Source organism: Chiloscyllium punctatum, chromosome 10 (genome assembly GCF_047496795.1).
Source record: "Chiloscyllium punctatum isolate Juve2018m chromosome 10, sChiPun1.3, whole genome shotgun sequence".
Classification (NCBI taxonomy): Eukaryota; Metazoa; Chordata; class Chondrichthyes; order Orectolobiformes; family Hemiscylliidae; genus Chiloscyllium; species Chiloscyllium punctatum.
This window is the reverse complement of record NC_092748.1, coordinates 7899016-8031263: the sequence shown is the minus strand read 5'-3', so window position 1 is coordinate 8031263 and position 132248 is coordinate 7899016. Positions and strand designations below refer to the sequence as shown.

The 132248-nt window shown below is 43.1% G+C and overlaps 4 protein-coding genes across 8 annotated transcripts in view; 3 read left to right on the top strand and 1 right to left on the bottom strand.

Annotated features, from left to right (window-relative positions):
- Window positions 1-2243, top strand: part of LOC140481863 (hyccin 2-like) — a 96903-nt gene extending 94660 nt beyond the window's left edge. For both annotated transcript variants that reach the window (XM_072578438.1, XM_072578439.1), the window contains one exon: window positions 1650-2243. In XM_072578438.1, coding sequence (XP_072434539.1) covers window positions 1650-2182 — 533 coding nt within the window. In that variant the 3' untranslated portion in view covers window positions 2183-2243. The remainder of the gene's footprint in view (window positions 1-1649) is intronic.
- A 12792-nt stretch (window positions 2244-15035) lies between these two features.
- orc2 (origin recognition complex, subunit 2) lies at window positions 15036-34116 on the top strand. The gene is made up of 16 exons (XM_072578437.1): window positions 15036-15155; window positions 16408-16554; window positions 16824-16919; window positions 17478-17564; window positions 18008-18039; window positions 22932-22986; window positions 23413-23585; window positions 24378-24476; window positions 24834-24943; window positions 27722-27854; window positions 28203-28299; window positions 28554-28700; window positions 29159-29330; window positions 30366-30427; window positions 31387-31505; window positions 32471-34116. The coding sequence occupies exons 1-16, from the start codon at window positions 15083-15085 to the stop codon at window positions 32555-32557; spliced, it is 1689 nt and encodes a 562-aa protein (XP_072434538.1). The 5' UTR covers window positions 15036-15082; the 3' UTR covers window positions 32558-34116.
- A 20279-nt stretch (window positions 34117-54395) lies between these two features.
- On the top strand, window positions 54396-82860 carry ramp1 (receptor activity modifying protein 1). The gene is made up of 3 exons (XM_072578435.1): window positions 54396-54502; window positions 72337-72475; window positions 76515-82860. The coding sequence occupies exons 1-3, from the start codon at window positions 54460-54462 to the stop codon at window positions 76768-76770; spliced, it is 438 nt and encodes a 145-aa protein (XP_072434536.1). The 5' UTR covers window positions 54396-54459; the 3' UTR covers window positions 76771-82860.
- A 10442-nt stretch (window positions 82861-93302) lies between these two features.
- Window positions 93303-132248, bottom strand: part of LOC140481858 (NEDD8-conjugating enzyme UBE2F) — a 366423-nt gene continuing 327477 nt past the window's right edge. For all 4 annotated transcript variants that reach the window (XM_072578432.1, XM_072578431.1, XM_072578434.1 and 1 more), the window contains 6 exons: window positions 130007-130074; window positions 115467-115537; window positions 112708-112765; window positions 96187-96219; window positions 95338-95400; window positions 93303-93877 (listed from right to left, as the gene is read on the bottom strand). In XM_072578432.1, the coding sequence (XP_072434533.1) occupies window positions 93827-93877; window positions 95338-95400; window positions 96187-96219; window positions 112708-112765; window positions 115467-115537; window positions 130007-130074 (344 nt within the window). In that variant the 3' untranslated portion in view covers window positions 93303-93826. The remainder of the gene's footprint in view (window positions 93878-95337; window positions 95401-96186; window positions 96220-112707; window positions 112766-115466; window positions 115538-130006; window positions 130075-132248) is intronic.

Here is a 132248-nt window from a genome sequence, read left to right as displayed (position 1 = left end):
GTGTGTGTGTGTAGGGCTCTGGTGTGTGTGTGTGTAGGGCTCTGGTGTGTGTGTGTGTAGGGCTCTGGTGTGTGTGTGTGTAGGGCTCTGGTGTGTGTGTGGGGCTCTGGTGTGTGTGTGTGTGTGTGTAGGGCTCTGGTGTGTGTGTGTGTGTGTAGGGCTCTGGTGTGTGTGTGTGTGTAGGGCTCTGGTGTGTGTGTGTGTGTGTAGGGCTCTGGTGTGTGTGTGTGTAGGGCTCTGGTGTGTGTGTGTGTGTGTAGGGCTCTGGTGTGTGTGTGTGTGTAGGGCTCTGGTGTGTGTGTGTGTGTGTAGGGCTCTGGTGTGTGTGTGTGTGTGTGTGTGTAGGGCTCTGGTGTGTGTGTGTGTGTAGGGCTCGTGTGTGTATAGGGCTCTGGTGTGTGTGTGTGTGTGTGTAGGGCTCTGGTGTGTGTGTGTGTGTGTGTGTGTAGGGCTCTGGTGTGTGTGTGTGTGTGTGTATAGGGCTCTGGTGTGTGTGTGTGTAGGGCTCTGGTGTGTGTGTGTAGGGCTCTGGTGTGTGTGTGTGTAGGGCTCTGGTGTGTGTGTGTGTGTAGGGCTCTGGTGTGTGTGTGTGTGTAGGGCTCTGGTGTGTGTGTGTGTGTAGGGCTCTGGTGAGTGTGTGTGTGTGTAGGGGGGGACGCTGTGTTGTGTGTGTATGGGGGGTGTCTCTGCGATGTTTAGGGGGGGTGGGGGGTGTCTCTGTGGTGTTTAGGGGGTGTGGGGGGTGTCTCTGTGGTGTTTAGGGGGTGTCTCTGTGGCGTTTAGGGGGTGTCGGGGGTGTCTCTGTGGTGTTTAGGGGGTGTCTCCGTGGTGTTTAGGGGGTGTGGGGGGTGTCTCTGTGGTGTTTAGGGGGTGTGGGGGGTGTCTCTGTGGTGTTTAGGGGGTGTCTCTGTGGTGTTTAGGGGTGTGGGGGGTGTCTCTGTGGTGTTTAGGGGGGGGGTGGGGGGTGTCTCTGTGGTGTTTAGGGGGGGGTGGGGGGTTGCTCTGTGGTGTTTAGGGGTGTGGGGGGTGTCTCTGTGGTGTTTAGGGGTGTGGGGGTTGCTCTGTGGTGTTTAGGGGGTGTGGGGGGTGTCTCTGTGGTGTTTAGGGGTGTGGGGGGTGTCTCTGTGGTGTTTAGGGGTGTGGGGGGTTGCTCTGTGGTGTTTAGGGGTGTGGGGGGTGTCTCTGTGGTGTTTAGGGGGTGTCTCTGTGGTGTTTAGGGGGGTGGGGGGTTGCTCTGTGGTGTTTAGGGGGGTGGGGGGTTGCTCTGTGGTGTTTAGGGGGTGTGGGGGGTGGCTCTGTGGTGTTTAGGGGTGTGGGGGGTGTCTCTGTGGTGTTTAGGGGGTGTGGGGGGTGGCTCTGTGGTGTTTAGGGGGTGTCTCTGTGGTGTTTAGGGGGGTGGGGGGTTGCTCTGTGGTGTTTAGGGGGGTGGGGGGTTGCTCTGTGGTGTTTAGGGGGGTGGGGGGTTGCTCTGTGGTGTTTAGGGGGGTGGGGGGTGTCTCTGTGGTGTTTAGGGGTGTGGGGGGTGGATCTGTGGTGTCTCTCTCAGACAGACAGAGAGAGAGAGAGTTCCCGTGTTGGTTGGAGTGTCTGGGACGCTGGTTCCTGGTGAGAGTGAGCGGAGCCTGAAGCCTGTGTCTTGTGTTTCTCAGATCGAGCCGGTGCCCCGGGGGGAGAGGAGCCCCTGCACACGACCGACGCCGATGAGGGATTCTCCTCGGGGGCCTCCAGTATCAGCCAGCCCAGCGGCTCCAAGAGCAGCAGCCTGAAGAAAGGTGTTCGGGACTCGGCGCTGCTGCTGCCACCACCCCCCCCGAGGGCTGAGGGAGCTGCCGAGTGTGGCCGGGAACCCAGCAGCAGGAAGCTGTACCCAACCCGCTCCCCCGCCGACACCCTGGAGCTCAGCCCGGCCAAGAGACACCTGCCGCCGGCCGCCGCCGCTGGGTTAGTGCGGACCGCCAGCACCTCCTCCGCCAGGTCCTTCGAGCGGGCGAACGGCAGCCAGGTGCTGGACGGCAGCTCCAACCTGGTTCACGGTCACTCCAACCGCTTCTCCACCATCAGCCTCCAGGAGGAGAGGCTGGGCCGGCCTGCCGACACCAAAGAGCTGCTCTCCCCAGGGGCTCCCCTCACCAAACAGTCCCGGTCACCCAGCTTCAACATGCAGCTCATTTCCCAGGTGTAGGAGGCTACTGACCTGCCTCCTTCCTTCCCTCCTTCCCTCCCTCCCTCCATTCCCCCCTCCATTCCCCCCTCCCTCCCTCCCTCCCTCCCTCCCTCCCTCCCTCCCTCCCTCCCTCCATTCCCCCCTCCCTCCCTCCTTCCCTCCTTCCCTCCTTCCCTCCCTCCTTCCCTTCTTCCTTCCCTCCCTCCCTCCCTCCCTCCCTCCATTCCCCCCTCCCTCCCTCCCTCCATTCCCCCCTCCCTCCCTCCCTCCCTCCCTCCCTCCTTCCCTCCCTCCTTCCCTTCTTCCTTCCCTCCCTCCTTCCCTCCCTCCCTCCATTCCCCCTCCCTCCCTCCATTCCCCCTCCCTCCCTCCATTCCCCCTCCCTCCCTCCATTCCCCCTTCCTTCCCTCCCTCCCTTCCCTCTCTTTCTCCCTTCCCTTCCCTCTCTTTCTCCCTTCCCTCCTTCCCTCCTCCCTTCTCTCCTTCCCTAGCTCCCCTTCCTCTGCCCTTTGGGTATACGCCTCGCACCAACCCCACCACCCTTTATGAACTCCATTCTTCCCCCATCCCCACCCCCCACCTCCCCACCCCCACTTAAACAAACCCCCTCTCTAATCTCAGCCCTCTTTAATTCCGGCTCGACAACTATTTGAGAGGCAAAAAGGAATTATGTTGTGCTGGGAGAGCAATAAAAAGGGAGCCTGTGTCTCAGCAGGCAGCGCAGACTTGTGTGTGTCTCCCTCCCCACCTCCTCTTTCCCCCCCATCCCCCCCTTCCCCCCCACCCCCGGGTTATGTGCAATCTCTTTTCTGATAATAGTCCTTCCTGACCGAGGAGGTTTGGTTGGAACTGATCTGGTTCGATCAGATCTCTCTTCTGCAGGCGATCCTTTGACATTCCCAGTCGAGCCCTGATCCCCCCACTCCCTACCTTGGTCCCACACTTGCCTGACCCTGATTTATCTCCTTCCCTGTTCTCTAGTAGTTTGTGTCCCCTTCCAGCCTGACCCTGACTACCTCCTCGCCCCCAGCCCCAACCTAACCTCCTTTCTTCAGAACATATATTTTGCTGCCTTCAAACGTTCTTCCGCCCACAGCTACAGAATGCATTCGTGAAAGTAGGAAAAGTACCTCCCCTCCCCCCCCCCCCTTTTCTTTCCCCCACCCCGTCCTCACCAAAGAAAGATAATATTGCCACAAGCAGGGAGCGTCTCTCAAGGGGCACTGATAAACGGAGCAGGTAGTGTCTCTCAAAGAGCGCTGCGCACCACAGCAGGGAGCGTCCCGAAAGGGAAGCACTGATAAACTGAGCAGGGAGCATTTCTAAAGAAGCACTGGAAACGTAGGGAGCGTCTCTAAAAGAGCATTGAAACTCAGCGAGCCTCTCTGGAGAAACACTGTGAGTGTTTATGAAGCAATTGGAGCAAATCAAGGAGCATGGCTTATCCATCAGGGTACTGTCAGAGCAGGAGATGTATATCAGAGTGATGTCTGATTCACTCTGTGCAAATCCCTTTCCCCTTTGGGGGGGGAAAAGCCCTCACTGTTTGCTCAGCTGTCTGCTTGTCTTGTGTGTTATAGGTTTTGGATTGGGGTAGTTATCTATGTTTACAACAAAGAGACATGACTAACTTAAAATCGTCAAATGCGTGGCAATCTCTGAAAGGCAGGAATTCAGAATCGCCTCCATATCAGGTGTGTGTAACATGGTGGATCGGACACTGTTCCCACTGTTTGAGAAAGGCACGTTTTGTAGCCTCAGACACCCTGTAAAAGTGTACCTTCATAAATGACCATCAGTTCTGGGGTTCGCTAAGTGGGGATTGTCCATGGAGAGTTAAGAGAATACCTTCAGAACTCAAACTAGCAACGAGAACGTCCATCCATTTAGATACTGTCTCTATTTTTTGTTCTGACCTTTTTTCCATGTGTCAGATAGTTGTCTGGTGGTCTCGGGCGCCCTGACCGTTGGTACTCTCTCGTTGCCGTCTGTTGCCTGTGAACCTACATAATAATTTTGACAACATTATGCAACTGTGGGTTAAGCTCAAAGTTCAGCATTACATTCTCTTTTAACACTGGTTACTAATCTCATTCCTGACCTCGCCCAGGGTGTATTTGTCTGTGTATCCATGTCTGTGTGTGTGTGGGCACGCATGCAAGTTTGTGTTTGTCTGTACAGACTTGTCACCTACTGGTAGACAGATGGTTTTCACACAGAGATATATGTGTGCACACCATCTCCTCCAGGGTGCCTGTGTGCTGATGAGGGAGCTGCCTGGGAGTGTCTGTCTTTGTTCAGCTCTCATCAATGCTGGCCCCTGCTGCAATAACTCTAGTCCCTCACCATGGGGTAAGAGCTGATTATTGCGGAGATTCTGGTGGTGCTCTTATGGTGAGGGTTTTTAGTGTCTCTGACTGGGGCAGCGCTGTGTATAAAACAAATCATTCCTTCATCTTTCCAATTATAAAAAGAGTTCGTGCCGGCGTTATTTCAGAAAGCATTCCCTGAAATCCAACCCATGGTGCTTCTGGAGTGGAGTGGTCCAGGATCCGAGCACTCCTGGAGACTGGCGTTCTATCCAATTTGCATTCCCTGCAGCTGTGAAGCTGGTCCTGGACCCACTGCTGGAACTGGCATAGCAGGCATGTCAGTGCAGAAAAGACCATTTTTCCACACTGGCCACAAGGCTGCAGTCACCCTGGGGGAACATCTGGGTCAGATAGAAGTCCTGGACACTGTGCAAACCTCAGACCCAGTTGCAGAGAGCTGTTAGTGCCTGACTTTTTGCTGCCGATAGAATTTATTGCTATCCCTCTGCCCGCAGAAATATCCATTGTCAAGCTCAACAGCAAGGTAGCTCTTGCCCCAATAGCCAGGAGTTGGTGTTTCCTTCTGGTCTCTTTTTTTTGTCTCTCTCCTCTTACTTTCTTTCTTCAGGATCTGTGCAGCAACCTTCCTGTAAAGGAATGTTTGGGATACTTGAGACTTCACCTTTCACACACAGTACACTGCCAGATGGAGAGAGCTTCCCCTGAATCGCAGGGGTCTCCTTCCAGTTTGGAGACTGACATTGAGGGAAACACAAATAACATGCCAGGCGGGGATGACATTTAAGCTTGACCTTTAAATTTAGATGAAATTAGGCTGCAGTTTTTTTTTAAACTAGAGGCATATTGAAGTGTAAATACAAATTATTTTCTTTTGCACATTTTGATTTTACATTCCTTAAAGAGATAGTTCTGTTGTCCTTCGTTCTAACCATTTCACAAGTGACCAAGCTGTGATCTCACTATTGTAGACGTAGTTTGAATGAATTCTGAAGCCTCTGGTTCCTGTCTGATCCAGTGAAATGAAGGTGAACTGACTGGTTTTCCATTTTAACAGTGTCCAACTACCTCTCATTCCGTCCTTCCCCCTCCACTCCCAATTCCACACCAGTGGGGAGAACTGTGCAGTCTTGTTCTCTGTGGAAATTTAATCTGGTGTGTGTGAGTGTGCGTGTTGTATGTGTGTGTGTGGTCCTCAGTCTCGGTGCTCGTGAACAGAAATCAATCTATTTTGCCCAAAGAATGTTCAACTGAAGCGCAAGGGCGAGTCCAGTGAGATTAGAGAGGTGGACGTGACTGTAGCGTGTCTGTCTAACTGCTAACTTCATTGGGGGAGGGCTGACAAGTTGCCTGACTTCCTTAGTGCCCCCATTTAAGCTGAAGTGATGAGCAGCAGACCCACACCAGACCCCCCACTCTCCTAACGGCCTGTAGATTTAAATCAGACCTGAATGTTTCCTGTGTTCCCGGCAGATGCTCAGGGTCAGGAGTGCAAGTGTTGGGAATTCAGGTGTTGGTGGTTGAATTGATGCATGTAAATCTGTCATTCTTTGAACAAAAAGTTTTTTTTTAAATTAAAAATGAACTATACTGTTAATGTAAGAGATGTGAATGTGATCTTGATCTTGTAAATACCTGTCACAGATTAAAGATTTTAAATGTGTAAATACAGGTGTATAAACATTCAGATCAGTCTGCAATGCAGAGAAATTATTAATCTGTAATCTCAGTACCTGGAATAAATACTGTGCTGTTTCTGGACATTAGTTGTCTGTGGTTATTTCAGTTGGAGCAGTGTTGATCAGATAATGAGGAATTAGAATCTGAGGAACCTTCTATAACTTCAAGTCAATCTCCTCGTCTTTAATGCCTCTCACCCTATGTTTTCCATTTACCTGTTGGTTGTTTTATTTCATAGGAACAGAAGACCATTCAGCCATCTAGCCTTACCTAGCAGTTCAATATGATCATTGCTGATCAAACATTTCAATGCCCACCCTGCATGCCATTGATAGTCAGAAATCTAGTGCACTCCACCTTAAACATACTCGAAGACTGAGCTTTGGCTGTCCTATGTGGTAGAGAATTGCAACGTTCACTATGCGTGTTAATGAAAAAAATCTTCATCTTGGTCAATGAAGACTATATTGCCTTGACTATACATGGAGCAAAGAGGTGAGGTTAAACCTGTGAAAGCACTACTTTGGCCTTACCTGGAGTATTGCATCCAGTTCTGGACACCACATCTTTGGAAGTAAGGCATGGTATCAAAGAGAGTACACAAAGAAATTAATGAGAATGGTTCAAGGGATCAGGAGCTTCAGTTTAATAGATCGAGTGGAGAAGTTGAGCCTGTTTTCCTTGAGAAAGGAGAAAGTTGAGGGATAAAATTTTGATTTAAAAGAAAGACATAAGCCAGGACAGTATAGATAGGGCAAACTATTCCCATTTATGAAAAGGTAGAGATTGATGTCCTATGCACACACGCAGGACACATCCGACACAGTCAATGGTATTAGGCAAGAACTTTCAAAAGCTGATTGGAGGCAGATGTTCGCAGGTAAAGGGACGGTTGGAAAATGGGAAGCCTTCAGAAATGAGATAACAAGAATCCAGAGAAAGTATATTCCTGTCAGGGTGAAAGGGAAGGCTGGTAGGTATAAGGAATGCTGGATGACTAAAGAAATTGAGGGTTTGGTAAAGAGAAAGAAGGAAACATATGTCAGGTACAGACAGGATAGATCGAGTGAATCCTTAGAAGAGTATAAAGAAAGTAGGAGTATACTTAAGAGGGAAATCAGGAGGGCAAAAAGGGGACATGAGATAGCTTTGGCAAATAGAATTCAGGAGAATCCAAAGGGTTTTTACAAATATATTAAGGACAAAAGGGTAACTAGGGAGGGAATAGGGCCCCTCAAAGATCAGCAAGGCGGCCTTTGTGTGGAGCCACAGAAAATGGGGGAGATACTAAATGAATATTTTGCATCAGTATTTACTGTGGAAAAGGATATGGAAGCTATAGACTGTAGGGTGACATCTTGCAAAATGTCCAGATTACAGAGGAGGAAGTGCTGGATGCCTTGAAATGGTTAAAGGTGGATAAATCCCCAGGACCTGATCAGGTGTACCCGAGAACTCTGTGGGAAGCTAGACAAGTGATTGCTGGGCCTCTTGCTGAGATATTTGTATCATCGATAGTCACAGGTGAGGTGCCAGAAGACTGGAGGTTGGTAAATGTCATGCCACTGTTTAAGAAGGGTGGTAAAGACAAGCCAGGGAGCTATAGTCTGGTGAGGCTGACCTCAGTGGTGGGCAAGTTGTTGGAGGGAATCCTGAGGGACAGGATGTACATGTATTTGGAAAGGCAAGGACTGATTCTGGATAGTCAACATGGCTTTGTGAGTGGGAAATCATGTCTCACAAACTTGATTGAGTTTTTTGAAGTAATAACAAAGAAGATAGATCACATCTACTGCTTTGCCCTCATCAACGTGGACTTCAGTAAGGCATTCGACAAGGTTCCCAATGGGAGACTGACTAGCAAGGTTAGATCTCATGGAATACAGGGAGAACGAGCCATTTGGATACAGAACTGGCTCAAAGGTAGAAGACAGAGGGTGGTGGGTGGAGGGTTGTTTTTCAGACTGGAGGCCTGTGACCAGTGGAGTGCCACAAGGATCGGTGCTGGGCCCTCTACTTTTTGTCATTTACATAAACGCTTTGGATGCGAGCATAAGAGGTACAGTTAGTAAGTTTGCAGATGACACCAAAATTGGAGGTGTAGTGGACAGCGAAGAGGGTTACCTCCGATTACAACAGGATCTTGACCAGATGAGCCAATGGGCTGAGAAGTGGCAGATGGAGTTTAATTCAGATAAATGCGAGGTGCTGCATTTTGGGAAAGCAAATCTTAGCAGGACTTATACACTTGATGGTAAGGTCCTAGGGAGTGTTGCTGAACAAAGACACCTTGGAATCCTGGTTCATAGCTCCTTGAAAGTGGAGTCACAGGTAGATAGGATAGTGAAGAAGGTGTTTGGTATGCTTTCCTTTATTGGTCAGAGTATTGAGTACAGGAGTTGGGAGGTCATGTTGCGGCTTTACAGGACATTGGTTAGGCCACTGTTGGAATCTTGCATGCAATTCTGGTCTCCTTCCTATCGGAAAGATGTTATGAAACTTGAAAGGGTTCAGAAAAGATTTGCAAGGATGTTGCCAAGGTTGGAGGATCTGAGCTACACTGAGAGGCTGAACAGGCTGGGCTGTTTACCCTGGAGCATCGGAGGCTGAGGGGTGACCTTATAGAGGTTTACAAAATTATGAGGGGCATAGCTAGGATAAATAGACAAAGTCTTTTCCCTGGGGTCGGGGATTCCAGAACTAGAGGGCATAAGTTTAGGGTGAGAGGGGAAAGATATAAAAGAGACCTAAGGGGCAACTTTTTCACGCAGAGGGTGGTACATGTATGGAATGAGCTGCCAGAGGATGTGGTGGAGACTGGTATAATTGCAACATTTAGGAGGTATGTGGCTGGGTATATGAATAGGAAGGGTTTGGAGGGATATGGGCCGGGTGATGGCAGATGGGACGAGATTGGGTTGGGATGTCTGGTCAGTATGGACGGGTTGGACTGAAGGGTCTGTTTCCATGCTGTACATCTCTAGGACTCTACTGATGACTGTGAGTAGATTGATAGGGTGGTAATTAGAGTGATGGAAGGTGTCATTAATAGTGCTATCGAGCAGCACCTACCCTGCAATAAGCTGCTCAGTGTCGCCCAGTTTGGGTTTTGCCAGGGCTATGTAGCTCCTGAAATTATTACAGCCTCTGTTCAAACATGGACAGAAGAGCTGAGGTGAGTGACAGCCCATGTCATCAAGGACCTCCAGCAAGACAAATCAATGGAAATCCGGGGAAAACTCCACTGGTTGGAGCCAAACCTCGAACAAAGGAAGATGGTTGACCTTGTTCGAGGTCAGTCACCACAGCTTCAGGCCGCCTTTGCAGGAATTCCTCAGAGTAGTGTCCTAGACCCCCATCTTCAGCTGCTTCATCAATGATTTTCCCTCCATCATAAGGTCAGAAGTGGAGATGTTCATTGATAGTTACACAATATTCAACCCTGTTCACCACGACTCAGGTACAGAAGCAGCTCAAATTCAAATCACAACAAGCCTGGGATAATGTACAGGTCTTGTTGCATAAGTGCCAAGTAACATTCACACCCGACAAATGCTAGGTAATGATCATCTGTGCTGTTGGTATCTTTCTCTCCCCAGAGCTCCGGTATTTCCTTGTACAATAAACTCTGTCGTTGAACCCCGACTCTGATTCCGAGGCTGGTGATTTTCCCCACAACAGTCCCTTGACATTCAGTTGCATTACTATCACTGAAACTCTGACGATCAACATCTGGGGTTTCCATTGACTAGAAACTGAACTGGACTAACCATGTAAATAGAATAATAAGAGGGAGTAGATCAGTGGCTGGGAATCCTGCAGAAAGTAATTCACCCTTTGATTCGCTGAAGTCTGTCCACCATCTGTAAGGCACAAGTCAAACGTCTGATGGAATGAGTTGGCTCCAACAACACTCAAGTTTGGCAAAGTAGCCTATTTAGTTGGTACTACATTCACAAGCATCTATCACTACTGTGTACTATCTACAAGATGCACTGCAGAAATTCAAAGATCCTTAGATATCACCTTCCAAGCTAGCAACCACTACCATCTAGAAGGGCAAGGGCAATAGTTACATGGAGAACACCAGCAACTGCCAGTTTTCTTTCAAGCCACTCACCATCCTGAATGAAACTTTATTGTCAGTTCTTTTGTGTTGTTGGCTCAATATCCTGGAATTCCCTTACTAACAGCATTGTGGGTTGAACTACAGCACATGGACTGCAACAGTTCAAGAAGGCAGCGAGGGATGGGCAGTAAATGCTGGGCTCAGCTAGTGACACCCACATTCCATAAGTGAGTAAAAAGCAATTGAGAGGCCCAAATGTAAAGAAATTGGCAAACATAGCGATGGCAATATGAGAAATAACTTTTTACAGCGAGCTGTTCGGATCTGGAAATGTGCTATGTGGAAAGTGTAGTGGAAATAGATTCTGTTGAAGCAATGAAAATAAAATTGGATTATCATCTGAAAAGGAAGAAAGCACAGCGTTACAAGTAAAACACAGAGGAGTAGCATTAAATGATCAGAGAACCAGTATGGACATGGTGAAACTGAATGGACTCCTCTACCCATTCTGATTTCCAGGAGCTGGAGGTTTCTATTCAGACAAGCTCCACGAGTCACCAGGTTCGCTCAGATCTATCTGCACGGGTGAAAACCTTGAGTGTTTGCAAGTGATTTGAAAGGTGTTGCACTGGAAAAGCACAGCAGGTCTGGCAGCATCCAAGGAGTAGGAGAATCGACATTTCAGGCAGAAGGCCCTTCATCATCAATCCCCCTGCTCCTCGGATACTGCCTGACCTGCTGTGCTTTTTCCAGCACCACACTCTCGACTCTGATCTCCAGCACCTGCAGTCCTCACTTTCTCCTACTTGCAAGTGAGCCCTTGGCACTAATGTCCTACATGTCCAATACATACTATCCATGCTGGCACACAGGGGATACCCCTCCCATTTGTATGAGGGCACGTCATACCTCAGTGTGTTATCACTCCCTGTGCCACAGCCCACCTGACTCACAGCAGGAGTGAGAACAGCCTGGCTTTAAGTCCATTGGCAGCTGCCAACACATATGCCTTGCTTGATTGGAAGGACAGGTCTAAGTGCACTGGGAGATTTAAAGTTTCTGCTTACTCAGTGCTAAGGTGAAAGGATGAGATTGTTATGGAACTGCTGCTTCCACCAAATTCAAATATTCCCCCACAAGCTGTGAGATGGGAAGAGTTGCATAATCAATATGTTAAAGCAACTCTGCTGCAGGCAGTGAGGACTAAAGAGTTGGTTAACTTTGCAACAAGACCTGAACAACATTCAGATTTGGGCTGATAGGTGGTAAGTAACACTTGCAGCACAGAAGTGACAAGTAATGATTAACAGAGAATCAAACTACTTTTTCCTGGCTTTCAGTGACTCTGGCATCATCATCTTGGAAATCAACATTGACCAGGTCAACTGGGCCAGTTAATATTAACATTGTTAAAAATCACACAACACCAGGTTATAGTCCAACAGGTTTATTTGGAGGAACTAGCTTTCAAAGTGCTGCTTCTTTATCAGGTGGTTGTGGAACAGAATCATACGACACATACATAATGGGTTGTGTCCCCACGTGTAATGGTGGTATCCGTGTCGACACTCTCACACGTCTTGCAGTGTCTATAGTGATGGGCTGTTTGGTGTTGTCCTGAAGGCCAGGCTGGACACATGCAGCTCCATCAAGGATGGGCACCTCAGCACCTCACTCCACTGTAAACCCACGGATAACCTCACGATGCTACACTTCTCCAGCTTCCACCCTAAACATATTTAAACAGCCCTACGCAAAAGCAGGATCTGTTCAGATGAGGAGTACTCCTTAGAAGTACTCAAGGAGACCCTCATAAGAACAGGGTATGATGCTCAACTCATCAACCGACAGCTCCAACTTGCCACAGTGAGAAACTGTAATGCCCTCCTCAGAAACATGCTGCAACCGACAGGGTACCCCTCATTGTCCAGTACTTCCCGGGAGCCAAAAAACTACGCCATGTTCTTCACATATGCAGCACATTATCAATGAGGATGAGCACCTTGCCAAGACCTTCATCACACCTCCACTTCTTGCCTTTAAACAACCACTAAATGTCAAACAGATCATTGTTAGCAGCAAACTGCCCAGCCTTCAGGACAACACTCTCCAACTCTGACACATCTTGGAACATCTGCCATGACAGAGTGTCAACATGGATACCACCATTACACGTGGGTACACAACCCACCATACATGCAGTAGGTACTCATGTGACTCATCTAACATTGTCTATCTCTTACGCTGCAGGCAAGAATGCTCTAAGGCATGGTACATTGGGGAGAACGAGCAGAGGCTGCAGCAACGGATGAATGGGCACCACACAACAATCACCAGGCAGGAGTGTTCTCTCCCAGTCAGGGAACACTTCAGTGGTCTGGGACATTCACCCTCGGATTTTCAGATGACCATCCTCCAAGGTGGACTTTGGGACAGGCAACAATGCAAAGTGACCAGGCAGAGGCAGATAGTCAAATTCAGTACCCATGGGGATGGCCTCAATCGGGATCTTGAGTTCATGTCACACTACAGGTGACTCCACTGCACTACACACACATACACACACACTCCTACAGACCCACACAGACCCCCTCTCATACACAAGTTCTCTCTCATACACTCATACATACACTCCCTGCACTCACACCCCCACACACACCCTTTCACAGACATATCCCCCGTTATACTTACATAGATATACACACTCTCAGTCTGACCTAACACTGGGACACAGACAGACTTTAACTTCACACCTTCAATGCATTATCTGAGCTGAGATGGCACCTATTGTTAAAAGCAATTTTTTTTTGTAAATATATTTATTAGCAAAGAAATTTTTTTTGACTTTAAAAAAAATGAAGTACTTGAAAATATAACAAATACTAGTATAATAAAAAAACACAAATTACAATACAACTACTGTCTACTAACTACTATCCTACCTTATAAAATAAAACAAAACCAAACACTGTGCAAAACAACACCAATAAATAAGTAAGTGACTAATAAAACAAAAAATAACCAATAAAAGTACACAAAATAGCAATGCTCGGCACAAAGCTCCCATACAAAAGAACAGGAGTTGTATATACACCCGTATTAATTCAGGAGTCCCCCCTCCAGTGCCCAGAGCTCGCCAAACCTATCCATCCTGGTTGAACAAATGCCCAGTTAAGATAGCAGACAGATCTGTGTCCAAATATGTCTTATAAAAAAAATGCTCTGTTGTCTGGCGCTCCATATTTGTAAACAAATCCAAGGGAATGTGCTTCATAATTAATTTCCGCTGTCCCAGCAAGCTCGATGGGTTCTCAGACACCCAATTCATCAGAAAATACTTCCATGCACAGTAAGTTAGAATATTAAATTGTTTATTCCCATGCCCATCTAAAGATGATAAAAGCTGTAGACCTAGGAGGAGAGATATTGGGTCTACTTCAACTTTAGTCCTCAATTTCCTCCCTATCTCTCCCGCCACAGCGCTCCAATAAACACGAGTCTGTGGTATGTCCAGAAACAGTGGGTAAGAGTACCTACACTTATTTTACATTTGGGGCACATTGAAGATGCCCCTCTTTTAAACTTCACGAGACAATCCTGTGCCAAATGAACCGCTTGCAGAACTCTTAACTGCATAGCGCATGTCCTCTTACAAGAGATATCTTTCGCACGTTCTCCCTAAGTCCTCCCACGTTAAAAGCTATCTTGAGAATGTAACTTTTAAAACTTTCTGGGATTTATATATGAAGGAACCAAAACTAACTTGATCACTCTAAAAGATAAAAGACTCGAGCTAAATGTGTTTAATATTCCATTCCATGACTCTCCAATCGTGTTGCTATAAATTCTGTGTGGTAGGATTCTGCTCGACAACCATCTGAAGGAGCAGCGCTTCGAAAGCTAGTGCCTCTAAATAAATCTGTTCGGCTCGAACCTGGTGTTGTGCACCCCAGTCCAACACCAGCACCTCCAAATCATAATGTTAACAATGGTAGCGACAAGAGCAATCAAAGATTAGGTATCTGTGGAAGATGGCTCTTGACTCTGCATAATCTCTGCATCTCTCAGTTCATTAAACATGTTTGGACGGCAGTTTTGCAGAAAGTCCTCAGTTCAGGGAAGTTTGCATTTTCCTGTTACTCATCCTATTACAAAGCTTCATGTTGTCCTTGTTCCATGCCCTTGATCAAAACCATTACCATTTCAAATTTATCAAGTGGGCCAGAAACATTAACCCCATTCCTCTTCACCGATGTTGCCTGGTCTGCTGAATATTTCCAGCATTTTCTGTTTGTATTTCTCTCTCCAAGTCTGACTTTTGACTCTAATTCCTCTCGCTCTCCCTGTCCCTGATGCTCTCGCCCCGCCCATTCCAGCACCCACAGTCCCCGCCCACTATTATTGATCCCGCCCAATCCGAAGGCGGAACATTCATAACCCCGCCCCCCCGGTTGACTGAGGAATCCCAGAACAGCGGCCCTTACTGACCCCGCCTACTCCGACCTCAAACTCTTTCACACCCGCGCCCTCATTATTAATACCGCCCTCAGGCGCCGCCCCCATGGTTGACCCCGCCCGCTAGTTGTGGCCCCGCCCACTCCGGGCCCCCGCCTCCCCTCATAACCACGCCCTCTACTAACGCCGCCAGGCACCGCCCCCATTGTTCCCCGCCCCTTTCCGTCCCAGTGCCTTTTTAACCCCGCAGACCCCGCCCCCTCACTGGGTCACTCCTCCGCGATTGGTCTTTGTTTGGAGCTGGGCTGTGATTGGGTGATGTGTTAGCGCCGGCGGATTGGTTGTTGTTGACCTTTGACCCGCGGTTCGCGGCCTGGCGGGTGAATGATGGAAGTTGGCGACGTGCGGTTCATTGGGGATGAGGAGGTGGTGGAGCATATCACTGAGAAATGGCGTGGTGAGCCCCCCCCCCCCCCCGGAGAGTCATGGAGAGGGATCAAAGTTTCCCAATCCCTACCCCCCCTTCCTCAACCCCTCCTCCCCCTCTTCCCCCTGCCCCCCCTCATACTTGCCCCCCGCCCCCCTCCTCCCCTGCCCCCCTCCTCCCCCCGCCCCCCCTCATACTTGCCCCCCCGCCCCCCCTCCTCCTCCCCCTGCCCCCCCTCCTCCTCCCCCTGCCCCCCTCCTCCTCCCCCTGCCCCCCTCCTCCCCCTGCCCCCCTCCTCCTCCCCCTGCCCCCCTCCTCCTCCCCCTGCCCCCCTCCTCCTCCCCCTGCCCCCCTCCTCCTCCCCCTGCCCCCCTCCTCCTCCTGCCCCCCTCCTCCTCCTGCCCCCCTCCTCCTCCCCCTGCCCCTCCCTCCTCCCCCTGCCCCCCCTTGGCCCCCCTGGCCCCCCCTCCTCCTCCCCCTGCCCCCCTCCTCCTCCCCCTGCCCCCCCTCCTTCTCCCCCTGCCCCCCCCCTCCCCCTGCCCACCCCCTCATACTTGCTCCCCAACCCTGTTGCCAGGTGGATGGTTTGAGTTTCAGGGAGAGGCTGAACTGGCTGGGGCTGTTCTCCCTGGAGTGTCGGAGGCTGAGGGGGTGACCTTATTGAGGTTTATAAAATCATATGGGGGGCATGGATAGGGTAAATAGACACGGTATTTTCCCTGGGGTGGGGGAGTCCAGAACTTGAGGGCATAGATTTAGGGTGAGAGGGGAAGATATAAAAGAGACCTAAGGGGCAGCCTTTTCATGAAGGTGACAGTGTGTGTGTATGGAGTGAGTTGTCAGAGGAAGTGGTGGAGGCTGGTACAATTGCAACATTTAAAAGGCATCCGGATGGGTACATGAATAGGAAGGGTTTGGAGGGATATGGGCCAAACATTGGCAAATGGGACTAGATCGCTTTAGGATATCTGGTCAGCATGGGCAATTTGGATTAAAGGGTCTGTTTCCATGCTGTGCATCTCCATGACCCTATGAGTCTATAACTCTTCACTGCAATGAATCTTATTCTGTGCGCTCCAATATTTTCACATTCTTCTTCAGGTATGTCTATAGCTGGATCTCTCTCAAGTGAGCCTACATTCTCCAATACACATGTATATTGTTCTCTCTATCATTCGTCCCTGATCCTGTCAACCACCTGAGGAATGACTATAACCTTTTATTAGAGAAGGATTTCTGGTATCCCACTGCTTAATAGGTTTCACGGTGACTTACTTCACAGGAATTAATCAGAAGAACAATGTGCGTCGAACATTGCTAAATGTGAAGCAAGATTCCCAGAAATGGGAGAAGACAGAGCAGGCCCAGGAGAGTCTGGAAGTCTTTAATGAGCGTGATTATGTGGAGGCCCTTGGAGCAGGTGACTCAGGTACTGGCTATACTGCAACTGTAATCGATCTTGCTGAGATAATGTAACCAATGATGTCACTGTTGTCAACTGAAGATTATTGAACAGGTCCAGGGCCTGTTACCAGGCTGTGGGGCCCCAGATGTCTAATTGAGGTATAGAGTAAAGAAGCTCCACAATCTGATATAAATTTCAGGAGTATTGAGCAGAAATTGCTCAGTTGTGCTGCTGCCATGGTTGCGAAGTTGGTGCAATTGCTTTAGCAATTTGAACTGGACTTCTCTTTGCAGGTTGCCAGGGTGACTTGAGTGATGAGATATCCACAGCAGGCCGAGATCTCTTCACCTTTCAAACCATCAAAAGAGCAGACAAAATGGCAAAGCTCGGTGAGTTTTGGAGACGACATCTTGTTGGGGATGGGTAACTGTGTGGAGCTTGGGGATGAAGTAGAATTGTGTTTGGGAGGTAGGGATGTGGAACTCAGAAACAGGACATGGTGATGCATTTGTGTATCTGTGGCAAATTGTTGGTGAAAGTTTAGAGATCCTGGGCAGGTGGGGTTTTGGGAGTCATGATTTGTGGTGGGTTGCTGTTATGGAGCGATGTGAGGTTAGAAAGTGTGAATCACCAGAGGAGGAGTTGAGTGATTAAGCTGTGAATGTATTACCAAAGGATCAACAAAATCATTTTACTGATCTCAGACAGTCAAAGTAACAAAGGGACATTCCAATACAGCATTGGCTTTGATCCAGAGTTAAGCTTCCTCTCCACACCATCATTAAACACAGAATGCTGGGGTGGGGTGACGTGTGGTGTGGTGACATGTGGTGTGATGCTGGCATTGGGGAGGTGGTGGGGATGGGAACTACTACCCTCGCTTGCAGGTTGGGTAGCAAATGAGGCAATTCATATTTCAAATGTTCACTATACTGTTTGACTTTCAGCCTCTGAACTAGCCCAGACTCCGGGAAAAAGTGTAACATTCTGTGCAGCTGGCCAGCAATTGACAGCAGGTCAGATCAGGGATAATGGTGAGTCCACAAATCCAAGCAAACATTGTTGGCTGTGCTGATGCTGTAACTGGGATAATATTTGCATTGTAAAATCATCCCTTCCCCCTGTATTCTGTGCCCTTTGCTGGTATGGGGACAACCATTGCTATAGCACCCATCTTCATTCAGGATCAATAGGTGGGCTGGTATTACCTCTTTTTATGTCTGTTCTAATCAAGTGCACAGAGGTCAGTTTTCGACCCAAGTTGCTCCCTCCCAGCTGAGACACCATGGCAACTGTGCTGAATGTGGGATTGCCATGAGTCTTTGATTTGCCAAAATGTTGTTTGACAGAAATGAAGCTACACTGAGATTCTGTGGGCCATCACCCACTTCCAGCATAGTTTGGTTTCATGGGAGCAGCTTCTTCCCAACCTTTTTTGTTCTGATTATGCATGTTGAAGGATTTTTTGTTTTTTCAGGACAATCAAACCAGCGCAAGACCCCATCCAAGGTAAGGATGAAGGAGATCATTTGTTTTCTAGCTGTCTGCCTTGAGGTTAGAGAATAATAAACCAGACAGGTTTTTAGGATCAATTCTGGCATCCTGCAATCAGCAGACATCCACCTCTGACCTCTATCATCCCTTGGAGTTTTTGAAGAGCAGAGGGCAGACAATAAGAATAAGTTTTAGGAACTCGAGCAGGCCGTTTGGCCCCTTGAGCCAGCTCCACCATTTATTAGGATCATGGCTGATCTGACACTCCTCATGGCTACTTTTCTGTCCTTTTCCCATAGCCTATTAGTCCCCAACTGATCAAGAATCTATCTATCTCAGCCTTCAGTACACACAAGAACTCTCTCCCCACAGCTGTCTGTGGCAAGGAGTACCAAAGGTACTCAAACCTCTTAGAGGGGGCAAAAACCCTCACATCTCAGTCTTAAATTGCACTCCTAATTCTGAGACTATGCCCTCTGATCCATAACAGGAAACATTCTCTCAGCGTTTACCCTATCAAGCTTCAAGAATCCTGTATATTTCAAATTGATCACGTCTCATTCTTCTAAACTCGAGCACATAGAGTCATAACCTATTTAACCTTTGTTTGTAAGACAACTTCTTGGATTATACCAGGGAAAATCCGAGTGAACCTTCTCTGAACTACCTCCAGTGAATTAACATTGTTTTCTTAAATAAGGGAACAAAAACTATTCTCAGTACTCCAGATGTGGTCTCTCCAGCACCTTGTACAGTTGCAGTAAGATTCCCTACGCTTAACTCCCAAGCCATTTTGAAATAAGGGCCAACATACCATGAGAACAAAGAACAAAAGAAGATTACAGCACAGCAGCAGGCCCATCGGCCCTCCAAGCCTGCCCCGATCCTGATCCTCCATCTTAACCTGTCATCTATTTGCAAAGGTCTGTATCCCTTTGCTCCCTGCCCATAAATTTATCTGTCTAGATACATCTTAAATAATGATATTGTGCCTTCCTACTTACCTGCTGCATCTGTGTGTTAGTTTTGTGTTTCATACACAAGTACACCCAAGTCTCTTTGTATAGCAGCTTTCTGCAATTTTTCTTCATTTAAATAATACACTGTTCTTTCGGTTTTCCTTCGAAATGATTAATTTCACATTTTCATGGATTATACTCCATTTGTGAACCGTTTGCCCTTTACTATTGACATCACTTTGTAAACTGTTTGAATCCCTTTTGCAACTTTTGACCTATTTTTGTTACCTGCAGATTGGCTACGGTACTTTCGTTTCCATCCTCCAAGTCATTATTATATATTATAAACACTTGCAGTCCCAGCACTTGAACCTTGTGCAATCCAAATTGTTCCAGGGCTACAACCTGAAGAAGAATCCCTTATTCCCATTCACTCTTGCCTGCCCATGAACTAATTCTCTAACCATTCTCTAAACATACTACTTGCAACACCATGGACTCTTATAACTTAGTCTTTTGTGAGATCCTTGATGAATGCCTTCTGGAAGTCCAAATATAACACATCTCCTGGTTCCTCTCTATCCACTCTAATTGAGACTTCTCTCAAAACTCCTTCCTTAACATGTGTCAATTTCTTATTAATTGATTCCAATACTTTTTCAACAATACATGCTCGACTAATTGACCTAAAGTTACCTGCTTTATGCCTTCCTCCCTTTTCGAATTGGGGTTTCACATTTTCTCAATCCTCGGGTACTTATCCAGAATCTAGGGATTTCTGGAAAATTACAGTTAATGCATCCAATGCCTCTATCGCTGCCTCCTTTAGGATCCTAGGGTACAAGCCATCAGGACTGAGCTCGCTTTAGCCCCATTAACTTGTCTAATACTTTTTCGCTGGTGATGGGAGTCAAATCTGACTCACCTCCACCTCCAAAGTAAGTTTTAGCATTTACAGAATATTTGAAATATAACCATAAAAACTGTTGCAAAATATCTGTTTAACTCCACGTTTATTTCTTGTTCCCCATAACTACCTTCCAGGATTCACTTTCTAAGGAGATTATGTTCACATTGACCTTTTTAATTTATATATTTAAAGAATCTCTTATTGTCAGTTTTTATATCCTTTGATAGTTTGCCCCTGTGGTTTATATTATCTCTCTTTATTAACTTTTTTAAATGAATCTCTCTTGAAATGCATAAGGGATGTAGGGATATTCTCAGAGGAAAATCAAGAAGACGAAGGGATATGAGATTGCCTTGGCAGACAAGGTTAAGGATAATCCAAAGAGATTGTACAAGTACTTTCGGAGCGACTAAGGAGAGAATGGGCACCTTAAGGATCAAACAAGGTCCTCTGTATTTGGAACCACAAAAGATGAGAGAGATACTCAACAAATATTTCGCGTCATTTTTGAATGTTGGAAAAAGAAATGGAGGCTGGGGAGCTCTTGGGAGGGGGGAGTTGATATTGATGTCTTAAACGGTCCCCATTACAGAAGAGGAAATGCTGGACGTCTTTAAAAAAAGTGGATAAACCTCCTCAAGTTTATCCCAGGACGTTGTGGGAAGTTACGGAACAAATTGGGGGCTCCTCGCAGCCGTGGGTGAGGTGCTGAAGGGTGGCTAATGTTGTGCCTTTATTTAAAAAAGACTGTAAGGAGAAACCTCGAAGTGAGAAACCTGAGAGTCTGACATCAGTGATCGGCAGGCTGTTGGAGGGTATTCTCAGATAGGATTTATGTATGTTTGGAGAGACAAGGCCCGATTAGGGATAGTTAGCATGGCTTTTGTCTCACAAACTTGTTCGAGTTTTTTGAGGACATAACTAAAAAGATTGATGAGGGCAAAGTGGTAGATGTTGTCTACTTGGACTTTAGTAAAGTCCTTGACAAGCTTCTGCATGGGAGACTAATTAGTAAAGTTAGATCACATGGGATTCAGGGAGAGCTTGCCAGTTGGATACAAAATTGGCTTGACGGCAGGAGACAGGATGGTGTTATAGGGTGTTTTAAAACTCTGTTCTGTGCGATCAATACTGGGTCCACTTTTGTTTGTCGTTTATATAAACAATTTGGATGAGAATTTGGGAGGCATGGTTTGTCAGTTTGCACCAATATGTATGATACAGTCGACAGTGAAGAAGGTTATCTGAGATTACAAAGGGATCTTCATCAATTGGGCCAGTGGGCGAGGGAGTGGGAGATGAAGCTTAGTTTGGATAAATGTGTGGCATTGCATTTCAGTAAGACAAAACAAGGGCAAATCTTATAGTATTAATGGTAGGGACCTGGATAGTGTTGTATAACAGAGACCGAAGAGTTCAGGTACATAGTTCTTTGAAAATTACATCATAGCGAGAAAAGGTGATTAAGAAGACGTTTAGCATGCTTGCCTTTATTGCTCAGACCTTTTTGAGTTTAGGAGTATATGGGACGCCATTTTGAAGTTGTACAGGACAGTGGTGAGGCTACGTTTGGAGTAATGTGTTTTTGGAGTTCTGGTCGTCCTGCTATAGAAAGTATATTATTTCACTGGAGAGGTCTCAAAAAAGATTTACTAGGATGCTGCAGGGACTGGAGGGTTTGAGATATAAGGAGAGGCTGGGACGTTTATCACTGGAGCACAGGAGGTTGAGGGGGAATTTGTGTTGGTTTATAAAATCACGAGGAGCATACATAAGATAAATAGCAAAGTTCTTTGCCCCAAGGTTGGGTAGTTCAAAACTAGAAGGCATATTTTTAAAGTGAGAGGCAAAAGATTTTAAAAGGGCCTTGAGGGGCAATTTTTTCATAGTGTCATTCGTATGTGGAAAGAACTGCCAGAGGGGGTGGTAGACCCAGGTACAGTGACAATGTTTTAAAGACATTTGGATAAGTATATAAACTGGAAAGGTTTAGAGTGAGATTGGCCAAATGCAGGTTAATGGGGCTAGTTTAGTTTGGGGAACCTGGTCAGCATGGACAAGTTGGACCAAAGGGTCTGTTTCTGTACTGTATGCCTCGAGTTCCGAGGCAGCACGGTGGCTCGGTGGTTCGGTGGTTAGTACTGCTGTCTCACAACACCAGGGATCCGGGTTTGCTTCCAGCCTCTGGCGACTACGTGGGGTTTGCACATGCTCCCCGTGTCTGCGTGGGTTTCCTCCCACAGTCCAAAAATTTGCAGGTTAAGTGAATTGGCCATGCTAAATTGCCTGTAGTGTTCAGGGGTGTGTAGGTTAGGAGCATTAATCAGGTGTAAATGTCGAATAGAAGGGGAATGGGTCTGGGCGGGTTGCCCTGTGGAGGGTCAGTGTGGACTTGTTGAGCCCAGTGGCCTATTTCCACATTCTAATTCTACTCCTCTGCTGGATTATGAAATTTATCCCAGTCCTTGGGACTATCTCTGACTTTTGCCTCTGTATATATTTTTTCTTTCACCTTTAATACTTTCACTAACTTCCCTGGTGAACTCATGGTTGGTTTATCCCTCTCCAAGAATCCTTCCTCCTTATTGGGAAGTATTTTTATTGAATGTCATGAATTACATCCTTGGAGGGAGCATTGCTCTGTGTCCAACCCTCTGCTGTACCTGCCATGAGTGTTTGATGGGGACAGTGTAAAGGGATCTTTGGTTTGTGCCAGAGGATTGCTTTATTTGGGAGGGGACAGCCGAGAGGGAGCTTTACTCTCTACCTCACCTCTGCCCTTACCCACTTCCCCCAGGAGCCTTGACCTCCCCTTGGCCAAGTGAGTTATCACCGAAAGAAGAGCAGTCTGTGCATGCAATTGGTAAGATTGGCACAGACTGGCATTGGATTCTAGATTTGAGTGAGGTGTGATTAATTTTGTGACTCCATGCATTTTGGGCTGAGAGCAGTCAATATTTAATGAAGCCAAAGGTGCAAGACTGTTCTTGAAGACCAACAGTTTGGCTGTGTCCTGAACTGAGCTTTCTGGTCCACAGAGCAAGAGGAAGTCTGTGTCAACAACCCCTTACAGACTGAGGAAAAGGCTGACCGGTGAGTATGGTGGGAACAATGGACCAGGACAGGGCTGTAATGATAAAAAGTTGAACCGATGGAATCCTCCAGCATGAAATAAAATATGAATGGGCTGATTCTCAGTGATTAAAACCTCTGTTCCCCTCCCCCCCTCCCCCCACCCCACCTTTATCCACACATGTGGGAAGGGTTGTGTCCAGTTCCATTGGTGGGAATAGTGCTGTGGGGAGGGTGGTAGTGCGGAGGGCTGTGTCCAGTTCTGGTGGAGGTCACATGTGAATGGGGGGGCCATGTCTGGTCCAAGCATGACATGGGTCACACCCAGGGGAGGAAAGAGTCGGCCTGTGCCTGTGCTAGGATTGGGGGTAGGGGCTGTATCTCGTCCTGGGTAGACAGGCTCCTTTCCCCTATGGTCTGACTGAAGTTGTTGTTTGCTTTCACCAGATTTGGCCGACTTGAGTAGCGGCAGTGAGAGTGATTACTCATCGTCTGATTCTGAGGGAGGAGAGGAGAGCACCCCAGGAGGAGTCTCCAATCCCAGACTGACGCCAGAAGCAGTAACGCCCACTCCAACACCGGGCAAAACCGCAGTCAAGAAATCCAGGAAGCTGGCCCCGGTGAGCACAATGACCCTGCCTAAGGGCACATTTGATTCACTCTGAGGAACTTGTTTCTTTTTCTGTCATGGTCCTGGCGACACTCTGCCTTGTTTGGAATGAGAATGCCTTTTTTTTTTGACCCAGGCTCCAGCTGACGGTCAGTTCAGGCTCAAGTTCCATGAAGGTCTTGACCCAGGAGCTGACTGACGGTGTGGTCCAAGCTCTGCTCCAGTCCAGGTCCAGAGACTGGGCCAGGCCCCCACACGCTCAGGGCAGATCTGTGGGCACAGCCCCAGCTCAAGGATGACAGCGATACTGGAGATTAAAAATTCGTTAAATGTAATTCAAGCATATACTGTTTTCTACTTTTGTCTACTTTGTTTATTCCAACCCTCGTATCACCAAACTCCCAACATCACTGATTACATGTTCCCTGCAGCTACACATGATCAAGTTCTCACCTCATTCCCCTCTATTAACATTTAATCTTTGCCCTGCTTCCACTTGGCCTTGAGTATCCCCTGCCAGTCTCTGCTGAATAATAGCACAGGCGTGGGGGATTATTTTACTGATAGTGATATCCGTTTCTTCCCCCTGTTGCAGATGGTGGGCGGATTGCTGTTGATTTTAATGTTGTATGGATTTGACCCTTTTTGTTTTTTAAAAGGAACAGCTTGTTGTTTCTGCCACTTTGGCTGCAGCCTTGATGAATGATCTGCGAGCAGTCACTGTACTGACTGGCGAGGTGATTCACCCTCGAACACAGTCCTGGGTTACTAGGCCTTGCTGATGTTTCGTCTTCTCTTTAAGCCCAGCCTTGTTGAGCTCTACTTCGAAGCCCACAGCAGTTCAAAGGTTTTGACATCCGATTGCACGTTGCAGAAGTTGCAGACACCAAAGTTGGACCAGGTATGTATTGCTGAGACCAACATTAATTTATTATTGTTAGGGAAGGGCATTGAGGGTTATGGAATCAAGATATTTGGACAGTAGTTACGATATAAAATAAAATTCCATATCACAATGATCCTTAAAAATCTCCCATTCCTGTGCTGAAAGCTGCAATGACCTGAAGGAGACTGCTACATGGAGTTGCTGTCAATATTTAGTGCTGTCTTCTGGCTGTGAGAGCTCACAGATCCCCCACTGTCACGCTTTAGGTGCAGAGGAAGCTGGTTGGAAAGTCTTAGAGTATTTCTCACCATCAGTACTCCTGTCCCGGCTGCCATCCTGAGAATTTGTGGTTTGCTTCCCATCCCGATTCAGGAAACCTTAGAGAGGCTGGTCAGTGATGACCGTGTGCCCTTTGCTCCCGAGATCAGGCAGCTCAACAAACAACATGAGAAGCTCTTTCGTAAGTGGATGCTGCAAACACAGTGAGTATGAGACACAAACTGGCTGAAGTGCACTGGGGAACGACATTAGAAGGCACAACTGTACATAGACAATAGATAGCCTTTAAAGAACTATTACATGACATAAAGCAAGTATACATTCCTTCCAGGTAGAAAAATTCAGGCCAGTGAACCGGGGTGTAAAAGGCTGTCTTAAATTATATCAGATGATCAGAAAATACCTGTAAACTTGCCAGAAGTAGTGATAATTCTGAGGTTTAAGGAATACAACAAATAAGGACCAAGAAACTGTTAAGGAAAGGAAAAACAGACTATGAATGGAATCTAACAAAAATCATAAAAACAGACTGTAAAATGAAAGCGCTTGGCTAAAAGAAATGTGGGTCAGTTTCAGGCAGAGTCAGAAGAATATAGGTGGCAGTTGGCTCAGTGGTTAGCACTGCTGCCTCACAGTGCCAGGGACCCAGGTTCAATTCCAGCCTTGGGTTACTGCCTGTGTGGAGTTTGCACATTCTCCCCGTGTCTGCGTGGGTTTCCTCAGGGTGCTCCGGTTTCTTCCCACAGTCCAAAGTTGTGTAGGTTAGGTGAATTGGCCATGCGAAATTGCCCGTAGTGTTCAGGGGTGTGTAGGTCAGATCCATTAGTCAGGGGAAATGTAGAGCAATAAGATAGATGAATGGATCTGGGTAGGACTTGTTGGGCCAAATGGTCTGTTTCCACATTTGTTGGACTTCTGTAGGGAGTCTATGAACTTATAGTGGGGACTAAAGAAATGGCAAGAAGTTAAATGATTATTTTCCCTTTTCAACCTGAGAAAGGCACTAGAGATCCAAATGTCTCATAAGCATGAGGGTTAGAAGGAAATCCCCTTGAGCAAGAAGATTGTACGAAAGAAATCAATGGCAGTGAAAGTCAGTGAATTTCTAGGACCTGATGGTCGATATCCTCGAGTGTTGAAGGAGGTGACAGTAGAGATAGTTGATGCATTGGTGATTATCTTCTAAAAATCTATAGGATTTGGAATGAATCTTGTGCATTGGAACGTCACCTTCCTATTTAAGGGAGTGACCGAGAGCTGCAGGAACCACAGAACTGTTAGCCTTGCATCGGTTGTAGGGACAACGGGAGATCCTGTTATCGGGGATGGGGTAAATTTTCAGTGGGCATAGCCAGCATGGATTTGCGATTGGGAAATTGTGTTGGTGGACTTATTAGAGTTCTTAAAGATAGTACTAACAAAACCAATATAGGAGAGCCCATGGAGACTGGTTAGGATGTAATTTAGATTAGATTACTTACAGTGTGGAAACAGGCCCTTTGGCCCAACAAGTCCACACTGCCCTGCCAAAGCGCAACCCACCCATTCCCCTACATTTACCCCTTCACCTAACACTACGGGCAATTTAGCATGGCCAATTCACCTGACCTGCACATCTTTGGACTGTGGAAGGAAACCGGAGCACCCGGAGGAAACCCACGCAGACACGGGGAGAATGTGCAAACTCCACACAGTCAGTCGCCTGAGGTAGGAATTGAACCCAGGTCTCTGGCGCTGTGAGGCAGCTGTGCCACCCACTGTGCCACCATGCCACCCAAATGCTGGCATAGATTAATGATTGGTTAACAGACAGAAAACAACCAAATAAGATTAAATGGATCATTGTTGCATGTGGGGTATCTCAAGGAAAAGTACTTGGGCCCCAGCTCTTCACAATACATTTCAGTTATTTGGATGTGGGGGCAAAATGTAGTATTTCCAAATTTGCAGATGATGCAGAGCGAAGTGAGAACGTGTATTGCTTCGGCAGATGTTAGGCAGCTTCAGGATTTGGATAGGCGAAAATGATTGTCAAGAACATGGCAAATGGAAAATAATGTGGGGAAACATACGAGGTTACCCACTTTGGTAAGTGAAACAGATGTGCAGATTATTTCTTTAAATGAAAGGTTGTGAATATTGATGTACGAAGGACCTCAGTTTCCTCCTCAATAAATCACTGAGGACTAACATACAAGTGCAACAAGCTGTTAAGAAGGCTAATGAAATGTTAGCCATTATTGTAACAAAATTTGAATACAGTAGCTTGAAGTCTTACTTCAATTGTATAAGAGCACGGTTCAACTGTACCAGGAGGACTCTGTGTGCTTTGGTCGTCTTATCTCAGGAAAGATAATTTTACCATAGAAGGATTGCAATGAAGATTCTTCAGAATAGTTCCCGGGATGGCAGGACTGGACCAGATTGGGCAAACTGTACCTGTGTTCTCCAGAATTTTCAAGAATAAGGGGTGATCTCGTTGAAACTGAGTGAATACTCAAAGGCCGGGTAGGTGCTGGTAAGATGTTCCCCAGATTGTGAAGATTAGAATCGAGTCTCAATTTAAAAATCAGGGGATGCACTGAGGTCCCAGAGGGGATTATGAGCCTTTTGCAGTTTGCTACCCCAGCAGATTGTAGAAGTTGTGTATGTCTAAGGTGTGGATTGATAGTTTATCCGTGACAACGGAGGTGTGAGGCTGGAGAGGGCAAAAGGCATCGATGTGTTCATAGAGGTAATTAGTAGTGGGGCAGATTCAAAAGGGCTGAATGGCCTCCAAGATCCTCTGAGCACGGCAGTATGTCTGACACTGGATTGTTGTCCTTTTATTCAGCTCTTGATCTGCTTCCCTCTTTCTTTGCCTTTTACCCATCTCTCTCTCCTTGCATCTTATCTCTTCTCCCTCCCACTGTTTCCTATCTTCCTCCTCCCTTACGTGGTCTTTCACTGTCCCTCTCTGTTCATACCCACACACCCTCCAGGTTGGGCTTCAGCCTTGTGTTGTATGGACTCGGCTCCAAGAGGGAGTTGTTGGAAGAATTCCGCTGCCAGATGCTGCAGGGAGATGTCCACGTGGTCGTGAATGGATTTTTCCCAAATATCACACTGAAGTCTGTGAGTATTTGCAGAGGAGCGAGCTAACGTCAAAATGTGGAACCTTCCTCAAGGGAAGGCAAAGGTGTTGATTGTTACTGCACTTCAAACAAAGAGTGAGCCTGTGGCACAATGAACTCTACTCCTCCTCACTCCCCGTCTGTAAATCACTATCGGGGATCCTCGAGGCAGGGTCTGGGTTGTGAGAGGATCTGCAGGGTTGGTATTGACCATAAGGCTGTGGTGGGGGAGGTTAAGGGAAGGGGCTATATGTGTGGAGGCTGGTCTGTGAGCGGGAGCAGGTTCATTGTGGGGCTGGGGTAGGTTAGAGTCACCTCGTGTTATAACTGAACAATTACTGTGCTGCAGATTCTGAACTCGATAACAGAGGAGGTTTTAGGATATGAAGGAACCTTCCGGAACCCTGTGGACCAGCTCAACTACATCATCAGGGCATTTCAGGAGGGTTTGTATCTGCAGCGATTTATCCATGTCACGGTCACCCGTTGATGGTGAGGAGAGGTAGGAACATTGGCCACTGGGGAGTGTGGGGGTAATCTGTCCAAGATGGATTACCATAAATTGGTGATTCGGGGAGTCCCAGTGGGGCAATGGGGTCTGCACACCTCTGGTGGGGGAAACAAGGGGAGGGTAGATGCTGTCTCTACCATCTTATGGGTTTTTGGAGAGTGTTTTTTCAAATCTGTTTCTCCCCTCCAGATTCCACACTGGATCTTTATCTTCTGATCCACAACATCGACGGACAGATGCTGCGAGGGGACAGGAACCAGCAGATACTGGGCCAGCTCAGTGCCATCCCTGGCATCCACCTCCTGGCCTCCATTGATCACCTGAATGCACCTCTGAGTGAGTGTCTGCAGTGTGTGTGCGTGTCTGTCTGTCTGTCTCACGGTGACATCTCACTCTTTCCCCAGCCTTGACTCGGTGCCTTGATTGAGAATGCCAAAGCTGGCAAGAGTCTGTGACTTGCTGCCTCACCCCAGTTCCTGCACTGCACACTGACATGTCCCTGTTGAATAATATCTCAATCTGGCTCCTTTCATTCCCCCCCCCCTCCCCTGTACTTGGGAGAGAAGGCAGGGGTTTGTAAAGGAAGTGCCCACACAGCTCTTAGATTCAGACCAAACTTTCAGGGGGGGTTTGGCTGCACAGTTGCAGGCGGCAGATTCTGTAGTGGAGGCTGTGGGGTTGTGGGGAGTCTTTGGGATTGGAGTTTGGGAAATCCTGTGGGTTGGAGGGGATTTCTCTCTGTGGGTTGCAGAGAGCACCTGTGACATTTGCCATTCTGTTTCCCTACCTGACAGTGTGGGACCAGACGCGGAACTGTCTCTTCAATTGGCTGTGGTATGAGGTGACCACCTTTAAATCCTATGCAGAGGAAACCTCGTATGAGAACTCGCTGCTGGTCAAACAATCGGGTGCCTTGGCACTGAGCTCACTGATTCACGTACTGCGCAGCCTCACCCCCAACGCCAGGTAACGGGGCCCAGGGTGGGTTCGGAGAGGGGCGGAGGTGCTGGGGGTGGGATGTGATGGCAATCGGGTGGAGTGCAGCCAAAGGTGGTCCAAGCCTCTGCAAACAAAAGGTCACTGACAATCACCTGACCTTTCCTCCCTGAGCCCAGGGAGGGGGGTGGGTCAGGGTCGGTGGTGGGTTGGAGAGACAGAGGCTGTGTGGTTTGGGGTGTGGACAATGACTGCAATTTTCACTGGTTCGTGAAATTTGAATATAGACAGGATAGTGGTATTGAAATGTCCAGATCATTACAGGTGTAGAAATTAGGAGGGACAGTAGGCCATTCGGCCCTGCAAGCCTACTGTGTCACTCAGTCGGACCATGACTGATCCTCTATCTCAATGCCATCTTCCCACGTTCTCCCTCAATGCCCGATGCCTTTTACAATCTTAAAAATTAATCCATTTCTTTCTTGAATGTATGTCGGTGACTTGACCTCCTCAGCCTTAGGTTCACTGCCCTTTCAGTGAGGAAAGCTTCCTCATCTCAGCAACCCCGACCCCTCCCTCCCCCCCAACAATGGGCTCTCCTGGAGTTTGAGTGTCCCGAAGGAGGAAAGGTTGGGCCTGTGCTCATTCAAGTTCAGAACAGTCGAGAGGTGATCATATTGAAACATTAAAAAGTCCGAAGGGGACTCTACAGGGTGAACGCTGAGAGGATATTTCTGCCTGTCGGGGAGACCTGAATAAGGTGATAAAGCTTAAAAACAAATTCGGCATCTCCCCTTTGAGAATGATGAGGATTTTTTTTCTTTTGAGGATTGTTAGTGTATTTTCTTCCTTGGAGAGCAGTGGAGGTGGAGTCATTTCATTGGGTTATTAATTTGAATTGGGACTTTTGATCTACAAGGGATTGTAGGATTGTACAAGGCAAGGAGAGGGCAATTAAGGTATTACCTGCTGAGAACTTGCTCAGTGACAGAAGAGGCTCCAGAAGCCTGCTCTTGCTTCTGACTCTTATGTTCTGATACATCATTTCTCTTTGTTGTGCTGCAGGGGAATATTTAAACTCTTGGCTCGGTTTCAGTTGGAGAACAAGGATAACTCGTACTATCCAGGTAAGCAGAGGTGGTGCTTGGAAATGGGGAGGCGAATGGTTCGGACGAGAGATGGAGGTGTGGCAGCTGGTACAGCCCTTCTCACGCCAAGCACGGGTTCATGCTGTGTGGAGAGGCGAGACTTGGCCAGATACATGCTGCCAATCTCAAGGGATAATACCCGTGTGGGCTGTGCTTGTGCTGGGGGTGCTCCCAGGATTTGGTGCACAGCCCTGAGTGTTTTTGACAGGTCATTGGACTGGGGATGAAGATGACCCAATGTCTCTCTCTATTCTGTGATGTGGGTGTTGCTGGCAACATCAGCATTAATGGCCCCGCCATAATTGCCCTTGAAGTGAGTGGCTTGTGAGGCCACTTCAGGAGGTGGTTAAGAGTCAATCACATTGCTGTCAATCTGGAATCCAATTTAGTCCAGAGTAAGTGAGGATGCCAGCTTTCCTTCCTTATAGGATGTTAGTAAGTCAGATGGGTTTTTAATGATGGGTGGCTCAGTGGTTAGCACTGCTGCCTCACAGCACCTGAGACCCAGGTTCAGTTCCTGCCTCAAGCGACTGTCTGTGTGGAGTTTGCACATTCTCCCCGTGTCTGCGTGGGTTTCCTCCGGGTGCTCCAGTTTCCTCCCACAGTCAAGAATGTGCAGGTCAGGTGAATTGGCCATGTTAAATTGCCCGTAGTGTTAGGTGAAGGGGTGAATGTAGGGGAATGGGTCTGGGTGGGTTGCTCTTCGGAGGGTCGGTGTGGACTTGCTGGGCCAAAGGGCCTGTTTCCACACTGTAAGTAATCTAATCTAATGACACTTCACATGGTCACCATGATACAGGCTGGCTTTCAATTCCAGATATTTTATTAATTGAGGTCTCCCAGTTGCTGTGATGTGATTTGAACCTACGTTCTCTGCATGTTAGCCTGGACCCTCTGGATTATTAGTCCTGTCACTAATATCAACCTTTTGTCCTTAGGTTTATCCTTTCAGGACTTCTACCAGCGATGTCGAGATGCCTTCCTGGTGAACAGTAACCTCACCCTGCGGGCACAACTGACTGAGTTCCGAGATCACAAACTCATCAGGAATAAAAAGGTGAGGCACAATTTGCCTGAAATATACCCCTGAGCCAGCGAATGACTCTCTGCCCCATGGTGTACACCACATCCCTAAGCAGTTCTCCCTCTTAGCTGCGGTCTGCAACATGCCTGTTGTGTTTGGAAGTCACTGCCACGCACATACCTCTGAGATCTGCATGGAGGAAAAAGGAATTGGAGGGAATGTCGCCCTTGAGCCAGTGAGGGGCTCATGAATGGACACTGCCTTCAGCGAGTGATCAGTGGCAAGATTCCTGCTGTGATGACGCTGTCACTTCGAGAGGTTATTTTGTCCTTTTTTTTTAAATTGAGGAGAGGTTGTCAGGCAGAAGTACTGAGCTGGCTGGTTCAAACCCTCGTGTAAACTGTTTGAGAGGCCTGGGGTTTTTATTTAAACGGCTTGAGTGGGTTTTTGTTTTTAGTAGCATTAGAGGCTGTGAGGGTCTCAACAGAGTTGAAAGCTCCAGTGAATGTCTCCTGGATGAGAGAACTGCATGTGAGAATCTGTGTCTGAATTTACCGTTTAACCAAGGGATGTGTTTATGGGATGTTACTATATTGCAACAGTTAATTAGCAATGGTTACTGTATCTAATATTCTGTTAAGTTTTCCAACAGTTAAGTTATTCTAAATTTGTCTCTCTTTGGTTGTATTTGCCTTGAAGAAAACGTTAGGGTCTAGACTACCTTCTTAAAATATTTTCAGAAAGTCTGCTCTGGTCCATAACCCTGCCTAATTTCTACCATCCTCCAATTTCCCATTTGAAGTCCCAGTGGTGCTCTGCTACCCTGCCTCAGTTACCACTCAACGAGCTTGTTAATCAATGGGAAAAAATGAGAGCACCTCCCTCTCCACCCTGCTGGTGGAGGAGCCATGTCTTACTGTCAGGAATTGCGGGAAGCAGGGTTGGGTTGCTTGAGTGGATCGATACCTAATGGATCCATTGCTGTTTACTTCTGCCAGGGTGCTGATGGTGTTGAGTATCTCATCATTCCTGTTGACATGGCAACGCTGACTGACTTCCTTGAAATGGAGGACAAGGAAACCTAGATGGAAGCGTGAGGTTTCAGGGGATGGATAACCAACAGCTCCAAACTTCCAGGAGTGACAAAATCCCAGACTCCAGTCTTCAGTGGCACATGTTTGATGTGAGGTTCAGAATGGAAATCTACACTGCAGTGAGCTTTGCCACTTGTTCAATGTCCCATGTCCCAGTGGCTGGTAACCAGGTTAACCTTCATGACTCTGTGAGAGTTCGAGAGACTCTGTTTCCTGAGTGAGTAGTGTCAGCTTTGTGCGGTTATTACCTCAGATGATCTGTTTTGCCTAATGTTGCGAGACACATCCTATAATTATTTAAAACCAGAATCCTTGTTGCCTACATCACACTGTTGCAGATGCTGCTGTTATTTGCCAAGTTCTGTAGAAAAGAAAATATTCTATTAAAAGATATTTTATACTCTGCCACAAACTGTATTTTAGGAAGCATATTGGCGTTGGATTTCATCACTCTGTACTGCCTTCGAAACCACAGTGTGTACGTATGAAATGGCTGTGCTCATGCAGTAGATTTAACCCATCTCCTGCTCACCTGCCCTTTTGCCCACTAAACTAGTCACCACATTATTCATTAATATTATGAACTATTGGCACCTGCTGCATACGGGTTGCTCATCAAAGTGATGAACATCCAAGCTCTCCCACTTGTTATGGGTGGAACATACTGCCTTCTGTACCTTTAATTGACCCAAAGATTACCCACAAAAGTACAAAATCTAATAAACACTAACAGTTAACTAGTAAGTATCATAATTACAACAGGTTATCTAGAATCGAGTAAGAAAATTAAAGAGATGTACCTCTCTGCTCACTCTCTACCTGCTGGATCTCTCACTGCTGACCTCCCCCGAGGTGATGTTCTGGCCTCTCTTGCTCCTTTGTTATCTGGTTAGATGGGGATGCACTCACCTGGTTCCATTCATGGGCAGAGAATCACCTGAAATGTCTGCTGGTCTTGTCCTGCCTGTGCCCTGTTATCCCCTCACTGGGTTTCCCTTCCTGCATCAGCACTACCTGTTGACCCAACATCTGCCTCGAAGCAGTACTGGATAAACTGAATTTCCTTCCATTAATCATTGGGAAGACTTGAAGCCATTGTCTCTGATCTCTCTGATAATCACTGCGATCCAGTGTGGGATCATGTTTGAATAATGACCAGAATCGGTGAGTGCAAAAATAACCTCTTTTATTCAGCGATCACAGCACAAGTTTGAGGTGACAATAGACTACAGTTCTTACAAAAACCCCTTTATGCACAGTCCTTAATATATATTAAAATTCCATTACGATGGTGCTGCATATTTTATCTGTAATACCAAATGTTTTGAAGGGCTTCTGTCGTGGGAAACAGGAGATGGGTAAAAATGTGCTAAGTGCTGGGTAATACTTCTGATGGGATATCTGTCAGGTTTGCTTCCATAAATAGGAGGTGTTAGTTCTTTTGTCTTTTAAGTTAGTAAATATTGGTAAAAATGCTAGGCCTATTTGCTCTAAATAAGTTAAAAATTTATACCCATACTTAATAAAAGAATAAAGCACATTAAACTTAACTGCAGCTGGGTTGTGAGGTTTATTTACAATTTGTGAGTTTCATTCATTCATGCAATTTCACAGAAGTGCTGTTTCCTAATGGGATAATGGCCCAGTTAAAAGGTATATAACAGGTACTTAATCTATTAAGGTCCAGGAGATGGTTGGTAAGAGCTGATTAATATTATAATGTTTTGTGGAGACTCAATGGGGATGATATTGTTTTATATGCTACACTTATTCAGAGGTAAATGCTATCGCAAGGGCTGATAAGGTGTGAAAATGCAGTGAAATATTGCAAGCTGATGAGTGAATTAATAAAGAACCTATAACACAATATCTCACACCAGCCACAAGTTTCCTTTCCCCTCTCTGTCAACTCACTCAGGCTGAACCAGACTCTTTCACGGCCTGCACTTTATGGCTCCAAAGAGTTTCTGATCTGTTTCCTCCAGGACAGTATGTACATGTATTTGGAAAGGCAAGGACTGACTAGGGATAGTCAACATGGTTGTGTGCGTGGGAAATCATGTCTCACAAACTTGATTGAGTTTTTTGAAGTAGTAACAAAGAGGATTGATGAGGGCAGAGCAGTAGATGTGATCTATATGGACTTCAGGAAGGCGTTCAACAACGTTCCCCATGGGAGACGAGTGAGCAAGGTGAGATCTCATGGAATACAAGGAGAAATTACCATTTGGGTACAGAACTGGCTGAAAGGTAGAAGACAGAGGGTGGTGGTGGAGGATTGTTTTTCAGACTGGAGGCCTGTGACCAGTGGAGTGCCACAAGGATCGGTGCTGGGTCCACTGTGATTTGTCATTTATATAAATGATTTGGATGCGAGCATAAGAGGTACAGTTAGTAAGTTTGCACAAGACACTAAAATTGGAGGTGTAGTGGACAGCGAAGAAGGTTACCTCAGATTATAACAGGATCTTGATCAGATGGGCCAATGGGCTGAGAAGTGGCAGATGGAGTTTAATTTATATAAATCTGAGGTGCTGCATTTTGGGAAAGCAGGACTTGTACAATTAATGGTAAGGTCCTAGGGAGTGTTGCTGAACAAAGAGACCTTGGAGCGCAGGTTCATAGCTCCTTGAAAGTGGAGTCACAGGTAGATAGGATAGTTAAGAAGGTGTTTGGTATGCTTTCCTTTATCGGTCAGAATATTGAGTACAGGAGTTGGGAGGTCATGTTGCAGGTGTACAGGACATTGGTTAGGCCACCTTTGGAACATCGCGTGCAATTCTGGTCTCCTTCCTATCAGAAAGATGTTGTGAAACTTGAAAGGGTTCCGAAAAGATTTACAAGGATGTTGCCAGGGTGGGAGGATCTGAGCAACAGGGAGAGGCTGAACAGGCTGGGCTGTTTTCCCTGGAGCGTCGGAGGCTGAGGGGTGACCTTATAAAAGTTTATAAAATCATGAGGGGCATGGAGAGGGTAAATAGACATAGCCTTTTCCCTGGGGTCGGGGAGTCCAGAACTAGAGGGCATAGGTTTAGGGTGAGAGGAGAAAGATATAAAAGAGACCTAAGGGACAACTTTTTCTCACAGAGGGTGGTACATGTATGGAATGAGCTGCCAGAGGATGTGGTGGAAGCTGGCACACTTGCAACATTTAAGAGGCATTTGGATGGGTGTATGAATAGGAAGAGTTTGGAGGGATATGGGCCAGGTGCTGGCAGGTGGGACTAGATTGGGTTGGGATATCTGGTCGGCATGGACAGGTTGGACTGAAGAGTCCGTTTCCATGCTGTACATCTCTATAACTCTATCCTGTCCAAGACCTGTTTCCACTTCTAAGATTACCTGTCACCATCCCGCTTCAACTCATCTATTTCTAAAACCCTCAACTGTGCTTTTGTTATCTCTCGTCCTGACTCGAGCGCTCCAACCCATATCCTCCAGAAGCCTAAACACATCCAAACCTCTGCTGCTCACATTCCATCATGTACCAACTCTCATTTGTCCATCATCCCTATGTTCGTTGATCTACAGTGGCTTCTGGTTTGATAATTACCTCCAACTTAAAATGCAAACCTCTTGTGGCCCTGTGCCCCTTTTATCTCTGAACCCTCTGCATTCAGTCCTCACCCACATTGTATTTTAAATCAGTCAGCTATTGACAGCTATACTTTCAGATGAATGCATTCTAATCTTTTGAATTCTTTCTCCTGGGGCTTTCCAATGCATTACGATTTCTCCGTTTCTGTGTTCAAGCTTTTGGTATGTTATGCTCATGTCTCCTGACGTGCATCTGTTTATTCTTGTTTCTTAGCATTCCTGCAAAGCATCATGTTTTGGTTTTGAAAAGAAACTGTTCCTAAGATGTGGGCATTCCTGGCAAGACCAGCATTTGTTGCTCGTTCCCTGGTTTCCCTTGAAAAGCTGATGGTGAGAGGCCAGTTTCTTGAACTGCTGCAGTCCTTTTGGGTGTGGGAACACCAACTAAACTGTTCGGAGGGGATTTTGAGCTTTGGACCCATTACCAGTGAAGGAATGGCAATACTTTTCCAAGTTAAAATGATTTTTGGCTTGTAGAGGAACTTTGCAGCTGATAGTGCTCCCTTGCATTTGTTGCCCTTGCCCTTTTCGGTGCTGAAGGTCACAAATGCTATTGGAATATGCTATATAAATGAAAGGTTGTTGGTGCAGAGGACGCAGCCTCTACAGTAATTAATTTCACAAATACAGAGCAAAACAGATGGTGTTGGAGAGGGAGGAGCAATGAGCAGCATTACCACTTGAGGGCAGTCTATCACCATGAGGGGAGGCTCTGTCTACACCATCTCAGCCATTTAAATAATACCAGGCGCATAAAAAAATAGACAAACAAAATCCCAGTCCTGATGCAGTACTGTGGACTGATGCAGTGTGAGCTGAATATGCTATATTCGCTGTGGAAATGTCAGTGACCATGGCAACCTTGCTGGTCTCCCTTTTAGGAATTCCAGTGGCATGCACACCAGCTCACAGCCTCCCACCATGGTCAGTGTGGAGTTGACTTCCCAGACTTTGCAGATAATTGAGGAATGTCAGGAGAGTGCAGCCAGCACGAATGAAATGACTGTGATCCAGTACAGGATTTTTCACTTTCTCCTTGTCAATTATAATTTTCTTCATTTTTGCTTTCTGTAACTTGGGCTCTTTGAAAGTGTGGATAATCAATGAGTTACTCTGCCTCCAGCTTAACACTCTGCACTGAGCAACCCCTCCCACATCAGGCAATCTGTCATTTTCACAGTATTCACTTTTTGCAAGAGGGGTGACTGCAAACACGGCAAGTTAGTGACGGTGAGGAGATGGAGTGCCAGGGTCTTGAGCTGACCACAGAACAGTCAATTCATAAGAGACTGGAGCAGAAAACAGTTCAACACAATACAAAGATGGCACATTAATAAGAGATGCCACAGTGAGATCCTTTCAAAGAGGACTGAGTAATTTATTCCGACTTGTTCTTCCTGACCAGACCAACTCCTTTGGCCTACAGAATAGCCTTCTCCAGATTACCTGTTGTCTGTCTGGCTGGCATTTTCCCCTTTGTTCACTGCAGGACTCCTGCAGCTGTCAACCCACTCGAAGTGCTGCCTCGACTCTGCTTTGTCTTGATCCCTGTACTTCCTTCCACGATGGGCGTTGCCTCCCCCTCTGTCCCTAATTTGCATTTTAAAAGAGGAAGGTATGCAGTTTTGACTCTTACCTGACCTGCCACACGACTCGTTTACCTTTCAGATTAGATTCCCGACAGTATGGGAATGGGCCCATCAGCCCCACTAGTCCACACCAACCCTCCGAAGAGGTACCCACCCAGACCCATTCCCGTACACTTCATTTATCCCTAACTAATGCACCTAACACGATGGGCAATTTAGCATGGCTAAACCACCTGACCTGCACATCTTTGGATTGTGGGAGGAAACCTGCACAGACAATGGGAGAATGTGCAAACTTCACACAGACTGTCACCCAAGGTGGGAATCGAACCCAGGTCCCTGGCCCTTTGAGGTAGCAGTGCTAGCTGCAGTGCTGTTAGCTGTGACTAGACTAATTAATCAATCACTCGCCAGCCCTGCCTTCCTTTCCTAAAACATTGCATTACTCTGACAGCTCCTTGCAGAACAAAGATAACAGCCAGCTTCTTTACCAACTCTCTTGGTGTTGGTGGTGTTGCAGTAAACTCACAGGACTGGTAATCTTAGAGCTCCTGAATAATGCTCTGAGATGTAGGTTCAAATTCAATCGACGACTTTCCATTGATTAATAAAACTGGAGCTGAATTGTCTGATGTCTGTGAATTGTTTTTAAATGAAGCAGATGAACAAATCTTGATTGCAGCAACAACGTTGAATATTATCTCAACTTGACATCCCCAAGACTTGGCCTCAGCCAGAGGCAGGAGGACTTCCCTGTTTTCTGTGGCTTATTTCTCTTAGCTTCAGGTCAGTGACCCATTCTATAGTTTGAAGGGAGCACCACTCCACACCAAGCAGAGCCACCCGTGACTCTTCCCCATTCTTACTGCCTGCCAGTGGTCTGTTGGAAGGATTGGAGGTTGCCAGTCTATCTGTTTGTGACGACATTGTGAACCCATCTGTGGCCTTGAATCTTGGCCTGGTAACTCAAGTCTCGAGCTCTGGCTCTGAGTCAAGCTCCAGATTTGATTTGTGCTCCAGAACAAAGCATGTTCATAACACAGCCAAAAAAAAGTTGGATTAAAGCTGTATGTTCTACAGGAGCTTGGACTCCCCGGGGCAAATGTAACATATCCATCAATCTACACACATTTCCATTCCATCTCCAATCTCCAATTCCTCTCCAAAGTGCTTAAACGTGTTGTCACCTCCCAAATCTATGTTCGTCTTTCTCAAAAAGTCTCCAATTGTTTTTTTGTTGTCGTGGTTGCATCAATAAGATATCCTTAATTAAAGTCGTAAGTTACATTCCATGTGACTGGGGGATGCTACCCTTCTCAATTTGTCTTTCACCTTTAACAAGCTTGACTAGAGTTTTTGCCTGTGTTGTCCAGTTCAGTGAGACTGACCCTCATCAATCTGCTGTTACAGTTCATTCAATCATTCAATGTAGCACCACACTGAAAGTGAGCATAGAGTCCAGGGTTTAATTGTTTCAGAAAACCTGGTCCATTCGAACTCTGAGGGTCGCCATTCCCATGAGAAACAAACGTTGCAGGCCATGGATGGTCACCATTATAAAAGAAATGGGAGCAAAAGTCTGTCGGGCCTGCTCCACCATTCGATACTATCTTGGGCTTGAACTCCACTCTCTGTCCATTTCTCTTCTCCCTTCATTCTCTGAGAGGTCAAAAAAAATCTGTCTCTAATGTTGTGGTTCTGTTCGCCGAGCTGGGAATTTGTCTTGCAAACGTTTTGTCCCCTGTCTAGGTGACATCCTCAGTGCTTGGGAGCCTCCTGTGAAGCGCTTCTGTGCTGTTTCTTCCGGCATTTATAGTGGCCTGTCTCTGCCGCTTCCGGTTGTCAGTTCCAGCTGTCCGCTGTAGTGGCCAGTATATTGGGTCCAGGTCGATGTGTTTGTTGATAGAGTCTGTGGATGAGTGCCATTGGGTCGACCTGGACCCAATATACCGGCCACTACAGCGGACAGCTCGAACTGACAACCGGAAGCGGCAGAGACAGGCGACTATAAATGCTGGAGGAAACAGCACAGAAGCGCTTCACAGGAGGCTCCCAAGCACTGAGGATGTCACCTAGACAGGGGACGAAACGTTTGCAAGACAAATTCCCAGCTTGGCGAACAGAACCACAGCAACGAGCACCCGAGCTACAAATCTTCTCCCAAACTTTGATCTGTCTCTAATATTTGCGTATACTTAACAATTCAATATAGATGACACCTTTGTAATTATTAAAAACACAGAAATAGAAAACACACACCAGATCATCAACGCCACACTCACAGGAATCCGATTCACTAGAGAGGAAGAAAAGGACAACCAACTCCCATTCATAGACGTGATGGTACAGAGAACACTGAACGGAGAATTCACCACAAAGGTTTACAGGAAAGCCACACACACAGACCATGTCCTAAACAACGAAAGCAACCACCCCAACACACACAAAAGAAGTTGCATCAAGACACTGTTCAAAAGGGCCACAACACACTGCAGCACACCAGAACTACAAAAAGAGGAAGAACACCTCTACAATGTATTCGCCAAAAGCGGATACCCCTGCAATTTCATCAACAGATGCCGAAGGGAAAGACAACGGAATGAGGACATGCCACAACCCAAAGGACTAGCCACATTACCATACATCAAGGACATTTCTGAATTGACAACCAAACTACTGCGACCACTAGGACTCATAACATCACACAAACCAACAGCCACTCTCAGACAACAACTCACCAGGACAAAGGACCTGATACCCAGCATGAGTAAAACCAATGTAGTGTACAAAATCCCATGCAAGGACTGCACAAAACACTACATAGGACAAACAGGAGGACAGCTAACAATCCGTATCCATGAACACCAACTAGCCACGAAACGACATGACCAGCTATCCTTAGTAGCCACACACGCAGATGACAACAACATGAGTTTGACTGGGACAACACTACTATTATAGGACAAGCCAAAAACAGAACAGCCAGGGAATTCCGAGAGGCATGGCACTCATCCACTGATTCTATCAACAAACACATCGACCTGGACCCAATATACCGGCCACTGCAGCGGACAGCTGGAACTGACAACCGGAAGCGACAGAGACAAACCACTATAAATTCCGGAGGAAACAGCACAGAAGTGCTTCACAGGAGGCTCCCAAGCACTGAGGATGTCACCGAGACAGGGGACGAAACGTCTGCAACACAAATTCCCAGCTCGGCAAACAAAACCACAACAACGAGCATCCGAGCTACAAATCTTCTCACAATCTTTTACCAATAATGTATTGCTAACCCTCTGATGTCGATAAATCCAAAGTTTGATAGCCCTTTGAGTGAAATAATTTATCTTCCTTTCAATCCTGAATGATCAGCCCCTTATCCTGAGACTGGGTCCCTATGTTTGGATTTGCCAATCATTGCAGTCAATCTCTCACTGTCTGTGGTATCAGGCCCCTTCAGAACCTTGTATCATCATGGAATTGCCTCTCGTCCTTCAAAGCTTCCGAAGATTTTGGCCTCATTTACTCAGTCTCTCATCACAGGAGAACCCTGCCCCCTCCATCGAAGGGACGAATTTATTGAACCCTTGACGTACAGACCTCAATGTAAATACATCTTCATTATTGGGATGTGTGTTTGGATTAATCCCTGAGCCACGTACTCAATCTGTCGCAATCTGTCCATCAGCCAGTCAAGTATAGAGGGTGAGCTATTGATGTGATTATAATGCAGCCAATCAGTAAAGCTAACTGAAGAGTGTTAGCCCCAGGGAGGATCTGTGCAATGAGTGGAGTGATGCCTGAATAGAAATAAGAAAGATAACCTAATCACACCCTCTCACAATGCTCTTTGTGCCGTGGTACATATTAAAGAGAGATAGCACCCTGCGTCTGACAGCCATCTGCAGTTTATTTATTGTTGTACTGTTTTTGTCGTAATGAGACCAGTCAAGGTTAACTCAATGTTCCCTGTGACAGCTGACTGTCTCATGTTTCCCCAGCACCCGGTTATAGAAGGTGACCAGCTGCATTTTAATAAGACTTTCCAGTCTGAAACCTGTCCACAGGAAGCAACTGATCTGTTTGCATTTGGAGCTGGTGAGTTGGTGATGTGAGCTGTTTGAATACAGACTCAGGGCTGATGAAATGTCACTAAGTCCCTGGAGTCCAGAGCCATGGCAGGTTACATATCCATATCCATCAGTCGCTCTTCCCAACTTTTTCCTCCCCATCCTGCATTCTGTTTTCCTTCAAATACTTGTTCATTTTCCTTTCAAAATCTCTGCCTCACCACTACTTGGGTAAAACATAACTTCAACAATCCACTATGAATAAATTTCCCCAATTTGCACATCAATTTGTAGAAGGAGATTTTAGCCTGGTGGTATTATCGCTAGACTGTTAGACCAGAAACTCACCTAATGTTCTAGAGACCAAGGTTCAAATCCTGCCACAGCAGATGGTAGAATTTGAATAAAATTAGAAGAAGCTGGGAATTAAGAATCTACGAAATGCCAGGGCCCAAACCATCAGGGCAAAAGCGAAGGCTGAAACATTTGCAATAATCTTCAGCCAGAAGTACCGAGTGGATGATCCACCTCAGTTTCCTCCAGTGGTCCCCAGCATTACAGATACCAATGTTCAGCCAATTCAGTTCACTCCACGTGATATCAAGAAACAGTTGGAGGCACTGGATAACGCAAAAGCTATGGGCCTTGACAATATTCCAGCAATAGCATTGAAGATGTGCTCCAGAACTTGCTGCTCCCATAACCAAGCTGTTCCAGTGCAGTTACATAACTGACATCTACTTGATAATGTGGAAAATTGCCCAAATATGTCCTGTATATAAAATGCAGGGCAAATCCAACCCAGCCAATTGCCGCCTCGTCAGTCTACACTCGATCATCAGTAAAGCATCATCAACAGTGCTATCAAGCAGCACTTGTTCAGCAATAACCTGCACAATTCTGCCAGGACCATTCAAGCTCCTGACCTCATGACAGCCTTGGTTCAGACAGGGACAAAAGAGCTGATTCCAGAGGCAAGGTGGAAGTGACAGTCCTTGACACCAAAGCTGCATTTGAGACTGTGTGGCATCAAGGAGCCCGAGCTAAATGGGAATGGGGGCAACCTCTCCACTAGCTGGCACACAGGAAGATGGTCAAGATTGTTGGAGGTCCGTCATTTCAGCTCCAGAACATTTCTGCAGGAGCTCCTCAGGATCGTATCCTCGGCCCAACCATCTTCAGCTGCTTTATAAATGCCCTTCCCTTCTTCATAAGGTCAGAAGTGGGGATGTTCGCTGATGATTGCACAATGTTCAGCACTATCCATGACTCCTCAGATACTGAAGCAGTTTGTGTTCAAATGCAACACAATCTAGACAATCTGGGCTAAGGCTGACAAGAAACATTCCTGATGAAGGCCTTATGCCCGAAACATCAACTCTCCTGCTTCTTGGATGCTGTCTGACCTGCTGTGCTTTGCCAGTACCACACTTTTCGATTCTGACTCTCCAGCATCTACAGTCCTCACTTTCTCCAAGTAAGTGACTGACTGGTAACTCTGACTATACCTAACAAAAGACAATTGAACCACCACCCCATGGCATTCAATGGTGTTGCTGTCACTGAATCTGACACTATCAATATCCTGGGGGTTACCATTGACCAGAAACTCAAGTGGATTCACCACATAAACACAATGGTTATAAGAGCAGGTCTGTGGCAAGTAACTCAACTCCTGACTCCCCAAAGTCTGTCCACCACCGACAAGGTCCAAGTCAGGAATGTGATTGAATACTCCCCACTTGTCTGGATGAGTGCAGCTCCAACAACATTCAAGAAACTTGACACCATCCAGGACAAAGCAGCCCGCTTGATTGGCACCACATCCACAGACAGCCACTTCCTCCACTCCCTCCACCACCGACACTCAGGAGCAGCAATAGTGTACACTTCCTACAAGATGCACTGCAGAAATTCACCAAAGAACCTTTAAGACAGCACCTTCCAAATCCAATACCTCTTCCATCAAGAAGGACCTGAGCAGCAGATACATGGGAACACCATCACCTGCAAGTTCCCCTTTAAGCCACTCACCATCCTGACTTGGTAATATATCAGCACACCTTCATTGTCACTGGGTCAAAATCCTGGAATTCCCTTCCTAATGGCATTATAGGTCAACCTGTAGCACCTGGACTGCCGCGCTTCAAGACAGCAGCTTATCTTCTCAAGGGCAACTGGAGACAGACAATAAATGCTGACCCAGCCAGTGACACCCAAGCCCACAAGTGAATAAAATAAGAATTATTCTCCCCTCATCACTCCTCAGTAATGATTCAAAATCATTACTGTCAACAGAACTGTCCTTTGACATCCCTGCCTGGAGACATTTCCCCCACTGAGATCATCTGGTGCTGAGAAACTGATGAGCATGGGAACAAAAGCAGGCTGAAGATCACAGAAGATAATGTGATCTGTGTTTATGGAGATAAAAGAGGCAAGGAGAGGAAATTATTATATAAAATAAAAGGAAATGCAAAAGTATGACAAATATACATAATGATTTATATATATATAAAGACAATATTAGGTTAATTATAAACAAGAACACCAGACCAAAGTAAGATGGAATTCCACTACTGGGGAAGCTATAACAATATATATATATATTTTAAAATGTAGTCAAATCAAGGGTGGTGTTGATTAGGGACCAGAAAGAGATCTTAGGAAGCAGATGACATGGATGGGGTATTCCATTGATAATTTTGCATCTTCCTGTCTTCTCAAGAAAACATACTGTCGCCCATTTAGAGAACCATTGACAAACCATTGAATGTCTATTGGCAGGAGCATTTACGACATAATTAGTGGATCTATGGACAGAGCTAAGGAGAGGTCACTGTCCTCAGGATGACAGCAATGAACTGAACCCCATGTTCTGGAATCTCCACGAACAGAATCACTGAACAAATGCTGGAGGGAACCATTTTGAATGCTATGTCATGGACAGAATGATTTAAAGATCTTTTGTTAAAGTTTCAGAGAAATGGTGTCAGAACCATGGACAATGTATTGACAATTCCACGATGGAATCATTGCAGATCTACTCACTGTGTGATGGATATTACTCTGGTTATAATCCTGAGATACACAAATAGAAAAATGTGTCAGATTGATGGTAGAATAATGGATAGTTACACGGACAAAAGCATTAATAGATTCACGGACAAAGACTTAAACACAAATTGACAGAATCATTGGCAAATCCTTGCATAGATTTGCTGTTAATTAGGAATCTGCCAGGGAGCTTTGACTACACAATATCGAAGATGTATGACATTATCATAAAGGACAAGGGTCCACTTCACAGGAAGCTCATGGCTGAAGTAAAGCAGCAATGAAAAAGAACTGGCTCCAGTATTATGCCCAGCCCCCACCATACTCATCGATGGAGCCATAGACTGTTCCATATTGCAGATCCTGAAAGACAACCGTAAACACAACCAAGTGTCAAACCACAGGGACACAGACTTCGCTAAAACTTGAAGTCGGCAGAGTGGTACACACAAGTGAAGATTGAAGCACTCCTCAAAGTCACAGATAAAGGAATGGACCCGATCAAGGACAGCTGCACAAACACATACAGAACCATAGACAAAGCAATGATTAGAGCTGCCGTCTGAGCTATCAAGAAAGTCAAAGCAATACAAATACAGTGTAGTGGAAAGTATTTTTAAAAAATGATAGATATGATGCTAACTCAGCATATGGCTCCACAAACCAAAGTTTTCATTTGTTTAGTTCTTCAAAATAGTCAACAAATGAGACGAGACAATATTAGGTTAATTATAAACAATAATACAAGGCCAAAGTAAGATGGAATTCCACTACTGGGGAAGCTATAAAAATCACATGTGAATGGACACCCGCGGCACTCCAGGATATGTGTCTATGGCAGAGGTTAAGTGCAGTATGGAACAACCCTCAAGAAAGGGAAGCCAGAAGATAATAGGAAACAGATAAAGACTGAAGGTGAGTTTAGGCATTAAGGATTCCACTTATACCCAGGTGAAAATGTTGTTGTAGCTGCTCAAGAAATAAGATAGTGCGAAGACAGTAAAGAAACTGATTAGTATGGGAATAAACAGGAGATTGGGTAGATGGGGACTCATTGTCCAATGGATTGAACATAAAAAGGAGCAAAGCAAAGGAGATTATATCCTCCTTTCAGTCTAATATTATTTAACCAGATCATGATTGACCATCTCCATCAAATCTACTTTTCCATCCTGCCCTTTTACCCTTAGTGCCCCAACATATTTTGGTCTGTCAATGAATATGTACAATGAGTAACATTCCAAAGATTCACAAACTCCTAAGTAAAGAAATTTCTCATCTCAGTCCTAAATGGCCAGGTCTTTATTCTGAGATTGTGACCCGTAGTTGAGGACTCTGCACCCAGGGAAAACAACCTCTCAATATCTATCTCCACTGAGCTCTAAGGAGAGTGTTATGGTTTCAAAGAGATCATCTCTAATTCTTCTAATGCCAGAAGTTTATTCCCCACAATCTCCCTTTGATTCAAGCCCTTTCAGCCCAGACATCAATCTAATGTCGCTTCTTACGACCTCTCTGAGACAAGTTACATACTTCCTTAAATAAGGAGACCAAAACTACATACAAACCAAAGTTTGAAATAATCATTCTTTATTCTGCAACACCCCTCAGAGTGAAGGGTAATGCACTTCAAATTGAATCAAGATGGCAGTGGAGTAAGGGAGGGGAAGAGCCTGGGACTCATCCACTCCCGTCGATTTTCTTTCTCTTCTCTTCCTTTTCTTCTTTCTACTTATGCTTTTTCTCTCCTCTTTTTTTTCTTTGTTTTCTTTTCATTACAGTCTGGAGAGTGGAGGGTGAAGGAGGAGGCCTCTGGCAGCAGCACCAGCAACACCAGATTGAAGCAGACACAGCTCCATCCCGGCCCAAGGTCTCCCAGCGAGCAAGGAGCAAGCCCTGGGTTGACTCCCCTGCCTGGACCCACAAGCTCGGCCGAGGCTCCAGGTCCGCAGTCAGGCTCAGGCACCTGAAGGAGCATCAGTGAGAGGGACGGACACCGAATCGGCCTGGAGGAGCAGCGGATGGGGAACAGGAGGTATCCCCGGCTCGTGGCTCCAGCTCAATGGAGGTGGTGGAGGCCCATAACCAAGACCCCACAGCCTGCGACAGAGTCCCAGCAGCGAATGGAGGAGCAGCGGAGGAGGAACAAGAAGAGAGAAAGATGAACTCGATTGCTGTAAAATGTTGCATCGCATTTAGTGTTTCAAGATGGTGCCAGAGAATGGTGACACTCTGCATATAACACATCAAAAAAAACACTTTTCACTTTATTTTTGCATACATCTGACAATAAATCTAAATCTAAAATTACTCATTGCATGTGAGTTAACATGTACATGGCTCAAAGAAACTGAAATCCCACTGAATCTCAATCTTCCCTCATCTCTTACTTTGAAAAAGAAACTTGCTTTTCCATTCTTCTAATCAATTTTTTAAAAAATTAATTCACAGGACGTAAATTCACACATCAATATATACTACCCACCTCGAACTGCTTTGTGTAGAGTGGGCATGGGTTGCTTTTTATAACCATATAACAGTTAAAATCTTTCTATATAATACTTCATTTACTACCTTCTTGCCTAATCACCGAACCTGTCAGTAGTTCTTTGCAGCTGCATTGCCTTTCTTACTTTCTCACCTAACATTACATTATCAGTAAACTTGGAAAAATTACATTTTGTCCTTCACCATTGATATAGATTGTAAATAACGGGTACCCTAATATTGACCCTGGCAGAATTCCACTGATTGTATAATGCTATTTTGAAAATGATCCATTCATTCCTATTCTATTTACTTTTACATGACTAATCCTCAATCCATGCTGATGTACTGCCAAATCCTTCAAGCGATTATCTGGAGTTACACTGTTTTGCGGCACCTTGTCAATCATCTTCTGAAAAACCTAAATATACTTAAGAACATAAAACATAGAACACAGCACCGTACAGGCCCTTTGGCCCCCAATGTTGTGCCAACCTTTTATCCTACTCTAAGATCAGACGAACCGACATACCCTTCATTGTACTATTTTCCATGTTCCTATTCAAGAGTTGCTTAAATGTCCCTAATGTCTCTGACTCTACTCCCACTGCTGGCAGTGCATTCCATGCACCCATCACCCTCTGTGCAAAGAACCTATCTTAGACATCTCCCCTAAACCTTTCTCCAATCACCTTAAAATTATGTTCTTCATGATAGACATTTCCACCATGGGAATAAGTCATTAGCTTAGATTAGATTACTTACAGTGTGGAAACAGGCCCTTCGGCCCAACAAGTCCACACCGACCCTCCGAAGAGCAACCCATCCAGACCCATTCCCCTACATTTACCCCTTCACCTAACACTACGGGCAATTTATAATGGCCAATTCACCAAACCTGCACATTCTTGACTGTGGGAGGAAACAGGAGCACCCGGAGGAAATCCACGCAGACACAGGTCTCTGGCTATCCACTTTATCTGTGCCTCTCATCATCTTGTACACCTCTGTCAAGTCACTACCCATCCTTTGCTCCACTGAGAAAAGCCTGAGCTCCTTCAACGTTTCTTCATAAGACATGTCCTCCAGTCCAGGCAGCATCCTGGAAGTCTCCTCTGCACCCTCTCTAAAGCTTCCACATCCTTCCTATCATGAGGCAACCAGAACTGAACACAATATTCCAAGTGTGGTCGAACCAGGTCTCGAGAGAGCTGCAGCATAACCTTTCAGTTTTAAAACTCACTCTCCCTGCTAATGAATGCCAACACACCATACACCTTCTTAACAACCCTATCAACTTGGGTAGCAACTTTGAGGGATCTACGGACATGGACCCTGAGATTCCCCCTGTTTCTCCACAGAATCCTGCTTTTAACCCTGTATTCTGCATTCAAATACAACCTTCCAAAGTGAATCACTTCGCACTTTTTCAGGTTGAACTCCATCTGCCACTTATCACCCCAGTTCTGCATCCTGTCAACGTCCCAGTCCAACCTGTAACAGCCCTCCACACTATCCACCACTCCACCAACCTGCATGTCATCAGCAAACTTACTAAACCATTCATCCACTTCCTCATCGAAGTCATTGAAAAAAATCACAAAGAGCAGAGGTGCCAGAACCAATCCCCATGAACAACACTGGTCACCAAACTCCAAGCTGAATACTTCCCATCTACCACCGCTCTCTGTCTTCTATTGGCCAGCCAATTCTGTATCCAGACAGCCAGATTTCCCATATCCCATGCCTCCTTACTTTCTGAATGAGCCGACCATCGGGAACCCAATCAAATACCTTGCTAAAATCCCCGTACACCACATCCACTGCTCTACCTTCATCAATATGTTTTGTCACATCTTCACAGAATTCAATAAGGTTTGTGAGGCACAACCTGCCCCTCACAGAGCCATGCTGACTATCTCTGATCAAACTATGGTCTTCCAAATAATCATAAATCCTGTCTCTCAGAATCCTCTCCAATATTTTGCACACCACTTCCTCCTTAACAGCCTACAACTTCCAAAAACATGGATTAATTTGTCAAAAATTATTTCCCTTTTATGAAATAGTATTAATACTGTCTAATAATATTGTGATTTGTCAAATCCCTATTATCGCATCATTCAAACTTAGTAAGTCACCTTCTGACTTCCCAAAGCCTACCTACCGTCTCAAGGCAAAAACAAGGATGTGATCGAATACTCTCCACTTCAGCTCCAACAACACAAGAAGCCTGACACCATTCAGGATAGAGCAGCCTGCTTGACCAACATCCCAATAGCCTTCAACATTCACTCCCACCATCACTGACACTCAATAGCAGTAGTGTGACCCATCTACAAAATGCACGAGACTCCTTTGACTGCACCTTCCAAACCCATGACCTTTGCCATCTAGAAATGCAAGGGCAGTCGATACATGGGAACAGTACCACTTGCAAGATCTCCTCCAAACCACATACCATTTTGACATGGAACTTTATCACTGTTTATTCAATATCAGTGTGTCAAAGTCCCTTCCTAACAGCATTGTGGGTGTACCTGCTCCCCTGTCACCCCCAAGAACTATAGCTCACCACTAACTACTCAACAACAATGTGGGATGGACAATAAATGCTTTCCTTGCCAGTGATACTATGTCCTATGAACAAATAAGGAAAAAAAAATTCTAAGGTATGCCCAGTGACCGAGTTAAAATGGTCGAAAGTTCACTGTTTTACTGTTCCCATTTTTTTTGGACACTTATTATCGTCCAAGTCAAAAGGGGTCTTCTCGCAGTGGGAGAATTAGGAAGTTCAACATGAATGGACTGATTATCTAAACTGTCAACACTTGTAGCCAATAATGTGGCCCATCAGAACAAGGAGATTTGTTCGTTTCAGTGCATTTTTTTCAATCACATTAATTCCTTTAAGTTGCTCACTCATCAGACCATTGATTCCCCACACTTTCTGATATGTTTTGTTTGTTCTACTAAGATGACAGATATAAAAATGTTTAATATCTCCACCATTTCGTTAACCTTCATTATAATTTCTTCTGTTTCTACCTCCCAGGACATGTTTATTTTGATTATTCTCTTTATACATGTAAAAACTCTTACATTGTAGTTTTATATTTCTTGCCAGCTTATTCTTGGAATCTATTTTCTCCATTTTTATCAATTTCCTGGTTATCCTTTGCTCATTTATAATTTTCTTTCAGTTCTGAAGATTTTTTTTGTAGTTTTTTTTAGACTGAAGATCAAAACTTGTTATTGGTTCAGTTTGGAATCAATAATCTAACACTAAAGGTTCCCTGGTTTTGGGACCTGGGATTGTCAACCATGTACACACATGGTCAGGTGTGAACAGTGGAATGAAGAAGTTTATATTTTTAACCTTTGATAAGGGTTCTCTTGGAACAATGGCAGTGTCTCTACTTCTGGACTAAGAGGCCTAGGTAAAGTCCCATCTACTCCAGCAGCGTGTACACATTTGTCTGAGTCGCTTGATGAGAAAAGTACAAGAAATGTATACCTTAATCTTTACTGCTGTGCTCTGTAACAGCCCCTAAAGTTCCGAACTCTTAGTCAGGAGCCTGGATTCAAGTCACATCCACTCAGTGGTGTATCATAGCACCTCGAAACAGGTTGATTAAAAATAAATAGGATAAACTTGAGATTTTTGAAATTGTCTTCAAATTGTGCAGAATGCTCTGTCTGGGGATTAATTTACAAGAATGGAAAGAAAGAACTAGAAACTTATTTTTGGCTTTACTACTTAGGCTTAATCAAATGTTAACTTTAACTTCTCTCGTTAGCCGTGGGAGAATCACTTTTCAAGTGGAGTTTTTAATTCCTCAGAGATGAATTATTTCTTTAATTCCATTGCCATTGCTTCTGTGTCATCACATCTTTCATTCTAATTGCCTAATCCATTCCACCTAGCTTGCCTATCACACCTCCGTAATTGTTATTTTCTTTAAGTTAAAGATCTTAGTTTCAGATACAAAAGAATCACAGAATTATAATGGCACAGAGGAGGGCATTTGGCCCTTCACACTGATATTACTCTCTGAATGAGCAATTCACCTTGTACTATTTCCCTAATTAGATCACCAACCATTTACTGTCAAACAGAACATGAAAATATAAGACCATAAGACATAGGAGTGGAAGTAAGGCCATTCAGCCCATCGAGTCCACTCCGCCATTCGATCATGTCTGCTGGGCACTTCAACTCCACTTACCCTCATTCTCCCCGTAGCCCTTAATTCCTCGAGACAACAAGAATCTATCAATCTCGGCCTTGAAGACATTTAGCGTCCTGGCCTCCACTGCACTCTGCGGCAATGAATTCCACAGGCCCACCACTCTCTGGCTGAAGAAATGTCTCCGCATTTCTGTTCTGAATTTACCCCCTCTAATTCTAAGGCTGTGTCCACGGGTCTGAGTCTCCTTGCCTAACGGAAACAATTTCCTAGCGTCCACCCTTTCCAAGCCATGTATTATCTTGTACGTCTCTATTAAGTCTCCTCTTAATCTTCTAAACTCCAATGAATACAATCCCAATATAACATTGAATACAACCCCATATAACATTATGATTACTTTTTCTAAAGGATTACTTTTTTCTAAAGGATCCTTCACTATAAGATTAGTCATTAACCCTATATAATTCACAATATCAAGACTGGGTCTAAGGGAAACAGTATTCCTAGTCTCTTGCTGCCTGATTCACTGCATCCATGTTAGTAGTATGCTGTGAACGAGCCCACCTGCCTCACTGCACACTGAGATATTACCATCACATCCTCAAGGCCAGAGCGGTTCAAGGAATTGCTGACAGAAGGCTGATGAGAAACTGGTGAGAAACTGTGGCCAAATAGAAGTTGAGGTCTGGAAAATGGAGTAACCATTGTGGTGGATTAGGGGAAGGGAAGGAAGTGGCAAATATAGCTGAACAATAACAAAAAATGCAAGAGATCTGCAAACTCATTGAAGGAGAAAATGGATCATGCCAGAGGAGAGAGGTTTTAATGAACGATCCGGCAATGGAGAAGCTGAGGGCTATCTTTAATTCCAGTAAAAAGTGATCAGTTTTGGCAGCGCAAAGTGAAATACGATAGCTCTGAAGAAGACGCATCAGACCCGAATCATTAACTGTTTCTCTCTCCATAGATGCTGCATATTGTTGAGCTTCTGTGTTTGTTTTAGTTTTCCAGCATCCATGGTATTTTGCTCGAACACAGTTGTACTTGATGTGGTCCAGATGTCGTGATGAGTGGGTAAACAAATTGCATGTCAAACTGTTCGAATCTGCATCCCTTGCATTGAGACAAATGGAAATTGGAGATGGACTAAGGGTATGAGGTGTAGGTGGTATGAAAGGTTTTACCAATGATAAAAGGATCACAGGTGAATGTGAGTATTTGGTTGAGTACATTGGTATCTGCTTTAATGTCTGGTTGATCAAAGGGCAAAAGGAAAATTGAAATTACTGCAGTAAGTGGAAAGTATTGGGGTTTTTGATGAGGCTGTTGCAGGAGGAACAGGTATTAGAAGAGCAAAGAGACATGTGAGTGGTACTGGACACAATGAAATGATTAAAGATGGTCTTGTTCAGGATTTGAAGTAATGGATTGATTTCAGGATAACACTATACCTCGCCAGTGAAACTGACAAATTACAAACACACTATAGAAAAAGACTCAGAGTCATTGCCATAGAATCACACAGCATGGAAACAGACCCTTCGGTCCAACCAGTCTATGCACTCACGTTTGGGCATTTCAGAATCACTGAGGGGTTCAGTGCACATTTCAAGACCACTTTGTGGGACTCACGGCCTCTCGATGGAACTTAGTGATTTGGAGACTCTTTGTGGTCACACTGTGGATTTTACAGTCACTCAACGGGGCCAGTCTAATTTAAGGGTCAACTGTTGGTTTCCAGGTCAATCTGTTGGAGTGAGATTAATGCAAGTTTCAGGATTCAGTCTGACGGCTTTAATAGGTGCAGGAAATTACAGACCCTGGTGCTTTTTTCAATTCAACCCCCTCGGGGGATTGCTCTGCCCTTAACCTTGCAGGCCCCTGGGAGTCCTCATCCTGAATGGGCCTGTTGTACTTGCCATTGTCCTGGGCTCTGGGGATCAGTGCACTCTGGGGCTCGAGTGAATGAAAGAAACCAAAGTGCAGTACTGAGGGAAGGCTGCGCTGTTGGAGGCGCTGTCCTCCAGATAAGACCCCATCTGCCTGTTCGGGTGGATGGTAAAGGTCCCATGGCCCTTTTTCAAGGAAGTAGAAGAGAGTTCTCCCCCAGTGCCCTGGCCCTTATCCACCCTCCATCAACATCACAAATAAGATAACTTTTAAAAAAAAATCACATTGCTAACCTCAATCATAAAAAGTTAATATTGACTGTTTAGGAATGTTTGTCTGGGATGATGACAAAAACAAAGTGGAAAAAGCCTCTGGCTGCCTGGCTCAGAATGGGGTCGGGTTTGGGGTCTGAATGGGGTTAGGGTCAGGGTCAGAATGGGGTGGTCAGGGTCAGAATGGGGGGGGGGGGGGTTAAAGGTCAGGGTCAGAATGGGGTGGTCAGGGTCAGAATGGGGGGGGGGGGGTTAAAATCTGAATGGGAGGGAGTTGGGGTCAGAATGGGGGGGTTGGGGTCAGAATTGGAGGTTTGGGTTAGAATGGGGTTAAGGGCAGGGTCAGAATGGGGGGGGGTTAAGGTCTGAATTGAGGGTTAGAATCAGAATGGGGGGGGGTAAGGTTAGAATGGGCGAGTGGTTAGAGTCAGAATGGTGGGGGGGGGGGGGGGGGGGAGGGTTACAAGCTCCACTGCATCACTTGGAGGGTTGAAACTGGTGGTTTGGGATGTGGGGGTGGGGGGGGGGGGGGAGATGGAGGGGGTGAGGTGTGGGCGGAGTCCCAGCTGTGTTAAAATCACGGGCGGGGGGGGGTGGGGGGAGGTGGCTTTCAGGCTGCGATTGGCAGTGGCCGCGGGGCGGAGGGAAGGAGAGGGAGGGAGAGAGGGAGGGAGAGAGAGACAGAGGGAGGGAGGGAGAGAGGCTCCAGGAACGGGGCGAGCGGACAGTTCGCCGATGGCTCCCCGGAGCGGCCGCTTCCTCGGCCTCCTGCTGCTCGGTAAGTCACTGCTCCGGCTGCTAGAGGTGGCGGGGGGGGGGGGGGGGGGAGCGGGACTTGGGGGGGGCTCTGCTGATTGCCGGGGGTGGGGGGGGGAATGGGGGTCCCGGAGCCGGGCATCACTGCGGCGGTACCCGGGCACAGCGTCTGGTGCCCGCGTTCCCTTTGCACAAGCTGCCCCCATCGCCCCTGTCCCTGTGGGGAGGGAAGGGAATATCCAGAGACAGGAACGAACTGGAGAGGGGCGCAGAGTGAGGAAGGGTGAAGAGAGAGAGAGAGAGAGAGCATGGATGGAGACGACAGTGACACACACACAGTCACTGCAGAAAATACAGCACCGAGTGAAACACCATGATCGATACATACAGCCAGATTCCTGGTACACACTCCCAGTGAGACACACACACACACACACACACACAGATACAGAGATACAAGTATAAAGTGGGACACAGAAATAGCATCAGACACAGACTCAAGGGACAACGACGTTGCATTTGTGGACTCCGCTGACTCCGGCACAATTTTTTTTTGCCAACCACGGAAACCGGCAACTGTATTCAGATCGTGGGGGGTGATCCAGTCCTCTGGCCCTGACAGTGTGTGTGTGTGTGGGGGGGGGGGGGGGGGGGGTGAAGGGGTGGGGGGGGGGGGGGAAGCCCCTGAACCAGTGCGGAGTGTGGGCACGTTCCCAGCAGCTGCTCCTTTGCATCATTACTCCACCGGGAGTCTGCACGTTGCTGCCTTCTTTCCAGTTCTGGCTGCTGGCGACCTCTGAGCTCTGCAATTCCAACCCCCCCCCCCACCCCCGCCAACCCCTTCCCCAAACCTTCCAGCTCTCTCCTCCTCTAATCCCCGTCTTTCTTTCACCGAATACAGCATCATTCCACCATGTGAACCTCTTCACTGTATGTGACTCAATGACGAATTTTGTTTGAAGCGCCTTCAGCCGCTTTAACACAAGTTGTTGTTGATCCAAGTGACTATTTATCTGTTGCTCGATATTGCAATGTTTGGCTGGTACCTGATCTCGTCCCTCAGGAATTGGCTTTGCCTTTACACTCGCTGTTAAGGTTGGCTTCAGAGGAATGGTGGGGGTGTCTCTCCATTCTGAAGGAATTGTCTGCAATTAAATGATAATTGCAATGCACATTCCCCTCTTTACTTCAAATTTTCCAAAAGGTTTCATTTCAAAATAAACACTCCCCGAACAAAGTGTTTAAAATGACCATTGCTGGAGCTATAGGTGAATTACCTCTGTCAGAGGTTGGGCTAAATCGATGGACTATTTTAATATATTGATAGTAAGTGACAGTTTTTGGCACTGGTTACATTGGCAGACCAGCAGTGGGCAATAGCATTGTATTTTTAATTTAGCTGGTATGGAGGTTAATTGTTCATTAAAATACATTAGTGATTTGTTCAGTTGCAAAGTTGAGTCAATTAATCTCATATAGAGAGTAACTGTCGATCTCTATATAATAACATGCAGTAATATCAAACTATTTAATTAAATGCCAAACAGCTTCAGGATAATTTTGGACTCATATTTATACTGTCGACAAACATAGGCTGGTGTTCAATAGGACTTCAATCGTAGAATGTTACTGCACAACACAAAGACTGTTCATTCCTGATGAAGGGCTTTTGCCCGAAACGTCGATTCTCCTGCTCCTTGGATGCTGCCTGACCTGCTGTGCTTTCTAAACACCGCACTCTTGACTCTAATCTCCAGCATCTGCAATACTCACTTTCACCCACAAAGACTGTTTCAGCCCGTTTTACCGTAACTGTCTCTTCTGAAGAGTTGCCCAGTTGAATCCTAAAGCTCAATTTTCTCACCATAATCCTGTAAATTAGTCCCCTTGATCGTTTTAAAAAAGTTGACCCTTGTCTTAGATTCTTGAGTCTCGAGTTTTTAAATTGAAGTGTAACTCCATCTGCAGATTCAGGGAACTTGCACTCTCCTTCTACCATTGTTTGTTAAAAGCTGAGGAATTGGCAGTGTAATTAAATTTAGCTATAGGGTAATAATACAAACACGAGTCACCATATAATTGTCACCATTAGTATTGTATTCTTCATGTATAATAACAGAATTCCTACAGCACTCGAAGCCATTCAGCCCATTGGGTTCATGCTGGCACTCTGAATGGGCAGTTCACTGAGAGTCATTTCTCCACCTTCTCTCCATCACCCAGGACATTCTTTATTCAGATTATAATCCAATTTGAAACTTGCTCGATCAGTCAAGCAGCACATTAACCATTTGCTGCATGAAATAGGTTTCTTCTCTTGGCTCCCCTTGCTTCTTTTGTCAATTAACATAAATCTGTGCCCTCTCGTTTTCGATCCTTCCACCACGAGGAGATTTTTCTTCCCTGATCTACTCTGTCCAGAGCCTTCATCATTTTTGAATCCCTCTGTCAAATCTCCTCTCAGTCCTCTGTTCTCCAAGGTAAACAGTCTTAAGCTCTCCAACTATCCACATAACTGAAATTCCTCATCCCTGGAACCATTCTCATGAATCTTGGGTTATATTACGATAATTCTAAACAGTGCTGATGTCACAATAAACACTAGTATTACAATACTAAGCTCCAGGATTAGTCAGTAGATGTTAGATGAAATTAAATGCAGAGAAGTGTGTGGTCTACTTATTTAGAAGATAAATGACATTGATAGATAGTTGCTAAATAATAAAATTTAAATTAGGAGTCTAGCAACAGACAGATTGAGGTGTTCTGCTTTACAAATCTGCAAAAAATGGGAATGGGGTGGTTAACTCAATAAGGTCCTTAGGGTTCCAGGAGAACTTGTCCTTCCAATCGTGTGGCAACCAGAACTACACACAGGACATGATTGTATTGGAGAAAGGGTGGTACATTGGCACAGTGGTGAGCACTGCTGCCTCACAGTGCTGGCCTTAGGTGACTGTCTGTGTGGAGTTTGCACATTCTCCCCGTGTCTGCATCCACATTCCAAAAGATGTGCAGGTGAGGTGAATTGGCTGTGCTAAATTGCCAATAGTCTTAGGTGCATTAGTCAGGAGTAAATGAAGAGAAATAAGTCTGGGTTGGTTACTGTTTGGAAGGTCAAAGGGCCTGTTTCCAAAGTGTAGGGAATCTAACCTGATCTAAAAAAAGTGTAGAGGAGATTCACCAGGATATTATCTGGGAAGAAAAATGAGGAGAGTCTGGGTGTGTTGTCCTTTGAGCAGAGGAAGCATTGGGGGTGGGGAAGAGATCCAATGAAAAATGTTTTCATCCAGAGGGTGGGAGAGGCAAGTACTCTTGTGATATTTAAGAAATATCTTGATAAATACTTAAAATACAAGGGTATAGTAGACTATGGACTAAGGGCAGGTAAATGGGATGAGTGTAGTTTGGTGCTTATTGGTCTGTATAAACATGATGAGCCAAAGGGCCTGTTTCTATTCCATATGATTCTCTCTCTCTATGAAATTTTCCACATAGGAGCAAGAATTGAGAATAAATCTTGACAAATATTTGATTAGATCACAGGTAAAAATACATGTACCAAATAGTTTTTTTGGTGATTCGCCGATTATAAAGTTGACAGAAAACCTGGTCATACCATAACGTTACCTCAGCTGATCAAAAATATTCCTGATGTGTCCTACCTTTCAGAAGTAATTTGTGATCATTGTGATCATTGGATTTGCTGAAAGGATCGCAGGCCTGAGACGTTTTAGTTGTCGAGACTAGAGAAAATGCTGTTCTTTAATTAAGAGTGATGGTGGTATAATGGTGGCATAATGGTGGCATAGCTGCCTTCCAAGCAGTTGACCCAGGTTCGATTCCCGGTCATCGCAAGTGTTGTGGTTTAAAGTGGGTGGCACGTGGCACAGTGGTTAACACTGCTGCCTCACAGCGCCAGTGACTTGGGTTCAATTCCCGCCTCAGTTAACTGACTGGATGAAGTTTGCACATTCTCCCCGTGTCTGCATGGGTTTGCTCTGGTTTCCTCCCACAGTCCAAAAATGTGCAGGTTAGGTGAATTGGCCATACTAAATTGCCCGTAGTGTTAGGCGAAGGGGTAAATGTATGGGAATGGGTCTGGGTGGGTTGCGCTTCGACGGGTCGGTGTGGACTTGTTGGGCCGAAGGGCCTATTTCCACACTGTAAGTAATCGAATGCACGAAAGCTAAGAAGAACAGCCGTGTGCACTGTTAAAAATTCTGAAGTTTTGATCAGGTGAAGAAAGAGAAGACTCACCATTATATATCTCCAGGTTGTTGCAAGTGAGTGGCATTGTCATTGTATAGGCAATATTCTTTACTCACACTCTCATGGGGAGATGGGTATTGCTGCATTTGTTGTCCATTTTTAATTGCTTTTGAACTAAGGGGCATGCTAGGCAACTTAAGGTGGTAGTTAAGAGTCAACCACATTACTGTGGACCTAGAATCATGTATAGAACAGACCACATAAGGATGGCAGACTTTCTTTCCTGAATGACACAAGTGAATCAAATGGAATAACAATACTTTCACAGCAGCATTCCCAAGGTGAATTTTACATTTCAGATTCCGTATCAATTGAATTTAAATTCTACCCATTGCACTGTGTGCACCCAAAGCAGTACAAGTGTAAATTGGGAGTTTAGTGAGAGAGAGAAAGAGTGAATGTGTGTGAGAGAGAGTGAATGTGTGTGAGAGAGAGTGAATGTGTGTGAGAGAGCGAGAGAGAGAAGGGGGCACCCCTTTCTTTTCCTACCTTTTTAAGCTTCCAGTAATAAATTGATGCAAAGAAGGAATCAAGTGTGTAACTGGTAAGTTATTCTACATATAACAAATTATTTTTAATGCTAATCAGTAGGCTGGGCAGCTTTGCCAACTGGAATATACAGCCTGCTGTATATGACAAACACATCAGCAGTAAATGAAAGCCGCTGTACAAGCCTGAGCTCCAGATGGCTGGAATCACTGAGCATGTGCAAGGCAGAGAATTACAGTGTGTTCACAGAGGTGGTAGCTTCCGAAGAGCAGGAGAATTGACGTTTCGGGCATAGTGAAGGGCTTCTGCCTGAAATGTCGACTCTCCTGCTTCTCGGATGCAGCCTGTACTGCTGTGCCTTTCCAGTACCACACTTTTCAACTCAATCTGCATATGGTTAGGGTAAACTTAACAAACACACGGTGTGGACGATGCATTTTTGGAGTGTTAAGGATAATCTTGTAGAGTCGTATGCAGAGGAACTGACGGATGAAAGGATATTTTAGATCTAGTGTCATGTAATGCAAATAGATTAATGAATAATCTTGTTGTAAAAGAATCTTTAGAGGTGCATGACCATAATATGAGAGAATGTTCGAAAATGAAGTCATTCAAACTGAAGCCATGGTGTTAAATTTTAACAAAGGAAGTTAAGAAGGTCAAATAGGTAGCCATGTTTCTGTAATGGCAGTGAGATCATTCACATGCATCTCTGTGTTTGTATGTTTAAAATCATCTATCTTGTTCCAAATGCTGCAGGCCCTTAACGTTGTCTTTTTAATGTAATTCCACATTCAGAGCTGAGTTGAGGTTTGTCTTTGTTTCACCCACCTTCTAATTCTACTTGCCAGTTTTCAACTTGCTGCTACCAGGTTTATTGCCTTTGAGATTTCCCTCTGTTGCCCAACCCCTGTCAAGCTATTTTAATCCCTCTCCAGCAATATTAGTGAATCTCCCTGTGAGACGATCAGACCCGGTCTTGTTAATGCTATCCAGCTTTCAAAGGTCTCACCTGCTCCAAAAATGGTTCAGAAGTTCGATGCCTTTCCTCCTATACTGGTTGTCCAGCCACATGAGGGATCCTCCTATTCCTCTTAGTGATCCTATTAGTGATGGACAAATCTGGCTCAGGTAATTGGGACAATAAGTTAAAGATATGGCAGCACATAGGCTATGGATAGTCTTTAAGTTGCAACTCTACATTTCCTTAAGGCAAAACGTCCCAAATAAAATCAGTTAACTGTGGAAAAAGCAAGTTAAGGATCGAAAGAGATTAAAACTCTATCTACAGACTTTTAAAATACCTATAGAGTTGCCAGAAATATTAATAAACCTGAGACTTGTTGGTCCAGTACAGACTGATTGAAGAGAATTTATAATGGAGAATTGAGAAATAGCAGAGAAGCTAAATGATTACTTTGTTTCTCTTTTCATTTAAGGAAGAGACAAGAAATCTCCCAAAATTAGAGATCAAAGGACTAGGGAGAATGAGGAGTTGAGGGAAATTGTTATTAATATTGAAGGTTATATTGAAGGAATGAATGGGACTAAAGTTTGACACGTCCCAGAATCTGATATTCTGCACTCTGAAATGTTGAGCTTTGGACATAATGGATGCATTGGTTATCATCTTCCAGAATTTCATAGATTCAGGAAAGGTTCTTGTAGATTGAAAGGTAGAAAATGTCATCTCAATATTTAAGAAATGAGAGAGAGAAGGTGGGGAACAACAAACCCTGTATGCTTTACAATAATGGGAAGGAAAATACTGGAATATATTATGAAAGGTATGATAAATAAAACTTCAATAATAATTCAAAGACTGAAAATAGTCAGCAAGGATTTGTGAATGGAAAATTGTTTGACAAATCAAATGGAGGCTTTTTCTGAAAGAAGTGTTACGAACAGAATTGACAGAGGGGAGTCAGTGGCAGTAATTGGAATTTTGTTTAGATTAGATTCCCTACAGTGTGGAAACAAGCCCTTTCAGAAGGCTTTGGTAAAGTTCCCTACAGGAGGTTACTTACTAAAATTAAAGCACAGGAGATGGACAATAATGTACTGGCATGAATTAAGGAAGCAGTTCACTTCCAAACTCCTGGACAACATCGCGGTTTGAACTGACAAATGGCAAGTTACAATCATGTCACACAATGTCTGTCTCCAACAAAACAGAGGATCGAACCATTGCTGCTTGACATTTAATGATATTACCATCAGTGATTCATCCACTCTCAACATCCTGGGTGTCACCATTGACCAAACCAGCTGTATCAATACTGAGATTATGTCACCTCCTGACTCCCCAAAGCCTGTTCATCGTCTAAAGGCACAAGTCGGGAATGTCATGGAATACTTCCCACTTGAATGGCATCAAGCTTCATTCATCCAGACAAGACGAAGCATCCCTTTGATTGGCACAGCATCTGCAAATGTTCACACTCTCCACCACCAATGCTGAGCAGCAGTAGTGGATACCATGCACAGATGCACTAGAGAAATCCACCAAGAGTCCTTAGACAGCACCTTCCAATTCATAACCATTACCACCGAGAAAGACAATGGCAGGAGATACATGGGACCACCACCACCACCTACAAGTTTCCCTTCAAATCACTCTTAATACTGATTTAGTCACTTATCATTGTTCCTTCTGTGTGGCTGGGACAAAATCCTGGCATTCCCTCCCTACTGCCATCGTGGGTGTACCTACACCAAATGGACCGTTAAGATTCTAAAAGGCAGCTCACCACCACCTTCACAAGCCCAGCCTGCAATACCTGTGACCCAAACAAAAAGGATTGGCTGACAGGCAGAAAACAGAAGGAATAAATGGGTTATTCTCCCATTGGAAGGCTGTGATTGGTGGTGTACCAGAAGGATCAGTTCTTGGGCCCTAGCTGTTCATAATGCATAGCAATGATTTGGACGTGGGAACCAAATGAGATGATAGTTAAACAGGAATGTGTGGTGTGAGGAGCATGTGAAGCAGCTTCAAGAGGATTTGGACAGACTTAGTGAGTCGGCAACAACATGGCATATGGAATGTCATGAAGAAAAATGTACAATTATCCACTTTGATAGGAAAAACAGATGTGTAGGATATTTTTCAAATGGTAAGATGTTATAAAGTATAAATGTAAGGGACCTGGGTGTCCTGGATAAGTCATGAAAGGCTAATATGAAAGTGTAGCAGGCAATTCGGAAGGCTAATGGAATGTTTGCACTGACTGGAAGAGGATTTGAGGACAGGAGTACATAAGTTGAGCTTCAATTATATCGGAGCGTGGTGAGACTTTACCTGGTGCACTGTGTGCAGTTTTGGTCTCCTTTTCTCAGGAAAGATATTACTGCCAGAGAGAGAAAACAAGGAAAGTTCACCAAATTTGTTCCCAGGATGGTGTAACTGTCTTCTGAAGCGAGACTGGGGGAAACCCGATGTATATTCTCTAGCGTTTGAAGAATGAGGAGTGATCTGAATGAAACCTACAAAATACTTCAAGCGATTGGATAGACGGGATAGACAGGGTAGATATAGGTAAGATGTTTCCCCTGGTTGGGAAGTCTAGGACCAGAGAGCACAAAATAAGGGAAAAACTACTTCGAAAAGAAATGAAGAGAATTTGTCGTGAATCTTGAGAGCTCTCTACCCTCGAGGAAGATCAGTTATTGAGTATGCCTAAGGTAGAAATTGACAGATTTCTATAATTGCATAAATGAATATAGCAAAACAGCCTTGAAGTGAATGATTAGACATGTCTGCACTGAATGGCGCAGCAGGCTTGATGGGTGGCTGGCCTAATTCTGCTCTCCTATTCACCAATTACCCCAGTGGGATTCAAACCCATGTTCCCCAGGTCTGAGCCTGGATTTCAAGTTATTAGTCCTGTGTCATTACCCATACAGCATTGTTTTACCTTTTAATGTGGTAAAGTTCCCAAAGCACTTTTCATGAATATTAAAATAAATTGAATCTGAACCTCACCAAAGTGGGGATTGAGACCCTTTGTGGGGCGTGATTTGAAATATTGGGTCATGAGCTGTGAGGCAGGATTGGCGGTTATGGAGTGCTGACCAAGTTTTAACACCGATTTTCCTGTTCTCACAGCCTGCCCACTCTCTTGGGTCTCAGGAGGTCATGAACATTTTCAAGCCTCAAAATGGCAACACAGTGGAAAAACCCTGTCATAAGTAAATATTCAGGCAGATGACCCAAAACTTGGTCAAAGAGAAGTGTGTTAAAGCAGGAAGGGGAGATGGAAAGGTTTAGGGAGGAAATCTGAACTTAGGGTCAAGACAGCTGAAGATACTATCATTGCTCATAACGTGATAAAACTTCGGGATATTCAAGAAGCCAGAATTTGAAGAATACAGAGAACTTCTCTGCTTGTAGAGTTGTATTTTGTATAACATAATTCAGATCATACTGTGAGTCCAAAGGTGTTGCAAACTTGGAGACAGAACACCCTGTTCCTTCATTCATGTCATTAATCTATATGTGGTGAACATCTGAAACCATATAAAGATCCCCAGCAAATGCCACTTTGCCAATTAGAAAATAGACCCCTTTTCTTCCCCTCTCCCCCCCACCTCCTACCAATCAATTGCTAACTCTGGCTGCAGGGACGAAGCCTCCCTTGGCCAAGGGTCCAGAACTAGGGATTGTAATCTCAGGATATGGTATTTCAGGAGGAGGAGAAATCTCTTCATACCTCGGGTTATAACCTTGTGGATTTCTCTACCACAGAAGGTTTGTGGAGACCAAGTCACTGAATATATGTCAGAAAGAAATAGGTGGATTTCAAGAGGCTAAAGCTATCAAGGTGTATGGGGAGAGTGTGGGAATATGGCATTGAGATAGAGGATCAGCCATGATCATGCTGAATAGTGGTGCAAATGGCTAAATCCTTCTCCTATTTTCTATGTTTCATGCTGCAAGGTTCGTGCTACGTATACGTGCTCTTTCTTTTGCTAATTACCTCGAGTGGAATCAGATGCCTTCTATAAGACTATCGTAACATTGACCATCTTGGGATTTGTGTTAAGAGAAAGTCCACATGAATAGGGTTAAGAAATAGCAACAGAAATGGTACAATTTCAGTGTATATTGCAGGGTTTCAGACTTTGGCGATAAAGCAGGCGAACTATCGAAGGACATTTCAGCAGAAAACAACAGTGCAATAATTTTAGTTGACTTTAACTCTTTCAAGTTTGTTGAAAGATTGGTAATCTGAGTAGACAAAGTGGATTGACATCCAGATTAGTCTGTTTCTAAACTTGAGGATCGAAGCATTGCTCAATTCACTCCCAAACATGAAGTGGGAAGATATGATAGCATATAATTTTAGGAGAGCCACTGTGAATTAATAGCAAGGAAACAATATCTTTTCAAAGAACTTAAGGCCACAAAACCAGGCTATATGTGCCAAACTCGGGGGAAAAAAAATCAGAATTCAGTGAATCAGAAGATTTCTGGGACAAATTTAGCGAGAGAAAAATTAGCCACAGCTTCATGAATTGGCAGTGAAGAACTCCAAAGTTGGAAGTAAGTGTATGAAATAAATATATTCCTAAAAAGGCCAAGAATAAATTAGGAAATTTAAATCAAACAAAAACTTTGAGAAAGGTCAAGTCAACTCAAGAAAAGGATGAATAGAGGATGGTTAGTTGGAAAGGCTGAAAAGGAAATATGGAAAACGTCCACAATAGATAACATCAGAGAAAATTGTAAGGTTCCTTTGTAAGCAAATATCTGCTGCCTTTTTTCACATTTCCTATTAATCCTTCTAGTTTCACTGACAGGCTGATGAGCATTACATTAGTGGTAGGGAAATTATTGGATAAGATTCTTCAGGACAGGGTTTACTTGCATTTGGAAAATAATGCACTTGTTAAGGGTAGACAGCATGGCTTAGTGCAGGGGAGGTCTTAATAGAACATAGAACGGTGGTAGAGGAAGTGACGAAGATGATTGATGAGGGTAGGGCAGTGGATGTTTTTTTTAAGATTACTTACAGTGTGGAAACAGGCCCTTCAGCCCAACAAGTCCACACCGCCCCGCCGAAGCTCAACCCACCCATACCCCTCCCTAACACTACAGGCAATTTGGCATGGCCAATTCACCTGACCTGCACATCTTTGGACTGTGGGAGGAAACCGGAGCACCCAGAGGGAACCCACACAGACACGAGGAAAACGTGCAAACTCCACACAGTCAGTCGCCTGAGGCGGGAAATGAACCCAGGTCTCTGGCACTGTGAGGCAGCAATGCTAACCACTGTGCGGCAGCAGTGCTAACCACTGTGCGGCAGCAGTGCTAACCACTGTGCCACCGTGCCGCCCATGTTGTCTGCATGGACTTCATTAAAATATTTGACAAGGTCCCTCATCGTAGGCAGATCCAGAAGATTAAGTCACATGAGATCGACAGTGATTTGATAAGTTGAAGACAAAATTGGCTTGGTCATAGACAGACGATATATGTGAAGAGATGTTTCACTGACTGGAGGTCTATCCCAGCGGCATTCCACAAGGATTACTATTGGGACTGTTGTTGTTTGTAATATATATATGATTTGGGTGAAAATGTTGGTGCTCTGATTAGTAAGTTTGCAGACGACACAAGAATTGGTAGAGTTGTGGATAGTGAAGAAGGTTGTTAAAGGATACAGCAAGGTCTAAATCAGTTGGAAGGTTGGACAGAGAAATCAGAGTTTAATCTCGACAAGTCTGAGGTGATGCATTTTGGGAGGTCAAATGCAAGAGGAGTGTAAATAGTAAATGGCAGGACTCTTAGGAGCATTGATATACAGAGGAATCTTGGGGGTTCAAGTCCATAGCTCCCTTAAAGTGGCAATAAAAGTGATAAGGTGGTAAATAAGAAATCTGACATGCTTGTCTTCATCAGTCAGGGAATGACTATATAATTTGGCAAGTCATGTTGCAACTGTATAAGATTTTATTTGGGCCATGTTTTGAGTACTGTATGCAGTTGGTTACAACTATAGGAAAAATGTGGAGGTTTTGGAGAGAGTGCAACAGAGATGTTGTCTGGATTGGAGTGTATCTGTTATAAGGAGAAATTGGACAAACTTAGATTGTTTTCACTACAGTGTTGAAGGCTTTGGAGTGACCTGATAGAAGTATATAAAATTGAGAGGCATGGATTGGGTGGATAGTCAGTCTTTTTTTCCCAGGGTGGAAATGTCAACTACCAGAGACATAGGTTAAAGGTGAGAGGGGAAATATTTAAAGGAGATGTGCGAGGAAAGATTTATTTTATCACAGAGTGTTAGGTGCCTGAAAAATTATGCATGCAAAGGTGGTAGAAGCCTTTATTAGCAAAATTTAAGAGGATTTAGACAGACACATGAATAGGCAGGAAATAGAGGGATATAGACCATGTGCAGGCTGCTGGGATTGGTTTGGAATGGTATCAGTGTTGGCATAGGCAATAGTGTTCTATTGTTCCCTTTCCTTCCCCCATGAAACTTTTTACATTCATCATTGTTATCTCTAGTATTGGTAATACTAACTTCATCAGGCATCTTTGAGTATTTGGTTAGTTTATTCAAAGATACACAATAAAGCTAGTATCAAGGGACTCAAACCCAGAGATTCTGACACAAAGATAGTGACTTGCCCACTGTACCACAAGACTTACGCCAAATGGCTTTATCTTTCCACAGAATGTTTTAACCTTGGATAAACAGGTTGACTGTCAACCTTTCACTCATCTGTAGCATGTTTGGCATCCCCAAACTCCAGCCTTTAGTGTCAAATTGGTGACCCATGCCTGTTTTAGAAAAATATAACTATTGGAAACAGATGTAAGCATGCACTTCATCTGCTTCATGTAGCTTTAGATGCAGCAAGTCATTCAATCTTTAACCAAAAGAAGGGCACTTGCATTTACAGCTTTATAAATAGAAGCAGTAAGAAAATAATGATATTTATACAAAGGATTAGTCAGGTTGCAACAAGAGTTGTTTTTGCAGATTTGGGAATCACATTATAGAAAGACCAATGATACCTCACACTGTCCAGAGCAGATTCACCAGAATATAGTTATGAGGGAAAGTTTGAAATATGGGTATTTGTGGAATTGTGGATACTTTAAGTCAATCTGTTCAGACAGGATATGGATCATGTGGGACTTGGGCTCAAGTCTTTTGGACCAGAGGTAGGGACACTGCCACTGTGCCACAACAGCACTCTGTCGGCGAATTCTTGACTGCAGAGATCTGTCAGTAAGTATATTCAAATGTGAGGGCCTGATTTCTAATCACTAAGGGGATAAAGGGTTAAGGGAATAAAGCAGGAAAGTGGACTTTAGGATTTATTGGTCACCCATGATCTCACTAAATGACGAATCAGATTGAATTGACCTTAATAGCCTACTTCTGTTCCTATATCTTAAGATCATTTGGGATTACTTCCACTGGAGTGAAGAGGCCAGAAAGAGATAAAATGGGGGATGTGAAAACTATGAAAATAGTTTATACTAAAAATGTAGAGGACTATTTCCTGTGGTTGGGAATGAAGGTGTCATTAATTTGATATTGACACTGTGGATAAGGATAGAACATTTTTTTAAATGATTGGAATGCATTGTCAAAGGAATGGTTGAAGTACAAATTATTGTATCTTCCATGGGAGATGATGATGATTCACTGGGTTGGAAAGAGAGGAGGGCATGGTATTTGTTGTATATAGCTGATGTAACAGCCTGGTACGTACAAATTGGGCTGAATATGCTCCCTGATATAAACATCCCCAGCCCTATAATCCTCCAAATGGGCCAAGATTATACTCTGATTTTAATTGTTTCTCCACTGACAACAGTGTCTTCATTCTGTTTCACTGAAATTCCTGTATTAAATCTCTCCACCTCTACCTCTCTGTCCTATATGTCACTCTGTTAAACCTACCTTTTTAACAGAGCTTTTGGCCACCTGTCATTATACTTCTTTGTAACCAGTTGTTAAATTTGTTAAGACTTTGTAAAGAACTTTGAGGTGTTTTATTATGATGCCATATATAAATGTGAATTGTTGATTTGTAGAAATGTTGTTTGCTATTTAATATCAGCTGCTGGCAAGTGGAAATATTTGCTTTATTATCTGGTTAACTAATGAGGTCAATATTTACCAGCATTTTGATGCCATTAATGTTTGATTGTTGTGAAAAGTCCTTTATAAATGCACATCCTTCTTCCTTTACTTTCCATATTTTGCTTTCAACATCTTTCTATCTTATTATCATCTTTTTATTAGTGGGATCCCTTCTCAAGTTTACTTCCTTCCAAACATCTTCACTTATCCATGATATCCTGATGCTAATAGTGATAACTTTTTAAAAAAAAAATGGAATTCTGTAGTGCAGTCTCTACAAACCTACAGCCGTTTCTCTTCATCTCATTCATCTTTCTAAAATCAATCCTAATCCATTAAGCCTTTCTAATTTTCCTACTGGATTTATCATTCCTAGGTGGGTCTTACATCTTAAGATATTGTGGTTATCTTAATTTCGATGCCAGAGACACTTAATCACATTTTCCTCACCTACCTGACCTATTTCATTGCTCGTAACTAGGTTAAATATCACCCCACTCTTGAAGTCTGTTGAACATAATGCATTAGGAAGGAGTCCTGTACCATTTCGGAATTCCATTCGTCTTTCTCCATGTTCTCCCTCTAGGTCTCAATTGATCAGTAAAATCTTCAGCACATTTAATTTAGTAATTCCTATTCAACTCTCTCTTTACTTTTCCATTCTCTTTTCTCATTTGGAAGTGTTCTCAGGGAATTATTCCTTTTATTGTTTTGGCTACTCTGAGCTCACACTTCAACTTTTTGTATTTTAATTTGCCAAATTGATATTATTTCTTTACATCAAATAATTCCTTTTCTGAATGCATACTACTCTAATTTAAGCCTCTCCACCAATGAATGGTTCTGGTTGATCTTCGGTTCCTAGCTTTTGTCTTGTACTCACCAGGACAAAGCCAAGAATGTCAAATTCTAAATAATTGTATGTTAGGATTACTTGAAATTTGGTATTCTTATATTTGTCTTGTTGAACATAGAACATAGAAGAATACAGCGCAGCACAGGCCCTTTGGCACTCGATGTTGCGCCGATCCAAGCCCACCGAACCTACACTAGCCCACTATCCTCCATGTGCCTATCCAATGCCCGTTTAAATGCCCATAAAGAGGGAGAGTCCGCCACTGCTACTGGCAGGGCATTCCATGAACTCACGACTCGCTGAGTAAAGAATCTACCCCTAACATCTGTCCTATACCTACCACCCCTTAATTTAAAGCTATGCCCCCTCGTAATAGCTGACTCCATACGTGGAAAAAGGTTCTCATGGTCAACCCTATCTAAACCCCTAATCATCTTGTACACCTCTATCAAGTCACCCCTAAACTTTCTTTTCTCCAATGAAAACAGCTCCAAGTGCCTCAGCCTTTCCTCATACGATCTTCCTACCATACAGGCAACATCCTGGTAAACCTCCTCTGCACCCGTTCCAGTGCCTCCACATCCTTCCTATAGTATGGCGACCAAAACTGCACACAATACTCCAGATGCGGCCGCACCAGAGTCTTATACAACTGCAACATGACCTCAGGACTCCGGAACTCAATTCCTCTACCAATAAAAGCCAGTACGACATATGCTTTCTTCACCGCACTATTTACCTGGGTGGCAACTTTCAAAGATCTGTGTACATGGGCACCAAGATCCCTCTGCTCATCCACACTACCAAGTATCCGACCATTAGCCCAGTACCCCATCTTTTTGTTACTCTTACCAAAGTGAATCACCTCACACTGAGCTACATTGAACTCCATTTGCCACCTTTCTGCCCAGCTCTGCAACTTATCTATATCCCGCTGTAACCTGACACATCCTTCCTCAGTGTCAACAACTCCACCGACTTTCGTATCATCCACAAACTTGCTCACCCAACCTTCTAGCCCCTCCTCCAAGTCATTTATAAAAATGACAAACAGCAATGGTCCCAAGACAGATCCTTGCGGAACACCGCTCGTAACTGCCCTCCAAGATGAACCTTTACCATCAACTACTACCCTCTGTGTTCTTCCAGCCAGCTAATTCCTAATCCAAACCTCCAACTCACCCTCAATGCCATACCTTCGTATTTTTGCAGTAGCCTACCATGGGGAACCTTATCAAACGCCTTACTAAAATCCATATACACCACATCTACCGCTTTCCCCTCGTCCACCTCCTTAGTCACCTTCTCGAAGAATTCAATAAGGTTTGTGAGGCACGACCTGCCCTTCACAAAACCATGCTGACTATCCTTGATCACATTATTCCTATCCAGATGTTCATAAATCTTATCCCTTACAATTCTCTCTAAGACTTTGCCCACAACAGAAGTGAGATTCACCGGCCTATAGTTACTCGGGTTATCCCTACTCCCCTTCTTGAACAAGGGAACCACATTTGCTATCCTCCAGTCTTCTGGCACTATTCCTGTAGACAACGAGGACATAAAAATCAAGGCCAATGGCTCTGCAATCTCTTCCCTTGCTTCCCAGAGAATCCTGGGATAAATGCCATCAGGCCCAGGGGACCTATCTATTTTCACCCTTTCCAGAATTTCCAACACCTCTTCCCTACATACCTCAAAGCCATCCATTCTAATTAATTGTGACTCAGTTTTCACATCGGCAACAATGTCCTGTTCCTGACTGAATACTGACGAAAAGTATTCATTCAGTGTCTCCCCAATCTCTTCAGCCTCCACACACAACTTCCCACAACTATCCTTGACTGGACCTATTCCTACCCTAGTCATTCTTTTATTGAGCGCAAGATGGAAAGCTTCAACAGTACGAATCACTTCTCTGTAAGATTCAAGTTCTGTGCAACCAAGGAACTGTTTCCCAGCTTCCTTATTCATAATTGAAATATTTAATTTTGACCATTTTGATAGTACATTAGGAGTCTCCATGTTCAGGTGTAGCACACCTTTATGGAATAGATTCTACCTGTGCCTGAATAGATTCCTCCCAATTGGAATCTCTCTTTCTGGCCCCACTCTTTTAGTCAGGCATTGAGTTCCCTAATCAACCTGCCATTCCCATGACACAGCCAAGAATATCATTTTGAAACTGCTCCCTCAAGGAAAGAAAGATTTTAATTTGAATGTAAATCTGTGCAGCTCTAACCCTAAACTGATTTCCTAATGTTCTAGATTTATTTTGTGGAGTGTCAGTCCTGGACACTTGATTTAGACCATCATTCCGACCTTTAAAAGGATGCATTGACATCCAGACTTTGAATCCCTGATGGCCACTGCAGTTTCAGCTGTGTTGGTGCTACTGGGCAGGTCCAGCAAATAAAAAGGACAATGAGGGATGGACAATACATTTTAGACTAAATGTGGACATCTAGTGAACCACATAGAAACCGAGCTGTATTTCCATTTGTGAAGTGTTCTGACACTTCATTCTTGCCCTTTCCAACTTCTCTGTCGGTACTAATTAGTCCTTCTTTCTGTTCCTTATCTATCATTGGTGTGACTACCTGGTCAAACTGTCATTGCAGAAGCTGCTCTCCCTCCCTTGTCAGACTGACCCCATCTCCTTCTCAACTTCTGAGATAATCAGCAGAATAATTTAATGGAATTAGGTGAGTATTCCCAAGTATGATGCTCTGAACTCCGAAGCCTTGAAGGAATGACACGTTGCTGTCCCTTCCTGTGCTGCTGTCAGACCCTTTACTTTCATTAAAAAGGACTGGCTGTTTGAGGCATTCAAAAGATCACAGTTTTCACAGTGGAGCTCTCCGACAGTACTGAACCAAAATGTCAGCCTCGATTATGTGGTCAAGTAAAACTACAGAATTGTAAGAACAGTGTTATTGTTGATAACTGATGAGTATCTCCTGAATTTTCTATTTTGGTTCAGACTTTCAGGATCTGTAGTATTTTGTTTCCGTATTACACAGTCAATCTCTAGACAGACATTTCAACTGACAACTTTTCGACTCGGTAACGAGGGGGGAGAGCTATTCAAGTTTCTTCTAAAATTGTCACAATCTTTCTTTGCAGCACATCACCTTATTCTGCTCACTGCCTGCGATGAAGCCGATTACTCCGACATTATCCAAGACATTTGCTTGGAGACCTTCAGATTTCAGATGACTGATATCGGACAGAAGCTCTGGTGTGACTGGGAAGCCACATTAAGGTACTTTGGGAAAACTCGGTGCTGATTTAAAAAAAATAGAATTAAACTCTCTTTCATTTTCACTGTCCTCATTATGTGGTGTTATCAAATCTTCCCAGGCTTGCTGTTTTGAGTAGTGAAGCTGAAGGATCTGCACTGTCTTTTTGTATATTGAACTGTACAGGATAAGCAGTCTTTAACTTTCATTCTCGGTCTGCACTGACTTAATCAGTGCAGCATTATACATTCCTCTGATCCCTCCAACAGGAAAAAAAAGAAAAATTAGGTTCCTGACTACAGTTCAATTATTCATGTTAGAAAGCATGTGTAACACATCTGTGCACTTGTGCATTGTATGTGTGTGAGACAATGGGCATGCCACCAGGTCTTCTTTTAAAATTATTCTTTCAAGAGATGTATGCATCACTAGCAAAACTGACTTTGATTGTCCATTCCTAATGGAGTGTCCCCTCAGAGGTTAGCAAAGGTCAATCACACTGCTGCAAGTCTGGAGTAGGTCAGGGCAGAGTATGGATGATAGATATCCTGCCTGAAAACGAGACCAGTTCTTATGACAATCGGTCATGGTTTCATGGTCATCATTCCTGAGACTAGCTTTATTTTCACATACGCATTTTTGAAATTGATTCACAAGAGATCTGCATGGTTGACTGGGCTAGTATTTATTGCCTATTCCTAATTGCCCTTGATGGTGGAGCAGTTCCAGAAGGTGGCTCACTTCCAAGTCCTTGCCATGTCGATACACTGACAGTGCTTTTCGAGAGGGAGCTCTGGAAACTGACCCAATAACAGTGGAGGAACATTGATATATTTCCCCCCCAAGTCAGGAAATTCAGAAGCAGGAATTCTGTGACCAGTAATTCGACTCCTGTAATTGCAAAGCCTTTCATTAGCTGGAAGTCAGGAGTGTGAAATACTCAGCACTTTCCTGGATGAAGACAGCTCCAGCAGCACTCAAGGCATTTGACTCCATTGAAGACAAAGCAGCCCATATGAATGGCACTTGCGACAGCCATTCAACTGGGCTGCTTTTATCTCAGATGGAGTCAAGTGACTTGTTGGAGCTGCCTTCATTCAGGAAAGGGCAGAGTATTTCTTGATAGTGAAAGGCTTTGCAGTTCCAGGTGGAGAGTTACTGGTCACAGAAATCCTGCCTCTGACCTGCTCTTGTAGCCACAGCATTTATACAGCTGGTCCATTTCAGTTTCTGATCAATGGTACCCAACAGCATGTTGACACTGGGTGTCTATTCAGTGATGGGAGTATATTAGTGACAGGGTTTGGAGATCGAATGCAGAGGGAAGATTGTCATTGCTGGGCCTCTGTGTGGCAGAAACATTTTTTGTTACTTATCAACTCAATGTTATCCAGCTGTTACTGCGCATGAACTACTTCAATATCTGAGGAGTTATGAATGCAAAACATTACACACTAATCATCGGTAAACATCTCTACCTCTGACTTTATGACAGATGGAAGGTTATTGATGAAAGTAGCTGTAGCTGCTTGGGCTTAGGACAGTACCGCCTGCAGAGATATCTTGGACTGAAATAATTGACTTCCTATAACCCACAACGATTTTTCTTTGGGCTAGATCTGGCTCCAACACTGCTTTATGTCAAGGATGCAGAAGTGTGTGTGTACATGTGTTTGTGCATGCATGTGCCAGTATATACATAATATACATCTGCATGCATGTAACCTTAACCATTACTCTGAGCAACACCAGTAAACTCAAGATAAACAGACATGCCTGCTGTGTAATTTGGGGAGTGTGTAATTGACCCACTTGAAGGGAATAGATCTTGGGACCTGGAATGAGGCAGAACACATACTAAAGCAATTTCTTTCTATAATGCTTTGACTGTCATTGGCTACAGTTAACAAGTGACTTCAGTCTATAACAGCCATTTGTTTAAAACGATGACAAGAGAGGAGATAATATTTGTACAGCCCCTTTCAGGTGGTCACTTCCAGACTCCCACCATCCTTTGGGTGAAAAAAGCATTCTCCTCAACTCTACTCTTAAAGCCAAGCCTGCTAGTTACTGATCCCTCTACTAATGGCAAGAGTGACTTCCTATTCACCCTACCTATGATCCAAAACACTTTCCAACCAATTTACTACTTTTTGAAATGTAATCAATGTTAAAATGTAAACGTAGTAACCAGTTTTACAGCAAGATCCTACAAATGATCAGTGTTTACTTCTTTCTTTAAAAAAATGTTAGCTGGAAGATAAATATTAGCTAGGACACCAGTCAGAACTTTCCCTGCTCTGATCTTTTACATCCATTTGGTCATTTAGGGCCTTGATTTAGCAATCACGAGAGGTGGAATATGTTAGGCACCTGGGTAGCAACGGTTTTCAGAGAAAGCTCTGGTGAAATAAATACAGACAACTGATGGAGTCGAAGTGAGAGCAGGCTGCTGTGGGATTGGACAAAGCAGCGAGGATGGATTTCAGCAGTGACAGCTTCCTGGTTTGGAGGAAACCAGAAGAACACAGGAAGAGGCAACACGATGCTGCACAAAATATTGGGCTATACTGCCCACAAGTTGGCTACCTTTAAATAATACTGTACCAATGATGTACAAGGCTTTGCCTTTCCAGGATGCTGGTGTTGGATATTTGTGCTCTGAATCACAAAAACCTCTGGTTGTCATAAAGTTTTGGCACCACCATGTCTGTGGCCTAAACAGCACCCGGGATTTGTTGTCAGAAAGCCAAGCCAAGCCGTAGCTGCTCTGCTCCCCCTTTTAAAAAGGCCCTCAGTTTCTACTTTTGTTCTGCTCCCTGCATCACTGGCAGGATGCCAAAATTGTACCTGGATGAATTGTTTTACACATTTCAAATTAAGTCATACAGGCAGTGGCTGGCATCCAGAACCTATCCAGACGTCAAGCTTCTTATTGAAAGTCCAGACCCTTTTTTATATTTACTATATCCGATTCAATATTTTCCACTCTATAGGGGTCCTTCCAGCTTTCAGCTGTCTGGCAGAAGTGTTCAGCAGATCCTATCACTCTTATTAAGGACTCCTCTTTCCAATATTCATCTCTCATGGTTCAATCAAACATTTGTAGCAAGACTTTTTTTTGGTTGAAGTGTCCCCTACAGATGAGAGGTTCAAAGATTAATGAAATACATTACAAATACACAGGACTGCAAATTCTTGAAACAGACACATTCAAGTTTTCATTCTCAGAACCACAACTAAATCAGTTCAGAAAAAATATTGAAGTTAAGTTCTCTCTTTTAGATTGTTACGAGTAAGGAGGTTATGCTGGAATGGTTTAAAATGCTGGTTAGGCCACAACTGGACTACTGCATGCAGTTCTCATCAGCACATTACTGGATGGATGTGGTTACACTAGAAAGGATGCACCTATAAGGAGATTTACCAGGATGTTGCCTGGGCTAGAAAGGCTGTGGTTGTTTTCCTTGGAGCAGTGGAAGGTTCAGAGGGGACCTGGTAAGCATATAAGGGCATAGGTAGGGTGAATAGGAAGTTACTCTTACCATTAGTAGAGGGATCAATAACTAGCAGACTTGGCTTTAAGAGTAGAGTGAAGGAGAATGTTTTTTTCACCCAAAGGATGATGGGAGTCTGGAAGTAACCCCCTGAAAAGTTGAAGGAAGTGAGGACTGCAAATGCTGGAGATCAGTCGAGAGTGCGGTGCTACAAAAGCCCAGCCAGTCAGACAGCATCCTGGTAAATCTCCTTATTGGTGCACCTGAAAAGTTGGTCGAGTCAAAAATTCTTAGATTTAAGCAGTATTTAAACATTTAATTTTGTTGCAGTCGTCCCTAGACTATGGTCCAAGAGTTAAAAAAAAAAATGAATGAATGAAAGTCAGATTTTTTTTAAGACAACATGAACATGATGTGCTGGAAACATTCTTTTTCTTTATAAATTCTATTTTCCTTCATGACAAGTCAGTTATTTAATAGCCTTTATTTTCATCCGCACCCAGTCGTTTTCAGCATAGACCACTGTACCTAATTTTGCTAATGAATGCGCTTTCTTTTTTTGCAGTTACTATTGGGATCTCACCAACTGCACATTCCTGATTGCCAACAAGATGGACTGTTTTTGGCCGAACCAAGTGGTGGATCAATTCTTTGTCACTGTCCACAAGGAATACTTTGCAAACTGTTCAGTGTCTGGGAGAGGTCTGGGGGATCCCCCAAACAACATCATAGGGCCTTTCATTATGATCCCAGTGATGGTCACGTTGCTTATGACAGCACTTGTGGTCTGGAGAAGCAAACAAAATGAGGGCATTGTCTAAAGGCTTTACAACCTCTTCTCGCTGTAGAGGACACCACAAGTTTTAACCTTGATTTAGCCAATTTTATATAGGAGAACATCAACAACAGGTTGGGCTTTCAGAAGCTAAAGGTGAATCCAAACTCACTGTTGAATGATCCTCTGGTACCTAAACAGCAAGTGGAAAACACAAGACATTCTAGGTACTACTACTCCTAATCAGGGATATAGGTCAAGTTTAACAAATTGTTTCAAAAATTCTGTATTATCTTTCAAACTTTAATACTTGGTCAAAGTTTAAATCACCTGGAACCAGCCATTAAACATTTGTGATGTTAGTGATGAGTTTGACAAATTTTAGACTGCGTGAGATCAATACATGCTAAGCACTGAACTCTCAAAGAGGCTATACCAGATTCACAGTGTGCTGAAATCATGTTTTCTTTTCTAGGTTATGCATTTCTGCAAGTTATTGATGTTTTCATGCAAATGTTGGTAGCTATGGTGCAAGACATGTATCTTTGTTCCTGATGAGTGAATGAATTGACTGAGCATTGTGTTACTTTAGGCTGCAGAAACAAATATAGTCAACCCATTAATGTCCATAAAACAAGAAGAATGAGGTGAAAAAAATTTGCCAGAAAAATTGTAGCTGAAGAGCCAGCAAAATGTAATTTTTATTTTAATCCAGGATACCAATTTTGTGATTTTTCATTATTTTGAAAACCTAACCTGTTGAGCAGTCTCACTGCTTTCTGAACACAAAACATTGTATTGGAACTCAAATCTTGGATTTGAGTAAGAAGTTAGTAGGTGAGGTTCTAAGTGGGCACTTGGGCTGGCAAGTTTTGATCGGAAACACATTCAAAACATTTCAAAGGAAAATGAACAAAAGGTTAAAGAGGAAAATTTTACACGTCGATGGTGAAAAGAACAGGTGTCTAATTGAACAGTTACTGTACATCTTCTCTAGAACTGGTTCCATTTTGATCTATGCTAAACTTGGCCTTCAAAGAGGGTGATAATGGGGAGAGATTTGCTACCAATGTTTTTACACTGAATGGAACATTATTAGCACTTCCTGCTGCTGTTGTTTAAACATTGTCCCTGCTAGAAAGCACAAATTTGAATGCTCACGGAGGCTAGAATTGGAATAGGCCTTGTTTGTCGTCAAATAGCTTTCAGGCTTCAGTGTGTGGATCAGCCTGATCTTATGAGGGAATAAAGATTCTTAAGAGGGAATAGGAAGAGAAAACTTTAAAAGGAATGAAAATTGGTTCAGAGAAAAATGTTCACCAATAAGACCTATTAGGTAAATGTAAAGTTACTGTAGTCCCAGAGGGCTATTGGGCTGCTGTCTTATTAGAAAGAGCCATTTGGTGATGGTTTAACCTGTAGGTCACCACATCACAGACAAAGGGAGAGGAAGGAAAATCCCTATTGTAACACTTACTAAAGATATATTAAACCAACAGAAAGCACCAGAGCCTCAGAAATGCTCAGCAGCAAATTAAAAACATAAAACGTTAGAATGTTGGATAGCCAGGCAATAACAGAGACAGAAATAACGTTTCACAAGAAGTGGGAGAGGTGAGGGATATAAAACAGGATTTCAGCAAAACCAGGGCAAATGATGGGGGGGATGGGGAGGTGGAAGAGAAGGTGAGGGAGACAAAGAACAAAAAGGAAGGTCTGTGATCAGGTAAAAAGTAGGAGAGATTAATTAACAAATGGGGGTAATAGCACATAGAACATTACAGCGCAGTACAGGCCCTTTGGCCCTCGATGGTTCCACAGGTTGGCGCAACAATCTGAAGCCCATCTAACCTACACTGTTCCAGTTTAATCCATATGTTTATCCAATGGCCTTTTAAATACCCTTAAAGTTGGCGAGTCTACTACTGTTGCAGGCAGTGGGTTTCATACCCCTACTACTGAGTAAAGAAACTACCTTTGACATCTGTCCTTGATGGGGCAAGGGGGGAGGGGGAAACATAGCCAGATTGGTGTGGTTGGTTACTGTAGGATGAGTGCAGGAGAGTATAGGTGTAGGAAAACCCTTATAAAATAGGACAGGGTTGTCTGGGAATGTGATAGAGGGTAAACACTAGAGGCCTGGGCCAAAGTTTGGTGGTTTATAAAAAAGCCTAGCCCAAGCAGTAGCATGCATCTGTACACAGTTGCTCTACTGCAGTCATCCTGCAGATGCACACACTCTAAGAAATTGGTAGCCATGACAAAGATCTGAAGTTGCTAAACTCAACATTAAGGATAGTAGTTGAGTGCTTAAGATAAGCTTCTGTTAAAATTCATTGGGTTAGTGTATGAAATTGAGTGTAGAGAGGTCAAAGTGGAAAGGAGAATTAAAGCAGGTCAGGTCATGCTGCAGTCATCACCTCCTCAACATTAGAGAAACCAAATGTAGAGGAGACTGCATTATGAGCAATAAAAACAGTGTATTAAGCTTGGACCATGGTATTAGTTGGGAGTGATAATAATGACAGCGGGTGCAATACCAGATGTCATTGTCTAGCCCTCGTAGTAGTCACCAAACATGCATGGACTAGTAACTTGACAGTACCGTGAGTGGGCATCAACCTGATATATCCTTTATGTGGAAGTCCACATCATGGTATCATCACTCTCATCAACAGTCTGTTACCTCATCAAATTCTCAAAACAAGTTAAACATGGTTTGCCTTTAACAAATCTGTGGTGACTTACCTTAATGAGAGAAGATTTTCATAAGTAACTGTTAATATTGTTTGAAATTGTTTTCCCACTGAGGTTAAACTGACTCGTCTGAAGTTGCTGGGTTTGAACAAAGGTGCAGCATTTGATTTTTTCCAGTCGTCTGGCATCAGCCTTGTTGTATCTAAAGAGGATTGGAAGATTATGGCCAGCACCTCTGTAATTTCCACCTTACTGCATTTGGTATCCTCCGATCCTCTGATAATTTTTTAAAAAGTCAAATTTAAGTACAGCCACTCTTCAAAAGCTACCCTTTCTAGTGTCTCAACTATCTCCTTTCTCACTATAACTTTGACAGCATCTTCTTTGTGAAAGACAGATGCTGGTATTTATCTGGTACCTCAGCCATGGAATCTACCTCCAGTTGTAGATCACCTATTTTGTCCACCTCCTGTTAATAAACTTATACTTAAATACTTATAGAAAACTTTTGAATTCCCTTTTATTTTGGTTGCTAGTCTTTTTAAAACTCTCCTCTCTGCTTCGATCACAGATGACTAACTTGGCTTGCAGTAGTGTTCGGCAACACAGATTTTATGTAGCCTGGATTCATATCTGAACATACTTTATCACACATATGAACCAGAACTGGACATCCAATGTAAAAATGCAATAACGAGGAGCAGCAATACATCATTTGGCCCTTTTGAGTTTGCTCCACCATTCCATAAAATCATGGTTGATTTCCATTCTCAACTCCATTTCCCTTGCACACCTGGATCTATTGATTTCACAAGAGCTGATAACCTATTTATCTCAGCTTTGAATACACTAAATGACTAGAAGGGTTGTAGCAGCACAGTGGTAAGGGCCAGGAGTCCAAGTTTCAAATCTCACTGCTTCAAATTTGTGTAGAACAAAGAAAAATTAGAGCATAGGAACAAGCCCTTCGGCCCTCCAAGCCTGCGCTGATCCAGATCCTCTATCTAAACCTGTTGCCCATTTTCTAAGGATCTGTATCCCTCTGCTCCCTGCCCATTCATGTATCTGACTAGACATATCTTAAATGATGCAATCGTGCCCGCCTCTACAATCTCCACTGACAATGTGTTCCAGGCACCCACCACCCTCTGTGTAAAGAACTTTCCACACATCTCTCTCTCTAACATTTCCCCTCTCATCTTGAACTTGTGACCCCTAGTAATTGAGTCCCCCAGTCTAGGGAAAAAAACTTTTGCTATCCACCCTGTCGAAACCTTTCATGATTTTGTCGACCTCAAATCAGGACCCTCTCAACTTCCATCTTTCTAATGAAAATAATCCTAATGTACTCAACCTTTCTTAATAGCTAGTGCCCTCCACAGCAGGCAACATCCTGGTGAACCTTCTCTGCACCCTCTCCAAAGCATCCACATCCTTTTGGTAATGTGGCGACCAGAATTGTATGCAGTATTCCAAATGTGGCTGAACCAAAGTCTTTTCAACTGTAACATGACCCGTCAACTCTTGTACTCAATACACTGTCTGATGAAGGTGTATGCTTTCTTGACCACTCTACTGACCTGTGTTGCCACCTTCAGGGTACAATGGACCCAAACACCCAGATCTCTCTGTACATCAATTTACCCCAGGGCTTTTCCATTTACCATGTAGTTTGCGCTTGAATTGAATCTTCAAAATGCATCACATTACATCACCAGATTGAACTCCATCTGTCATTTTCTCCATACAACTCTCCAATCTACCTATATTCTGCTGTATTCTCTGGCTGTCCCCTTCACGATCTGCTACTTAACCAATCTTAGTGTCATCTGTAAAATAATATCTCTGAACAGATTGATTATGATGTATATTTAACGCACTCACTGTGCTGGTCATTTCTAATGATTCACATCTTTCTTAGCTCAGTTTTAAATGATCAACCCCTTCTCCTGAAACTACGTCCCTAAGCTCTAGATTCTCCAGTCAACAGTCTCTCAGCGTTTATTGTCAAGCCCACTCAGAATCTTATGTGTTCCGATGAGATTACCTCATTGTTTCAAACTCCACAGTAAAAATCATTCTACTCAATTTCTCCTCATAAGGCAACTCTCTCAATCTTGAGAATTAACCTAATGAACCTTCTGTGCACCACCTCTCAAGGTAACTATGCCTTTCATGATACAAGGTGAAAACTGTGCTCCGGTCTTTAGGTCTGGTCTCACTAAATTATAATTGTGGCAAGACTTCCTTAATCTTGTACTCCAACTTTTTTACAATAATGACCAACATGTAACTTGATTTCTTAATTGCTTGCTAACTTCAATGCTGAGATAAAGATGGCTGAATTATTCTGTACACCAAAATTTTAAAGTTTCTTACCATTTTAAAAATATTGATTTTCTATTCTACTTACCAAAGTGAATAATCTCAAATTTCCCGGTATTATACTCCATTTTACCCACACATTAACCTCTATATTCCTTTGTAGCCTTCCCCCCAGGTTAACACCACATCAATTTTTGTATCATGGGCAAATCCAAATACATTACTCTTGATCGTTTCATCTAAGTCATTGTCATAAATGAAGTCCTTACTTGAGGTTGGGGTTGTATTCCAGAATAGTTACTTTAAGTGAAGAAATATTAAAGTCAGGAGCAAGGGTCATGTGGCTACTTCCTGCCAGAGAAAAACAATGTACAAATGTAAATTCTGTACATGCACCTGCAGCACTGTATTATTAGATGAAATAACTTGTAAAATAAGTCCATAAATATTAAAGAATTAACGTCTTCATGAAAGGGAAAATATTGCAATTCACTTTATGAGCATGGCAACAGGAACAGTTGTTCCTCCATGGTTCCCAGTACAGAGCCCTGTTGTGGATACTGTAGTTAAGAAGCCTCAATCACAGCACACAGATGGCAACAGTTATCTCCAGCTGCGCCCACTCTGCCCTTCTTTTCTGCTGATACTGGTACAAGTTCCATCCTTTTCCCTTTTGATCCCGGCCAGTGTTTCTTCCTCCAAGATCAGAGCAAATGGACTGCACCAATCAGACTGTGTGTGGTGTATAGCAAAGTGAAGGACAGCTGGACACTGGGTTTAAGAAACTCATTGTTTCTTCTAAAATTAAAGTAATAGTGAATTTAATTTACAATTTGTTTTAAATGTCTCAGGGAGAGACAACCACAAAAAGGAAAAAAGAGCATCCTGTGACTAAACAGAAATTCGTCACAAGAGGACCAGTTGCTCCTCCATCAGCTTGTGCTAGAAAAAGGAACCTTAATGTGGAGATTGTGGCAACTCTTCACTGAAGTTTAGATGCTTATAAAGAATATTGCTGAGATAAGAAGGGTAATGGGCGATTGAATCTTTCACTGATGTCTGTAATCAAATCTTTCCATTGTTTAATAAACATATTCTGTGTGGTAAAAATATACTGGCAGCCTCCTGTGTTCCAGATTTTTAAAATAATATCAGTTAGGATCTAACAGGCCAGGTTATCCTTAGATTCTGACTTGCCCAGTATTAACATCAGCTGCGATCATAACATTTATAAACAGAAAATTGTGGCCCTAGCACCAACCTTTGTGGCAGTAGTAGTTAGTAGTCTGCCAACTTGAAAATGCCAGAAATCACTACTCTCTGGTTTCTGTTAAACTATATTATCTGTTGTTCTGTTCAGTCATGATTTTCTAAATGTGTTATAAACATGTTAATAATGAATTCCAGCTATGACCGATGTCAGGTTAACAGCCTGTAGATTCCTGTTTTTCTCTCCCTCCTTTCTTGAATAGTGGATATACTTGCTGGGACTGGTCTATACTATAGGGAATCTTGAAAGATAATGACAAACACATTCAATATCCTTGTGCACACCTCTTTTAGAACCATTATAAATAAGCAATCAAATCCTGGGGTATTACAGGCTATGATGTGGAGGTGCCGGGGTTGGACTGGGGTGTACAAAGTTAAAATTCACACATCAGGTTACAGTCCGGCAGGTTTATTTGGAAGCACTAGCTTTCAGAGCACAGCTCCTTCATCAGCTGCATTCCTCCAAAAGCTAGTGCTTCCAAACTGTAACCTGGTGTGGTGTGATTTTTAACTTAGTGCAGACTATTAATCCTCAGTTTATTTAGTGCATTTTCTCTACCAATATGAGATTAAGTTTCTCACACTTATTTATCCCCATTTTCCCATTATTATTGCTTTTATGTTGTCTACTATGAAGGCAGAAAATATCTGCTGAGCACTTCTGCCGTTTCTTTATTCTCCTGCCTCAACTTGTAAGGAACAATGTCTAATTTTATTACACGCTTCCTTGTAATGTACATCATTTAGGATCAGGGCTACCCCAGTCCTCTTATATTCTATGGTGGACGGTGAAGATCTGAAAGAAAACCACTAAGTGCTGGAGAAATCCAGCACCTGTGGAGAGAGAGATAAAATTAATATTTCAACCCCAAATGGCAGTTTTGTTGTGTCGACATTGGACAAAAATGATGGGTTTTATGGTATTGACAAAGGAGAGAAGGGGCAAGTGGAACAAATTGAGTCATACAAGACGGAAACAGACCCTTCGGTCCAACCCGTCCATGCCGACCAGATATCCCAACCCAATCTAGCCCCACCTGCCAGCACCCGGCCCATATCCCTTCGAACCTGTCCTATTCATATATCCATCTAGATGTCTTTTAAATGTTGCAATTGTACTAGCCTCTACCACTTTCTCTGGCAGTTCGTTCCATACACGTACCACCCTGTGTGAAAACATTGCCCCCTTAGGTCTCTTATATTTTTCCCCCTTCACCCTAAACCTATGCCCTCCAGTTCTAGACCCCCCCACCCCAGTGAAGAGACTTTACCCTATCTATGCCTCTCAATTTTATAAACCTCTAGAAGATCACCCCTCAGCCTCCAACACTCCAGGGAAAACAGCCCCAGCCTATTCAACCTCTCCCTATAGCTTAAATCCTCCAACCCTGGCAAAATCCTTGTAAATCTTTTCTGAATTCCAAAAGTGGCATAATGATGAGGGTGCCTAGAACAAAAGGCAAAGGGAATGCTAAAGGTACTAGAGGATATAGATGCTGAAATTGGCATCAATGGTAAGCGCTAATAATTGATAACAAACTTGAGCAGACCCCAGTGGATGGGAGAGGCGGAAAGCAGATGGTGGTAATGAAGAAGACATATGGATCAAAATCAAAATGGAAGCAAGTATTCATGGTCTGAAGTTGTTGAACTCGATGTTGAGTCCTGACGACTGTAAAAGTGCTTCAGTGGAAAACTAGGTGCTGTTCCTCCAGCTTGCAATGGGTTCACAGGAGCAGTGCAGCAGACTTAGGATAGAAATGTTTGCATGAGAGCAAGGTGGTGTATTATATTGAAATGGCAAATAACTGGAAGGTCAGGGCCATTTAAAAAAAAAATTCATTAGATGTGGGCATTCCTGGCTCAGCCAACATTTATTGTCAATTTGAAATTGCCCAGAGAACAATTAAGAGTCAACTTAATTGTTGTGACTGAACAATACATGTTGGGTAGGTAGAAACAAGGACTGCAGATGCTGGAAACCAGAGTCTGGATTAGAGTGGTGCTGGAAAAGCACAGTAGGTCAGGCAGGATCCAAGGAGCAGGAAAATCTACATTTTGGGCAAAAGCCCTTCATGCAAAAGCTCTATTCCTGATGAAAAGCTTTTGTCTAAAACATCGATTTTCCTGCACCTTGGATGCTGCCAGTGTATATTGGGTAGACAAGGGAAGAAGTGCATATTTCCTTCCCTAAAGTACATTAGTGAACCAGATAGGTCTTTAAGACAATTGACAGTGGTCATATGGTTGCGGTACGCTAGCCTTTTCTACCCCCAGATTTTTGAATTCAAATTGCAACACCTCTCATGGCGGGATTTAATCCCATCTACCCAAAACATTAGTCTAGATTTCTAAATTACTAATGCAATGACATTATCACCTCCCCTTCTCTGCTAGGTGTCCACCCAGTCTTTGTTTGGTTTCACTGATATGCAGACCATATTGTGAGCAGGAGACTCAATTGAAAGAGTTACAAGTGAATCACTTCTTCACCAAGACATGTGACTTCTTGAATAGTGAGGAGGGAGGAAGTAAAAGAGCAAGTGTTCCACTTTCTGCAATTACATGGTGTGTGTGTGTGTAGATGTGGTAGCACTGATGGAGGCATATCCCAGGATTGCAGAATATTAGGACAGAGGAAGAGAAGATGTATCTTGTTGTGGCATCCTGTTGGAGCTGATGGAAATGGCGGAGGATTTTCCTTTGAATGCAAAGGCTGATGGGATGGAAAGTGACAACAATGGGAGGGGAGGGGAAGGGACAACAGTAGAAGTATAGGAATGGGTTGTACTTGGCACAGAGCCCTGCTAACCATGATTAGGAAGGAGAAGAATCCTCTCGATGATAAAAGATATATCAGATGCACCTCTGTGGAAGTTAGCATCATTGGAACAGATGTGATGCAGATGGAGAAACTGGAACAATGGAATGGAGTTCTTGTATGCAGCACGTTGTGAAGGAGCTTAGTTAGTCAATGTAACTATGGGAGCTGGTGGGTGTGTAATAGATATTGGTGGTCAGGGTTTCCATTTCTGGGGAAAAGAAGTCAAGGAAGGGAAGAAACAGAGATGGACAAGGTGAAGGCGAGAGAAGGATGGCAATTGGAAGCAATTTCCTATTTCAGATAATAGATGGGAGCAGTACCGATAATGTCAGTAATATGCTGGAGAAAAAAGGTGAGAGTGGGGTAGGACTGGAACAAGGAACATTTTACATACTCCACAAAGACACAGGCATAATTAGGATCTATGTGGGCCCCTAGAGCCACACCGTTGACTAGGAGAATGGGAGATGAATTAAAGAAGAAATTGAAGAGGATGTGGCAGGGACCCGAAAACTAGAAATTGTGGAACCAATCTAAGACATAAGAATCACGAACGAAAGTGGAAAGAGACCAAATGAGTGGTATAAGATTTGAGTCAAGGTAGGAAGAAATAATTTCAGTGGGGTAAGAACACACAAAAGCAATGTATCTGCCAGTGGTCCTGTTTGTGGATTTTGGGAAACGTTAAAAGTAGGCTGTACAGGGTTGAGGAACTATGAAGTGAGATGATTTGGAGGGGAGCTCTGCAGAGGGGAGGTGGTCAGTGACAGTCCTGAAACTAACAGCTAGATGTCCAGTGTTGGAGTCATGGTCCAGGGAAAGAACAGAATGAAGTGTCTGATGGTTTGTGCTCAGCCTCTGCAAGATAGGAGTTCAACATTCTCGATGAGACAATACCATCCTTGTCAGGTTGGAAACAAAGTCAGGTCAGACCTGACAGAATGGAGTGCAGCATGTTAAGAGGCAGACAAGTTAAAGTGAGAGGTGAGCAAATAAAAAGTTGGCTGATGTCAATTGACAGTTCTTGAATATCAAATGTAGCTAACAGGCTAGAAGAATACCAGGTAGAGGGTGGGTACTGGACATGGACCCAGGGTCCACGTAGGTGGCAGAGGATTTCTGTAGATACAAGAGGGCACAGAGATGAAGGAGACAGAAGAACAGTTCAATTTCAGGAGCGGCATGATGTTGAAGTGTGATTTAAATCAATAAACCTTAGTCCTTTGCTGACCACGGACAGCATCAAGTTTTATTTCTCTGTTCATTCTTTGGATATAAACACGGCTTGAAAATGTGGCATAGTTTATGGTTGTCCCTGAAAATTATACTACAGTGAATAATCTAGGGAATTCCAGGACTGAGTCAGTGATGATGGGGATGATTTATATCCAGGTCAGGAGAGTGTATGATCTGAATGGGAACTTGGAAGTGATTGTGTTCCAAGTTCCCACAACTTGGGAAGGGACAACAGACCTAGTTTTAGAAGGCCTTGTGGAAGAAGCCTTGCTGAGTTTTTGCAGTGAATGTTAGAGGTGGTGGATAAGGTGGCAAGCAAAAAGACTGATTTGCACATCCCGCTTGGCCTGTCAATGAAGTCTTTAGGCTGGAGAATGTTACTGGAATTCAAGGTAACTGAGATCGCAATCATCTGATAACCTGAAACTCTATCATTCTGATAAATGTATCTGTCCAAGGTTGCTTTGCAGGTAGCTGTTTTCTGAATGATGTCAAGCTTGGAGTGTAGTTAAGATTCTCAACATTGATCATGAACTCTTACTGACCACTGCACTACAACAACTATCTTCTTCTGTCTAATCTCTCATTCTATCCCTGCAAATGATATACCAACATGATGCATGGCACATTTACCTTAAGTAAGTGCTATTTTTACTATTTTATAGCCCATTTCTCATTCCTAAATCTTGTTCAGTTTGATTGCAACATGCTTTTGTGCAGCTAATGTTCCTCATCACTTATCAACTCAAGCCTGGTTGTTGTCCACGTTGGCAGACATGGTCTAGCGTATTACCTGAGCTAATCCCTGTCCAAGAATCGGCAGCAGGTTGATGATAAAAAGAATAGCCCCACCACTGATCTAATGAAGAGGAGAAGATCACTGATGAAGTAACTGAAGATAGAGTGGCCAGGACACTACCCTGCCAGCAAAAAACTGAGCTAGAAATGATTGTTCACATGGTAGAAGTCAGTACTGTAGCTGCACTGGAACAACTTGGCTAGAAGCATAATTAGTTCTGGAGCAGAGATCTTTAACAGTAAAGTGTGATGTTGAAGGAACCTGTAACTTTGTTGAGTCTCTGCACTCACCAGATTCTTGACAGCACCTGAAATAGTTCACATAGGGTTAAAGATTGCCATCTGTGATAGTGTGGGTATCAAGGAGAAAGCTAAGAAGAACCGATTACAGTATTCCAGACCTTTGGTTGAAGATGGTTGTGAATATTACAGCCTTTCTTTTTGTTTTCATGTGCTTGTTTCTGCTAACAATGAGAATGGGATGCATTTCTCTTCCCATTAATTGTCCTCCATAACTCTCAATTGGAAGTAGCAAAACCACAGAACTTTGATCTGATCAACTGACTATGAGAATCACTTTGCACTATTGCAGGGTTCTTTCACTGTGAAGAACACATGCAATCCTATATTGTATGATTGGGAGCAACACCAGGCATGCCTGAAAACGAAATGCTAATCTGGTAAATTTACAACAATGTTACAGCTTTCTTTTTAAAATGAGCATTTCACTCTCAGTGGCAATGTATTCTACAACCTAATCCCCATTCACTATATCAGCACTTATGCAATTATTAAAAAAAAGTCTCACATCAGACATCTCTGCACATTGATCTATAGCCAGGAAGCGGAGGAGTGGTTCAAATTGATTTTGGGGCAATTCAGTGTGTACAAGGCTGACATATTACAAGCAAGACAGCCAATACACAGACACATGATGGAAATGAAGAATCTGTCCTTGTCTCACACCATTGCCCAGACCATGTTGCAATGTGGTTCAGGAGCATGAGAATGCTGACTGGATCTCAACCAATTAGAATAATCGCAGTCAAGTTTACACAGAGGTCCCGAAGGAAACAAACTTTCTGCATTTACATTAATGAAACAGCTGAGATAAGGTGAAACACACTGCTACTATTGGAGGGCTAGAACAATAATTGGAGCAGGATACAAAATCCAAGCGGATTTCTCCCAACATGACACTAGAATTGGAACAACTAATAGTCACTACAAAGTATCCTTTGATTAAAATTATTCACACCACATATGAAAGATACTCCAGTATTCTTCCATGTTTAAGTCTACATTTTTGACACATAGAAGTACTTGGGAAGAAAAAGACCTTGATGCTTGTTCAGCATTCAAGGCATAATGCTCATTATATGCTTGCTAATAACGTAAAACAAATCGGTAGTAACTTGCAACAGATTGATGAACAGACATAGTTCACCGTAAATATCTTCAAGGTGAAAATAATAGGAAATTATCAGATGATACTGCTTTCAATTTCTAAAGTAGTAGCTTATCTCATTATCAACATAAATTATTCCTCTGTAATAAGAGGTCCGGTAATGAATTGGCAACAACCTTGATTGTTTAAGAGATCCAACTGATGCCTGGACAACACAGCATTTCTAAGCAAATTAATCTTTCAATTTCAGTTATATTCTTATGGTCGATGAAAGTTGCAGCAAAGGTTATACTGATCAGAAAAACAGCTACCGGCAAAGCAACCTTGGACAGATACATTTATCAGGTTATCAGATGATTATGAGATCTCAGTTACCTTGAATTCCAGTAACATTCTCCAGCCTAAAGACTTCATTGACAGGCCAAGCAGGATGTGCAAAACTGGAGACACTGATAAGGGACATGAAAGCATAATTCAGCAAAATATCAGTTTTGAAGAATGACTACAAAAGAATGGTGCTGTTGGGAGAGGGGCAAGCTGAAGAGAGAGAGAGATATCTTCAAATTCAATCACGTCGATTTAGACTTAAAAAGTTTCAACTTCAAAATGGACCATGTGCGTCAGCTCAAGATTTCGCCATATGTGCTTATTCTCAATAGTAGTTCCATGCTTAATAGATCTGTGAACATTCATTCATAATACAATGATTGTTAAGTATTGTTGAAAAAAAGACATAGAACATTACAGCGAAGTACAGGTCCTTCAGCCCTCAATATTGCTCCAATTTCTCATCTTGCACTTATCGAACCACACAAGAAAATCAAATCTCAAAAGGGATACCAATTTATCCTGCATGAGAAAAAGGTTGCAATTCATTGGCAGATGGTTGTATTGCCATGAAGAACGCACTACCCAATGTACCCAATGTTAATTGTTTACATTTTTTAAAAAAAGGTAGGACTTCTGATTGGGCAAATCTTGCCATGGAGAATATACTGGGGTCCAGCTGCTCCCCCAAGCTTTAGTTTATTTGAAAAGAGTACAATGCATGGACAAGTTCTGCTTGCAGAGGACAGAGCCCTCCGTATGCACATAAACATACGGAGCAATACTATTTTAACGGAGTAACCTACAATTAAGAACTTTCATCCTCTAACGGTATAATCTCTTCACGTTATTTCCTGCCTTAGTTTGCTTGTCCACTATCACAATGTTGGCATCACTCCTCAAGTGTTAGTGAAGAGAACCTTATTGAATCTAGGCTGGTGGTCTCTTCACTGTGTCCTACTCCAATGCCAAGGCACAGGCAAGATGCCTGCCTGGCTTACTCTGGTTTTTATTGGTCAAACTTTGAGAGAATAGAGTAGCTTGCTTGGTCATTTCAGAGCACAGTTAAGATTCTTCAACATTGCTGTGGGTGTAGAATCACAACTGCTTATTAACTCAAGGACATTAAAGTGAAGCTTCTGGTTTTTTACTACCATCCAACAGTTTCATGATTACTTTACTGATACCAGCCTTTTGTTCCAGTTTTCCCTGGTGGCCTAGAATACAAATTCATTCTTTGGATTACTGGTCTAGTAAAATAAACACTTCAATAGACTTTTGGTCTCATGCATTAGTTGCCGAACATGAAGCTTAACATGTTGTAAATTAAAATTCTGTATCCCATGTCATAGACTAATAACTAGAACACGCTGTATCATCGGAAATGTCTGCCTCATTTTTCTGTATTACTATATAGTGGAGATGTTAACAATGTGCAATCTCATTATTTTGGTGGAAACAAGATATTTTAGTGCATAATTAATGTGATTAGCTTGACAATGTTCATTGGTGATATTTACAGCATGTATTATACAGATTTTAAGTCATGTTGCTGTTTGTTTAGAAGTTATTCAATAATTCATATGTTTTAGTGTACATTGGAAATTTTAAATACATTTTGGAAATTTAGTGCATAAAGTAATTTTACAATGTAGATTGGTAAGGTTTGGTGTGTAAAGTGAAGCTGTTTTAGCACAAGTTGCTGCTTGATTTTATGTAAATTGGAGATATCCAGTGGCATTCTGGAGATGTTTACAATACAATCTGGAATTATTTTCGTGAATATTGGAGTTGCTTTATTTTCAGTTGCTATTTGATCAATACTTATTGAAGCTTCTTTTCGTGCACACTGTACTAAACTTGCTGATTATTTGTCCCAGCTATTATAAATGATTAAGCAGGAAGGTGGGTGGTTCTAGACGGTTAAGATCATCTGTGCAACATTAAGGAATGACATTTTGATATATGGGAGTATTTGGAGACACAATGATAATTTATCAGCAAAAATGTCACTATGCAGAACAAATGGGTAGAAATTTGCACGATAGCGGATCAAGATGGATGATGGCTGCTGATAAAATAATACTTGTACATCTCAATACTACCAAGGGAAGGAAGCTACACTGAAATAATAAATCCAGCAGTACAGCTATTGATTTCTAACTTTTCAATTGTAGCTGATCTCACGATCAGTGTGATCTGTCTTTTGTTATAACTAATTTGTAACAAGCCCTGGAGTATTTAAAAATCTAATTGACTGCACGCACAACACAGCATCTTTTAAATGATTTATCTTACAACCTCACTGGGTATGGGGTTTGTATGCCTTCTGTGTGATGGTTAGATGAACATGGCAGGAGCAGGTTCTATTGACAGTCATAGACAAAGGCAACCTGGGAAAGCTACATTTGTTAGAGATTTAACCCCTGAAGACCATAGTTGGTTAGGAGGCCTCTGTTCGATTCATTGTCTCAAGTTGGCGCATCCAGTCTCACTGACACAAATCATTGGCAACTTGTTCAATTAGGATCACCTTTCCCATTAGCAGCTTGGTTTACAAAGTATCACAAACTAGGCAGAAACACCACTAGCATCTAGTAACATATCTCAATTCATATGTATGAATTTGGAAGATTCAGACAATATGTTTTTGAAGCTACACACTGATTGAGAACCTTCATTTACAATCAACAAGATCACATGGAAGACTGTATGTTTTAGAGGGCACTTACCAACAGTATGGATGAGGAGTTAGCCATTTGGTTCACTCGCCCATCTTCACCATCCTGCATGAAATGATGGTTGCTTGATCCAGAGTTTGATCCTGTTCCTCAGAAATCTCACTTTCCAAACATACTTTATACAATCCCCAAGAGGTACAAATCAGTTATGCAGTTCACTACTGTGGCAAGACAAGGCTGGAGGGGAGTCTTTTGGGGAGAAAAGGGGTTGCTCAATGACAGAGAGATCATTAACACAAGGTGCTAGTGGGGAGAAGAGTTACCGAGGGGCAGTGTGAGAGACCTTGCTTAAAATAAGGAGAGATATAGTTAATAACTCAGGACACTTAGTGTTGGGGGCGGGGGGAAAGAGACAAATGAATTACTGTGGAATAGCGAGGGAGCTAAATTAATGTGAATAAAAATACAAATCGGTATCACAACATTGAGGAGGAGAATTTTCTGAGAAATAGTGAGAGACCTACATTAACGATACAATAATTGAGTGTGTACTGGCTGAATATTTGAGGTCATTTCTGTGTGTAGAAATGGTGGGGGAACCATTACTTGTGGGTCAAGATTCAGTGGAATAATGGTAGATGTGAGAGGCTCTTTGAATATCAAAGTAGACAGTTAACCAGTTGTTGAGGACAGTGCACTGCAGGGCAATGTCCACAGCTCAACACTTCAGCCATTGTGAGGACAGACATACGCACTTCTAGGAAACACTGCACACACTACACATGCATATATGTAAGTACATTATATACTACACATATAACAATATATATGCATGCATACAAGTGCACAACATATTTTTCACATTAGGAAATATATGTACTTATAAGTATGCCATATATATCTCACAGATATAAACCTTAGTTTCTGCCAGGGGATTACATTTTGCGAACAGATTCAATTCACATCTGCACCAACAGACTGACTTTATCCATTAATTGAACAAGTGGGAGTTGTGGGACCAAGTAATATGTCCAATTTATTTAAGGCAGTGCCCCACCCGAGGATAGAGACACTGGCTCAAGTGTTGCTCACTGGAATTTCCACACACAGTCGTTTAATATTTGCAAGCCACATGCTGTTAATGCTTCAATTAAACACTTTGTCTTAAGACACTTTGTTGCAAAATATTGTGGTTTCCATACCACACCAGATTACACTAGAAAAACGTCCATTTTGATTCACTCAGTAAAGAGACAGACTCCAGATGCTCTGTACAATCCTTATAATTGAAGAAAACTCGACTATTTTGCCACAATAAGAGTAATTATTCTTGAATCTTAGCCCAAAGTTGCCCATCACTTGCTGTACTGTATTGACGCTGAATTCAAAAATAGCACCAACAGCCTTTCTTCTTCATAACAACACTGTTACTGGACTGCCTCAATCCAGTGGTTAATTGATGATCGACATCAGAAGACAGAAGACTTGGCTTCTACAGCTTGAAGTAAAGTGTCTCATAAGGCAGTTCATCTGATCATCTTGCAAAGCGCTTAATATAATCCTGCACTTTACTCCGAAAATCCTCCTGCAGGAACAACACAAACAGTCAAACATCAAAGATGTTGCATAACAGACTGGTGCTTATCCTTAATACAAAAGGCTGACTGGAAAAAAGGAGATCACTATAAACTGGGTAATTAGAGGCCCACAGCTAGGTTGCCACTGGAGAGAAACATCTAGACTCAATAACCCTGGCAAAATTAATTAGCATTCAATAAATTATTTGGTAATAAATTAAAATCAGTACAGGTTTCTTAAAAGTAAATTGTGTTTGATTAATTTGATTCAGTTTTGAGGAGGTAACTGAGAAGTTTGACTGAGTCATTGAAAGTCCATATATTTTCTCTGCAAAATCATTTGACAAAGTGTCATGTGATAGACTTGTCAACAAAATCAAAGTATAAGGGACCAAACGGACAGTGAAGATGTGGATACAAAATTTACTAAGGGATAGAAAAGAGAGTGTGGCGATTGGTTATGTTTCAGACTGGAGGGAAGTAGTCTTCCTGAGGGTTTGGTTAAGAACCACTTTTCTTGTGGTGTGTGTAAATGACCTATGCTTAGATGTAATTTTAAAGCTCTCACAATGATATAAACCTTGGAAATATAATAAATCAGGAGGAATATATGAACATATTTCAGAGACTGTGGATAGCTGTATGAAGTGGGCTGAGACATGGCAAACCAAATTTAACAAAATGCAGTAAGGTTGAAGTGATAAATATTTGCCAAGAAGTACAAGGATAGGCAATACAAACTAAATGTTAAACGGGGTGCTGAAACATAGAGTTCAGTAGTTAGTGTACATAAACCTTTACAATGGCAGGACAGATGATAAGCTGTGAGAGGCCATGTGGAATCTTGGTTTTAGGAATAGACAAAAGAGTGAGAAAGCAAGGAAATTTTGCCAAGCTTTCTCAGAAGGCTGGTTTGGTTTCCGCTGCAGCATTGTACCCAATTTTGGGCATGATATTTTAGGAAGCATGTCGAGGTTTGGGTGAGGGGACGGAGGACATTTACCAGACTATGGTAGCAGTTACGTGGAGATACCAGGGAAGCTGGGATTGTGTTCTTCTGTACAGGAAAGACTGATCAATTTGTTACAGGCATTCGAAATCACGAACTTTTCTGATAGCACACACAAGTGAAAGCCACGAGCTAGCACTTATTGGTTAAAAGTTGTACATGTGCAGTGGGCTGAATGGTCACTTTCTATGCTGGATCATTATAAGATTCTATGATCCCAGTAACACTGCACACAGCAATTTTCACCTTAAGAAAACAAGAGACCTTTTTCCAGAACCAAATAGATTACTCCACATATACCACTACACACTGATGACACCCCCCACCCCCACCCCCCCCCCCCCCCTTCACTTATATAACACTGCATAACCACACTTGTGCCTTCCCCCTCCCCCCAACAGAAGGAGTTTACAGTTTGCCGTCTTTGGTGGTGTTCTCTTAGTACACAAACTGACCCACCTTGTCACGCAGATGTTGCTCTGCAGCTTCAATATTCAAGGGATCATCAAAATTCAAGAGATCCTATGACAGAGAGAAAAAAAAAAGAGAAATGTTGAAAGCTAGCAGAATTTTAAGGCCATTCATCTGACCAAAACGAAGTGTACATTGGGCTATGTTCCAATAGTAGGGAATTCATGTCAGAAAGTGAAGAAATGCTGAACCACGCAGAGCAGGAGGCTGGTTCGTTCTGACGCTCTGCTCTACTAAATTAGCTGCTCTCAGCTGGGATCCAAACAGACATCATAATTCGATCTAACACCAGTTATCAAGAAATACTTGCCCATTGACGTTAAGGTGGAATCAAATTCAGATATGATGTGATGTTGCCACTAATCCAATCCATACTCATTCACTGGATTTGTACACCTAGAATTACTATGGGTTTGATGGTACCTGCGGAACCACATCCTAGCAATGTATCCCTCCAAACCTGATACAATTCTAGAATGTAAACTACTGCTAATAATGATTATTTTTGGTATTACTTGCTGTAATTCCCTGGAACTCCTCTATTAAATTACAACCTGGAACTCACTCATGGTGTCTGTTATGCCACACAGGAATGTCACATGAATTACATTCTTAATGGTTTTAGGAGGGGCATTTAGCACCTCTTATTGTTGATTTAATTACAATATTTCATACTAGCTGCCACTTAATGGGTTAACAGTGTTTGAAATAAAAGAGATTACTTTCTGTTCTGCTACCCTTCCATGGACAGCACACATGAATGACCCAAAGCAGAGCAAATCCTTGTTTAAAATTTTGTTTTAACTCAACATAATTTTGGCCTGCTTAGATACTTACAGTGAATAATGAATTCAATCCCCAGACCACATCCTGTGAGGAAAGAATACAGCAGGTTAATTACATCGTGATGTTACAACACAATGTTGGAGTACAGAATAGGAAAGAGTTAATGTACTTCACAGCTAAGCAGGTTTGCAACTATCTGAACATCTTGTTGGCTGTCTCCTTACGCTTTCACCCCTGTATCTCAGGGAAACCTGTTCACAACTGCAAGTACTTCACAGAGATGTGTCCACCATCATGAATGCACTCTGCCAGCATGAAAATGAAAGTCACCTTGGTCCCAGGGGTCACTAGACCATGTGGGGAGGGGAGGGGGGGCTGGGGTCAGAGAGAGAGGAAAAGAGAGAGAGAGAGAGAGACACACACACACAGACAGACAGAGCAACAGAGAGAGAGCGCGTGAGAGAGAGGGGGAGAGGGGGAGAGAGAGAGCACAAGAGAGAGACTGATACGGCTGATGCTGAGTTGAACCTGAATGGTGCTAAATACCCTGTCAATACAGAGACCATTTCAGGCTGCGACTTGTACATTGCTAAACAAAGTGTAAGCATGTGGGACAAGGGAACTAATTTTAATTGAGAAAAACCAATAACACAAGTCAGGATCAAATTACAGAGATCTTCAAACTAGCAATTCCATTTCTTTGCAATGCCTTCTAACTCTACAATTTTCTGAATCTTTCTCTTTCTCCAACCCTGGCCTCTTGTACATCCTTCCATCATTTTGCCCAATCAATGGCAACAGTGCCTTCAGCTGCGTACACTTCCGCTTCTCAGAGTTCTTTCCCACCTTCCAATGCTCCTCTGTCTTCTTGAAACTAATCTCTGACCACCTCTCCTGATAAGTACAACGTTGACTTGGGGGTCCAGATTTGTCTGATTATGCCCTTAGAAAAATTTGCAAGATGCTTCCTATGTTAATGGTACCCTGTGGATAGAAACCATTGCTGCTGCCAACAGCTAACTCTTTTTTTAATAATCTAGAGTTTTGTTCCCCACTGTACATCACTTTTGCCACCATGGCCAGGGCTGCTGGTACTCAGGGCTAAGAGGGGACAAAGAAAAACCCCAAATTTTTGTTCAAAAATTTGATGTATTCTCAACTGAGGTTAGTGGTGCTTTGGATTTGCATCATCTTCCACTCTTTATCTTGGACACAATGATTAACTAATTCAATGTGAAATGGGCAAACCTGGATGTTTAGCTCAGGACTGGATGACAGGGTCTCAGTGACTCATAACACTATTGCTCCTGTTTTAAAGCATTGGATTATGGAGAAGACTGAACATTTCCAATTTTTTTATCACACACTGCAAAGTAACTTGCTCAACACAAAGCAGAGCCAGCACTACTCTGAAACCAATTCATCCTTAAATCACTGGAGCCGGGATGCAAAGGAGAATGAGAGAAATGGAATGTGATGGGGCAGGAGAGATGATGGTAAAGATTGTGAGGACGAGCAAGAGGAGGAGGTGAGACAGAGTGTAAGAGATGGAAAGCAAAGGAGCAGGAGGATGAAGGAAAGGGTGACAAAGGGCAACATGAGAATCGGATATATATGCACAGACTGCTGAAGTTCAGGTATGACATGCAAAGTGATGGTATGAGAAAGTTGATGGCTTGAAAAGTATGGTCATGTTCACTCATTTGAGCAGCAGGACAAACAGTTCTTGTTTCTCAGGCTTGGATCACTCTAAAACTTGGTTCCTCAGTTCACTGGAGGTCCAGCACTTCAAACTGACTTTCAAACCAAGGGAGCATAAGCCAAAAGCAGTCCTAGCACGTTAGCTGACTTCACCGATAATCGAAGGCTTAATAGCTTGCACATAATAACTTGCACTGATATGGCAAAATGCCCAAGAACTTCACCGCAGTATTTAATCAAACAAAGTGTGACACTGAGCCAAAAATGAGATATTACAGCATCAGTCAAGAAAGTCAGTCCTGAGGAGCATCTTAAAAGGAGAGTCGTAGTAGTTCGGTGAGGAAATTCCAGAGTTTTGGGCCTGATGGCTGAATGGTGGAGGGATGAGAATTGAGCATGCTGAAGAAGAACTGGAGAGCACAGATGTCTTGCAGGGTTGTGGGACCATAAAAATATTTTGAAACAAGGTGAGATTTTTAATATAGAGGCACTGCTTATTCAGGAGACAATCATGGAGCACAGTCCTGACGGGTAAATAGGACTTGCTGTCTCACAGGTAACTTGCTGTGACACAGGTATTTTGGATTACATCAGAGGAAGATACAGGGGCGTAGGAGACAAGTTAAATGTGCATGGGAGTAGTCAAATCTAGAGGTAACAAGGGTAGCAGGAGCACTTCAGCAGCAGATGATCTCAAATTAACATATAATTATACACATCTCCTGAACATGATTCAGCCCCAGCCCACAATTCCCTTTGCTATTTTCAGAAAAACTGCAAACACAACTAAAAGCAAACATAAAATGAGTCAATTAGTTTCTGAACAAGCAATGTACACAGGCTTAGGAAGAATACAAAAGATGTACACTGCTATAGGTGGCACAGTGGCACAGTGGTTAGCACTGCTGCCTCACAGCACCAGAGACCCGGTTCAATTTCTGCCTCAGGCGACTGCGTGGAGTTTGCACATTCTCCCCTTGTCTGCGTGGGTTTCCTCCGGGTGCTCCGGTTTCCTCCCACAGTCCAAAAATGTGCAGGTTAGGTGAATTGGCCATGCTAAATTGCCCACAGTTTTAGGTGCAGGGGTAAATGTAGGGAAATGGGTCTGGGTGGGTGCGCTTTGGTGGGTCGGTATGGACTTGTTGGGCTGAAGGGCCTGTTTCCACACTAAGTAATCTAATCAAATATACATGAATTATTTACCTGATTTATATTTTATACATCTCGTAAGTATCATTTTAAAAACTGTGCACATGATTATCACTGAAGTGCCACCTATACAATGTGAACATGGACAAAGTCCTAGTTTGTGTGGAGTTAACACACCTCTCCCCCGTCAATGAGGAAAAAGCCATTGATTGCAAATGTCATTTGCAAATGTGAATTACATAGATCTGCCCCAGATGGTACTTGTGTTCACATCACCCCAGGTAAACGTGGCCACATGTTCTGGAGATTCTGGTGGAGTCATGGCCAGTTTGTATCCAGTTTGCCCTAAAACAAACCAGAAATATCTGATGGGAGACAGATGGGTGGTTAAAGAGTAGGATAATAAACAAAGGAGTAACCAAAGATGCAGAAGCACAGAATTGTTGTGGTTTCATATGCAAACATGAAAAATGATAATTACAAAGATAATGAAGTACTGTACCAGTTATTATAGTGAGACAGGATGATGCAGCTTTGATAATTGGCCTTAGCCAGCAGAAATATCTTTTCTTTAAGAAAACTGGCTAGAAGTAGAATTGCTCATTAGTTAATAATTACAGACATGGAAATTAATTGCAGTGTTTCGGCTCAATACCTAGGCTGCGATAATAAATAATAAGAGATCACCTGGAGACTTTGGAATAATTTGAAGGGATTGAGTGTGAGATTTCGTGAAGATTGTGACAATGCCAAGAATTTCTACAGAATCTGGGTGAACTGGCAGTGGTAATAAATAAACCTAGGCAGAAGGTATTATGTTACACTTCCTGAAAAAAAACCAGAACAACTGTAGTTTTCTTCTGGAAGCTCACCATTACAGCGACAATGAGGTAGGTACAGTTTATTATTGTTGCTAACCCTACAATGTCCCAAGTGATGTTGTGGCAGCCAGCATGGTGCCCCAGAGAAGGTACAGCTGAGAGGAACCATTGTTAGCAGAATACAGTATCTGCAAGCCCTCCAGAGATTTTAAAACAAATCAAACATTTTCAACTTCTTAAGCAATTAATAATAACCACCTGAAACCTAAGGTGAACGCAAGAAATAAAAAACACATTACGTTTTGAGAAATACTGGACTTCCACAATGGAGATTCCATTGTTATGAAGAGGAGTACAAGATGGTTTGATAAACTAGGGTTATTCAAGGTTTCACCCTTGACTTCTCTTAGCAAAAAAGTGCTTTAGACCTTACCAAGACAGCATTTGGGGTTATGCAAGGTGCTTGCCAAACATTTGCAGCTTGCATCAGCATGGAGCACAGCTTTAATACTGAATGTCAAAATAAATATACTTGAATCTTTATACCAGGTCTTTTCAGGCACACTCGGATGATCTTGACCAAACTAATGTGCAATGCGTGGTATGAAGAAAGTTATTCCTCCACTGTTCAGGGGAGCATCTTAACTCGTCACATTTTAACAGATTCTGCAAAGCAGTCAGTTTTTGGAGACCTGTTGGATTGTCACAAAGAGAGAGTCATTGATGGTACGTTTGCACCATTTATAAACTGAGGGGGCTCAATTCAGCTAATGTGCATTATGTGGTTGATGTAAAGAAGAATTTGGAACTCCAGTGTTGATTTCCAAAAGTTGCCAAGATTGGTCTTTCCTTTGCCAAACATCAATGCACTGAAATGATTAACAACAAAGCAGAAACTGACTGTTGGCCTCACGTACATTGCTCCATTCAGCCAGGAGACAATAAGTTTGAAGACTGGAATAACTGCAACTAGGATACAGTTTAAAATGGAAACTGACATGCCGTATAGCACCCAAAGTGTGCATATATGGATGATGCTTTTCCATATGGGCAGACAGCCTGAGGATTCTACGGTTCAAAAGGAACTCTTTTCAGAGTAGATTTTACACGATGCAACTGTAAAACTGTCTTACTAAATATTTTACAGTTTTTGAAAAAGAAAATCATGTTATTGGAAGTGCTTGCTTTCGTGAGTGTACTGTACCTTTAAGAGTTAAAAGCTAGCAGAACTACCTGACAGCACCAAATAAGATACAATGTAACAGGTGGTCCAGCAAACAGGGTAGTTGGCTGTCTGGAGACAAAACCACATTTGAATTAGGCCAATCAGTTTAAATTATACCCCATAAAACATAAGAAACTCGAATCAAGTTTGAATTGAGTAAATTGACAAGATTAAACGCCAATGACACAATCTGATGCTTTGGGGGTCGAAGACCAGGATAAATTGAACAGTTGCAGAGAACTGCCAAAAGACCAACAGATGCAGACTGCTAGTCAGAACTGTCCGAGAGGTACCTGTTGAAAGGAGGAGTTTGTACAGAGAAACTTAACATTGACCTGGAGAGCAAATCTGCAAAGAGAAGATTCGAAAGCTGGCTGGATTTGAAATCTGAATTTTTCATAAAATCTTAATTGGGGGTTTTATCGGAGTAGTATAATAGAAGGGAAAGTAAAAGATATGTTAGAGGAAGGAGTTGTAAATAGTGATTAGTTAATTATTCTCTGTTATACTTTAAGAAATAAAGTTGCTAATATTTACTCTAAGTAGTCCTTGGCCTCAAACTTTTTACAGATTACTGCATGGGATAAATCTTTTCTGTGTTATTGGCTTAAATTGAGCAGGAGGTTTACCCTGTGATGTAACAGTTGATTTGGGGGGGTGAGGGGTGGGGGGAAAGGCGGTGCGGGGGGCGCGTGGCCAGGATTTCAATGGTTTGGGTCTTGGTTTGTGATTTGAATCGATTTGGGTGGGAAGAAAAATCCCAATAGATTTTAACTTGCAAGTTAGTGTCCTGGATCGTTAAATAAAATGTAGGTGAGACAATTTGTTTAATTTCAGTGACTTGTGGTTGAGTAAAAGCGACAGAAATGGCTCTTAAAATTGCTAAAGACATTCTGGGATTTGAAGATGATTCTCAAATTTGCCAAGCTAGTTTAGAAGGAAAGAAAAAGGCAATATTTTTAGAATTAGAAAAGAAATTAGATTTGGGTTTAACCATGGACAAAAGTAAAGCTGAAATTGTCTGGGAAATACTCAAACACTTATGTCTGTCAGAGGAAACAGACAAGTGCAGTAGAGGCAGAAAAACTTGAATTACAATTGAGGAAAATGGAGTTAGAAGATAAACAGAGAGAGGGAGAGAAAAAATTAAGAGAAAGTGAGAGAGAAGTTTCTCAGCTGAGCAAAGGGAGAGAAGAAAGGAGAGACACAGAGAGAATTTGAATTTTAAGTTGTGACTTAGTCAGCAAAGTCAGGTTAACAGGATCTTGGGTTAATGTCACACTACAGGTGACCCCACTACACACACACACACACACACACTCACTCTCAGCCACACAGGCACCCTCTCACAGACTTATACTCCTTCACACACAAACATATACTCTCTCATACTCATACCCCATCGCGCTCGCGAGCACGCACAAGTTTGTGAGGTCAATTTGTATTTGCAGAATTACATTTTATTTTGCTCAAAAGTCCATGATTTGGAGGTGGTTGCCAATGTCGGACTGGAGTGTACAATGTTAAAAATCACATAGCACCAGGTTATAGTCCCACAGGTTTATTTGGAAGCAGTAGCTTCATCAGGTGGTTTATTTCATAACCACCTGATGAAGGAGCAGCGGTCCAAAAGTTAGTACTTCCATATAAACCTGTTAGACTATAACCTGGTGTTGAGATTTTTAAGCTTAAATCCAAGTAAGATTCTGTAAATCCCTGTTTTAGATTAGAATCATTCTGAACACTGGGGCACAGACAGTCTCACACAGGGCACCTCACACCTTCAGTGCATTATCTGGGTCAACACGGCACCTATTGTTAAGTTCATTTGAGAATGCAACTTTAAAGAAGTTCTGGAATTTACATATAAAAGAACTGAAACCAACAGGCCCATTCTAAAAGATACTGGATTAGTGGTGTTGGAAGAGCACAGCAGTTCAGGCAGCATCCAACGAGCAGCGAAATCGACGTTTCAGGCAAAAGCCCTTCATCAGGAATGACAGGCTTAACAAACAATCCAGGTCTTTTTCAATATATAATTCCCATTACGTCACACTAAAGGTTTTCTATAAATTCTATATCTTACAATCTTATACTCCAAAACCACATGATGAAGGAGCAGCACTCTGAAAGCTAGTGCTTCCAAACAAACCTGTTGGACTATAACCTGCTGTTGTGCGATTTTTAACGTTAAGGATGGAGATTAAAAGAGAAGGCAGTGATATATATAAACATGTCAAAACTCTGCCACATTTTTATGAGAAAGAGGTTGAAGCCTTCTTTAGTTCATTTGAAAAACTGGCTAGGCAGCTGGAGTGGTCTGATCATTATGGGTAATGCTAGTTCAGACTAAACTGGTAGGCAAAGCTTGAGGTATTTGCTGCGGTGTCAGATGAGGGGTCAAGAGATTTTGAGGAGGTTAAACAGGCTATTTTAAGTGCTTAAAACAGTAGTTCAGAAATATGAAGGAACCAGGTCAGAGTTATGTTGAGTTCGAAAGAATTAAACATAGTCATTTTGATAGATGGGTGCATGCTTTAAAAACAGATAAGACCTTTGAGGCTCTACGAGAGATTATTCTGCTTCTGTGGGTAAAGTTTACTCAAGGAACAGGGGAGAAGGGCAAGAATTTATAATTTTGAGAGATACAGGATTTAACCAGTCGCTAATAGTAAGGGATGAGCGAATATACACTCTTTCTGATCTGTTACCAGACAGAGTGGTAACTTGTGGGATAGATGGACAGAAATTTAGCGTTCCCCTATGTAAGATCAGGTTGGAGTGTCAACTTAAGACTGAGGAAATTACAGTGGGAGTGATTGACAGAGTGTCAATTTCAGGAATTCAATTTGTTCTCGGGAATGATTTGGCAGGATCCAAGGTGGGAGTGATACCCCTTGTTGTGGAGGAGCCAAAGGAAGACCAGGGAACAGAGGAGTTAAAACAGAAATATCCTGGTATTTTCCCAGACTGTGTGGTAACCAGATCTCACTATCATAAATCACAGCATGAAGTGAAAAGTAAAGAGAAAGATGAAGGGGTTGAGGTTCAGTTAGCGGATACCCTGTTTGATGTAATGGTGCAGGAAAAACCTGTACAGGCAGAAGGTCAGACAGAAGTGTTTCGTGCTGAAAGGCTCAGGAACTTGCGACAGCAAGACAAGGCGAAATAAAGATATATGTGCGTATTCTGAAAAGGAAGCAGAGAATATTCAGGATGGTCATTATCTGAAAGATAAAATCCTAAAGCAGAAATGGAGACCACAGCAGGTTAGTGCGGAGGAGAAATGGGCCAAAGTACACCAGACTGTCTTGCTGGTAGCATACAGACAGGAGGTGTTATGGGTAGCATATCAAATACCTGTAGGAGGTCACCTAGGGGTACAAAAGACTCAGGCTAAGATACAAAATCATTTTTATTGGCCTGGATTGCACCAGGATGTGGTTAACTTTTGCCAAACACGTCATACATGCCAAATGGTAGGTATGCCACAGGCAGTAATAAAACCTGCACCTTTGTTTCCAATTTGCACTTTTCACGTGGGTTATAATCGATTGTGTAGGTCCCCTCACGAGAACTAAAAGTGGGAACCAATACTTGTTAACCATAATGGATGCGTCCTGCTTCTCAGATGCTGCCTGATCTGCTGTGCTTTTCCAGCAACACACTCTCAACCATAATTGATGTGTCTACCAGATTTCCGGAAGCAATTCCACTATGGAGTATCAAGTCAAAAAAGGGTGGTAGAGGTATGGTATGGGCTACCCAGAGAGATTCAGTCAGACCAAGGGTCAAATTTTACTGCTAGGCTGTTTGAGCAGGTTATGGATAGCTTAGGTATACAGCATTTTAAATCCAGTGCGTATCATCCTGAATCCCAGGGATCTTTAGAAACGTGGCATCAGACCTTGAAGACCATGTTGAGAGCATACCGTCAGAGTTACCTGAATGATTGGGATAAAAGTATCCCATTCATATTATTTGCCATTAGAGATGCTACAAATAAATCTACTCTGTTCACTCACTTTGAGTTAATATTCAGGCATGAAGTCAGAGGTCCTTTGAAATTAATTAAAGAGCTATTGACAGGACCAAAGTCGGAGATCTCACACTTAGATAATAATGTATCAGAGATGAGGGAAAGACTAAACAGAGTAGGTGAGTTAGCTAAACAGCACCTGGAGAGGGCACAGCATAGAATGAAGCAGGTGGCAGATAAAAGCTCTGAGACTCTGACGTTTTCCTGAGGGGGACAACATGTTAGTACTGTTACTGATGATAGGAGATGCCATCAAAGCCAGGTTTAGTGGTCCCTATCAAATTGAGAAAAAGTTGAGTCAGGTGAACTATCCAGTAAAGATGCCAGATAGGGGGGGATAAAGGTATTGGGTATGTCATGTGAATATGCTGAAACCTTACAATACTAGAAAGAAAGAACTGGAGAAACAGGTGCTTTGATTCTTAGGACTCAGCGAATTCTATCGGACGTTTGTTCCAAACTTCAGCAGTGTAGTGGCACTGTTAACCGATGTGGTGAAGAAGGACACAAAGTTTCAGTGGACAGAACAATGCTAGAGGCATTCAACCATTTGAAATCAATATTAACCACCAAACCACTTTTAGCTACACCAAACATTTCAAAACAGCAGGAGGATTTACCCTGTGATGTGACAAAGTTCATCTGCCTTCTATCCATTTAAAGTTGGGTAAAATAGGATGGATACTCCAAACCCACATTCACATGGGAACTGCATTTTTGAATAAATCAGTCTACCTTTCTTGGAAAGATGAAGTCGACACACCTCAGAGGCAGCCAGTGAAACTGCAGAATCACTGACAGAACAAGGAGGCAAATTCATTCAAACTAGGGTTTGATACAAGACAGTTTTAAGGAGTTAGTTTCTATACCTATACCAGAATAGGCAGAGTGGAAATTTGATTTAGAATTTTATAAATTAGGCCATTTGACAAAAGCAACAAATAGAGGTGAAGCTATTGCTGGTCTGACAAGTTACAATGCCTTAATTGCACCACCACAAACTAAATTAAAAACACAAGGAAAAATAAATATGCGGCAAATCCTGGCAATAAAAGTCAGACTCTAATAAACATTATAGATCAATACTCTTAAAGAGAACAGGTAAAAGGCCTGCATCTAAAAAGATTAAACTGACTTTTCTTTTTCACAGTATTGACTGAATTGCTCAGCATTTTCTGTAGTACTTCAAAAGTATGTGGGTAAGAATCTGTTTCAGGTCAGTTGTGAGTCACTATGCTACCCTGCTACTGCCCTGCTATTAGTGGAAGCCTTGTGACTAATTCAATCATGAACATTGAGATTTCTGGTGGGACAGAATTTAGGCACTTTAAGAATAGCACAGAAGACTGCAAAAACATTATTTACTAGTCAGTTTCTTAAAAACTTTGCTGGAAAAGGAGCATGTTGTTGGTGTTTCAAAAATGCTTAATTTTCAAAGCCCCCTTAAAATCATAGAAATTCTAGTGTAGAAGCAGGCCATTCAGCCTATCAAGTCCATACTAACCATCCTAAGAGCATCCTAACCAGACCCACCTCCCCATCCTATCCTTGTAACCTTGTATTTCCCATGGCTAACGCACCTAGCCTCCACATCCCTGGACAGTACGGGCAATTTAGCATGACCGATCCACCTAACCTGCACATCTTTGGATTGTGGGAGAAAACCAGAGCACACAGAGGAAACCCACAGAGACACAGGGAGAATGTGCAAACTCTACACATACAGTTACTTGAGACTGGAACTGAACCAGAGTCCTGGTGTTGTGAGTCACTATGCTACCCTGCTACTGTCCTGCTATTAGTGGAAGCCTTGTGGCTAATTCAATCATGAACATTGAGATTTCTGGTGGGACAGAATTTAGGCACTTTAAGAATGGCACAGAAGACTGCAAACACATTATTTCTGATGGATGCAATTTGCATGTGCAAATTCCTCAATACTTGAATATATTATTTTGCATACTGATATGCAATAGGAACGCCTCTCATGATAATGTTAGTATATATTACTGTCATACCAATAAGCAAATGGAACAAAAAGCTCATGAAAAGGCGGGAGTGATGGGTTCAAGGAGCACTGAGTAGACAGGAGTGCGTGCACTAGTTAGGAGAGGTGAAAGTGACCATGTTTAGGACTAATGAGAGTTGAAAGGATTACTTAAACTGAAAGTTTATGCAAACTTATTAGCTGAAGAGGTGATAAGGATTGTTTCTCAACAAAGACAAACTTTTAAAAGGGATGAACTATTTCCAAATGATCCTATAAATTGCACATGCCAGCATCTGAAACAGAATGTGGTGTTGCTATTCCAAGCACTGGATCACATATCACAGCAGATGTTCCAATCTGTTTGGCCCACTTTGTATGGGTCGTTTGACATGCAATCTAATTGCAGCTCATTATGGCTCTGCTCCATGACAATTTGAAAAAGAAGTGAACAACCAGCCGCCCATGTGCTTTGCATCTGCTATGTGAAATCTTCCAGAACAGCAAAGACTACACTAGTATGCCAGCTCAGTGCAGAGCATAAATGTTAAAAAAAAATGACACAACAAGTTGATATTCGCTACTAAGCAATTTTTCGGACTGCACTGAGTTTACTGATGACAACAGTGGATAAACCATCGGTGTATTCAAGTGGTGTATAATACAGGCACTGTTCCTGTTTATGGAACCTTACTGTGAATCCTCAGTAGGGAAGCTGCCAAAGTGACAAATTGTAGGAGAGGAAGACTCCAAGCAGAATTCCGGAGGTAACGATTCAGGAGCAAGAAAAGCAGCAATTACAAATAGTCAAGCTTCGACGGATAGGTAGGAGTGAAATCAGTGAGGATGACCCCACAGAGTTCAACAATTGACAAGGTACAATTGGAAGAACTTGGTTAGCCGGTCTTCTCAATGGCTGCGAACAGGGCAAGCAGGATCTGAGGTACATTTTACTATCATACAAGTCACAGAGAATGTTATTTGTTGAATCAGACTTATTCAGTGCAGTAGCAGGGTTAGAAATCTGACTATCGGGCAGCAAGAATAAAGCACAGATTTGGAAGGCAATGAATTGTTCAATGGCATGAGAGAAAAGGGAGGCTGGGAATTGGATGACTGTCTTCATGGGCAGATATTTTTAATTAAGGTACAGGCAGAATGTTCAAGAAGGACCCACAAACAATTAGTTTGCAGGCATGGAAGTAAGAGTATAGGTGAGGAACCTATATAGTCAGCAGATTAATGGTGGGTATTGGGTCTCAGATGAGATGAAGGTGGTGTGATTAGAAATATGAGAGAAATCAGAGAAAGACATGATTTGGTGCTAGGTCAGGAAGGGAAGGTTTGAGTTAGCAGGATGGGCATGGTATAGTTGAAAAGATGGTCTCATTCCTTGTGACAAAGATGTCCACTCAGTGCTCTCAGGACAGATTCAGGTTTCATGGGTTATTCACACAGGTAAAAACGCCATTTCACATCACACTACAGAAGTTCACATCCTAGCGCTAATATGGTTTTCATTTAATATGTCCAGCAGTGGGAATGGAAAATACAGAAACTGTAAGTGCCCATATTGAAAAGTTTATCATTTCATTTGAAATAGCAACTTTGATAGTGTGACTTGGTAACCCTAACAACACAGCTGCAGAAGGCATCAGAAGACTGTCTATAAGGAGGCACGGGCAGTGAAAGACAAGGAGTATGCAGTAATGTTCAGGTCCATCCCCAAGTCATTTTATGCACTGCATATTTCTGTTATTTACGATCCAAGTTTAATAATTTATGGAGACATAAGAGTCATAGAGATGTACAGCATGGAAGCAGACTCTTCAGTCCAACTTGTCCGTGCCAACCAGATATCCTAAATTAATTTAATTCAATTTGCCAGCACTTGGCCCATATCCCTCTAAACCCTTCTTATTCATATACCCATCCAGATGCCTTTTAAATGTTGTAATTGTAACAGCCTCCACTCCCTTTTCTGGCAGCTTATTCTATACACGCACCATCCTCTGCACAAAAATATTGTCCCTTAAGCCCCTTTAAATCTTTTTACTCTCACCTTAAATCTGTGCCCTTTAGCTTTGGACTCCCATGCCCCAGGGGAAAAGACCTTGTCTATTTACCCTATCCATGTCCCTAATGATTTTTATAAATCTCTATAAGGTCACCCTTCAGCTTCTGTCATTCCAGGGAAAACAGCCCCAGCGTATTCAGCCTCTTAGTATAGCTCAAACCTTCCAATCTTCATAACTCTTTTCTCAACCCTTTCAAGTTTCACAACATCCTTCCTATAGTAGGGAGACCAGAATTGAATGCGGTATTTCAAAGGTAGCCTAACTCCAAAGTCCTGTACAGTGCAACATGACCTCCTAACAACTATACTTACTGCACTGACCAGTAAAGGCAAGCATATCAAGATACATTCTTCACTATCCTATCTCCCTGTGACTCCACTTTCAACGAACTATGTTCCTCCACTACAAGGTCTCTGTTCAGCAACACATCTCAGGACCTTACCATTAAGTGTATAAGTCCTGCTCAGATTTGCCTTTCCAAAATGCAGCATCTCACATTTATCTAAATTAAATTCCATCCGCCAATTCTCAGCCCATTGGCCCACCTGATCAAGATTCTGCTCTACTCAGGTGACCTTCTTCACTATCCACAACTCCTCCAATTTTGGTGTCATCTGCAAACTTACTAACTATACCTCCTATATTCACATGCAATCATTTATATAAATGACGAAAAGTAGTCGACCCAGCACCAAATCTTGCTGCACACTGCCAAAGGCGTCTAGTCTGAAAAGCAAGCCTCCACCACCAACCTCTGTCTTTTACCTTTGAGCTGGCTGTGTATCCAGATGGCTAGTTAACTGTTTATTCTATGAGATCTCACCTTGTTAACCAGTCTAGCATTAGGAACCTTGTCAAATGCCTTACTGAAGTCCATGTAGATCACATCCACCACTGCCCTCATCAATCGTCTTTGTTACTTCTTCAAAAAACTCAATCAAGTTAGAGAGACGATTTTCCATATACAAAGCCATATGGACTATCCCTAATTAGTCCTTGCCTTTCCAAATACATGTATATTTCATTTACCTCGAGTGGGGTGCTGGAAAAACACAGCAGGTCAGGCAGCATCGGAGGAGCAGGAGAATCAACGTTTCAGGCATAAGCCCTTCAAGAGTGAGGCTTGTGGGCCGGGGGGGGGGGCTGAGAGATAAGTGGGAGGCGGTTGGGGTTGTGGGGAAGGTAGCTCCAAGCAAAGACCTCCAAGCCCTCCACTTCTTCCTCTCACGCCATCCCAACTAGTGCCCCTTCCACTGACACCCCCATCCGCCTGGCTGAACTGGTCCTCACCCTTAACAACTTCTCCTTCCAGTCCGCCCAATTCCTCCAAACCAAAGGGGTATCCATGGGCATCCACATGGGACTCAGCTATGCCTGCCCCTTTGTCGGGTATGTGGAACAATTCAATTTCCGCAGTTACACTAACACCACTCCACCCCCGCCACCTGTTCCTCCACTACATTGATGACTGCATCGGTGCTACCTCATGCTCCCACGAAGAGGTTGCCACTTCAATTTCACCAACACCTTTCACCCTGACCTCAAATTCACCCAGACCACCTTGGACACCTCCCTCCCCTTCCTGAGCCTCTCCATCGCCTGCAACCGATTAACCACAGACATCTACTATAAGCCCACCGACTCCCACAGCTACCTGGACTACACCTCCTCCCATCCTACCTCCTGTAAAAACGTCATGCCTTATTCCCAATTCCTCCGCATACACTGCATCTGTTCCCAGGATAACCAATTCCACCTTAGAAAATGCCAGATGGCTTCCTTCTTCCAAGATCGCAATTTCCCCTCCCACGTGGTCAACGATGCCCTCCAGCGTATCTCCTCCGCTTTCCACACTTCTGCCCTTGAAACACACCCCTCCCAATGCCACAAGGACAGAACCCCCCCACTGATCCTCACCTTCCACCCCATCAACCTCCATATACATCGCATCATCCCCTTCCACTTCCGACACCTACAAATGCACCCCACCACCAGACATATTTTTCCCTCCCCGCCCCCATCAGTGTTCCAGAGACCATTCATTTTGTGATTCCCTCATCAGATCCATGTCCCCCACCCCCGCACCAGCCCACACTCCACTCCCAGCACTTTCCCCTGCCAACATTGAAAGTGCAAAACTTGCACCCACACCACGCTCCTCATCTCCGTTCAAGGGTCCAAAGGATCCTTCCACATCTGACAGAAATTTACCTGTATTTCCACCAATTTCACCTACTGTATCCATTGCACCCGATGTGGTCTGCTCTATATTGAGGAGACAGGATGCCTACTTGGGGACCATTTCAGAGAACATCTCTGGGACACCCACACCAACCAAACCCACTGCCCTGTGGCTGAACACTTCAACTTCCCCTCCCACTCAGTCAAGGACATGCAGGTTCTGGGCCTCCTCCATCGCCAAACATTAACCACCCGATGCCTGGAGGAAGAACGCTTCATATTCTGCCTTGGGACCCTGCAACCGCACTGGATCAATGTGGATTTCACTAGTTTCCTCATTTCCCCTCCTCCCGCCACATTATCCCACTCTCTGTCCCAGCACCATCCTCCTGACCTGTCCATCACCTTTCTCATCTATCTGCTCCACCCTCCTTTCCAACTTATCACCTTCATCTACCGACCGCATTCTCAGCTACTTTTCCCACAACCCCTACCCCCTCCCATTTATCTCTCAGCCCCAGCCTACAAGCCTCATTCCTGATGAAGGGCGAATGCCCGAAACATCGATTCTCCTGCTCCTCGGATGCTGTCTGACTTGCTGTGCTTTTCCAGCGCCACATTTGCGACTCTGATCTCCAGGATCTGCAGTCCTCACTTTCTCCTATTTCATTTACCTGCCTAAACTTAAATTTTGTAAATTTTAAGCAGCATTCACTATTCTTTGATCTCTCTATTTCACTCTCAATGGCCAATATGACAGGCTGCAGTTGGTTTCTTCACTGGGTCAATGACTATGGTTGATTCCACTCAACCTCTCCCACAAGTCCAACATTACCCCTCTTGCACAGATTTTTATTTTGCGTTGTCCCACATTCTATCCAGCATTACTGTGGCTTTTACTTTAGTTTAACCTCTCACACATGAAACTTTGTCAGAAATGTCAAAGTGGTTAATTGGGCAATAGGATTCATTCTAATCTCAGTTGATGCTGCTGTCTACGTTTTAGTCCAGGACGGAATAGATTCCATCTGGTGGGAGGCCACTAGGCCAGTTATATTACGGGTGAGAGATGCAATTTATTTTGGAAGGGAGTGGGCTTGCTGCTTATAATTCTGTGCAGCTCACTGATGCCCAATTTTGTAATTCTGGTGCTAGATCTACTGCAAATATTTCTCACGAAGTCTGCTTCAAAATTCCAGACAGGTGCTCTCTGAGATGGCAGCATTAAGGGCAATAGAGATAGCATGGAAACCACACAGCAATCTAATGTTATTTTTATTACTGAATACTCTGAGCACATCCGAGCTGTTCAATCTTCTGATATTTCACAGGACAGGAAGGGAAAGAGAGAGGGAAGAGAATTTTTATTTTTATTTTCTGAAAGGAATTACCTTTAGAGTTCTGGTTGGAGCCCAGCCTGTGCCATCAATGGAGTGTTCCCTCAGCAAGCTGTAAAACACAAGACAGGATTACAGAAGACAGGGCAGTAATGGTGATTCACCACTAATGGTAAGATTGCCAACATAAAAAACTCCGAAAATGACTGACCATATTGAAGTTTTGCCATGAAACAGTTAGTAACACATACCAATGATTAAACTTGTTTTCCAAACATTTGGTAAAGAAGCCTCAATGCATCCTTTAAGTTTATTACTGTATAATTTATCTAGCTTTACTTTTTCAAAACTGTCTCTGAAATTTGGATTTGGTAATACTACTAATACCAGATTCACCATTTGATAGTTGGGTTATCTACCCAGTCAGACTGTAGGCACCCAGAACAGATTTGACGTGCAAGGCAACCTCGATTATCCGAACGATACAGGCAGGGAGTATTTTGTTCGGATGATAATCGAATGTTTGGATAATTGAGTCTTTAGATAACCCAGTTTAGCCAAGCATCGGGACCTTGAGATTTTGTTCAGATAATCAGACATTTGGATAACTGGAGGTTGTTCTGTACACATTTTGGACTACATTTATTTCAAATGTACTCTGGACACAATTGTATATGTCCAAATCTCTTTGGTCACCTTTAGCCAATGATATGCTTTATTTGCACAACTTAAAACCAGATAGTGCCAATTGTCCTGTATCATTCCTCAAGTATTCCTATGTTTATTCTTCAACCAACATTACTAAAACAATTGAATTGGTTGTTTATCTCAATGCACTTGTGGGAGCATGCTGTGTCCAAATTAGCTGTCCTATTTCTTACATTGCAAAATAGACAGGAGGATGTAAGAAAATAAAACATAGGAATTGGACTAACAGAAAGCAATTCACCCCCTCAAACTACTTCATCATACAGTAAAATCATTGCTGAATTGAATCATAGCATCCCTACAGTATGGAAACAGGTCATTCAGCCCATGTCCACACCAACTGTCCGAAGAGTATCCCACCCAGACCTGTTCCCCTATTGTATTACTCTAAATTTCCCCTCACTAATGCATCTAACCTACACATCCCTGAACACAGTGGGCAATTTGCCATAATCAATTCACCTAGCCTGCACATCTTTAGACTAAGGGAAGAAGCTAGGATACCTGGAGGAAACCCATGCAGACACTAAGAGAACATGCAAACTCCACAGTCACCAGAGGCTGGAATGGAGCCCTGGTCCCTGGCGCTGTGAGGCAGCAGTGCTAACAACGCAGCCACCATCGAAAAAATATGACTTTAACACCACTTTCTTGGCAGCCCTCTATAATATTTCACTCCCTTGCACATTAAAATTGTGTCTTAACTCAGCTTTGGATTTATTCAATGACCTGACCACCACTATTCTTTAGGATTAGAGGGAATTGAAATACATAATACTCCAAATAACATGGTGCGAATACTTAAGACCATAAGATGTAGGAGCAGTGGGCTACTTTGCCCATTGACTCTGCTCAACCATTCAATGTGATCATGATTGAATCCTCAATTCCACTTTTCCCCATAACCCTTGATTCCATTACTAATTACAAATTTTGCCCCAGCCTTGAATATACTTAATGGCCCAGCCTCAGCAACTATCTGTAGTAAAGAATTCCAAAGTTTCATTACCGTCAGAAAAAAAACCCCTTCCTTATCTCAGTCTTTAATGGGTGATCCTTATTCTGAGATTATGCTGTCTGGTCTGATACTCTTCCATAATGGGCAACAACATTTTCGCATCTACCCTATCAAGGATAACTTTCAATAAGGTCTCCTCACATTCTTTCAAACTCCAATAAGTACAGCCCAATCTACTCAATCTCTCCTCAGAAGAAAATTCCTCCATAGTCGGAATCAATCTAGTAAACCTTCTCTGACCGTCTCCAATGCCAGTAGAGAACTATTTAGTTTCAATGATCTTAATCAGAAAGATTTAGGACACAGTTAAGTAATCTGGAAAGCTTTTATACAACATAGGCGTTTGTAGACTTCCTGATGCAATCTTTATACATGAGGACATAGGAATGCCTACCACATATGGTCAAACATCAATTAAAGAAAACTGGAAGTGTGTTCAAAACTTCCATTCATACTTTGAACACTCACCAGATGGTGCCGAGCACTGCATTGTTTATTATGGCAAAGAAGACCTTTCCTACCCAAAGCATTAGAAACTTGAAGCATTAACCATCAACCTCTCTCGAAACACTGGTGTTCAAACTAGTGACAGTGAATCAATCTAACAGCCTTTGACAGCGGCCAGCATCAAGAAAAATACTGGGCTGAATCTGAATGGGTTCGAGAAGCCTCCCCGCTCCTAGTAGAAACATCTGTCCATATTCTTGATGGCTGTCCCACAGTAATTTAATGCTGCCAGCAGTGTTAATTAAGATGAGACACATGTCCCTTTCTTGGCAGGAAATCCTGTCTCAGACAGTTGCCAGTTAATTGGACTAGGTGGCAGTTCTGTAGCCCCATCAGCATCTCTAGGAGTATAAAGGCATAAGGGAGTCTCAGTGAAGTGCTGAGGAGAGGTGGAAGAAAGTTCTGGAAGCATCAGTGGAGATTAGAATCAGAGTTAAATGTTTTGAGTTGAATATCAGAGTAGCCACCCAGGAATGTTGTCAGTAGATCACACATTCGGTTTATAAGCCATCTCCAAACATATGCCTTAAATGCAACCTGTTTTAATCAATCAATCAAAACTTGAGAACAAATACAATACCTTAAACAGATTTCGCCAGTCTCAGTAATATTGGGGTGCCAAATTCTGGTCAAACATTTCACTTTGGGAGGCTGCAGAGAGGAAAATAATGTTAGTTTCAAGCTCCTTTTTGACAGGTTGAATAATAGTCTGCTACAATCATGAAGAAGTCAAAGCAGAATATAATTTAGCAAAAAAGGGGAAGTGGTGTGTTATATTGACAAAATAATTAAGAAAACATCAGTTAAACTCCCCAAAAGAAATATGGTTTTATTGACAGAAGAAAATAGACAAGCTGTGAATAAAGCTTCAAGGGCACAAGAACTAGTTAGAAAAACCAATCAATATGCCAGCATGTGTTTCCCAACATATTCGGAAGTATTTTGCTAAGCAGAAAATACAGCATCAGATGTAGAAACTTATTCCAATTTACAATCCATCTAGTACACACAAAATGGTTGGCCCACTGAGAAAATAACGAGGGTGCACCAATTCCATTCATGCTCATTTTGACCTCAACTTCACAGTGGCAAGTGATAGACACAACCTCGTGTTATGAATGATAAGTTGTATTATATCTTGGTGACACACTCAAAAGACAACAAGAACCAGTGGTTGTCATCATGGCTATGTTACTAGCCTGTCATAATGAAAAAGAAGGATCACAGTTATAGTGGCTTGTACATGATACGCTTGAAATGACAGGGCACTGGAGAGGATACAGGGAGTGCAATAGAGTTGGATGGTGGAGCCTGTGTGTGAAGGGTGGGGGAGTAGGATAGTTTTTCTTTTATTCATTCGTGAGATGCAGTAGGTAAGACCAGTATTTGTTGCCCATTCCTGATTGCTCTCAAACCAGAGTGGTTTGGTTAGCTATTTGAGAAGGCAGTTAACAGTCAACCACATTACTGTAGCTTTGGCATAACAATGGCTAGACCAGGTAAGGACAGCAGATTTCCCTTCCTTATGAACATTGCGAACCAGATGGAATTTATAAAAAAAAATTCAATGGTAGTTTCTGAATAGGAATTACTTAGTTACTGAGATTAGCTTTTAATTCCAGATTTATTCATTAAATTCCACCAGCTGTTGTGGTGGGTTTTGAACCTGAGCAATGCTAGATACAAAAGTATAGACCACAATCTCCTAAGATGGGTGTTAGTGGAGGAATGAGAGAGACAGGCAGAGAAAGAGTGACAGAGACAGAGAGCGAGACAGGCAAAGAGAGAGAGAGAGAGAGAGAGAGAGAGAGAGAGGGGGGGGGAGAGAGCGCGAGAGTCAGAGAGAGAGCCAGAGACAGAGAGAGAGAGACAGAGAGAGAGACAGAGTCAGAGTCAGAGAGAAAGCCAGAGACAGAGAGAGAGAGAGACACACACAGAGAGCCAGAGACAGAGAGCCAGAGCCAGAGCCAGAGAGCCAGAGAGAGAGAGAGAGAGAAAGAACAAAAAGGTGGGCAACTGGATGGTGTACACTGAATGAGGATTTTAACGACACTGTAAAGAGTGACAGTTTGAGATCAATAATAAAGCTGTAAGCTTGTTAAATGCTGAACACAGGTTGTGGTGCAAGCCTCTCACAAGCTGAGTAAGATGCCATTCTTTAACAAGTATATTTCCTACCAGCTGAGAAAGGACAATTATGTAGCAGATCCCCAATACTGATGAAAGAAAAATAGCATCCTCCAGCTCAGATAAACAGGAAAGTTTCTGCCATTTAGTATGCCTCACACGGTCTTCTGTTTCCATCCATCACCAGGGACTTGATTTACTGAAGGCAGTCAGGGCTGCACTTTGTGTGAGCAGAGCAAGGAGCCCAGTTTATCAGAGGATTATACTGGGAGTTAATAGCTTCACTACAACAGTCCCAGAAATATCACATATTCACTGAAGGCGAATGAGCTATCAGCAAATGCAGGAGCAGAATTCCATTTCGTCTGAATATACTAAAACAGAAACTAGCATTGACAAGCATCAAAAAGAAAGGCTGAGGGCATTTTTGCTAGATCCACCAGCACTAATCTCAAGCGAAGTCATGGACTCACTTGCAGACAGCTTCCATATTACAATCAATGGATTGCAGAAAAATAATTGAAAAAAAACTCTTAGGCCAAATGGGAAAAGGGGAGGGGGAGGGACCCGCTGGGTTGTTTTTACAGAGGACCATCACAGACAAAGTACTAAGTGGCCTCATTCTGAGCCGTAACCCTTCTACAATTCTATCAGTATCAAAGAAGCTAGTCCTGGGAGCAATTCGGGCAGCTCATTGCTTGTTGAATAGGAAGCATATTTAGAGCGAGAAACAGTTTGCATTTCAGGGTGATGATGTCAAAGGTCATCAGACTGAAACATGAATTCTGTTTCTCTCTCCACAGATGCTGCCAGACCTGATTATTTTCAGCATTTTGTTTTAGATTTCCAGCATCCAAAGTATTTAACATTTGTTATCTCTTGTGGGATAAGGGCCCAGGAAGAATAAGCTCAATGTAACTCTAACCTATTGGAAGTACAAATGAATATAAGTAAAATCAAGGGTGTCTTGAAGCAGGAAGCCCAGAGAAGTGCAGGAACACCAAGTATCTGATCAAAAGTTTTTTGGGAAGATATTATTTCACACACGAGACCAGTCAAGATCCGTATCTAGCAGTGTAAATGTTTACTCATTTGTACTGAAGAGATGTACAATTCAGCAGTTGGTTCTTTGTCAACTCTTGCAGCGTTAAGCTTTACAAACAATGATGCAACCATCATTTTATGTTTTTATCCTTTTTAAAATCTTTTATTGATTTTTGTCCAAAATAAATGACAGCAGAGCAAGGTGCAATCATAAGCAATAAACAAAATGTCAAAAATATCAGTCCAATATCTACTGAGAAAAAGGCAAAGCCAGAACCTGTGCATAGAATTTGCTGGGGTTTGTTGGCACCGATCACAGGATGGAGACACCTCCTCAAATATGTTTGCAAGTCGAGCTTTGGTGTAGTGGGCGCGGTGTAGAATCTTGCTTTGAATAAAACAATGTTTTGCACAGATAGAAGATCTGTGCACCCTTTGTAAAATCTCATCCCACACATCACCCAGAATTATCTTTTCCAGATCTGCCTTTAATAGAATAAAGACAACCTGAGCATACTTTATGAATGTTTGAATAAATAGCTGAAATAGCCCCCTTTACTGAAGAAAGCCATTCTAGAAAGACATCAAAATCAGTTTCATTAGGAAAGGAGGGGAAAACCTGAAATAAACTATGGACAAAACTTTAAACTTGGAGGTATCTAAAGAAGTGGCTTTTAGGAACTGAAAACTTATCAACTATTTACTGAAAAGATGCAAAAACACCATCAACATATAAATCTTTAACAGTTTTTATTCCCAAGTTAGCCCAATGAGAAAAGGCACAGTCCACTAAAGATGGGGGAGAAGTATGATTTGCCACCAATGGCACCTTAGCAGAAAATGACTGAAAGCCAAAGTGACATCTAAATTGAAACCAAATTTTAAGACAGGGTAAAATAATTACATGGTTGGTGTAAATGGAGGCTGAAGAAAGGATAGGTGAATGTAATAAAGCCTTCAAGGTGGATGGGTGGAATTTGCCTGAATAGTCAACCAAATTGGGAGAGCATAAAGGTTCTCATATTGGACCAACAGTTCAAAATTCTAATGTTTACTGCCCAATAACAAGAGAGCCAGAATTAAATACTTCAACAAACACATCTACCAAAAGCAGAGCCAGCTTGTTCCAAAACGTTTTATAAAAATGTGGCCAGAAACCCATCAGGTCCAGGGCTTTTACCACTTTTTGTGATTTAGCTGCAGCCTCAAGTTCTATTGCTGTGATTGGTTGTTCCAATTCCTTTGCCACATTTTGATCAATAGAAGGAACGTTAATCTTATCAAAAAAGTTCTCAAAATCTGCTGTTTGAGAAGAACATGCAGATGAATAAAGTGAAATGTAAAATTACTTAAAAGTCTTGTCGATTTCTAATGGGTCTGATGTGACAACTAAATTAGCCTTAATTTGTGGGATTAATTGAGATGAGGACATTTGGCACAACTGATGTGCCAACAATTTATCTCTTTGTTCATAAAATTTAGACCTAGAGTGAAGTAAAAGCTTGGTGATGTATTGTGACATTACAACATCATTGGCCTGTAGGGATACAAGACCATAAGACATAGGAGTGGAAGTAAGGCCATTTGGCCCATCGAGTCCACTCTGCCATTCAATCATGGCTGATAGGCATTTCAACTCCACTTACCTGCATTCTCCCCGTAGCCCTTAATTCCTCGACACAACAAGAATCTATCAATCTCTGCCTTGAAGACATTTAGCGTCCCAGCCTCCACTGCACTCTGCGGCAATGAAGTCCACAGGCCCACCAAAGTCCTATCAGTTCTTTCCCATTAAGCTACACTCACCAAAACACATTGGTTAAAGTGTGATTTTTTTTCTAAAGTTCTCATCTAAAGTAGTGTACTTTATACGATATTCTCCTTTCAGACTTAGAGATATAGAAGCCAAAATGATCTAACCAGATACATTCCCAATATTTGCTACAATAAAACACATGCGGTCAAAACAGCATGACAAATTGACTTGGCCACTATCACGATGTTCTGCACTTCTGGGGGACCAGAGGTACCATACAACTGCAAATTTTTAATACATTCAATTAGCACATTGGTTAAGATTTTCCCGTTTTTGTTAAAATGTGGTAGGCGGCAATTAACACAATGCCCCTGACCAATGAAATAACGCAGTATATCACATTTCTATCAGCTCATTAAGAGCTAATCAGGCAGCACATGGGCAAGTCTCCTGCCCAATTAGGTGCCTCAACACTGGTATGTTAGGTGGCCAGAAGCTGCTGGCCAATCAGAGACTGGTAAATCTGAGTGCTGAAATCCACCTTTCAGAGACCACCTCAATATTTGCCATCCATGGTTTCAACTGCAAGGAGCTTAGGGCAATTGGAGGACTCCCTCAAAGTTGGCAGGCATGTTTTCTCGCTGTGAAGGTAGAGCATCAGGCGGTGAAGACTTTAGGCTCATAAGTGGCCATTAATTGACTATTAAGGGCCTTATATACTGGTGAGCTGAGAAAGTTGTTGAAGGACCTTCTCACGTATCATTTATTTGCCAAGATGACAATATATGCATTCTTTATATACGTCTGAAGACTTAGAGATTGCATAAGAGAGTCCAGTTGAGACAGACATTGTGCTAACCACGCCAATTTCTCTGTCTTAAGTCTACTCTTATGTGCTGCATAAGAAATTATTTTCACCCCCCAATGAATGCCTTCAGGGTTTCCCACAGCAAGGAAGCTGTAATGTCAGGTGTTTTGTTAAACACTTTTTTAAAAATCCATCCGTTGAGAGAAAAAATTAACAAAATCCTCCTCTAAGAGTAAGTGCGCATTCAGACACCAAAGTGAGTGTATATTAAGAAAATTGTGAAAATGAACATTCAGATACAGATGCATGGTTTGATAAAACAATTGAATCATATTTACAACCGGAAATAGATGTGAATAGTCTGCCATCCACCAAAACAAAATCAATATTAGAGGTGCAGTGGACAGCAAAGGAGGTTTCCTTGGATTACAACAGCATCTTGACCAGATAAGTCAATGGGCTGAGGAGTGGCAGATGGAGTTTAATTTTGAAAAATGCAAGGTGCTGCATTTTGGAAAAGTAAATCTTAGCAGGACTTATACACTTAATGGTAAGGTCCTAAGGAGTGTTGCTGAACAAAGAGAACTTGGAGTGCAGGTTCATTGCTTCTTGAAAGTAGAGTCGCAGGTAGATAGGATAGTGAAGAAGGCATTTGGTATGCTTTCCTTTATTGGTCAGAGTATTGAGTACAGGAGTTGGGAGGTCATGTTGCGGCTGTACAGGACATTGGTTAGGCCACTTTTGGAATATTGTGTGAAATTCTGGTTTTCTTCCTATTGGAAGGATGTTGTGAAACTTGAAAGGGTTCAGAAAATATTTACAAGGATGTTGCCAGGGTTGGAGGATCTGAGCTATAAGGAGATGTTAAATGGGCTAGGGCTGTTTTCCCTGGAGCGTCAGCGGCTGAGGGATGACTTTATAGAGGTTTATAAAATCATGAGGGGCATGGATAGGGTAAATAAACAAGGCCTTTGCCCTGGGGTTGGGGAGTCCAGAACTAGAAGGCATAGGTTTAAGGTGAGAGGGGAAAGATATAAAAGAGACCTAAATGCAGCTTTTTCCACATAGAGGGAGGTGCGTGTGTGGAATGGGCTGTCAGAGGAAGTGGTAGAGGCTGGTACAATTGCAACATTTAAAAGGCACCTGGATAAGTATATGGCTAGGAAGGGTTTGGAGGGATATGACTCTAATAAGTGTGGTGGATATGCGGAAATTTTTTTTTAGAAGGTTTAAAGGACTGCCAGGGATCAACAACATTAAACTCCTCCATAAAAGTCTGAATTATTTTAGCAGATTTGGACTAGAGGAAGAACGGTCTAAGTGAGGATTCAATCAACAGTTAAACTCCCCGAGGTTAAAAACAATGACTGCAGATGCTGGAAACCAGATTCTGGATTAGTGGTGCTGGAAGAGCACAGCAGTTCAGGCAGCATCCAAGTAGCTTCGAAATCGACGTTTCGGGCAAAAGCCCTTCATCAGGAATAAAGGCAGAGAGCCTGAAGCGTGGAGAGATAAGCTAGAGGAGGGTGGGGGTGGGGAGAAAGTAGCATAGAGTACAATGGGTGAGTGGGGGAGGGGATGAAGGTGATAGGTCAAGGAGGAGAGGGTGAAATGGATAGGTGGAAAAGAAGATAGGCAGGTAGGACAAGTCCGGACAAGTTATGGGGACAGTTACTGTTAAACTCCCCTGACAACCATTGGGCGAGATATTAGATTCCCTACAGTGTGGAAACAGGCCCTTCAGCCCAACCAGTCCACACTGACCCCTCCGAAGAGTTACTCATTTCCCTCTGACTAATGCACCTAACACTGTGGGCAATTGAACATGGCCAATTCACCTGACCTGCACTCTTTGGACTGTGGGAGGAAACTGGAGCACCCGAAGGAAACCCACATAATGTACAAACTCCACACAGACAGTCGCTCAAGGCTGGGATTGAACCTGGGACCCTGATGCTGTGAGGCAGCAGTGCTAACCACTGAGCCGTCCTGGTTTCTTCTTTTGGTTTAGCATTCAATGTGCAATAAGCCCTACCCAACACAAGTTTAGCCTCAAATCTGAGCAGGTCCTGTAAAGGTTGGGCCATAAATTCTGTAGGGGGAGGACCCTACAATCCCTTGGATAAACCCACATGTCAAATATTATTCAACTTGGAGCAGGCCTCCAAGTCTTCACATTTCTTAGTCAGAGACTCAACTGTAGCAGATAACACTAACATTACCTTGGAGGCTAGCGATCTGGTTATCATGCTCATTAGTTGAATGTTCCCGCATTGCGAAGAAACATTTTCCTCCAATGGCTTCAGAGCTGTTGTTACTTCCTTTTTAACCATCTCTGAAGTTATAAATTCAAACTTGGTAATGCTATTGCCCATCATGTTCTTAATTCTACATAGCGTGGCTTCATTAGTATCCGGCTTCTCTGGAGACTCAGTCTTAGGCGAATGGCGCAGCCTAGCGCGACTGGACTTGGCTGACTCAATTTTTGTTTGAGCAGTTGCCATTTCAAAGACTACAGGTTAAAAATGGGTTGTGTTTAGAAAACAAAATAGCCAAATGGAGTGTAGAGGACATGTAACAAGTAAATTTAAGAAATCAAAACATACAAATTTACTACATTCCTGAGGAGCAACCCCATATTATGTGCTACGTCATTCGTGCTGCTGGCCACAAGGTCTTGGTGGAAATCCATCATCATAGTTGACATGGATAAATTGGCCTCGACAGCAATTTCCAGTTTCTGAGGGGAGCTTGGAGGAACTTCATCATCATTTTATATGTAGTCTTATCATCCCTCTCAGGCTATGTGAAATAACTTCACTGTCAACTAATTGCTTTTGAAATATAGTCACTGTTGTGGGAGAGGACAACAGGAAATTTGCACAAAGTCTTAAAAAGCTTTTGGTTGAATAGGGGAGGAACAACTTGCCACAACATTAACTTGGTTAAGGAAAACAAGTTGAAACAAGTAACATAAGCCCTGGGGTATTGTAATTAGGCCAGTCTAGTTCAGGAAACAGACCCAGCCAGGCTCATACATTTTAGGTGCACCTCAAAGCCTGGGCCTACAGTTATACAACCAACACAGAAGTCAAAGTCAAAGGCAAAGGGCCCAGTAGTACACCTTTGCTCGCAAGTTCATCAGGGAGCATAACTTCCTCAAAGCCCTGCAGGAAAATGGGGGTGTGGAACTGATCAGATGGTTCCCTGAGTACACCAAAGTTGAATGACAGAATATCTCATCATCAGAACTATCAAACAAGCACCAAGACTGTAGCTTGGATGATGGTGAGGAAGATCCTCCCAGTCATATCCTTTGTTTGCATCCAAAGTCTCACTTCTTCTGCATGCTGACCTTGAGGTGGCCATAATGAGGAACAGACCATTTCCATTTTTCCTGGAATGTGCAAACAAATGTTTGGAATGAGACAAAATTGTTTTTGTTGATGTTCATCTCAAGCAGCTCCATGATGCAGACCCTGTGCTCTACAGACTCTTCCCACGTATGCACAGAGTCAAACATCAACTGTGCTTGGAGGATCCATCTATTCAGTGAAAGATGTCATGTGATCTGCTTGTAACGTGCTGATTTTCTAGTGCAAAGGGCGGTCCGTGACGGAGTACTTCATATTGACATTCCAAGGTTCATGACTACATGTTGAGGGATGCACTAAAGCTCAGAGCAGCTACTGTAAAGGCAGAATGGGGGTAGGTCACTGACTAAAGCCTTTTAGCCACTGTACATCCATTGGCTGGAATTTGTAAATATGGTGAGTAATATAATGCATTAGAAGAAAAGGATTTGGTTTTGCATCTTATGTAATATAGTGTCCTTTTATATAAATGTTATGCAGTAAAGTAGTAAAGCCATGAGACTGGTGAAGCACAAGATACTTTAGTAAAGCTGAGAGTTTATTCCCAATTATCCTTGATCTTTCATAGTTGACATGGATACATTGGCCTCGACATCAATGCTATATTATACCAGATAAGATGCTTTTGGGTAGGAGGAAACTGCTAAATCACATGCTGCTGCAATGTGATATTCTTATTCAGCAACGGAGACAGAATCTTTAACCTACAATTGTACAGTTACATTAACCCACTGTACTCAGACTGCCTTAGTGTGGGAGCACAATCACAAAGTTTGGATGTCTTTTGCAATGAAGAATGTGTCACCAGCCTGCTGATTAGGTAGTGAGGTGGTGAGTCTTGCATGTTGTCATAAGCACAATAGAAAATGAAAAGTGAAGAAGATTATCTCAGAGTACAGTGGGACCTTGATCAGATGGGCCAATGGGCTGAGGAATGGCAAATGGAGTTCAATTTAGATAAATGTGAGCTGTTATATTTCGGTAAGGCAACTAGGGCAAGGCTTATATGGTTAATGGTAGAGTCCTGGGTAATGTTACCAAACAAAGTGATCGAGAGGTACTGGTGCATAACTCCTTCAAAGTGGAGTCGCACGTAGACAGGGTGAAGGCGGTGTTTGGCATGCTCGCTTTCATTGGTCAGAACACGGAGTACAGCAGATGGGAAGTCGCGTTTGGCCGTACAATAGAATTGTTCAAGATGCAGGAGGGGAATGGAGATGGGAGAGTGTGGATTCTGTGGGGAAGGGAGCAGCTGTGAGTGAACAGACTGTGGAGGAGAAACAGTGACCATAGGTTCATAAGCAGAGATTGTGAGTAAATAAATGTGGAGGGAGAAACCTCCCCTGCCTCTGGGACCAACTTGGGATGCCAGTGCAGTAATGATGCTGTAATTGATAAACCCTTTGCGTAGCATGACAGAATGACAAGCTAAAAATTAGAAAAAATTGCATAGCTGTTTTCTTCTCACACATGTTCCTCCCCCATCTTTTTTCATTAATGATAGTGAGAAGTAGAAAAATATAAATAGAGTCAGAGTCATTCAGCACAGAAACAGACCCTTTGGTCCAATTCATTGGTGAGGCTACGTTTGGAATACTGAGTACAGTTCTAGTTGCCCTTCTACAGGAAGATGTTGTTAAACTTGAGAGGGTGCAGAAAAGGCTGTTGCTGGGACTGGAGGGTTTCAACTACAGGGAGAAGCTGAATCGGCTGGGGCTATTTTTAATGGAGCATCGGAGACTGAGATTTATAAAATCATAAGGGGCTTGAATAGGGTGAATAGCCAAGGTATTTTTCCTCGGGTAGGAGAGTCCAAAACTAGTGGGTATAGTTTAAGGTGAAAGGGGAAAGATTTAAAAAGGACCTGAGGAATGACTTTTCCACACAGAGTGGTGCGGGGATGGAATGAGCTGCCAAAGGAAATGGTAGAGGCAGGTACAAGTACAACATACTCATCCAGATGCCTTTTAAATATGAGTAGATGGGTTAGAGGGATATAGGACAAATACTGGCAAACGGGACTTGGTCAGATTGGGATCCCTAGTTGGCAGGGATGAATTGGACCAAAGGGTCTGTTTCTGTGCTGAATGACTCTGACTCTATTTATATTTTTTCTACTTCTCACTATCATTAATGAAAAAAGATGGGGGAGGAACATGTGTGAGAAGAAAACAGCTATGCAATTTTTTCTAATTTTTAGCTTGTCATTCTGTCATGCTACGTAAAGGGTTTATCAATTACAGCATCATTACTGCACTGGCATCCCAAGTTGGTCGCAGAGGCAGGGGAGGTTTCTCCCTCCACATTTATTTACTCTCAATCTCTGCTTATGAACCTATGGTCACTGTTTCTCCTCCAGTCTGTTCACTCACAGCTGCTCCCTTCCCCACAGAATCCACACTCTCCCATCTCCATTCCCCTCCTGCATCTTGAACAATTCTATCCTATCTTCCATTATTATTTTCACCAGATCTTTTTCTGACAGAGGTGGAGGAGCCGGTGTTGGACTGGGTGGACAAAGTTAAAAATCAGAGCTGAAAAATGTGTTGCTGGAAAAGTGCAGCAGGTCAGGCAGCGAAGGAGCAGGAGAATCGATGTTTCGGGCATAAGCCCTTCTTCAGGAATGAAGAAGGGCTTATGCCCGAAACGTTGATTCTCCTGCTCCTTTGATGCTGCCTGACCTGCTGCGCTTTTCCAGCAACACATTTTCAGCTTGATCTCCAGCATCTGCAGTCCTCACTTTCTCAAAGTCAAAAATCACACAACATCAGATTATAGTCGAACAGGTTTATTTGGAAGCACTAGCTTCAGCAGGTGGTTGTGATGAAGGAGCAGCACAGCGAAAGCTAGTGCTTCCAAAAAAACCTGTTGGACTTTAACCTGGTGTTGTGATTTTTAACTATTTTCTTGTAATTAAACGATTCAGAGATCTACTCTGCTGCTATTCAGCTGAGCACCCTGGAGAAAGAGCCTTTGCTGCAAAATTAGTGCCGACAGGTTTAATTGGCAATTACAGTTCACTCACACACTTGTTGCACCACACACCAAACATGGACAAAGCACTGATGTCTCTTGTACAATGATATTACTCATGGCAATACTCAGCATTCCAATATTAAGATTTCATCATTATTTCTCTGCCCAGTCCTGTATACATTAAACATGAAAACACCATTATAACAGCTGGTGCATAAACCTTCCGACCTTCAGCACGGAATACGACAGTCATTCCACTGGGGTCCTGAACTAACCTTACTACTGGGCATCATACAATTGGAGATCCAGCCCTAGCACTGCACCTGATCTTAGTTCTGATTGTAAATCATGGACCATCCAGGAATACATAACCACTGTTGAATAAAAAATACAAATGCATCCTGCGCAATATAAATAGATCAGGGGCCATTAACCAAAGCTCAAATCCAAGTTTTCATATTACTGGTTAGTGCAAAGGCAACTTTCAATCGTGTGCAGGGCGAAAGGGATTTTTAACCAACATGATCATTAAGACAATATTAAAATGAGCAGTCAGCACTGAAATCCAATTTCAAACTCTGACAGCATTATAAGGATTGCAAATCATGCCTCAAGTGGATAGTACTTCATGAGCTCCATTTCAGTCAGTACCCTTGTCTCATGCATTCAACTCATTTAAATAGAGCCATGACTGTTTGTTGTCTTGAAGTCTTTTTTGTCTTTCCCCAAAGCCAGAGTATAATACTAAAAATTATAGCGTATAATTTACCCTAGATTGCAAGCTATTACATAGGGGTAATTAATATGGTTAAAAACTATTTGAACCACTAAGTAATTTCTTTCTGACCCTGCAGTTTCCCAAATTCTCTCAATGTGGACAGTTCCAACTGCAAGTAGTCATCCTGTTATTATTGTTCGCACATGAATTGCTTTCCCACAACAGAACTGCAATTGCACTCATTTTGAATCAATTCAAAATCTACTTTTCCAGCTACACTTTCATGCGTGGATCTATTAATTCTCTTAGGAGCTCTCATCACTTTCCTTTATCCTTTTGGAAAGATGCTGCTTTCTAACTGTGGTGATCATGACTGTTCCTTTGCTTCCCAGCTAAGGCATTCAGAATTTATATTTTAACAATGTATTTGTTACAATTTTGAATTCTCAGGTACTATCCATTTTTATAGATTATTTGTTTCAAATAATGCCATCCTTGTCAAAATGATTAAATTTGCTTTGTTGATAATGCTTTCTAAAGTTTACAAAGTTGTAAACAGTATTTACTGAAAGAAGTTTTAAGCTGATCAAAGTATTTCAGGTCAGTGAGGCCCATAAATCAGGGAATATTTTGATTCCGTATGTTTCATTTTGGTCACTCGAGCCATTACCATTTGGCAGGGGGACCAGATTGTGTTAGTTATGTTAGCAAGCACCTGAGGCAGGAGGTACTGTCCTCCGCTACAGGGAGTCAGCAGAGAACCTGACAGCTGCAGGTGACAGCTAATTACCAGTTTCAGACAAAGACACATCCAACTGCAAAAAATGCACATTGGCACTTCTCCTTTCTAACAGGCAAAAACTGCAGACACAAAATTTTCAGATTCCTCTCTTCATCCGCAGTCTTCAAACCAAGTTATGTAAATGATTATTCTCCAACAGAAACCCAATCAAATGCAGCAGAGATTTACAAAAAAAATGCAAAAGCTGAACGTTGTAAACACAGACGACAAGCACGGTTACCCACAGCACACTGGGTAAATAGGATGTCAAGTTTATACAGTTTTAGTTCCTCCTTAACAATAGGGACTCCATGGGGCACAGGTCTAAACTAGTAAACACGATCAAACCTTTTTAGAAAGAGAGAATATGAAAAAAAAACAAACTGCTTTATGCTGTAGTCTTACAATGATTTCTCACCTACTGCTCTAACAATTTATTTTCCTTGAAGTATTAATTGAATGAATCTCTTCCCAACATTATTCAAGTCCTAAGTACTCAAACCTCTTTTTATATATTATTTATGCATGATCTCACTGATGGGGGTTGGTTAGCTCAGTTGGCAGGATGTCTGGTTTGCGATGCAGAGTGATGTTAACAGCCTCGGTTCAATTCCCATACTAACTGAGGTTACCATATGGATCCCGCTTTCTGAACCATGCCCTTTGCCTGAGATATGGTGACCCTCACGTTAAACTTATACCTGGTCTCTCTCTGATCATACAGCAGCTCTATGGTCCTCTGTGACGATGGTGACTAACTTAAAGTGGTGATATACCTCATTGATGAATATTTCTGACTAAGCAGTTTGTAGGTTGTTTAGCTCACAATCTTCTATGATTTAATTATTGATTCCCCTCCCCAACTCCTGGCCATCTTTACACAGTTTCAAATCAGGGGAAGGATATGAACCAAAACAATAATGGTCCTCTTTAGTCTCTCTGACCCAATGACGGTGTCAAATTAATTAATTTGTTTATGCTAGCAAATTTCTCCAGTTTAATTTTTAGCTCTAGTTTACCACCTAGGATTCATGACTGCAACAGTCACTACACATACAGTGGATCCAGTACAACAAGATTGTGATGCATTTAGTCAATAACTGCCTGCTTTTTAAGTCACTAGTGAAATGTGTTTTGGACATCTTGTCACATTTCATGAGGGAAACTGACATGGTCTTACTGAACCCATAGAGGAGAAAGCAGGAAGGTTCACTCATGTGGCTTGACAACTTCAAGGACTAATGAGGAAGGAACGGAGAACAGGTTTTAATCAGTAGAAACAGGGAACTCTTGCTTTGAGAGTGTTCGACGTTAACACTGTTGCACTGACATGGTTATTTTGTTTTAAAATTATTTTTCACATGATGTCACCGGTAAAGCAAAATACCTGTTTCCCAGCATGAACATTCCTCACCTTGATGTACACAAAGGTCTATGCAAAAACATGATAAACTCTGACTGAATTTGCTGCATCCAGTTCCTTCTGTTTTACCCTTCAGGCAAAGTAAATGATTAAAAAAAAGCTCTTCTACTCACCACCATATTGTAGGCTTCTGGGACATCTGTTTCAAACTGGAACTTGCCACCCTGGTAATACCCTTCATCTGTGAACAGGACATGAAGTTAGTTCTGATGGAACAAAACCACCTACAGATATTCAGTCTTCCCTGAAGTAACATGCTTAACAGCTAACAAACACTATTTGATCCATATATAAAAACACTTTTGCATAGTTTGCACCATTTACAGGCATCATATCTTGGGCAAGTATACATAATGAATTGTTGTAAAAATGACATGTTTGTCAATATTGAAGTGTTTTAATGCAAGAAAATTAATGACAGCCATTTTGTAATAGAATCATAAAGAAGTACAGCACAGAAACAAATCCTTCAGTTCCTCTAAACCCTTTCTATGCAGGTAAGTGGAGTTGAAATGCCCAGTAGTCATGATTAAATGGCAGAATGGACTCGATGGGCCAAATGGCCTTACTTGTACTCCTATGTCTTATGGTCTTATTCTGGAGGGTGACTGGAGGAAGGTGTAGGGGAGATGTCAGAGGTAGGTTCTTTACACAGAGAATGGTGGTTGCGTGGAATGCACTGCCAACAGTGGAAGTAGAGGGAGATATGTTCGGGACGTTAAAGCAACTCTTGGATAGGCACATGGAAGACAGTACAATGAAGGGTATGTAGGTTAGTCTGATCTTAGAGTAGGATAAAAGGTCAGCACAACATCAAGGGCCGAAGGGCCTGTACTGCGCTGTACTGGTCTATGTTCTATGTTTTATTTATATACCCATCCAGATGCCTTTTAAATTTTGTAATAGTACCTGCCTCCACCACTTCCTCAGGCAACTCATTCCATACACACCATCCTTTGTGTGAAAATGTTGCTCCTTAGGTCCCTTTTAAATTGTTTGTTTCTCACCTTAAACCTATGGCCTCTTGTTTTGGACTCCCACAACCCAGGGAAAGACCTTGTTTAAATTACCTTATCCATGTCCCTCATCATTTTATAAACCTTTAAAGGTCACCCCTCAGCCTCCGACGCTCCAGAGAAAACAGCCCCAGCCTGTTCAGCCTCTCCCTGTAGCTCAAATCCTCCCACCCTGGCAACATCCTTGTAAATCTTTTCATAACCCTTTCAAGTTTCACAACATCTTTCCGATAGGAAGGAGACCAGAATTGCATGCAAGATTCCAACAATGGCCTAACCAATGTCTTGTAACTGCAACCACACCTGCAACATGACCTCCCAACTCCTGTACTCAACACTCTGACCAATAAAGGAAAGCATGTTAAGCATCTTCATTATCCTATCTACCTGCGACTCCACTTTCAACGAACCATGTACCTGCAATCCAAGATCTTTGTTCAGCAATACACCCCAGGACCTACCTATTAAGTATACAAGTCCTGCCCTGATTTGCCTTTTCAAAATGCAGCACCTCACATTTATCCAAAGTAAACTCCATCTATCACTCCTCATTCAATTGGCCAAATTGATCAAGATCCAGTTGTGCTGAGGTAACCTTTTTCGCTGTCCACTTCACCTTCAATTCTGGTGTCATCTGAAAACTTATGAATCATACCTCCTATGTTCACATCCAAGTCATTTACATAAATAATGAATGGCAGTGGACCCAGCACCAATTCCTACGGCACACCACTGGTGACAGGCCTCTAGCCTGAAAAACAACCCTTCACCACCACCCTCTGTCTTCTACCTTTGAGCTAGTTTTGTACCCAAACGGCTAGTTCTCCCTATATTCCCATGTGATCTAACTCTGTTAACCAATGAGGAACCTTGACTAACCAACCTATTTTGTTTAAAATGGAAACAAAGCTTGGCAGTTAACTGCCAGTCATGGTTAGCTGGTACCTGCTCCACAGCAAGTATAGAATCATAGAAAATAGGAGCAGGAATGTTTAATGATCATGGTTAAGCATCCAACTTGACACCCTATTCCAGCTTCCTCCTGGTATCCTTCCATCTCTTTCTTCCTAAGGGGAGGTTTTAGCAATTTTAGAAGAGCTGAAAATACATAAAGACCTCAGGACCAAATGGGATTTACCCGAGGATTCTCTGGGAATCCAGGAAGGAGATTGCAGAGCCTTTGGCTTCAACAGGAGCAGTGCCAAAAGACTGGAGGATAGCAAAATGTTGTATCCTTGTTTAAGAAGGGGAGTCAAGACAACCCTGGTAATTACAGGCTAGTAATCTTTACTTCAGTTGTGGGTAAGGTTTTGGAAAAGGTTATAAGAGATAGGATTTA

Coding starts and splice junctions, on each gene's coding strand:
- ramp1 (XM_072578435.1), top strand. CDS start 54,460: ATGGCTCCCCGGAGCGGCCGCTTCCTCGGCCTCCTGCTGCTCG. Junction 54,503..72,336: donor CCTCGGCCTCCTGCTGCTCG/GTAAGTCACTGC, acceptor CTTTCTTTGCAG/CACATCACCTTATTCTGCTC. Junction 72,476..76,514: donor GACTGGGAAGCCACATTAAG/GTACTTTGGGAA, acceptor CTTTTTTTGCAG/TTACTATTGGGATCTCACCA.
- orc2 (XM_072578437.1), top strand. CDS start 15,083: ATGATGGAAGTTGGCGACGTGCGGTTCATTGGGGATGAGGAGGTGGTG. Junction 23,586..24,377: donor AATCCAGGAAGCTGGCCCCG/GTGAGCACAATG, acceptor CTTCTCTTTAAG/CCCAGCCTTGTTGAGCTCTA. Junction 30,428..31,386: donor GGATAACTCGTACTATCCAG/GTAAGCAGAGGT, acceptor TTTTGTCCTTAG/GTTTATCCTTTCAGGACTTC.